Genomic DNA, 105,696 nt, shown 5'->3' with positions numbered 1-105,696 from the left:
GACCTGGCACCCCCTCCTCTTATATTTGTCTACATTTTGTAATATTGCCCACAGTGGAACCCAGACACTCACCCGAGCACCAGCACCCGCTGACTTTTGCACAGATAGAAGATTTGCAATTGTGATATTTGTCAGCGGAATGATAGGCAGTGTTCGTTAATCGCAGGAGATTTGTTCCATAAGTACTGTTCCCCACGATAAGTAAAATGTGAAAAGTAGAATTATAGATGTTCTAAGGTTGTAAAACTCCTCACCACAAATTATCCATTTTTTTCAGACACAGACATGAACATTTTCACACCTTTTTTTTTCTTGTTTAAAATCTCAAAGTTCAAACCTTCATAGACACAGAAGTCCAGTTTCATAGAATGAAAATAAAGATCTGATTGCGATCAAAGATTTATGTCAATCTGGCAAACTGCATGTGAAGATTGTCAACCTCAACAGCCAATGCACTCTAATGTAAATGCACTTGTGCCTTTATCTGACACAAGATCCTTTTCCACATCATCTACCATTGGACATGCAGATTTTCCTTGGAGCATTTTCAGATATTTTCACCAGAGGGTTAAGAAAGACAAAACAGTTCTCATTTTCTGTCTGACTCATAATTATTCACGAGGTAATGGATTTTATAAAATTTTTGACCTTTAAACTTTTATCTGAACATTAGATGCCCACAAACTTCATAGAGGAGCTTGAAGAATCACCCAAAATGTTTGTTTTGACCTTAAATCTTGGTGGAAAATAGGTTTGTTAAAAACCATGAACTACTGTGATAATGCTCATTTTCCTGTAATGAGAGTTGTTGATGGAAATCAGAGGGCTGAATCCTTATGACATGTTGTCATCAGTGCCAAATGGTGTCCTATTGAAAATATTTGTCTCTGGAACAAAAACATGTTTTCCATGTGAACAGAATCTGTTGGTAAAATAACATGCATGTCAATGTGGTCAGTTCCTGCTTTAAGAACTCACATCAGGGCTCATTCAAAGGCAAACTGAGGACACTGATGACTTATCCAAACAACTGCTGCTTGTCAGATCTTAACCAAGAAGCTGCCAAGTTCTGGGTCGATCTGCTGATTGACTCTCATCTGGACAGGAGTGTTTCATTCATTACTCTGCTTAAAAACATCCATTCACTCTGTTTTCCTAAAAGATGGAGTGAACCATGTGACAGAAAATTCAATTTTCTCATTGGCTCAAACACCAGTGCTTTGAATTTAAATTGAATAAATATGAAAACGTCCACTGGAGGGTTGCTTCCTCATTACTGTTCTTATTTCTGTCTTGTTTTTGTGTTTACTGTGTGCATGTTGTACTTTTTTGTTCCCGTGACTTAGGAGAAATTGCTCTGCAATAGGGAAGGTGAATCAAGAAAGGTCTGAACAGACCCAAAGAAAACATTTTTGACTAAAAGTTTTTGTTTTTATAACAGCTTTTCATTTAGATTTTATTTGTTGACAGCTTTTTAACAGTGTTTAATTACTGCTTTAGTGCTGAATTACTTGCTTTTTAACACCTTGAAACAGAGAGTTCTCACTTCAAACCGGTTCCGTTCAAAATGCACCCAAAATTCAGTTCATTTTCCTCCACTGCTGGTCGATGTACTTTGAGTATATAACTTTATATATATATATATATATATATATATATATATATATATATATATATATATATATATATATATATATATATATATATATATATATATATATATATAAATTTCATTGTATGCATGACAATGACAAATAAAGATCTATCTACCTAGGAGCCTTTTTCAAGCATCAGTTTCTCACAGAAAGGGTTTATAGATGACAGTGCTGGAAGTAACATCATTTAAGTATAATGGTGTTCCTTAAGGTGTTATAAGTTAAGTTATAGAGAAGAGAAGACAAATGTCTTCTGTGTGATGCAGTAGGGGGAGGGTGTTCCATTTAAGATCATGGTTGGTTAAAGAGTCAAGTGCATCCTGACGGGCCCCACGGCACATTGCAGCAGCCATCTAAATCAAGTGTGAAGTATTGTTTGTGTCACTCTGCCTTCCTTACAGAGAGTTGTATCTGGACCTGATCTCCTGTCTCCTGACCGGGTTTCTGACTCTGTTTGCCTGCCGCCTGCCCCGACTCTCCCCTGGATCTTGACCACCCCGTCTTTCCTCGGATGATCTCATGCCTGTTATTGACCCCCGCCTGCCTGACCCTGATTTAGCTTTGTGGAATTTTAGCTCAGCTAATAAACCTGCTGCACTTGGATCCAACCATCTGCCTGTTCTTGTGACAGTGGCACAGAATTTCGGTTCAGTATCCATCCCAAGCAAAAACTAAATTGTACATGTGTCATAACATCAAAAACTGCAATGTTGCCTAAACATTTAGCATTTAACACTTCTTGTAGTTTTGGTGCAGTGCTCAAAGAGGCTCAGTGTTCTCTGCTGCCAATTAGCGGTCAGGGGTTTATGTGGAAAACAAGAGTCAGACGCTAAAGAGGCTCATAAATAATTAAATAAACACAGTCTTGACTGCATTTTAAATTGATAAAAGTATCACCACATGATATATCACCATATCCATTTTCCCTACACTCCTAGAACCAACTTGAAAAGTATAACTTTATAAAACTGCGTGTGGTGTATCACTTATTAACCACACCCTTTAGCCAATCAGAATCAAGTATTCACCTGGACCATAGTATAAACAAATATACACCTTGTATGTCAGAGGATTCCTAACCCCCTACTGTAACAGTAACATCTGTCCAACACAAGAGGCCTCTAGCTCTAATCTGTTTGCTCAGTTGCTGGACAGGACAAGTTAAAAAACTAAAGGTGTCCTGGAGCCCCCGTTGGATGGCGAGTATTATTGGTGATGCATGACCATCAGAAGCACGGCATGGCAGCATCTTCCTGTCATAACAATAGGATCTGCACAGCAATGTCAGCTTTAGGCCCAGACTCTGTTTGTAATAAGCTCTGCAGCACCAGCACTTTACGGGAATCCCCTATTCTGGAAGCTTTCCATGGAAAAGTTTTTTATCACACGTGTAGCTTGGCGTCTGTGGCGCTCATGGTTTCAATGGTTGTTTTAAAAACCCGCCTAAACAAATACGTATAAAGTAGTTATCTTAAGAGGAGTTTGTCTGCCAGTGTGAACACGTTAGGCTCAGATATGCTGATGACAAAAATAGAATGTGAAGCTATACAGAGAAGAGCCAAATTGTCAGGGATGCCTTTTGTTGACTCTGAGCTCCTCTTCTACAGTTAGTGTTTTTATTTTTTAAGGTTTAAAGTTGGAAAACCTTTTTTATCTTATCAAGCTGGTGAGTGGGTCCTGGAAACATCTTTTCTTTACACAATTCAAATGAGCAATATGGCAGTGTCTTTTTTCTTTCTTAACCAAAGGAAATGGCGATGAAAGGACTATCACAGCAGCTCCTTGGATTTACCAAAATGATCATGAAGTGAGTTTGTTACACATTTGCATTGTCTTTCTTTCCCTAAGGATGCTCACATCAGTGAACAGTTTAATATTTTCACAAACAAGCTGGGTTTCAACAAAGCTGCCTAATAACTCAGAGACGGACTGTCAAAATGGTTTCCTGTTTGTGAAAACACAAATGTGTGTGCTATAAAGATGCTTTCAGAACAAAGATTTCTTGACCAAAAAACATTGTGTGCCAAAGAAACTGCAGTTTATAGGTCACGAACTGTGAGAAACTGTTACAAAAATGCTTTATGGAAACATTCAGCTTCAGAACAGAAGTCTTTACTGTTCACACAGCTGGAAACTGAAGAGGAACAAATCTTCTATATGTTTACAAATCTCCCCCCGCATATTGTTCCTGTATATCCAGAGATGGGTCTCACTTTAAAAGGCTCCTCTGTATGTGAGACTAAAACAAGTCAACATTTGTGGTCTTTTGAGCAAACTTGCCCTGAAACTTTGCCTGACGCATTGCTAGGTTTTTAACAGGTGAAACAGGAGGATCTTATCTAAAACCCCGCAGGAAATTAGATATAATTTTTTCCTATACAATTATCTATCAATGGTTGTTACCGTCAGTTTTTGCCATAAGACTGACAGACTATTCAATCATTCATTCATTCATTCATTCATTCATTCATTCATTCATTCATTCATTCATTCATTCATTCATTCATTCATTCATTCATTCATTCATTCATTCATTCATTCATCTTCTAATCCGTTTGTTCTCTTTTGAGGTAACGGGGCTGCTGGAGCCTATCTATAACTAACTGTTTACGATAATCTCTTTACTTCAGACGCCTAACAGAGTCTGTTATAGGCCATATGTTCTCTGCCTTTTAAACTATCTAAATCAGGGGTGTCAAACTCATTTCCACCGAGGGCCACATCAGCATAGTGGTTGTCCTCAAAGGGCCGGATATAACTTGTACATGTAACTAAATGTAATGAAACATACATGTAACTACTCCTTAATGTTAAACAACTAATTTATTTATTTATTATAACTTTTGAAAGTGACAATTACAGTTGCATAGAAAACATGTTTGCTAGTATTCTAGCATAAATCCTTTTAAATTTGATTCTGTCAGGTTAGGTTATATGGACAGTGTTTAAGTCCTGATGTATAGATGACCAATCCGATATTTCAAGGCAGATTCCCCCTAGATATGAATAAATACACACCAATTTTTATTTTTTATTTTAAGAAATCAAAAACTTTTATGCTCTCGGGGGCCACATAAAATGACATGGAGGGCCGCATTTGGCCCCCGGGCCTTGAGTTTGACATATGTGATCTAAATAAATGAAGATTTAATGTTTAGCTTTGACTCTGCTCCCCCTCCCCTTCCGTATATCATGGATTGCAGGCAAGACCCTTGTCTCTACTGCGTACCTATGAATCCACAAGGGGGCCTGAATCTGGGTCTCCCTGGATACAGTACAGGTTTGTGTCAGAAAGGACATCCGGCATAAAAATCTCTGCCAAACCACCTGTGTGGTTCAGTGAATGCTGATTCGCTGTGGCGACCCCTGAAGAGATGCTGACTTGCAGGTCTATCATGAGTCATTTTTAGAAAATTACTCCCGCAATAAATGAGGGAACACAAACAGAGCTCTACCCTGTCAGTCTGAAGAATGCTCGGCTTTTAACTAAACGTTCTAACTTCAGAAAAAGGCTTGGGCTCCCTGTTCCAGGTCACCATCTTTCTCCCTGAGCCACGGTTCTTTGCCTTGTCTGTTCGTTTGCTGCAGTCATAAACATGAAACAGTTTTTCCCCCTAAACAGAAAGGGCTCCCATCTCCACGTTGTGGTGATTTTGTATCTGCATGTAGGAGTTCTTGTCCATTTGTCAAACTTGCCGCCTCTGTTCTGTGTAACCCTGTCAGAACTGTACTCAGAATGGGGAACGAGGCTGTAAGCTTGGACAAAAATCATTCCCAGATGTGAAGCGGTGTGCCTCATAATCCAGCTCATTGAAATTATAACTTCTTAAGTAAATAGCACTGTAGGCCTGGACTGGAAAAGGTGAGAGCATCATGAGTCAGCTGCTAAACGTGCACCTCAAACACAGTCCCAGCGGGTTAGCAGCTCCACGATTCTGCATGCAAATGCATCGATGCTCATGCGAAGTGTTGTAGGGTTACCATGGCTGCTGGACTCTGCACTAATAAATCCCAGTTGTTAAATGAAGGCGCCCATTGAAAGTTCAATGGTGGGCATTGTTCAGTGGTGAGTCAGAGAAGCAGCAGAGGAATGAGAACTTTGAGGCTGAGCTTGGCAGAGTCAAAGGGAGATATGATGCACCAGAGACAAGTTTAGCTCTGGAAAAACAGAGGTTTGCCACTTTTGTGGGAACAGGCTATACTGTGTGTTCAGGAAGAGTCCTCAGCCTCAGCTACATTTTACTTGAATGTGCAGATTCACAATGTTTGATCTCAGGAACAAACTAAAGTTGTTGGCATTTCAAAGCCAGTTTCTTTGAAGAGCTGGTCTCAGGTCACAGTGAGTGCATGCTGTGGGTTTTCACCACTTTTTTTGTGCAGCTCAGGACCGCACATGAGAACATTTAGGAAGAACATTTCAAAACCATAATGGGTATGGGAATATGCAATGACAAGGCAACTGGGCATGTTACTTAGCATTTTTTGGAGGTTTGTTAAAGTAAACACTTTGTGGAGACAAGAAAAGAAAAAGGGCTCATAGGATGACTACTTCCAAATGTTGAGATGTGAAAAATGACAGACAGACTTTATGTTTGCAGCTAAAGAACTGGGATTGGAGAATTGAAAACATTTAACTAAAGTGAAGAACTTAGACCCTGTTTGGTCTCAAGTAAACTAATAAAACCTTTTTGCAGCTTCTTTGAAAACATTTATTCTAAGAGAACAAATGAGAATAAAACTGATCAGAAAAGGATCATAATGTAATTTCCTCTCCTGGTACCTCTGCTGTTAATATTCTGTTTCCTTTTTTATTGCAGAAGTTTCCAAAAATGACTCACAAAGGTGGGTATCTCTCTTTTTGCAGTTATTCTAGATGTCTTACAGAGGTAAAACGTCTTACCACACACTTTAAATACCCTTTTCTCAGACAGATATGATCCTTTTCCCGCTTGTTAAAACTCTTAGGGTCCAAACCTTCACAGAAGAAAAAATCCAGTTTTATAGAACAAAAAACAAAGATCTGCTCTCGATGCAAGGCGGGTTGTTGCTCAGAGCTTTCACCAAACTCACGGTGCGTCAGGGAAAGAAGATGACCTCAGCTGCTCTCAGCTAGTTATTATTTAAACCATGTTTGAAAGCTCTTTTTTGGGCTTTGGTGGCTTCTTTAAGTGATTATCTTCTTTGATGATCATATGATAAAAGAATGCATCAAAAGACAGAAGACCAGAAAGCTGTAATGCTAAATATTATTATTGCTGCGTCGGAACAGACTTGACAAAAATCAAAGGTTACATCAGTGACATGTTCAGCAGTGGACCTTCTGCACACCTTGTTTTCATTTCAAAATGGCATTGATTCATCCTAAAAGGGCTGAGGGAAATGAAAGGAAATGGGATCACTGACAGATGGTTTGCAGCTGGGCTCCTCATGTGTTCAACATATTTCTATTTTATAACTCATGGCCTTTTAGAGTTCCTTCTCTTGCTTTTTTTCCCTTCTGCTTAGTTTGTGTTATGTTAACTGTTTGTTTGTTAAAGTTTTACTAATTCCACCCAATTTTATTTTGAATGCAGAATCTTCACAAAAGGTTAAACCTTTAAACCAACAAACATTTTTTTTATTTGTCATAAATGGTGTTTAAATATTTTATTTCTCTCCAAAAAGTATAATTTCACTTGTGTTTGGTTTTACTAAAAATGTTATGCTCCAAATGTGGTCAGTATTATTTATCTCTTACTGTGGGAAATCTAACTGTCCCTCAGCAGGTCAGCCTGATAGTCAGTCGGCAGATTTATGTTCACTAATAGATGAGTTGTAATTTGAATAAAATGATCCAATGGCTAAATCATATTTGAGATACCTGGTGGTTTTCTTGGGAGTCTGGAAGCTGAAGATGTGTGGCTGCCAGTTCTTGCTGACCAACATGGACCTGGAATTCCAAGTTCTTTATGTTTATCATCAATTGACCTGATCTGAGTTATTTTTCTTTAAATCTCATGCTCCATATTCATATCAAAGGTCCAATTTTTCTTATGCAAGCTGGGTAACATGTCATGGAATGGTGTTGGGGATAAGATTTCTATCCGGATACAAAACTTTAAACAGGTTGTGATGTTCAATTATTAAATGACGATTTATCGTATTTCGGGCAGATACTCGAAGCAGTGTTTTCAGGTAAATACCCTAGGGCGGTTCAGTTAATTAACTCACCTGCTCAGCGTCCTATTTAAGCCAGGTGCGCAGTTGTTCATTCTTTCTTACCTTCAGCGCTCATTCTTCGCCCCACCCTCCTCCCCGGCTTCCACCTGTGGGCTCCGTAAAGGGGGGTTTTGTTACCCGAAAGTTTTATGGAAATTTTATGGAATTTTATGGAAGTTTTATGGAATTGAACGGAGCCTTATGCCAAACGAAAAAATGTGAATGCCAACTTAAAGAATGTGGAAAAAATGTCAAATAAATATTTCTTACTGCAAGAGTTGTCTGACTGAAATGCTTCAAAAGCACAGTAGTCATATCAAATGAAACAGAAGTGGAAAACTGTTCATCATCTGGGGAAACAGAAGTAGCAATGTCCAGTTTTGGTTTTGTTCTGGCCCAATACCCCCAAAAACCAGGGGAATGTTTCTTACAAGACTCAGAGTCTGAATGGCTTTCAGTCCACCAGTGTTGCCACAACTGTCCAAAGTAAGCCTGGTAGGGCGATTTTAGCACTCCAGGTACCCGGAGTCAGAACCATAAATTCTGGACAGAAGATCAAATTTTGACAACAAATTTTCTGACCATTTTTCCAACAATTACTTGATGTGAAGCCACCCATTCAAGGATGTCATCCATTATGTCAAATGAGAAATAGTTGGAAATGTGAAAGTAATGCAGACGATTCAGGGGTCAATTCTTCTTTAAGCCAAAAGCAAATGGCTTTTGTGGCGCTGACTGTTATGGAAGCGAATCTGTAGCATAATTAAAATTAAAAGTCAAAACCAGAAATGCGTTTTCATTTTTAAAATGAAAAAGCATTTGTTGACTCAAAATTAAAATGAAAAAGCAATCCACCAAAATTATTTTTCATTTTCTACTTCAACACTGCTTATTCTGTCACTTAATTAAAATGATAAAGAAAATTGTATTTGACATTTCATTTTCAGAAAGTTTCTAAATTCATTTAGAAATGTTTAATTTGACAATTAAAATGGATTAATAGAAATGCTTTTTAATTTTTAAAATGTAACTGCATCAAATGACTCAAAATTAAAATTAAAAATCAATCAACCTTCAAAAAGCTTGTTCATTTTCTACTTAAAAACTGCTTATTCTGTGTCATAATTAAAACAAAAATACAAAGAGGGGATTGCATTTTCATTTTCACATCCACCGTGCGAGTACTGTCGCATATTTCAATAGGTGGAAATGCTGCTACGATCTGAAAAACCATAATATGAATTTGTGTTTCCAGTGGTGTCCAGACAAAAGCGAGGATGATGTAATTCCCACATATTTACATCCAAGATGCTCATTGGGGCATTTCCCGCACAGAGATTTAAGTACCTCCATGGCTAATGTTTTTAGCACATATTAGCCTAATGCTAACCCGTCTTTCGGGTCCTTGCAGCGAAGAAAAAAGCACTGATCGCACGGATTTAAAAAAAAATATGAGCGAGCAGGCCTTTAATAATAATGATAACAGTAATAAAAGCACATTTAGAAGAGTCTCCTGCAGCTTTGCGCTGGTTTTGCTGTTCGATGACAGCTGGAGCCCCATCAACAGCTATATCAGATTTCACCATGCTAAACGATTGCTGGTTGGACCAACACGCACTCAGCGGGAAGCTTTTTCATTTTAACTTTGAGTCAACAAATGCTGCTTCATTCTGAAAATGAAAAAGCATTTCTGGTATTGACTTTTAATTTTAATTATGTTACAGAATCGCTTCCATAGACTGTAACTCTTTACACTGCGTTTCAAAAATATTTCTGTCACTCAAAGTTACCTGGAAATCGTCCTCATCGTAAATCCTCTGGAAATCATCTTCTTCAATCAAACAACAAAAATGATGCCCATTTAAAGACTCTGTAAAACCCCTGAAGGTTAAAGCCGAGATGAAAAGAAGAGCTGCACTTCTTCAAAGGACAAGCAAACGATGACGCTCCTCTAACTACTTTATTGCCTCGCTGATAACATGTATTAATTAATTAAAAAGAAATTCATGATCCAGAACAGGGTCTGTATACTTTTCTACGTTTTACCGCGTGATGGATTGTGCATGACCTACCTGGGATTTTTCTCTCTCTCCCAGTTTGTATGAAAGTGCACCATTTTAGCCACACCATCAGAAGGATTTATTTTAATTCTTTTCCGTCTAGCTGTGGGTGGCAACAGATGAACAAGGAGCAGCAGTGAAGTCATGTCACTGTCCCAGTCTATCAAAATACAAACAAATATATGGAGAATATGGGAAAAAAACAAGATTATTTACTTTGAACACAGAGATAATACAGTGTAAAATATCATATTTATAGACATCAAAAGACTTACTGGTCTCATTATTTTCTGCTTATTTTTCGGCAGCTTGTTGAAACAGATTGTTTGTCCAATTCAGGTGTTAGACATTAATCTTTTGTTTAAATGTTGAGTCCCAGTTTTCAAGCATCCTCAAGGCAGTTTTAGCTCCAAACAACAGCACAAAGTTGTGGTTAGTGCCAAGGATAGCACAAGGGTTAATGGATTTTACAAACTAGAACAACAAAAAGACGACCACCAGCTGACAACAGTGTGAATAACAGAAGAAAACACCAACCCATGTAACTCAGTCATATGGCTAACCAACATGTGGACAAGCTTCCTTCGGGCGCCGTGCTTCAGTGAACTTTCTGACTTATACTCACCTGGAACATCCTCACCTCCTTTGCATTTTCACCCCTCTACCCACATACACAAAAGAATGGATTAAAAAATGAAATAACAAGCTTTGAGACTTTTAAACCATTTCATGAGACTTGGCTTTATACACTATAACCAAATGCTATATAGCACAACAAAGCCTAACGTTTAACATTTGTTATGCTGTTTTTTTTATATATTTTATTAGAGATCCAAATATTGTTAAAACAAATGATTAAAAAAAAAAAACTCTGAGACCTCTTTTGCAGCATTTGACTCAGAAATCTCAGTGGTTGATTTACTGAAGACCTCACAGCTTGTTCCATCTGTGACAGTGGAAGTCCCTAGCTCTCTGAGGAAGTCAGCCACACTTAAAGTAACGACTGTTCCTCAGTGAGATTGGATGGACTTAAATGTTCTAAAGGAAGAGGGTGGTGGAGGACTTCACTCCACCTTCTCTACTCCCTGCAGCTCACTCTCATCATCCCAGTGATACTCTGTGTCGCTGCTCCGAGCCAAATCTTAATTTTGCTTTTTATATTCATTTTTATGGCACAACTCTAAAGTCCCCTCTTCCAACACTGTTCGTATTAATAGAGGTAACACAAATACATCTTTATGTATCTTTTAACCTGATATCAAACCTTCTTCACGGTCTGTTGGTCTTCATTTTTGCCTCAGAGATTTTCTTTAGCTGCATCATAACAGAGCTACACAGAAAGTGCAACAGTGTGAGTGATGAGCTGCAGAGGAAGGAACATGGATAAACTGGGACCTGGTGAATACTTCCATATGGTGCACTGGGAGTGCCACTTCTGGAATAGATTTATAAGTCTAAAAGATTATGAAGAGGAACTACAAACATAATTTACCTTTGTGACAGAGACTACCTGGGATTACCAGATGCTAGGGGTAACTGTAACTAGATGGTGGCACTTTCCATGTGCTGGTCCCCGGTGTGGGTAAATGCAGAGGTTCAGGTCAGAAAGAGCATAAAGGACATAAAACTAGCGACCACCTAAAGAGACGTCATGAAAATGGGACGTACCATTGTCATGCGTGTAGTAGGTGTATTGTAAAGTGTTTGTAAGGATAAAGTACGTGTGGCAATGCAATGCAATGAAATTGAGACTCGTTAGACCAGGCAATGGTTGTACAGAGTGTGCCCGTAGGACGCCCTTAAGAGGCGCTCTGAATGTCTAACTTCCTAATATCTAACAGCCAAACTGTGTGCAGAAGTGCTCACTCGTTAGTTGAACAACACCGACAGGCCAAGGTTCTCAGGGCAGTCTGTGTGAATTGTAGCCTCAGGTTCCTGTTCTTAGCTGACAGCAGTGGTACCCGGTGTGGTCTTCTGCTGCTGTAGTCCATCTGCCTCCAGGTTGGACGTGTTGTTCTTTCAGAGATGCTCTTCTGCAGACCTGTTGGAACCAGTGGTTCTTTGAGTTCCTGTTGTCTTTCTATCAGCTGGAACCAGTCTGACTGTTCTCCTCTGACCTCTGGCATCAACAAGACATTTCCGTCCAAAGGAACTGCTGCTCACTAAATATTTTCTACTTTTTACACCATTTTCTGTAATCCCTAGTAGATCAACAGTTTCTGAAATCCTTAGACCAGCCCGTCTGGTAACAACAACCATGCTACGTTCAGAGTCACTTCAATCCCTTTTCTTCCTCATTCCGATGCTCAGTTTGATCACCTGGACCAAGTCCACTTGCATAAATGCATTAAGTTGCTGCCGTGTGATTGGCAGATTAGAAATGTGCGTTAACAAACAGTTGGACAGGTGTGTTTAATAAAGTGGCCAGTGAGTGGGTGCATCCTGAGCTAATAGGTTTTATCGCCGGCTGTCTTTTGGGTTCTAGTCTTACTAAAACAGGGCCAGGGGGGCTGTGGTACAGCGGTAGAGCAGTCAACCTTTGATCATGGGTTTGGTTCCTGTCTTGCTCGCTCACGCTTAAAATGTTCTCGACAATGAACTTCCATTATTTCATAGGTACATGCCATGTTTATACATTCTCATCCATGTGTGACTGTAACAGTACATTCAGCATTTCTAAAGCATTTTAAGGCTTGCTGAAAGCACAGCATTTCAAAATGCTTAAATCCAAGCTTTGGCAATGTAAAAAGAAAACGGGGTCCACAACAGACATGGCAAAAACTCTGGAAAAAAAAAGACTGCTGCAGATTTGTGACTTCATCCTCTCCACTATGAACATCCAGCCCAAACAGGGCCATGTGTCTGGATTTCATTTGGCCGCCCCCCTTCCCTCCACTCCCCCACTGCTGCTCTCCCTCCTCTTTTTACTGCTGAAGTGGGAGGAGGTGGAAAAGCTCCAACGTTTTGGAAGTTTGTCCTGTCCCAGTCAGGAGCTGAGCACCACAGCTCCTCTGGTGTAAGACAGAGAGGAGGTGTCGGTCTCAAACTCTTGACTTTTTCTTCTCACAGAACCTCTCACTTCTCATCCAAGTCCTCATCACTGCTTTGATCCTCCACCTTCCTGAGGGAGGTGCAGGAAGAGCTAGAGATTGGATTTAACCAGTGAAGAATGACTGAAAGCTTTTTTTTTTATCACTAAAAACCTTCATTCTTCAGAAATAGTGGAGCTTAGCCATTTCTTCTGAAGGTAAGTTTGTCTGCTTGCAACATCTCCTAACCTGAGTTCTGACCTGGTTTTGACCTCTGCTCTGAATTCAGTGCACTGACCACAGCATACTTTGAAGTCACAGTGTGAGAACCCTTGATGTCTGTGATAATTACAACTTAGTGCACGGTTTTTGGCTTATACCCCCCAAATGTCAGGAATCATGTGTTTAGCAATAAAACTGAAACCGGTACTTTAGCTGCACTTTAAGAGCAAGACGAAAGCCGCAGGAGGAAGGGACATCTGCAGTGTTTGGTGTCAGCGTAGAGGTGTGCTGCTTTCTGGAAATTAACATTGAACTTCTGCTCAGCTGGATCTGACTTTGGTTGCACTTTCAGTCACAGAATAGCTTCTCTGTCTCAAGCCTGCTCATCGTTGTATATGTTGGGACCCGTGTCAGTGTGTCCAGTGTCCTTTGGATAGAAACAAGGAGTTTTCAGATAAGAGTGCTTAGATGATGAGCGGGCAGATGTTTCCGATGTAGCAGAGGGCAAATACCACACCCTTCCTGTAAGCAGTGGAGCGCGGAAACCATTTCCTCACAGAGGCACCAGAACTACCAGCTGCTGCTGAACTGAGGAGATGTTTGAGTTTTGTCCTGCAGGGGTTTGGTTTGGTCAGGTGTCAATCATAAATCTTCCAACTTCCTGTCCAGATTGTCCAGATTCAGATATAAAGGCGATTTTTGACAAACTGTCTATTGTATGGAAAATGTTTAACAATTTGTCACAATTTGTTTATTTTTTCAAACACAAAATGAAAATCAAACAAAGGTTGATCATAGATGTTATGGAGGTTATAGATGGACAAAATAAAACAACCAATGAGCTGTAAAAGAAGTGGGTGGAAGAAACATTGTGTATTTTCTCACCGTGCTTCTCTTTGGGTAAAACTGTTCTTGAGTACAAAAAGTACTCGTTACAAGTCTATCAATTCCATCGTCTTTGTGCGACAAGTGTGTTTTCATACGGTTTATTTCATGCAGGTTTGGTATGTTGTCAATCTTCACCATGACAATCATGCTGCCTCCCACTAGACTGGAAACTACACAAGGTCCTTCAAACTCAGATCAGCATCGATGTGTTTCAGGATTTCCTCATAAGGCCTGGAAGATCATCCTAAAACTGCAATTTTCCAACTTTTGAGGTCTCAAAAATCTCTACAAACGTGAAGAATTCATCTTTGTGCCAGTTCTTTTGATGGTTTAGACCGGGCGTCGACTCCTGGGGAAATGCGGGGCACAGACAGCGGTCTGCAGTCTGTTGGAATCTTTTGGATTTGAACTTTTTTTTTAATTTGTGAAAAAGTTTTTTAATGAATACTGTAGCTGATCGCCACTCTGTTTACCGGGGTTGATGAAAAATACATAACGTCAGTCAGTTCCTGTCTCATAATGTAACAAAAGATGGATAAGCCAAAAGAATACGCTTATTTATAGTCATGTTGATGGTTGTGAAGTTCTTAGAACTTTTGATTGTATTTTGTTCTGACGTATCCAATCCTATTGCTGTAGGTATGACTTACCACAAATGCAGTACTTTTGGTTTTAAACATAGTTACAATCCTATTTTGACCTATTTTCTTCATGCAATATTTTAATGAAAGCACTTTTTTGAGTTGATGCCAGAATATGTTTAGAAAAACTTATTGGACCGGCTGTCTGTGAAATAAATAAAATGTCAGATATATGGAAAATATTTTTTGTAATAAATTTCGCATTATAGTTGTTTCTGAGAACATTTCCAACCGGCACTCCATGTCATAAACGTTGCTGACTCCTGGTTTAGACCAAGAAAAGACAAAAAAAAAGACAATCCGGCTGAAGAGTTTAACTGGCTTTTAAGACGTCACAAGTATTATATTAATAGTTTGAAGAAGGTTTAGATCAGCAAAGATGGCTGAACACACATCTGCAAGGTATCAGACAGACTAACACACACCAGCTGTGTGTGTGGGGTAGGGGTGGGGGGGATCTGCCTCCCTGTTTTTACCCCATCATTGATCCTCCCTTCATCTGTGGCACATAAGTCATGTTGCTTTTTCAACCGGAGTGATCCTTTTGTGTGTGGAGGCAGTGTGCAGCGCTCTTGCTCAAACTCATGCATGCTGACTTTAGTTTGCAAATCCAACATCTTTACAGGATACGGTTGGTTGTATGCATTGATTTGCTGCTCTATGGTAGCAAGATTTCACCACATTCCTTTAGCGTTTGACAGCACACGAGTGATGTTCACGAGTTCATGCGGTTCTTTTCTGCTGGTTCTTTTCACCGCAGACACTCACAGATACAGCTGTAAATGCAGATTTGTTGACGTTAGCATGACAGTGGGGTATAGTGGGATATTTGGACGCAGATCTATGGTGGATGTTTTAGATGCAGAACGAATCCCTCCGTAAATAGACTGCATGAATTCCTTGACCCTCGAATCATTTCGGGAATTATGCAGCTGTGCAGATGTGTTTGTGATACAGGAGATGACGCATTCATGTCTCCTTAGAACAGAAGCCCTCTAGCTTTTCCCAGAGGTGATGACAGCATGTTTTTCCACAGGCAGAGGAAACTCTGCTGTAGACTACACTGAACAGTGAGAGCTCATCTGATGTCCCTCACTTGATTGGGTCCTTTCTGAATTGGTTAATGAGTTCCAGCTCATGAAACTGCAGGACAGAGACGGAGAGGCAGGACCGAAAGGGTCAACACTTTTGTTAAAAGAGCTTTTCATGGCTGGTTGCCAACGTTTTGGTTGTAAAATCTGACAAGTGCATTTGCAGGGTTCCCTTCGTTGGTCTGCTGTGTTTGTGCATAGACTTGGAAGACACTCAGTGTGATGACTGTTCTTTGCAACATCTGGCCTCAATCAGACACAAGTGGATAAATAATGTGGGACAAATAGATCGCCGTGCATGCAGCGCTGTTATGTGTTTAGACACTCTTGTATAGCTCATTATTTATGAAAGAGTTTGGTTTTGTAGCAGAAAAGTAGTGGCAGCCTTCCTGCACTAACATCCGTCTGGCCTGGCTTTAGTTTGGCTTAGCTCAGAAAAAAAAATCACCAGAAAATTTTTTTTTTTTTTTTTTTTAACTTGTCCTGTCCAACAGCTAGGCAGGCAGATGAGAGCTGAGGGCCTCTTGTGTTGGACATATTTTACTTTAACAAGAGGGGTTATTAATCTTCAGACAAACCAAAGGTATGATTGAACAAACCCCTTTTGTAATTGAGGCCAAACTTTATTCATTTCAACCATGATTGAAAATCTTTGGGGAGCCGGTTTAGCTCGTGCTGGTTTGCGGCGCAAGTGAGAGGGGGGGGGTAAGACCATGAAGCAGCATAGAGCAGACAGGTTTACTGGTTGTTTATCATTACGGTACAGTTCAAATGTAGTACAAAAAGGGCGGGGCCTGTTCACACACACTCAAATGTTATCAACACACCTGCTAGCTGCAAAAAATGTTCACATGTCAACATGTACACAAAACAGATAGTGTTCACGAACGCATACCTATGACTTTAAACCAACTAGTGTGAAATCTTTCATTCATTAAATCATGCAAACTATTAGTGCAAAGGTGAGCTAACACCTGTGCTCAAGTGAGTGTTTATGTTCTTCTAAAATGGATGGTGGAATGTGAAAAGAAGGAGGAGGAGCGCCCAGCCACCCCCACACCCAGACCCCCGCCGCAGCAGCAGCGGCAGCCGGAATCCCCCCAACACCACACGGGAACAGGCAGGGAACAACCGCCCCCCGGGCGACCAAGACCGCCACCCAGGCCAGGGCCAGCAGGACCGCCGCGAGGCCCCCAGAGCCAGAGAGCAGGGAGGCGCGGAGGGAAAGAGAGCGCCGCCCCAGCCCAGCCAGGAAAGCAGCGCCCCCGCCGCGCCGGAAGAGCCCAACGCAGGGCCCCATCGGAGAAGGACGCCCACAGCCCCAGACGAGCACCCCACCACCACCCAGGAGTTCCGGGCATCCCCCCGCCCCAACCCCAGGTACGAGCCAGGACCCCCCAAGGGAGACCCGCTCCGCACTCCAGGCAGCCACCCACCCGGCCCACGGTTGGTCCAGGGAGGAGCAAGGCAGGGGCCCGCCGCCCCCGCCCAGGAGGGGGGAACCCCGGGGAAAAAAGGGTGGCCCACAAGGGGTGTTATAAATATGGCCCGACCAGGCTCGGCCATGTTGGAAGTTTGGCGGGGCCCAGCGCTCAGGGGCAAGGACCAGGACCCACCCCCCAGGGACACGAACACCCCCGGCTCAGGTGTAATATGAACCCCCCCACCGTGCGGAGAGAGCACCGCCGGGCCCAGGGAGCCGGCACCCAAGGGACACGGCCGCCATCGCCAAGAGGCCCGCACCCCCCACCAGGGAAGGGGTAGGGGACAGATGGACCCCGGTCCCACCTTCCTTGCAAAATGTGTGTGCGTGTATGTGTGTTTGAGAGGGTGTGTGTGTGCATGTGTGTGTGTTTATGTTGGGATGTATATATTGAGGGGGGGAGGGGTGTATGTACTAAGGGGGGTGCAGTTAAAATTGGCGGGTAGGGCACTAAGGGGACATCTCCTGATTACTCACAGTGATGTCCCCTCACCCTCCACACCAAGGGGCCCTAAATGTCTAAGGTGCGGTTAAAATTGGCGGGTAGGGTGCTAGGAGGACATCTGCTGCTTGCTTGCAGTGATGTCCAAGCACCCCCCCTACCAAGGACCCTACATGTCTAAGGTGCAAATAAAACCGAAAGAGGGGGGGCCCACTCCATACGGCAACCATAGGAGGGGGGCCACTGCCAAGTAGCCCCCCCCCCAAGGCGCATCGCAGGCTAGACCCCCCACCCCCTCACCCTAATATGAGGTTATATGAGGAAGGGGGTAAGTTGGGGACAGCTGGTAGACTGTCCCCAGGTGGTCAAACAGCTGTCCCCCAGCCCCCCCCCCCAGCAAAGGGGCCAGGGCCACCCAGCCCAGAGGCCCCACCCCCGGAGGCGCCGACACCCCAGGCCCGGCACCAACCACCCCACACAGAGAGAGAGGAGCCAGAAAGCGTCGCCCCCCCCCCAGAGCAAGCCCAGGCCCCCACCCCCAGACGCCGGCCCTAGAGGAGCTCTGGTCAGGCCTTGACGGGACCGAGGAGGCCAACCGGCCGAGGCAACCACTGATTGCCTCAGCGGAGAAAAAAATTTTGTTTTTTTTAATCATTATTTTAAAAAGTAAATGTATATGCTTTATTCAACTCATACATCAACATTTGAAGGACAGTAGTTTACAAATCACAAGTCAAACTATTCATTCATTCATCTTCTTAACCGTTTTGTCCCTTTCTGGGGCTGCTGGAGCCTATCCATTTGTGGGCAAAGGCAGGGGGCATCCTGGACAGGTCGCCAGTCTGTTGCAGGACCACAATCACACATCCATGCACGCTCACATGCACACCTTCAAACAAAAACATTTTGACGGATTTTAGAGCGCCATATTCCACAGAAAATCAATTGGAGGTCAGTAAGCATGACCGGGATGGAGGGGCACTGGAAGGCAGATTCTCTATTTTTGAACAAATTGAGGGGTTTTAAGAGTGCCGTATGCTTAAAAAATATTGTATGGGTCACTTCATTAGCTCTGATTTAATTTTCCTTTTTTAAATGTACCTATTTCTGGCTCAGATGCATCACAGACGGTCATTAATAACTGTTGACAGTACTCTATGCTACTACATTTGCTGCATTCAGATTGTCCTTTGATACACAGGAAGTCACATGAACCTCTGTCAAAAGTTACAAACTATTTCATAATTTAGGAAAAAAGCTACTTTCTCTTTGTCTTAATTATCCAAAAAAGTAGTTTACATTAATATATATCATACTAAGAACAATACCAAATACAAATCCATGTCTTACTTTTGTAAAGGGTAAAGACTGTGGCTCCTGCTGACTTGTGGTTTGTGAGAAATCAACCTGAATGGGTCTTTAAGCGTTGAGGTTTGCAGACCCCTGCATTATTTTACTCCCCAATGTAGCTGCTGCGTAGCAAAGGGTGCACCTAATCCCCCAGCAGAGATGGTAAACCAGCCCTGTGCCAGCATCTTTTTAGGTGAAGATGCCAGAGTTCACGGATGTACTGCTTGTACAGAAGCTGCATGGTTCAAGCATCCGTTGGACTTAGTTTAAATCAGACAGTCATAAAAAGAGATTATTGTGAAACGTACCGCTGAATGGTTAAATAAATACTGCTTGGTTGTTTAGTTTGACATGATGCAGCTGCAGCTGTCTTCAGAAGGACAGCAAAAATGAACTTGACGTAAATAAACACCCGGAAAACAAATTTGAGGAGAAGCCCATGAACATGCCAGAGGAAAAGGCCTTTTCGGTGCTGTCTGCTCACTGTCCACCAGAGGTCACTGTTCATGCCTTTTTTCAGTCGCCTAGACCTTTGAAGCACCATATGAAACGCAGAAATGGATTTTACAATTAGATAGAGGCTTTACTTGGCTTTAAATCAGCTTTAATTAAAAACTTAAACATTTTTAGCTGCAGAGCTTTTCTGTGTCACCTGAGGGCAAAAGAGACCTTTTTTTTTTTTTACTGTTAACTCATTTAAAAGGTTGTAAAGGCTTTACCTAATGTTTCTATGGAAGCATTTCTGTAGCATTATTAAAAAAAAAAATCAATACCAGAAATGCTTTTTCATTTCCAAAATGAAGCTGCATTTGTTGACTCAAAATTAAAAAGAAAAAGCAATCCGCCAAACCGCCTTTTCTTTTTCTTCTTCTTCAACACTCTCATACTGTCACTTAATTAAAATGGTGTAGACAGTTCATTTTCAAAAAGTTCTCTAGTAAATGTTTAGAAAAATTCAATTAGAATTATTTAATTAAAATGGTTTAACAGAAATGCTTTTTCATTTTCACAGTGTAACTGCATCTAATGACTCAAAAAAAATTAAAAATTAATCCTCCAAAATGCTTTTTCATGTTATTCTTCAGCCCCGCTTATTCTGTGACATCATTATAGTGAAAATGCATAGATGGGATTGCATTTTTGTTTTCATCCACCATGTGAAAAGTGTAGCATAATTCAAATCCAGTCAGCATTTCCAGGAGGGAGGCGGGGCAAATCGACTGAAGGACACAGAGATTGTCATTCATTAACATGCGAGTATTAATAATAAATCGAGATATTTTAACATAAAGTAATTATTTTGTCATCTGCATCAGAGAAGAGACTGGGGTCGTCAGGATCCAGGGAGATTCAGGCAGATACAAAAAGCTTAACATTTGATGGTGGTTTTAAAGAAATGTACCTCTGTGGGGCTTGTGCAGAAATGTGACATAAACTTGATGGGTTTTGCTTCGTAGGTGCCATCTACTCCCTTTTCAAGATGAGGAGGTTTCGGCTGATGCCTTTCTGTGCCCTCCTGGGGGTTCTATTTGGGGGACTCTTTCCTAAAGTGAATGCTCAAGGTGGTAAGTTAAACTATTTTTATTTATAATATAGCAACAACTTTTTTCTCTTGCAGACATGTAAACCTGTTATCAAAAAAGTTAGGATAGTGGAGTAGACTCTTAAAGACCTGAAACTATGTTGGTAATACAAAGGTATCCGATAAAAGGTTATGAACTGGATAATGATAAATCATGTAATACAAAAGGGTACAGTATAATAGGGGGTGGGATTATATAAATTCTCTTCCTTCCACTCCCTTTCAAGCAATCTTTGATGTAATGTCTAATTATCCTACATTTGATACGTCATTGTACGAATGTATAACTGATGATTGTATTGTTTTGTGCATTATTTTTGCTTTGATAGCTTGAAATAAACCATTTCAAATAAAATGAATAAATAAAATTCAAAGCTCCTTATTTTCCAGAAATTGGTTTGGAGGAACAGAAATGACAAGTAAATACTGATTTTGCTTTCAAACATGCACAAATAAAAAATAACTCCAACATATTAGAATACCAAAAGCTATTTCATTTTCAGCCTTTTTTTTGTTTTTAATTGTACCTATAAATAAAGAGATGTAAAAAGTTTAATAAGTGTGTTTTAGACTCTCATTAGAGGCTCAGCTCTTCATATTCTGGGGTTGAGGTCCACTTGTGTTTAGGTCTTCGTGCCCATGTTAACACCAAAACGTTAGCATAAGCATTAGCATAACAGAACATACACTAGCAAATGATCTACTTCTGACCTTTACAGACATATTCTAAAAACTCGTCACATTTGTTGCTCGTTAGCACCAGAGAGTCCAGAGACAGTTGGAAAACTGAGGGTTGTGGCTCTTGAGGACCAGGGTTGGCCCCACTTTTGTCCTTCAAAAAATATAGTCCACTAGGGTTGGCATCTGATGTGTACTTTTTAGAGAGCAGAGCTTTGAGCACGTTAGACCCTTCGGTTCAGTTTGATCAAATTACTCCCCCAGGTTGGCGGAGAGAAATTTAAGTGTGCCCTAGTGCCGTACAGTAGTAGGGCTGAGACAGAGCCCTACGGCAAAACAGGAGGCCCTGGTGGACATCAAGGCCATGTCAAACCATGCCAGGGCATGGACTGGCCTGGGTCTGGAATCTCTGACTGTACATTTGACTGCTGTTTCAGGCAGTCATGTTGGTGATGGAGGGGCCCAGGTGCTGGTGGTGCTAACAGATGGGGCTTGTTCCCCCTGATGTTCTGCGGATGACAGCCGTGGAGATATTAGCACTTGGAATTTAAGATGATTAGTTTTGAAAAAATGCTAGCCAACCTCAGGAAATTGTGCTGAATATTGTACAAGATTTAGTGGCAGGTCTTGGTGGCGCAGTGAGCTGGTTGGGGGATTCTAGCAGGGAAAATGAGGCCCTGTTGACTGAAGGAGGGACAGATAAAACACTTTTCCAGTGTCACGACTAATACTAATGTGCACACATGCAAAAAGAAACTGTGGCACATATGATCCTGAACAAACTGACAAAAATAAACCACCTTCCCACTGCACGGATTAAAATCACTTGTTTGTCTTACCAGCCTTAATCAATAATTAATGCTTTTTAATTGCATGTGATAAAAAAGTCTATGAAGACTCTCATTCATCCAGGTTGATTCTATCATAGTAGTAGGTTTAGGGGATGTCATCTGGACTTAATTTTTAAAGTTACATGACGTTTCACCTCTTATCCAAGAGGCTTTGTCAATTCTGAATTAACTGGTAAAAGAGCTGGTATATATTCGTTCGTGGGGGAGGAGTCAGACCTGAAACTGGATTCTATTGTTTACATAGACTAAATGGTTTTGGGAATTCTAGCCAGGAAGGATGGTTTGAGCGAGGAGGGAAAGAAGCCATCTTTGTCAAGAAGGATAAACCTTCTCTGAATAAGAATGGTGGTCTATGGTTCATTCTTCCATCCATCTACGGCAGTGTTCTGAAACCCAAACAAACCGAACCAGTTCCACCTGGGTCCTTAACAGCAGAAAGAGATGACCAGTTTAGGCAGGGAGTCACTGGCTCCCCAACCCCCAGCTGAGGACAAAGGACACCTAACGACCCAAAACCATGTCGGCTAGGTTGACAATAGAATCTAGTTTCAGGTCTGACTCCTCCCCCATGAGCACATACTTACCAGCTCTTTTACCAGCTAATTCAGAATTGACAAAGCCTTTTGGATAAGAGGTGAAACATCTTCTAACTTTAAAAACCAAGTCCAGATGCGATGTAATAAAAATGTAAACGACATCTGCGCTTCGACATCTGTGATATTTGTTTGGATGCATTGTTTCTGAGTTGCTGTAAAAATTAAGTAATTATTAGAGGAAACTGTTGGCTGACTGCAACAACTTCCTTCCTAAATACAGCAGGCAGATTTTCTGGTCAGTGAAATAAAACCAGAAAAATTCAAATAAAGACACATTTGAGAAAAAACTTCCGTACCAGAGATGAGCCGTGCTTGAGAACAGGTTAAGGATCTTTTAACAAAATCTAACCATGCCACACTGCTTATATGTTTGTTCATGTGTCTGTCTTTGTTCAATTTTAACTAAACTCTGTATTTATAGCAGAAATGAGCCTGCACAGAGTCCTGTCAGACCTTAAGAAGGGAAATGTGGATTAAATACAGATTTATTATGAAACACTGTTTGACAGAGAATACATTTACATTTCATGCATACTTGTTTTTAGTGTGTTTTAGGTTTAGTGATGACTCAGGTTGCCAGGACACTCTACAGGCTCATGACTGCTTACTTTTACCTGGGATCTGTAACAAGAGTCTGCATGGGATGGTTGAACTCAAATGGAGCTCACATAGTAAAAAAAACAAACACACATCTGATGGATCCCATCATGTTTCTGTTTGTTTGGATCCACAAATTTACATACACCACTGACCAACACAAACTACGTCTGAGGTCTAAATTATTACTGATCATTTGAGCACATGATGATGAGCACAGACCGTCAAGCTGTCGAATAGGCAAAAAACAATTTGGGATTGGCTTTCAAGTGGGATTGCCTCACAAAACTATCTTGTTATTTATTTACATTTTTTTAAATAAGCAACAATATGGGGAGAATAAAAAACCCATAAATTGACATAATCACTCTTTAACTCTGTTGCCTCATTTATATACGACTATTAACACAACAGACTTCTTAGGTTCTTCTATTATCAGACACGGTTTTTTCACATACCTCACATGTTTCAATGGATGTCCCCGACTTTCTCAGAGAAGACGACGACTCTGACAAAGACAGAAGAAATAATAGAACTTCTCAGAAACCTAAGAAGTCAGTTAACAATACAGATACTATGAACTTTATTGAACATCAACACAACACTTTTCTTAGGATCAAATCTCAGTAATGCCCATTTTGGTAACAATCCACCAAATTTACTCCACTCTTCCTGGAAATGTGATCTGACACAATGATTGGATAGTTTCATGTCACACCCCCACTTTATGAGCCAATCAGGAACAAACCTTACAGGAGCAAAGAAAAGTATGGCAACTATTTTTGACTGCTATATTAACATTGTATGAAGGTAAAAATGCTCCAAAAAGAACGCACTTGTAGATTTGATTTGAGAACTTGTAATACAGAATGTGAAAATTTGTGCATCAAAAATCTGCATCTGTGTGTAAAAATCTTCTGCTGTGAACTGACAAATTTCCAATTGCATGTGTTCATTTAGAGTTACAACTTCAAATCTGTGATTACAACTGCTCAAATGTGCCTCTGCGTGTGCTCCAATCTGCTGGCGCAAATCACAAGAGCGCTACAACTGCGCTCTGAATTCTGACACATTCCTTGCGAGAAATTTGTGTCAAAAGTGATCTGTGTCCGATAATGGAACAAGGGGGGGAGGGAGGGTTAGAGGAGGCGGAGTCAACCAATCAGAGTGCAGGACTTAGAGTACTTGGTAAAGTTAGAAAGATGTTCACAGATTCAGACTTCCTGCTTCAATAACTCTTCCGATAATCGTTAAAATGTGACAGAGAATCTCAATCATTTTGTATTAACACGGAGAGTGAACTACAAATGCATTTCTAAAGAAAAATTACCGTTTTTTTCCTGCATTTTAATGAGAAATGATCTCTTCGTGCTTTAAATGAAGACATGCAGCTAGGCGGCTGCCAACAGGAAAATCCTCTTTGTTGTAGCAGGACAATAGGGCCAGGGCTATTGAGCATCTTTATTATAAATCAGATGGATTTCTAACTTTACCAAGTCCTCTAAGTCCTGCATTCTGATTGGTTGACTCCGCCTCCTCTAACCCTCCCCCCCCCCCTTGTTCCATTATCGGACACAGATCACTTTTGACACAAATTTCTCGCAAGGAATGTGTCAGAATTCAGAGCGCAGTTGTAGCGCTCTTGTGATTTGCGCCAGCAGATTCGAGCACACGCAGAAGCACATTTGAGCAGTTGTAATCACAGATTTGAAGTTGTAACTCTAAATAAACACATGCAAATGGAAATTTGTCAGTTCACAGCAGAAGATTTTTACACACAGATGCAGATTTTTGATGCACAAGTTTTCACATTCTGTATTACAAGTTCTCAAATAAACTCTGCAAGTGCGTTCTTTTTGGAACATTTGAGTTAATTTGATGAACTCCAACTAAGACACAAAAAGTTTGTACATTTCATTGATTTGGATGGTCACCTCCTTTGTTCAGCCTACATGCAGTATGATGTGTTGTGTAATATTTTGTCATATACTTATGTTTAAAGTACTTAATGTGCCTTCAAGTTCTTATTTCTCTACATTTATGCTTTAAATGTTTCTATTCTGTTTAATTTTCCTCTCTTAAAGCACAAGACCTCGTTGACCTTGTAATCTTAATTGATGGATCAAAGAACGTTGGGGCAGGAAACTTTCCCTATGTGCGTGATTTGGTTTTAAGAATCATTGAGCCCCTAGATGTGGGCAAAAACGCTGTTAGGGTGGGTCTGGTACTGTACCACAGTAACCCAGAGGTACATGGATATCTGAATAGCTATGAGAGCAAATCCTCGCTCCAGAAAGCTGTAAATGGCCTGACCTACAAGGGTGGGCCTGAATCAAATCTTGGGGCTGCATTGAAGGTAGTGGCAGAGAACCTCTTTATTGAAGCTGCTGGAGGCAGGGCAGAGGAGGATGTGCCCCAGTTATTGGTGGTTGTCAGTGCTGGCCCTTCCAATGACGACACTCATGTTGGCAATCTGGCCCTTAAGAGGGCCAATATAATCACATATGGACTGGCAATTGGTGACCCTGCCATCCCAGATCTGCAAGAGGTGGCTACAGACAAAAGTTTGGTCCTGACAGCCCCAGATTTCGAAACAGTTGCAGATATGAGCGTTGCACTCAGTCCTATGATGACGGGCATGTTCCAGCGCACCGCTATTTATCAGAATGGGTTAACTGCAGGTATGTAACACCTCTATGTGTTGGGGGGTGGGGTTAAGGTGGCTGTAAAAAAATATAGAAGGTGTACATGTAGCACGCCTCTGATTTAAAATGAAATCTCAAAGGCCATTAGGTAAACTCTAAAGGTTGGTCAATGCTAAATTACCGGTTTCTTGACACTACTTACTTCAGAGCAATTTCCAGATTAGCAGGGTTTCTCTTTTTTATTAGCTGAGATAAACCAATTCAGACAGGGCACAAAAGCCAATGAACGACAGCCTCATAAACCTCATAGATTATGCTGTAATGCTGAAAATATAAATAATCTAAAATGACAAAACTGTTTATACATTATTTCAAAGACTTGTTTACAATTTTCTTCTGCATCTCTGACAAAAAATACTTTGTGGAACCTTGGCAGATGATTTTGTTAAACAATAAAGCAGAAAATTGACATTATTTTGCTATACTATGCTGGCTTTGATTTTGAGAACCTGGAAAAATTCAAACCTTTTAACTTAAACTACTAAGCTCCTTTTTTTCCAGAAATTGGTTTGGAGGAACAGAAATAACAATTAAATACAGATTTTTAATGTGTGCACATAAAAGATTATTCCGACATATTATATATATATATATATGATGAGATGTAGGAAGGTTAAGTATGTATGTAATAGACTCTTCATTAGAAGCTCAGCTCTCCATATTCTGGAGTATAGGTCCACTTGTGTTTAGGTCTTTGTGCAAATGTCAACGCTAATAATGCTAACATAAGCATTAGCATAACAGAACATACAATAACAAAATATCTACTTGTGACCTTTATACATATATTATCACCTATAATCACCTATTTTTAACTTTGTTTACTTTTTTAGCAAACAGTGTTCCAAACCAAGACATCATTTTCCTGATTGACACTACCATGGGTCCAGGATTCATCAATGGCGTGAGATCGTTCATCAGGCAGTTTATCACCGCAATACCAATTGGGCCAGATACTGTCCAAGTTGGCATTGCCAGGTTCAACTCTAACCCAGCGCTGCTGATGGACCTCAACACCTATGCAACCAAGGACTCTTTAATTTCTGCTCTGTCAACTATCAAGCCAAGTTCAGAACCTACCATCAATATTGGAAAAGCTCTGGACTTTGTGCGTGAGAATATGCTGGACCCCGATAAGGGCAGTCGTATACTGCAGAGGGTGCCCCAGGTTGTGATGCTGTTCACCAGTAAAGCATCCACGGACAGTGTGGAAAAACCTGTTAAGGACCTAAAGGACATGGGAGTGCTGACTACGGCTGTAGGCTTTAAAAGTGCTGATGAAAGGGAGCTGCAAAAGATTGCAGTTTCTGATGAAGTTGTATTTATGCACAAGGAAATACGGCTGCTGCTTAAAAACTCTAAACAAATAATTAATACGCTTTCCACATTTCCTGGACAAAATTTGGTAGAAGAACCCACAGAAAAAGGTGCAAATTAGTTTCACTGCATTTATAAAGTTGTTGCATGACTTAAAAAAGCTGATAAAAAGAAATGTACTTTGAAGGAGATCACAAGTTGACTGAGTTAAAAAACTCATCATTCTTTAAAGCTTTGTAATTTAGCACTAATTTTACACTATTTTCGGTGCATTTTTACTGGTACTACATTAGCTCCCAAATGAGTATTTTCAGAACACGGTTAGTAATCTTTTAAATCACATAGGAAAAGAAAAGTAACTATTATTCCTTTTCTCATATTTTTAAATTGCTGTTTGCGACATGGATTGTCAGAAGGACAAGGTAGAAGTGTCTTAACTGCTTTGATGAATCTATCCTTAAATTAACAAGTTTTGTCCCTGATCCTAAAGAGTAATTCCTCAAAAATGACAAACATCAGTGACCCCGATGCTTCCACCGAACCCACTCTAAGTTTGTGAATTTGGAGCTAATACATGCTATCAGGGAAATTTCACATGATTTTCTCAATAACACAGTTAAGTCAAACAACGAACTTAACCCTTGTGCTATCCTAGATGACCCCCCCCCCTTCCATTGACGTGTTCTCCCTACCATGACAAAGGTGGATAAAGGTGGAAAGATTTCATGTAATCCATGGACACCAGTGAAGATCACAAATCATTGAAGAAAAAAGGTTCAGAGCTCTGTCTAGTGGGTCTAGATGACCCAACTCCAAATGTCAAAGTGCCTAGGATAACACAAGGGTTAAAAAAGAAAAATATACTAGGTCGTTAAGAATTATCCTTTAAGAAATTAAAATGTTTTTTTCCTTGAATTTATAAACCTAGGTTGGAATTAGGGTAATTAGGAACAGACAAGTACCAGCAAAGGCAAGATAACAAAGGCCATTACACACCACTAGCTTCTTAAAACTCTATTCAAAATAGAAATGGTATGAGATAGAAACAAAGGAAGCCAGGATGATACAAAGAGTCAGACAACAGTCATGCTGTCGGTACTAAGCACTTTTAAACCTTAATTACCTAAATTAGATTGACTTTGGTTTTACTTTTAAAGCCTAAGTGTTCCCATGAAGACATCCACATGTTTGAGAGACTGCATGATAACTTAGTGTTTTGCTTTTCTTTAACAGAGGAGATAACCACAGTGCAGACAAAGAAAGTGGTCCGAGACATCGTTTTCCTTGTGGATGGTTCGTCCTATGTGGGAGATGGTAACCTGCCGTATGTGAGGGACTTCATGATCAACACTGTCAACCAGCTGGAAATACGCCCTGACCGAGTCCAAATTGGTCTCCTACAGTTTGCTGAACAGCCTAGGATAGAGTTTTACTTGAACAGCTTTCGGAACAGACAAGCAGTTGTGAATAAAATCTCTCAAATGAGGCTGCTTGGAGGCTCTGTTTTGAACGTTGGTGCTGCTGTTACATATGCTCTGGAAAACATGTTCCAGGCATCAACAGGGTCACGTAAAAGTGAGGGAGCCCATCAAGTGTTGGTGATTGTCACAGGTGCCCCAGGTGGAGATCAGCTGTCCACTTTAGGGGATACATTGGCTCTGGAGAAAATATTGACCTTTACAGTCACTTCTGGACAAGCAAATACAGACGCATGGCAAAGAGTTGCATTTATTCCAGACTTGGCTTACCACAGTGAAGACTTCTCAAAGCTACCTGAAGTGGCTGACACCATCATTGATCAGCTAACATCAGTTGTTGGGACTGTAGAAGGTCAGTGCATTTCTGTTTTGACTATATTGAGTTTAATGACACAATTATTTGAGTTAAATAAAATTAATGTTTTCTCTTTGTTTTTCAAGATGTTGTGGTTCCTGAAACTGGCATTGTGGGAGATGAAAGAGATGTTGCATTCCTCATCGATGGGACGGACAGCGTTCGAGCAGATTTTTCTTACATTCGAGACTTTATCATTAGCGTGATTGAACCTCTTGACATTGGAATTGACAAAGTTCGGATTTCAGTCGTTCAACACAGTGAAAGACCAGCTCCAAATTTTTACCTGAACACCTATAAAACCAAAGAAGAGGTATTGAGAGCCATCAACGAGATGACGCCGGCTGGTGGACGTAGTTTAAACACAGGGTCGGCCTTAAAGTTCATGAAGGACACAATCCTATCAGAGCCCAATGGCAGCCGGTCTGCTCTGAATGTCCCTCAGTTTCTTATAGTTTTGGCTGCTGACAGATCTGTTGACAACGTTAAACAACCGGCAAGTGATCTGAAGAAAGAGGGAGTTGTACCATTTGGAGTTGGTGTCAAAAATGCGGATCCAGAGCAAATAAAAACTATTTCACAAAATCCTTCACTCGCCTTCACTGTGAAAGAATTCAGCGAACTCAGCAACATACCAAATAAAATCAACTACTATGTGGCCCTTCCACAAAAGGAGCTGGATAAAGCCATTGAGCAAGGTAAGACAAGTTATGCTTCAGAAAGCATTTTAACTTTGCTGTCTAAAACTCTTACTAGGTACATCCTCAAGTCTAAGTGATTTCTGAGCTAACTGATCCTTGTCTGTGTCTCAGCACAAACTGATGCCATAAAAAGAGATATTGTTTTCTTACTGGATGATTCTGATAATACCAAAGATGGATTCTCAGCTATAAAACACTTTGTCAAAAACATAGTGGAAACCCTCTATGTTGATGAAAACCATGACAGAGTGTCTGTTGTTCAGTTTGCCGATGGCCCTAGGGTCATCTTTTACCTAAGCACTCATAAAACAAAGGGTGACTACATAAACGCCATTGACGGTATGAAGCACAAAGGTGGGAGGCGTGTCAACATTGGTGCAGCTCTCCAGTTTGTGAGGCACAGAGTCTTCACTTCCTCCACTGGAAGTAGGAGATTGGAAGGAGTGCCCCAGATCTTAATTCTTCTGAGCAGCAAACCATCATCTGACAATGTGAGAGGACCAGCCTCTTCTCTTAAAGAGCATGAAATTGTTTCAGTGGGTGTTGGAGTGGGAGATGCCAACCTTGCAGAGTTGGAGCTGATTGCATTTAAACCCGGTTTTACCCACAAAGTGTCAGAATTCTCCAAACTGCTTACACTTCATTCCAAAATAGTTGATGCCCTAAAGATACAGAGAGATGAGGAAAGCACCTCAGTGGGAATCTTTGACTTCGTAGGTAAGAGTCTCATTAACAGTTTGATTGAATTTGTCTTAATTTTGTTTTCATCACACTAATTTGTTTATATTTTGAATGTTACCGCATTTGAACCATCCATGAAAGCATTATCCCCAAAATCAAAGGCCCTTCATAAAATAGGAATTCTTAAGTTTTTGACATTTCTTGCATTTGAGAAATTTTTCAGCACTTGTTTCAAAATGTTTTTACTCTGACCCATTATTTGGTTATTTATCTTATCTTAAGTCTCCTTGGATCAAAATATTTATTAAGATGACTAAAGGTAATCTGCTTTAAAAGTCTTTCTTTCTGAGCTTTGAAAGCTTATAAACTCTGAAAAGTCACAGATAGAAAGTGAACAATTCTTTTTGTCCCTGTATCAACCAGTTGAGAAACAGAGCAAAAAGAGGGACATAGTGTTTCTCCTTGATGGCTCAAGGGAATCCAGAAATGGATTTCCAGCTTTTCGAGATTTTGTGAGACGAATGGCAGAAGACCTTGATGTTGGTGAAGATAAGGTTCGAATAGCCCTTGCGCTGTATAGCAACAAAACCAAAATTTACTTCAACCTGAATGATCACAGTTCCAAAAAGGCCGTTCTAAATGCCATAAGAGGTCTCCAACATAAAGGAGGAAAACTCCGAAATACAGGAGCTGCTCTAAAGTTTGTTCAAGAACATCTTTTGAAAACCTCATCTGGAAGTAGATTTTTGGAGAAAGTGCCTCAAATTCTATTTCTACTGACTGGAGGCAAATCAAGTGACACTGTTTCTAGTGCTGCAATTGATCTAAAACAAGGTGGTGCTCTACCTTTTGCCATTGGAATGAAAAATGCAGAACAAGGAGAACTTCAGGAAATAGCATTCTCCTCCAGATTTCTTTTTAACTTGCCTGAATTTGGTGACCTTTTGTCTATCCAGCCAGAAATAGCTAAATTTATCCAAAAGGACATGCAAACTGAGCTTCCAAGTATTGTCGGTAAGATGCATCAAATATAAATAGCCAAGAAATAGTTCCCTGCTTTCTTCGCTCTGGTATTTGATTTTGCTGGACTTGAACTATAATGAAACTGCATTCCTCCATTGAAGATGGGTCAATCAGTTTCATGTTTCCTAAAAGGCATACCATCCTGGTTATGTTGATTCTAATTTTGCTCTCATTCTTTTCTTCATGCACCCAAGAAAGATTTTTTTTCTTATCCTTATATCTTCCTAGAGTCAATGATAATAATATCATTGACTGGGACTCCAACCTCTTATCAGTTTCCTACACTTTTAATTTTTGTAGCAGCAATGATCCACGTAGAGCCTCCCCATTATCATACTTAGCTTTTCATTTTTCTAAATACTCTGGCACATAACCTGTTTTGTAGATCGATTTATTTGACTTTTACTGTTGTGTTTTCTATTCTTATTGCTTTGTCATTTATGCAATATGAAATGACTGAATGGCAAAGCCTTCTATCAATTCTTAAGCATTTTTTTCCTGTTCTCTCCTAGATAAATTAGAGTCTCCTCAAAGAGACATTGTCTTTTTGTTGGATGGATCACATGACACCCAGAGTGCCTTTCCAGCAATGAAAACCTTTGTCCAACAGGTTGTGGAAACACTCAATGTTGGCCAAAACACAGACCGTGTTTCTGTGGTTCAGTACAGCCAAAACCCAGAAACAAATTTTGCTCTCAACACCTACATGACAAAACAAGATGTTCTTGTTGCAGTCAAGAACTTGACTCACAAAGGAGGTGGGCCTCGTAATACTGGTGCAGCCCTTGATTACGTGAGGACTAACGCTTTCTCAGAGTTGTCGGGGAGCAGACACCAAAAAGGTGCACCCCAGATTGTGCTTCTGCTCAGTGGGGGACGGTCTCAAGATAATGTTGCAACTGCAGCTGTATCCTTAAAACAGAACAAGGTTGTTACATTCTGTGTGGGTACAAGAACAGCAGACATAATTGAGCTTCAGATGATTGCACATAATCCCTCTTACGCTTTTTCTGTGCTGGCATTTGATGATGTTGGAAGCATTCAACAGCAACTTGTGTCATTGGTAAAAAGGGTGCCACAACAGCAACAACAAGTAAAGCCAGAAGAAGTGCGAGGTGAGGCCACCGGCACATCTATCTATAAGTGCTTTAAAAGTGGCATTGTCTCTAATGTGATTTCATATTTTTTAAGGTTCCATGGAGCAAATAGTACCCACTCAGAGAGACATTGTGTTTTTATTGGATTCTTCTGATGAAATGAGGAGCAATTTTAAGACTGTAATTGGATTTGTTGAGAGAATACTAGAGAAACTCAATGTGGAAGAGAACAAAGATCAAGTTTCAGTTGTTCAGTACAGCAATGAGCCTACTGCTGAATTCTTTCTGAATACTCACAAAACAAAGCAGAGTGTTACTGACAATGTTCAAGCTCTCAGACATAAAGGAGGCAGACCCCTAAACACTGGAGCAGCCCTTAGTTACGTCAAAGATGAGATTTTTGCGTCTTCATCTGGTAGTAGGCGCCAGCAGGGTGTTCCACAAATTCTCATTCTCCTTACTGGTGGACCATCAAGAGATGAGATCAGAGATGCTGTGGTAAATTTGAAAGATGTTGGTGTAAACACCTTTGTGGTGGGAATCAAGAATGCAGATATTCTTGAGATGCAGTCTGTTTCACAGGAACCTACCAAAGCGTTCCTTGTAGCAGATTCCAGCAGCCTGACAGACATTGAGCAGAAATTAATTTTAGCCATTGGAAAGAGTGAAAGCCCGGTGAATACATCCGGATCACGTGGTAAGAATTGCTTTAATGCAAATGCACAATTTGATACTCTGCCAGCCAGTCAAATGAATATCATGCAACATCATCAATAGCTCTTTGAAATCCCACTCCAAAGAAAAAAGGGGGTTTGGGCGTTTTTTTTTACATATTCTAGCTGCATTTTTTCACATGATTGGAGGACATATAAAAAAGAATTTAAGATTAAAACAGCTTTTCTGAATATTTTGTTATTCTGAACATGGTGATTTTTGACCCAGGACGCTACCTGCTGGGCTCCATTTTGATGCTTCCACTTGCAGACAAATAGATCAATGGACGTCTTTGTTTGAGCTGGAATCTGGACCTAAATTGTACGGCTGCATGGTTTAGATGTGGCTAACAATTGCTACCTTAATTTAAGCTTGGGGTTGTGAGGGTCTGTAAGCTAGCAGGGAGAGTGTAAACAAAGGAATGATGGGATATCATTGTAGGGTTACTTCCACACCAACAGTCCCGCCCACAACCGAAAAGTGAGTTTCTGATGAACTCCTGCTGCTCTGCAGAAATTATGTTTTAAAAACAACACAGGCCTTTGGATTTTGGCTAAAAACGGCATAATTCGAACTAAAAGACCACTGGAAAAACTTTTACAATGAATACAAATATAGTTGGAGTGGGACTTCAAAGAGTGGGTGAAAGACTATGGGTGCAATCAGGTTTTTCAAGGATAGCAAACTGAAGCTTTCATACTGACAATGAGATCGAGTGAACTACGATTTAACCATTGACTAAGTTGTAAGATTTCTGTTTGATTACAGATTCCAAGAGAAGAGATGTTGTTTTTTTGCTTGATGGTTCAGATGACTCCCAGCAAAGATTCCCAGATATAACTGACTTTGTTGAAAGAATTGTAAGGGACCTTGACATTGATGTAAATGGAGACCATGTGGCTGTGGCTCAGTACAGCAACTCAGCAGAGATCAATTTTAATTTGAATCGTTACGTAACAGAGAAGGATGTTCTTGAAGCAGTTCAAAGTCTGAGTCACAAAGGAGGATATCCCAACAATATCGGAGCAGCTCTCAAGTATGTGCGTGAGCATGCATTTAGTCCAGAATCTGGAAGTAGACTTAAAGAAGGAGTTCCACAAATACTAATATTACTCAGTGGGGATCGATCTAGGGATGATATAAGAACCCCAGTGAAAATGATAAAAGAAACTGGAATTATGGTGATTTCTATTGGAACAACAGATGCCGATACACTTGAATTACAGACAATATCCAAAGAACCAAAGTATGCACTCTCTGTTACTGACTATGAAGAACTCACTACTGTTCTGCAGGATGTGCTATCACTGTTAAAAGAAACCTCTAACCCTATTGTTCAAATGGGAAATACAACAAGGTTTGGTAAGTTTTGCTACTTTACATGTTTACACATGCTTGTTTGAGTCAAAGTGAAGGAAACATTTTTATTTCAGCAAAAGACACTGCAGGCTGTTACATGTTGTTATTTTTAACAGATGTGTAACCTGTATTTTTTATCTCTATTTTTGATAGATTCCAAAAAAAAAGATGTGGTTTTTCTAATTGATGGATCTTTTGACTCGCGATCCGGCTTTGAAGAAATAAGAAACTTTGTAAAAGGAATTGTTGAAATTTTAAAAGTTGGAAACAATGGAGACAAAGTCGCTGTGGTTCAATACAGTCGTGTTGCCACTGTAAACTTTTATTTAAATTCTTATTCATCCAGAAGCGATGTGCTTAACTCCATCAGAACAATATACCACAAATTTGGACGACCTCTCAATACTGGAAAAGCTCTGGAATTTGTCAGAGACCATGTCTTTGCTGCTTCAGTTGGTGGTAGACCCACAGAATCTGTTCTTCAGTATTTGTTTATATTTAGTGGGGGAAGATCAGGAGATGATGTCAGAGGACCAGCACATTCACTTAAGAAAAACGGAATTGTGACTTTTTGTTTCGGAACAAAAAATGCTGACACTTTAGAAATGCAAACAATTTCTTTTACACCAGCACATTATTTTTTTGTTCCTGACTATAAAAGTCTGCAAAACATAAAGGAATCTGTGAAAGATAGAATGGAACAAAGTGAAGAAATAGCACAAATAGAAAATGTTGGTAAGCAGTGAAGTCTCAAAGCCATTTCAAAATTCTTAATAAATATAAAAGATGGCAAAAGAAAATAATAATTTCCAATGATTTCAGAAAATTCCCTAATGGGAAGACAGACACCAGCAAGGGATGTGGTTTTCTTGCTGGATGCAACCGATGCAACTAGAAGCGACTTCCCAGCCGTGCAAGACTTTGTCCAGAGAGTGGTGGAGACGCTACTTGTGGACGAGAAGAAAGACCGTGTGTCAGTGGTTCAGTACAGCAGAGATCCAGCTGTCCAGTTTTATCTGAACACTTACATGACAAAAGACGAGATCCTTAATGCTGTCAGAAATTTGAGGCACAAAGGGGGGAGATCTCTCAACACTGGAGCAGCTCTCCAGTACTTGAGGGAAAACGTCTTCACTGCCTCTTCGGGAAGCAGGCGCTTGGAGGGAGTTCCACAGGTCCTGATACTGCTAAGCAGTGGAAGATCTGCTGACAGTGTCGATGCACCGGCCTCTGCTCTCAAACAAATGGGCATATTGACCTTTGCAGTTGGCAGTAGAGGCTCTGACAGTAGAGAACTGCAGAGGATATCCCACAAGCCCACTTCTGCTTTCACTGTGGCTGAATTCACAGACCTTTCCAGCGTGCCGCAGCAGCTGTTGGCCTCTTTAGAGGCTTTGCCCATTGACGTGACCCCAGAAACCCCAACTGATTCTGGTACGTCAATAATGCAGCCTTTCAGATGCCACTCTAGAACTCCTTTCACTTCTTTATAATCTTATGGACAAGAAATACTTTACCAAAATTTGCTCCAAATGAGCATTTTTTAATCAAAATTGGGAGATGGGCATTCTGTAGGCAAACAGAGGACAAGGAATTCCTCAAAGTGGGGGAAAAGTAGTTGTGTATTTTAATAATCCTCACACCGACGTTTGGCCAATAAGGTGTGTTCGGCTCAAAGTTTGATATCTTGTCTTCCTTTCTATCCTTAGTTGACACAGCCAAAAAAGATGTTGTATTTCTCTTGGATGGCTCTGATGGCACAAGGAATGGTTTCTCTGCAATGCGTGACTTTGTTGAAAGAGTGGTGGAGAAACTGAGCGTGGGAGAAAACAAGGACCGTGTGTCTGTTGTCCAATACAGCCGAGAAGCAGAGGTCCATTTCTCTCTGAATACACACAGAACAAGGGAAGATGTTATGGACGCTGTCAGAGGGCTTAGACACAGAGGAGGAAGACCCCTAAATACCGGGGCAGCCCTCCAGTACGTCATGGACAATGTCTTTACAAACTCCACTGGGAGCAGACGCCTGCAAGGTGTTCCACAGATCTTGATACTGCTAGCAGGCGGAAGGTCTTTTGACAATGTGGATACCTCAGCTTCTGCTTTGAAACAGCGGGGCATCTTTGTGTTTGCCATTGGATCAAGGACCTCGGACAGCAGAGAGCTGCAAAGGCTATCGTTTGAGCCTAGCTACGCTTTGTCAGTGTCTGATTTTAGTGGGCTCGACACCGTCCAGGAACAAATCTCCTCTCTGATGAGCACAGCCGTAGTCAGATCCCGGCCTTTGACAACCACAGAGACAGGTACGTAACTGGGAGACTTTGTCCCGTCAATTCATGCAAGGATAATAAACTGAGCTTCTTTAACTGCACTTTGCTGAGCCTGGGTCAGCCAGTTAAACACTGACAGGGAATGTGGCACTAGCAGAACCAGAGAAACCCCCAAATCCTAGGCGCCTAAAGTTGGATTTCTACATAGAATATTGACATGTGTTTCATGCAGAGATATGTGTGACAAATCTTGTGTTCCCTAGTGGGAAGACAGACACCAGCAAGGGATGTGGTTTTCTTGCTGGATGCAACCGATGCAACTAGAAGCGACTTCCCAGCCGTGCAAGACTTTGTCCAGAGAGTGGTGGAGACGCTACTTGTGGACGAGAAGAAAGACCGTGTGTCAGTGGTTCAGTACAGCAGAGATCCAGCTGTCCAGTTTTATCTGAACACTTACATGACAAAAGACGAGATCCTTAATGCTGTCAGAAATTTGAGGCACAAAGGGGGGAGATCTCTCAACACTGGAGCAGCTCTCCAGTACTTGAGGGAAAACGTCTTCACTGCCTCTTCGGGAAGCAGGCGCTTGGAGGGAGTTCCACAGGTCCTGATACTGCTAAGCAGTGGAAGATCTGCTGACAGTGTCGATGCACCGGCCTCTGCTCTCAAACAAATGGGCATATTGACCTTTGCAGTTGGCAGTAGAGGCTCTGACAGTAGAGAACTGCAGAGGATATCCCACAAGCCCACTTCTGCTTTCACTGTGGCTGAATTCACAGACCTTTCCAGCGTGCCGCAGCAGCTGTTGGCCTCTTTAGAGGCTTTGCCCATTGACGTGACCCCAGAAACCCCAACTGATTCTGGTACGTCAATAATGCAGCCTTTCAGATGCCACTCTAGAACTCCTTTCACTTCTTTATAATCTTATGGACAAGAAATACTTTACCAAAATTTGCTCCAAATGAGCATTTTTTAATCAAAATTGGGAGATGGGCATTCTGTAGGCAAACAGAGGACAAGGAATTCCTCAAAGTGGGGGAAAAGTAGTTGTGTATTTTAATAATCCTCACACCGACGTTTGGCCAATAAGGTGTGTTCGGCTCAAAGTTTGATATCTTGTCTTCCTTTCTATCCTTAGTTGACACAGCCAAAAAAGATGTTGTATTTCTCTTGGATGGCTCTGATGGCACAAGGAATGGTTTCTCTGCAATGCGTGACTTTGTTGAAAGAGTGGTGGAGAAACTGAGCGTGGGAGAAAACAAGGACCGTGTGTCTGTTGTCCAATACAGCCGAGAAGCAGAGGTCCATTTCTCTCTGAATACACACAGAACAAGGGAAGATGTTATGGACGCTGTCAGAGGGCTTAGACACAGAGGAGGAAGACCCCTAAATACCGGGGCAGCCCTCCAGTACGTCATGGACAATGTCTTTACAAACTCCACTGGGAGCAGACGCCTGCAAGGTGTTCCACAGATCTTGATACTGCTAGCAGGCGGAAGGTCTTTTGACAATGTGGATACCTCAGCTTCTGCTTTGAAACAGCGGGGCATCTTTGTGTTTGCCATTGGATCAAGGACCTCGGACAGCAGAGAGCTGCAAAGGCTATCGTTTGAGCCTAGCTACGCTTTGTCAGTGTCTGATTTTAGTGGGCTCGACACCGTCCAGGAACAAATCTCCTCTCTGATGAGCACAGCCGTAGTCAGATCCCGGCCTTTGACAACCACAGAGACAGGTACGTAACTGGGAGACTTTGTCCCGTCAATTCATGCAAGGATAATAAACTGAGCTTCTTTAACTGCACTTTGCTGAGCCTGGGTCAGCCAGTTAAACACTGACAGGGAATGTGGCACTAGCAGAACCAGAGAAACCCCCAAATCCTAGGCGCCTAAAGTTGGATTTCTACATAGAATATTGACATGTGTTTCATGCAGAGATATGTGTGACAAATCTTGTGTTCCCTAGTGGGAAGACAGACACCAGCAAGGGATGTGGTTTTCTTGCTGGATGCAACCGATGCAACTAGAAGCGACTTCCCAGCCGTGCAAGACTTTGTCCAGAGAGTGGTGGAGACGCTACTTGTGGACGAGAAGAAAGACCGTGTGTCAGTGGTTCAGTACAGCAGAGATCCAGCTGTCCAGTTTTATCTGAACACTTACATGACAAAAGACGAGATCCTTAATGCTGTCAGAAATTTGAGGCACAAAGGGGGGAGATCTCTCAACACTGGAGCAGCTCTCCAGTACTTGAGGGAAAACGTCTTCACTGCCTCTTCGGGAAGCAGGCGCTTGGAGGGAGTTCCACAGGTCCTGATACTGCTAAGCAGTGGAAGATCTGCTGACAGTGTCGATGCACCGGCCTCTGCTCTCAAACAAATGGGCATATTGACCTTTGCAGTTGGCAGTAGAGGCTCTGACAGTAGAGAACTGCAGAGGATATCCCACAAGCCCACTTCTGCTTTCACTGTGGCTGAATTCACAGACCTTTCCAGCGTGCCGCAGCAGCTGTTGGCCTCTTTAGAGGCTTTGCCCATTGACGTGACCCCAGAAACCCCAACTGATTCTGGTACGTCAATAATGCAGCCTTTCAGATGCCACTCTAGAACTCCTTTCACTTCTTTATAATCTTATGGACAAGAAATACTTTACCAAAATTTGCTCCAAATGAGCATTTTTTAATCAAAATTGGGAGATGGGCATTCTGTAGGCAAACAGAGGACAAGGAATTCCTCAAAGTGGGGGAAAAGTAGTTGTGTATTTTAATAATCCTCACACCGACGTTTGGCCAATAAGGTGTGTTCGGCTCAAAGTTTGATATCTTGTCTTCCTTTCTATCCTTAGTTGACACAGCCAAAAAAGATGTTGTATTTCTCTTGGATGGCTCTGATGGCACAAGGAATGGTTTCTCTGCAATGCGTGACTTTGTTGAAAGAGTGGTGGAGAAACTGAGCGTGGGAGAAAACAAGGACCGTGTGTCTGTTGTCCAATACAGCCGAGAAGCAGAGGTCCATTTCTCTCTGAATACACACAGAACAAGGGAAGATGTTATGGACGCTGTCAGAGGGCTTATACACAGAGGAGGAAGACCCCTAAATACCGGGGCAGCCCTCCAGTACGTCATGGACAATGTCTTTACAAACTCCACTGTGAGCAGACGCCTGCAAGGTGTTCCACAGATCTTGATACTGCTAGCAGGCGGAAGGTCTTTTGACAATGTGGATACCCCAGCTTCTGCTTTGAAACAGCGGGGCATCTTTGTGTTTGCCATTGGATCAAGGACCTCGGACAGCAGAGAGCTGCAAAGGCTATCGTTTGAGCCTAGCTACGCTTTGTCAGTGTCTGATTTTAGTGGGCTCGACACCGTCCAGGAACAAATCTCCTCTCTGATGAGCACAGCCGTAGTCAGATCCCGGCCTTTGACAACCACAGAGACAGGTACGTAACTGGGAGACTTTGTCCCGTCAATTCATGCAAGGATAATAAACTGAGCTTCTTTAACTGCACTTTGCTGAGCCTGGGTCAGCCAGTTAAACACTGACAGGGAATGTGGCACTAGCAGAACCAGAGAAACCCCCAAATCCTAGGCGCCTAAAGTTGGATTTCTACATAGAATATTGACATGTGTTTCATGCAGAGATATGTGTGACAAATCTTGTGTTCCCTAGTGGGAAGACAGACACCAGCAAGGGATGTGGTTTTCTTGCTGGATGCAACCGATGCAACTAGAAGCGACTTCCCAGCCGTGCAAGACTTTGTCCAGAGAGTGGTGGAGACGCTACTTGTGGACGAGAAGAAAGACCGTGTGTCAGTGGTTCAGTACAGCAGAGATCCAGCTGTCCAGTTTTATCTGAACACTTACATGACAAAAGACGAGATCCTTAATGCTGTCAGAAATTTGAGGCACAAAGGGGGGAGATCTCTCAACACTGGAGCAGCTCTCCAGTACTTGAGGGAAAACGTCTTCACTGCCTCTTCGGGAAGCAGGCGCTTGGAGGGAGTTCCACAGGTCCTGATACTGCTAAGCAGTGGAAGATCTGCTGACAGTGTCGATGCACCGGCCTCTGCTCTCAAACAAATGGGCATATTGACCTTTGCAGTTGGCAGTAGAGGCTCTGACAGTAGAGAACTGCAGAGGATATCCCACAAGCCCACTTCTGCTTTCACTGTGGCTGAATTCACAGACCTTTCCAGCGTGCCGCAGCAGCTGTTGGCCTCTTTAGAGGCTTTGCCCATTGACGTGACCCCAGAAACCCCAACTGATTCTGGTACGTCAATAATGCAGCCTTTCAGATGCCACTCTAGAACTCCTTTCACTTCTTTATAATCTTATGGACAAGAAATACTTTACCAAAATTTGCTCCAAATGAGCATTTTTTAATCAAAATTGGGAGATGGGCATTCTGTAGGCAAACAGAGGACAAGGAATTCCTCAAAGTGGGGGAAAAGTAGTTGTGTATTTTAATAATCCTCACACCGACGTTTGGCCAATAAGGTGTGTTCGGCTCAAAGTTTGATATCTTGTCTTCCTTTCTATCCTTAGTTGACACAGCCAAAAAAGATGTTGTATTTCTCTTGGATGGCTCTGATGGCACAAGGAATGGTTTCTCTGCAATGCGTGACTTTGTTGAAAGAGTGGTGGAGAAACTGAGCGTGGGAGAAAACAAGGACCGTGTGTCTGTTGTCCAATACAGCCGAGAAGCAGAGGTCCATTTCTCTCTGAATACACACAGAACAAGGGAAGATGTTATGGACGCTGTCAGAGGGCTTAGACACAGAGGAGGAAGACCCCTAAATACCGGGGCAGCCCTCCAGTACGTCATGGACAATGTCTTTACAAACTCCACTGGAGCAGACGCCTGCAAGGTGTTCCACAGATCTTGATACTGCTAGCAGGCGGAAGGTCTTTTGACAATGTGGATACCCCAGCTTCTGCTTTGAAACAGCGGGGCATCTTTGTGTTTGCCATTGGATCAAGGACCTCGGACAGCAGAGAGCTGCAAAGGCTATCGTTTGAGCCTAGCTACGCTTTGTCAGTGTCTGATTTTAGTGGGCTCGACACCGTCCAGGAACAAATCTCCTCTCTGATGAGCACAGCCGTAGTCAGATCCCGGCCTTTGACAACCACAGAGACAGGTACGTAACTGGGAGACTTTGTCCCGTCAATTCATGCAAGGATAATAAACTGAGCTTCTTTAACTGCACTTTGCTGAGCCTGGGTCAGCCAGTTAAACACTGACAGGGAATGTGGCACTAGCAGAACCAGAGAAACCCCCAAATCCTAGGCGCCTAAAGTTGGATTTCTACATAGAATATTGACATGTGTTTCATGCAGAGATATGTGTGACAAATCTTGTGTTCCCTAGTGGGAAGACAGACACCAGCAAGGGATGTGGTTTTCTTGCTGGATGCAACCGATGCAACTAGAAGCGACTTCCCAGCCGTGCAAGACTTTGTCCAGAGAGTGGTGGAGACGCTACTTGTGGACGAGAAGAAAGACCGTGTGTCAGTGGTTCAGTACAGCAGAGATCCAGCTGTCCAGTTTTATCTGAACACTTACATGACAAAAGACGAGATCCTTAATGCTGTCAGAAATTTGAGGCACAAAGGGGGGAGATCTCTCAACACTGGAGCAGCTCTCCAGTACTTGAGGGAAAACGTCTTCACTGCCTCTTCGGGAAGCAGGCGCTTGGAGGGAGTTCCACAGGTCCTGATACTGCTAAGCAGTGGAAGATCTGCTGACAGTGTCGATGCACCGGCCTCTGCTCTCAAACAAATGGGCATATTGACCTTTGCAGTTGGCAGTAGAGGCTCTGACAGTAGAGAACTGCAGAGGATATCCCACAAGCCCACTTCTGCTTTCACTGTGGCTGAATTCACAGACCTTTCCAGCGTGCCGCAGCAGCTGTTGGCCTCTTTAGAGGCTTTGCCCATTGACGTGACCCCAGAAACCCCAACTGATTCTGGTACGTCAATAATGCAGCCTTTCAGATGCCACTCTAGAACTCCTTTCACTTCTTTATAATCTTATGGACAAGAAATACTTTACCAAAATTTGCTCCAAATGAGCATTTTTTAATCAAAATTGGGAGATGGGCATTCTGTAGGCAAACAGAGGACAAGGAATTCCTCAAAGTGGGGGAAAAGTAGTTGTGTATTTTAATAATCCTCACACCGACGTTTGGCCAATAAGGTGTGTTCGGCTCAAAGTTTGATATCTTGTCTTCCTTTCTATCCTTAGTTGACACAGCCAAAAAAGATGTTGTATTTCTCCTGGATGGCTCTGATGGCACAAGGAATGGTTTCTCTGCAATGCGTGACTTTGTTGAAAGAGTGGTGGAGAAACTGAGCGTGGGAGAAAACAAGGACCGTGTGTCTGTTGTCCAATACAGCCGAGAAGCAGAGGTCCATTTCTCTCTGAATACACACAGAACAAGGGAAGATGTTATGGACGCTGTCAGAGGGCTTAGACACAGAGGAGGAAGACCCCTAAATACCGGGGCAGCCCTCCAGTACGTCATGGACAATGTCTTTACAAACTCCACTGTGAGCAGACGCCTGCAAGGTGTTCCACAGATCTTGATACTGCTAGCAGGCGGAAGGTCTTTTGACAATGTGGATACCCCAGCTTCTGCTTTGAAACAGCGGGGCATCTTTGTGTTTGCCATTGGATCAAGGACCTCGGACAGCAGAGAGCTGCAAAGGCTATCGTTTGAGCCTAGCTACGCTTTGTCAGTGTCTGATTTTAGTGGGCTCGACACCGTCCAGGAACAAATCTCCTCTCTGATGAGCACAGCCGTAGTCAGATCCCGGCCTTTGACAACCACAGAGACAGGTACGTAACTGGGAGACTTTGTCCCGTCAATTCATGCAAGGATAATAAACTGAGCTTCTTTAACTGCACTTTGCTGAGCCTGGGTCAGCCAGTTAAACACTGACAGGGAATGTGGCACTAGCAGAACCAGAGAAACCCCCAAATCCTAGGCGCCTAAAGTTGGATTTCTACATAGAATATTGACATGTGTTTCATGCAGAGATATGTGTGACAAATCTTGTGTTCCCTAGTGGGAAGACAGACACCAGCAAGGGATGTGGTTTTCTTGCTGGATGCAACCGATGCAACTAGAAGCGACTTCCCAGCCGTGCAAGACTTTGTCCAGAGAGTGGTGGAGACGCTACTTGTGGACGAGAAGAAAGACCGTGTGTCAGTGGTTCAGTACAGCAGAGATCCAGCTGTCCAGTTTTATCTGAACACTTACATGACAAAAGACGAGATCCTTAATGCTGTCAGAAATTTGAGGCACAAAGGGGGGAGATCTCTCAACACTGGAGCAGCTCTCCAGTACTTGAGGGAAAACGTCTTCACTGCCTCTTCGGGAAGCAGGCGCTTGGAGGGAGTTCCACAGGTCCTGATACTGCTAAGCAGTGGAAGATCTGCTGACAGTGTCGATGCACCGGCCTCTGCTCTCAAACAAATGGGCATATTGACCTTTGCAGTTGGCAGTAGAGGCTCTGACAGTAGAGAACTGCAGAGGATATCCCACAAGCCCACTTCTGCTTTCACTGTGGCTGAATTCACAGACCTTTCCAGCGTGCCGCAGCAGCTGTTGGCCTCTTTAGAGGCTTTGCCCATTGACGTGACCCCAGAAACCCCAACTGATTCTGGTACGTCAATAATGCAGCCTTTCAGATGCCACTCTAGAACTCCTTTCACTTCTTTATAATCTTATGGACAAGAAATACTTTACCAAAATTTGCTCCAAATGAGCATTTTTTAATCAAAATTGGGAGATGGGCATTCTGTAGGCAAACAGAGGACAAGGAATTCCTCAAAGTGGGGGAAAAGTAGTTGTGTATTTTAATAATCCTCACACCGACGTTTGGCCAATAAGGTGTGTTCGGCTCAAAGTTTGATATCTTGTCTTCCTTTCTATCCTTAGTTGACACAGCCAAAAAAGATGTTGTATTTCTCCTGGATGGCTCTGATGGCACAAGGAATGGTTTCTCTGCAATGCGTGACTTTGTTGAAAGAGTGGTGGAGAAACTGAGCGTGGGAGAAAACAAGGACCGTGTGTCTGTTGTCCAATACAGCCGAGAAGCAGAGGTCCATTTCTCTCTGAATACACACAGAACAAGGGAAGATGTTATGGACGCTGTCAGAGGGCTTAGACACAGAGGAGGAAGACCCCTAAATACCGGGGCAGCCCTCCAGTACGTCATGGACAATGTCTTTACAAACTCCACTGGAGCAGACGCCTGCAAGGTGTTCCACAGATCTTGATACTGCTAGCAGGCGGAAGGTCTTTTGACAATGTGGATACCCCAGCTTCTGCTTTGAAACAGCGGGGCATCTTTGTGTTTGCCATTGGATCAAGGACCTCGGACAGCAGAGAGCTGCAAAGGCTATCGTTTGAGCCTAGCTACGCTTTGTCAGTGTCTGATTTTAGTGGGCTCGACACCGTCCAGGAACAAATCTCCTCTCTGATGAGCACAGCCGTAGTCAGATCCCGGCCTTTGACAACCACAGAGACAGGTACGTAACTGGGAGACTTTGTCCCGTCAATTCATGCAAGGATAATAAACTGAGCTTCTTTAACTGCACTTTGCTGAGCCTGGGTCAGCCAGTTAAACACTGACAGGGAATGTGGCACTAGCAGAACCAGAGAAACCCCCAAATCCTAGGCGCCTAAAGTTGGATTTCTACATAGAATATTGACATGTGTTTCATGCAGAGATATGTGTGACAAATCTTGTGTTCCCTAGTGGGAAGACAGACACCAGCAAGGGATGTGGTTTTCTTGCTGGATGCAACCGATGCAACTAGAAGCGACTTCCCAGCCGTGCAAGACTTTGTCCAGAGAGTGGTGGAGACGCTACTTGTGGACGAGAAGAAAGACCGTGTGTCAGTGGTTCAGTACAGCAGAGATCCAGCTGTCCAGTTTTATCTGAACACTTACATGACAAAAGACGAGATCCTTAATGCTGTCAGAAATTTGAGGCACAAAGGGGGGAGATCTCTCAACACTGGAGCAGCTCTCCAGTACTTGAGGGAAAACGTCTTCACTGCCTCTTCGGGAAGCAGGCGCTTGGAGGGAGTTCCACAGGTCCTGATACTGCTAAGCAGTGGAAGATCTGCTGACAGTGTCGATGCACCGGCCTCTGCTCTCAAACAAATGGGCATATTGACCTTTGCAGTTGGCAGTAGAGGCTCTGACAGTAGAGAACTGCAGAGGATATCCCACAAGCCCACTTCTGCTTTCACTGTGGCTGAATTCACAGACCTTTCCAGCGTGCCGCAGCAGCTGTTGGCCTCTTTAGAGGCTTTGCCCATTGACGTGACCCCAGAAACCCCAACTGATTCTGGTACGTCAATGATGCAGCCTTTCAGATGCCACTCTAGAACTCCTTTCACTTCTTTATAATCTTATGGACAAGAAATACTTTACCAAAATTTGCTCCAAATGAGCATTTTTTAATCAAAATTGGGAGATGGGCATTCTGTAGGCAAACAGAGGACAAGGAATTCCTCAAAGTGGGGGAAAAGTAGTTGTGTATTTTAATAATCCTCACACCGACGTTTGGCCAATAAGGTGTGTTCGGCTCAAAGTTTGATATCTTGTCTTCCTTTCTATCCTTAGTTGACACAGCCAAAAAAGATGTTGTATTTCTCCTGGATGGCTCTGATGGCACAAGGAATGGTTTCTCTGCAATGCGTGACTTTGTTGAAAGAGTGGTGGAGAAACTGAGCGTGGGAGAAAACAAGGACCGTGTGTCTGTTGTCCAATACAGCCGAGAAGCAGAGGTCCATTTCTCTCTGAATACACACAGAACAAGGGAAGATGTTATGGACGCTGTCAGAGGGCTTAGACACAGAGGAGGAAGACCCCTAAATACCGGGGCAGCCCTCCAGTACGTCATGGACAATGTCTTTACAAACTCCACTGTGAGCAGACGCCTGCAAGGTGTTCCACAGATCTTGATACTGCTAGCAGGCGGAAGGTCTTTTGACAATGTGGATACCCCAGCTTCTGCTTTGAAACAGCGGGGCATCTTTGTGTTTGCCATTGGATCAAGGACCTCGGACAGCAGAGAGCTGCAAAGGCTATCGTTTGAGCCTAGCTACGCTTTGTCAGTGTCTGATTTTAGTGGGCTCGACACCGTCCAGGAACAAATCTCCTCTCTGATGAGCACAGCCGTAGTCAGATCCCGGCCTTTGACAACCACAGAGACAGGTACGTAATGGGAGACTTTGTCCCGTCAATTCATGCAAGGATAATAAACTGAGCTTCTTTAACTGCACTTTGCTGAGCCTGGGTCAGCCAGTTAAACATGACAGGGAATGTGGCACTAGCAGAACCAGAGAAACCCCCAAATCCTAGGCGCCTAAAGTTGGATTTCTACATAGAATATTGACATGTGTTTCATGCAGAGATATGTGTGACAAATCTTGTGTTCCCTAGTGGGAAGACAGACACCAGCAAGGGATGTGGTTTTCTTGCTGGATGCAACCGATGCAACTAGAAGCGACTTCCCAGCCGTGCAAGACTTTGTCCAGAGAGTGGTGGAGACGCTACTTGTGGACGAGAAGAAAGACCGTGTGTCAGTGGTTCAGTACAGCAGAGATCCAGCTGTCCAGTTTTATCTGAACACTTACATGACAAAAGACGAGATCCTTAATGCTGTCAGAAATTTGAGGCACAAAGGGGGGAGATCTCTCAACACTGGAGCAGCTCTCCAGTACTTGAGGGAAAACGTCTTCACTGCCTCTTCGGGAAGCAGGCGCTTGGAGGGAGTTCCACAGGTCCTGATACTGCTAAGCAGTGGAAGATCTGCTGACAGTGTCGATGCACCGGCCTCTGCTCTCAAACAAATGGGCATATTGACCTTTGCAGTTGGCAGTAGAGGCTCTGACAGTAGAGAACTGCAGAGGATATCCCACAAGCCCACTTCTGCTTTCACTGTGGCTGAATTCACAGACCTTTCCAGCGTGCCGCAGCAGCTGTTGGCCTCTTTAGAGGCTTTGCCCATTGACGTGACCCCAGAAACCCCAACTGATTCTGGTACGTCAATGATGCAGCCTTTCAGATGCCACTCTAGAACTCCTTTCACTTCTTTATAATCTTATGGACAAGAAATACTTTACCAAAATTTGCTCCAAATGAGCATTTTTTAATCAAAATTGGGAGATGGGCATTCTGTAGGCAAACAGAGGACAAGGAATTCCTCAAAGTGGGGGAAAAGTAGTTGTGTATTTTAATAATCCTCACACCGACGTTTGGCCAATAAGGTGTGTTCGGCTCAAAGTTTGATATCTTGTCTTCCTTTCTATCCTTAGTTGACACAGCCAAAAAAGATGTTGTATTTCTCCTGGATGGCTCTGATGGCACAAGGAATGGTTTCTCTGCAATGCGTGACTTTGTTGAAAGAGTGGTGGAGAAACTGAGCGTGGGAGAAAACAAGGACCGTGTGTCTGTTGTCCAATACAGCCGAGAAGCAGAGGTCCATTTCTCTCTGAATACACACAGAACAAGGGAAGATGTTATGGACGCTGTCAGAGGGCTTATACACAGAGGAGGAAGACCCCTAAATACCGGGGCAGCCCTCCAGTACGTCATGGACAATGTCTTTACAAACTCCACTGGGAGCAGACGCCTGCAAGGTGTTCCACAGATCTTGATACTGCTAGCAGGCGGAAGGTCTTTTGACAATGTGGATACCCCAGCTTCTGCTTTGAAACAGCGGGGCATCTTTGTGTTTGCCATTGGATCAAGGACCTCGGACAGCAGAGAGCTGCAAAGGCTATCGTTTGAGCCTAGCTACGCTTTGTCAGTGTCTGATTTTAGTGGGCTCGACACCGTCCAGGAACAAATCTCCTCTCTGATGAGCACAGCCGTAGTCAGATCCCGGCCTTTGACAACCACAGAGACAGGTACGTAACTGGGAGACTTTGTCCCGTCAATTCATGCAAGGATAATAAACTGAGCTTCTTTAACTGCACTTTGCTGAGCCTGGGTCAGCCAGTTAAACACTGACAGGGAATGTGGCACTAGCAGAACCAGAGAAACCCCCAAATCCTAGGCGCCTAAAGTTGGATTTCTACATAGAATATTGACATGTGTTTCATGCAGAGATATGTGTGACAAATCTTGTGTTCCCTAGTGGGAAGACAGACACCAGCAAGGGATGTGGTTTTCTTGCTGGATGCAACCGATGCAACTAGAAGCGACTTCCCAGCCGTGCAAGACTTTGTCCAGAGAGTGGTGGAGACGCTACTTGTGGACGAGAAGAAAGACCGTGTGTCAGTGGTTCAGTACAGCAGAGATCCAGCTGTCCAGTTTTATCTGAACACTTACATGACAAAAGACGAGATCCTTAATGCTGTCAGAAATTTGAGGCACAAAGGGGGGAGATCTCTCAACACTGGAGCAGCTCTCCAGTACTTGAGGGAAAACGTCTTCACTGCCTCTTCGGGAAGCAGGCGCTTGGAGGGAGTTCCACAGGTCCTGATACTGCTAAGCAGTGGAAGATCTGCTGACAGTGTCGATGCACCGGCCTCTGCTCTCAAACAAATGGGCATATTGACCTTTGCAGTTGGCAGTAGAGGCTCTGACAGTAGAGAACTGCAGAGGATATCCCACAAGCCCACTTCTGCTTTCACTGTGGCTGAATTCACAGACCTTTCCAGCGTGCCGCAGCAGCTGTTGGCCTCTTTAGAGGCTTTGCCCATTGACGTGACCCCAGAAACCCCAACTGATTCTGGTACGTCAATGATGCAGCCTTTCAGATGCCACTCTAGAACTCCTTTCACTTCTTTATAATCTTATGGACAAGAAATACTTTACCAAAATTTGCTCCAAATGAGCATTTTTTAATCAAAATTGGGAGATGGGCATTCTGTAGGCAAACAGAGGACAAGGAATTCCTCAAAGTGGGGGAAAAGTAGTTGTGTATTTTAATAATCCTCACACCGAGGTTTGGCCAATAAGGTGTGTTCGGCTCAAAGTTTGATATCTTGTCTTCCTTTCTATCCTTAGTTGACACAGCCAAAAAAGATGTTGTATTTCTCCTGGATGGCTCTGATGGCACAAGGAATGGTTTCTCTGCAATGCGTGACTTTGTTGAAAGAGTGGTGGAGAAACTGAGCGTGGGAGAAAACAAGGACCGTGTGTCTGTTGTCCAATACAGCCGAGAAGCAGAGGTCCATTTCTCTCTGAATACACACAGAACAAGGGAAGATGTTATGGACGCCGTCAGAGGGCTTAGACACAGAGGAGGAAGACCCCTAAATACCGGGGCAGCCCTCCAGTACGTCATGGACAATGTCTTTACAAACTCCACTGGGAGCAGACGCCTGCAAGGTGTTCCACAGATCTTGATACTGCTAGCAGGCGGAAGGTCTTTTGACAATGTGGATACCCCAGCTTCTGCTTTGAAACAGCGGGGCATCTTTGTGTTTGCCATTGGATCAAGGACCTCGGACAGCAGAGAGCTGCAAAGGCTATCGTTTGAGCCTAGCTACGCTTTGTCAGTGTCTGATTTTAGTGGGCTCGACACCGTCCAGGAACAAATCTCCTCTCTGATGAGCACAGCCGTAGTCAGATCCCGGCCTTTGACAACCACAGAGACAGGTACGTAATTGGGAGACTTTGTCCCGTCAATTCATGCAAGGATAATAAACTGAGCTTCTTTAACTGCACTTTGCTGAGCCTGGGTCAGCCAGTTAAACATTGACAGGGAATGTGGCACTAGCAGAACCAGAGAAACCCCCAAATCCTAGGCGCCTAAAGTTGGATTTCTACATAGAATATTGACATGTGTTTCATGCAGAGATATGTGTGACAAATCTTGTGTTCCCTAGTGGGAAGACAGACACCAGCAAGGGATGTGGTTTTCTTGCTGGATGCAACCGATGCAACTAGAAGCGACTTCCCAGCCGTGCAAGACTTTGTCCAGAGAGTGGTGGAGACGCTACTTGTGGACGAGAAGAAAGACCGTGTGTCAGTGGTTCAGTACAGCAGAGATCCAGCTGTCCAGTTTTATCTGAACACTTACATGACAAAAGACGAGATCCTTAATGCTGTCAGAAATTTGAGGCACAAAGGGGGGAGATCTCTCAACACTGGAGCAGCTCTCCAGTACTTGAGGGAAAACGTCTTCACTGCCTCTTCGGGAAGCAGGCGCTTGGAGGGAGTTCCACAGGTCCTGATACTGCTAAGCAGTGGAAGATCTGCTGACAGTGTCGATGCACCGGCCTCTGCTCTCAAACAAATGGGCATATTGACCTTTGCAGTTGGCAGTAGAGGCTCTGACAGTAGAGAACTGCAGAGGATATCCCACAAGCCCACTTCTGCTTTCACTGTGGCTGAATTCACAGACCTTTCCAGCGTGCCGCAGCAGCTGTTGGCCTCTTTAGAGGCTTTGCCCATTCACGTGACCCCAGAAACCCCAACTGATTCTGGTACGTCAATGATGCAGCCTTTCAGATGCCACTCTAGAACTCCTTTCACTTCTTTATAATCTTATGGACAAGAAATACTTTACCAAAATTTGCTCCAAATGAGCATTTTTTAATCAAAATTGGGAGATGGGCATTCTGTAGGCAAACAGAGGACAAGGAATTCCTCAAAGTGGGGGAAAAGTAGTTGTGTATTTTAATAATCCTCACACCGACGTTTGGCCAATAAGGTGTGTTCGGCTCAAAGTTTGATATCTTGTCTTCCTTTCTATCCTTAGTTGACACAGCCAAAAAAGATGTTGTATTTCTCCTGGATGGCTCTGATGGCACAAGGAATGGTTTCTCTGCAATGCGTGACTTTGTTGAAAGAGTGGTGGAGAAACTGAGCGTGGGAGAAAACAAGGACCGTGTGTCTGTTGTCCAATACAGCCGAGAAGCAGAGGTCCATTTCTCTCTGAATACACACAGAACAAGGGAAGATGTTATGGACGCTGTCAGAGGGCTTAGACACAGAGGAGGAAGACCCCTAAATACCGGGGCAGCCCTCCAGTACGTCATGGACAATGTCTTTACAAACTCCACTGGGAGCAGACGCCTGCAAGGTGTTCCACAGATCTTGATACTGCTAGCAGGCGGAAGGTCTTTTGACAATGTGGATACCCCAGCTTCTGCTTTGAAACAGCGGGGCATCTTTGTGTTTGCCATTGGATCAAGGACCTCGGACAGCAGAGAGCTGCAAAGGCTATCGTTTGAGCCTAGCTACGCTTTGTCAGTGTCTGATTTTAGTGGGCTCGACACCGTCCAGGAACAAATCTCCTCTCTGATGAGCACAGCCGTAGTCAGATCCCGGCCTTTGACAACCACAGAGACAGGTACGTAACTGGGAGACTTTGTCCCGTCAATTCATGCAAGGATAATAAACTGAGCTTCTTTAACTGCACTTTGCTGAGCCTGGGTCAGCCAGTTAAACACTGACAGGGAATGTGGCACTAGCAGAACCAGAGAAACCCCCAAATCCTAGGCGCCTAAAGTTGGATTTCTACATAGAATATTGACATGTGTTTCATGCAGAGATATGTGTGACAAATCTTGTGTTCCCTAGTGGGAAGACAGACACCAGCAAGGGATGTGGTTTTCTTGCTGGATGCAACCGATGCAACTAGAAGCGACTTCCCAGCCGTGCAAGACTTTGTCCAGAGAGTGGTGGAGACGCTACTTGTGGACGAGAAGCAAGACCGTGTGTCAGTGGTTCAGTACAGCAGAGATCCAGCTGTCCAGTTTTATCTGAACACTTACATGACAAAAGACGAGATCCTTAATGCTGTCAGAAATTTGAGGCACAAAGGGGGGAGATCTCTCAACACTGGAGCAGCTCTCCAGTACTTGAGGGAAAACGTCTTCACTGCCTCTTCGGGAAGCAGGCGCTTGGAGGGAGTTCCACAGGTCCTGATACTGCTAAGCAGTGGAAGATCTGCTGACAGTGTCGATGCACCGGCCTCTGCTCTCAAACAAATGGGCATATTGACCTTTGCAGTTGGCAGTAGAGGCTCTGACAGTAGAGAACTGCAGAGGATATCCCACAAGCCCACTTCTGCTTTCACTGTGGCTGAATTCACAGACCTTTCCAGCGTGCCGCAGCAGCTGTTGGCCTCTTTAGAGGCTTTGCCCATTGACGTGACCCCAGAAACCCCAACTGATTCTGGTACGTCAATGATGCAGCCTTTCAGATGCCACTCTAGAACTCCTTTCACTTCTTTATAATCTTATGGACAAGAAATACTTTACCAAAATTTGCTCCAAATGAGCATTTTTTAATCAAAATTGGGAGATGGGCATTCTGTAGGCAAACAGAGGACAAGGAATTCCTCAAAGTGGGGGAAAAGTAGTTGTGTATTTTAATAATCCTCACACCGACGTTTGGCCAATAAGGTGTGTTCGGCTCAAAGTTTGATATCTTGTCTTCCTTTCTATCCTTAGTTGACACAGCCAAAAAAGATGTTGTATTTCTCCTGGATGGCTCTGATGGCACAAGGAATGGTTTCTCTGCAATGCGTGACTTTGTTGAAAGAGTGGTGGAGAAACTGAGCGTGGGAGAAAACAAGGACCGTGTGTCTGTTGTCCAATACAGCCGAGAAGCAGAGGTCCATTTCTCTCTGAATACACACAGAACAAGGGAAGATGTTATGGACGCTGTCAGAGGGCTTAGACACAGAGGAGGAAGACCCCTAAATACCGGGGCAGCCCTCCAGTACGTCATGGACAATGTCTTTACAAACTCCACTGTGAGCAGACGCCTGCAAGGTGTTCCACAGATCTTGATACTGCTAGCAGGCGGAAGGTCTTTTGACAATGTGGATACCCCAGCTTCTGCTTTGAAACAGCGGGGCATCTTTGTGTTTGCCATTGGATCAAGGACCTCGGACAGCAGAGAGCTGCAAAGGCTATCGTTTGAGCCTAGCTACGCTTTGTCAGTGTCTGATTTTAGTGGGCTCGACACCGTCCAGGAGCAAATCTCCTCTCTGATGAGCACAGCCGTAGTCAGATCCCGGCCTTTGACAACCACAGAGACAGGTACGTAACTGGAAGACTTTGTCCCGTCAATTCATTCAAGGATAATAAACTGAGCTTCTTTAACTGCACTTTGCTGAGCCTGGGTCAGCCAGTTAAACACTGACAGGGAATGTGGCACTAGCAGAACCAGAGAAACCCCCAAATCCTAGGCGCCTAAAGTTGGATTTCTACATAGAATATTGACATGTGTTTCATGCAGAGATATGTGTGACAAATCTTGTGTTCCCTAGTGGGAAGACAGACACCAGCAAGGGATGTGGTTTTCTTGCTGGATGCAACCGATTCTACTAGAAGCGACTTCCCAGCCGTGCAAGACTTTGTCCAGAGAGTGGTGGAGATGCTACTTGTGGACGAGAAGAAAGACCGTGTGTCAGTGGTTCAGTACAGCAGAGATCCAGCTGTCCAGTTTTATCTGAACACTTACATGACAAAAGACGAGATCCTTAATGCTGTCAGAAATTTGAGGCACAAAGGGGGGAGATCTCTCAACACTGGAGCAGCTCTCCAGTACTTGAGGGAAAACGTCTTCACTGCCTCTTCGGGAAGCAGGCGCTTGGAGGGAGTTCCACAGCTCCTGATACTGCTAAGCAGTGGAAGATCTGCTGACAGTGTCGATGCACCAGCCTCTGCTCTCAAACAAATGGGCATATTGACCTTTGCAGTTGGCAGTAGAGGCTCTGACAGTAGAGAACTGCAGAGGATATCCCACAAGCCCACTTCTGCTTTCACTGTGGCTGAATTCACAGACCTTTCCAGCGTGCCGCAGCAGCTGTTGGCCTCTTTAGAGGCTTTGCCCATTGACGTGACCCCAGATACCCCAACTGATTCTGGTACGTCAATAATGCAGCCTTTCAGATGCCACTCTAGAACACCTTTCACTTCTTTTCAACAAATTTAGCGGATGGTTATTTTGTAGGCAAACAGTCCAAGAGGAAAAGAAATGAAAGTGTGTAAAAGGTTTTTGTGTATTTAAATAATCCTGTCACAGACGTATAGCCAATAAGACATGCTCAGCTCAAAGTTTAATATGTTATCTTTCTTTCTATCCTTAGTTGACACAGCCAAAAAAGATGTTGTATTTCTCCTGGATGACTTTACTGGCACAAGAAATGGTTTCCCTGCAATGCAAGACTTTGTTCTCTGACTAGAATCTTAGTATTAATCGCTTATCGTTTTGTTGCCTTCCTTCTGAACAGAAATTACACCAGTTCGAAGAGCAGGAGAAAAGAAGGATGTTGTATTTCTCATTGATGGCACAACATCAACAAGTAGTAAATTTCCATCCATTCGCAACACGATGAGAATTTTTGTGGAGAAGTTGGACATGGGCCTGGACAAGGCCAGAGTGTCAGTAGTACAGTACAGTGATGAACCTAAGTTAGAATTTCCTCTGAATGAATTCTCTACAAAAAACCAAGTGCAAGAAAGAATAATGAGGCTCACAAGCAAAGGTGGAACTCGTCGAAACACAGGCCGTGCTCTAGAATGGGTCTCCAGAAACATCTATCAGAGGTCTGCAGGAAGCCGCATTGAAGAGGGCGTCCCCCAGTTCCTTATTGTACTTTTAGGTGGTAAATCTTCAGATGATGTATCTAGACCATCTGCCTCACTGAAGTCACTACGAATTGCCTCTGTTCCCATCGGTTCGGCTGATGCTGATTCAAATGAACTAAGGCAAATTTCCTCAAATCCAGAGGTTTTTTATGTTGCGAACAACTTTGAACAGTTTGCTAGGAACCAACCAACATTTATGGAATCCTTAACATCTACGTCCACTGGTGACATAACCAGGGCTGTAGCCCCCCCATCTGTGTCCCCAGGTAGGACGTCTCATTTATTCATGTTTTTAAGACTTTAGTTCATATGTATGGAAAGTGGTAATTTAATAGTGCAAAATGTAATTTTTAGATTTCCTTTAATTTTGTCCCAATTATTACTAATATCTATAATATTAATACATAAAATTATAAATCCCTCTTAAGAATTTTTTTCATACTTGCTCAATATTGGCAAAAAAGACATTATTTTCCTGATTGATGGCTCAGCCAGCATAGGTCTTACTGGATTTGCTCATATGCGCGACTTCCTCCTCAAAATTGTCCAGCAGCTCAATGTTCAGCCCGATCAAGTGCGTGTGGGGGTTGTCCAGTATGCAGACAGAGTTAAAACTGACTTCTCACTCAACTCACACAACAACAAGGCTGCTGTTATCAATGCTATACAAAGACTTCGTTATATTGGTGGACGCTCATCAGAACTACCTGATGCCATTGATTATATCATGGAAAATGAATTCCAACCATTTGCAGTTGCTCGTCCAGCTGTTGCTACCCAGCATCTTGTAATTATCACTGCTGGACGTTCCACCGAAGATGTCAACCTATACGGCCAACTGCTTAAGAGCACACAGATACATAGTATTGCTATTGATGCTGGTCGTGCTAACACACAGCTAATCCAAATTGCATCCACCCCAAAGGATTTTATTCCAATTTTTTTATTGCCTAACCTGCAAACACAGGAAGTTTTCCAACAGTTTATTGCTAGACTAGCTGGTTTAACACCAGTAACACTCCCAGATGGTGAAACTCCTTGTAAGTCTAGTCAAGTTTTTTTTTCCCTTTTTCTTTTGCTAAAAATCACGTTCTTAATTGCTGCTTTTTTACAGTTATTTTTTCTTCATTTTAACCACAGCAGACAACTCCCCAAAACAAGCAGATATAGTTTTTCTGGTGGATGGTTCCATAAATTTGGGCCGAAGCAACTTCGAAGCAGCGATGCAATTCATCAATGGCATCATTGATAATCTTTATGACGACGAGAGCAGCCTTCAAATCAGCCTGGCACAATATGCTGCAGATGTGACTGACGCCTTCTTCCTCAACACGTATGACAACAAGGAAAACATCGTAACTGCCATTGAACAAGTACAGTACAGAGGAGGACCAAGAATCAACACTGGCGCAGCCATTCAACACATTCAAAATGTGCATTTCACAAAAGAAAGAGGCAGTAGGATGGATCAGGGAGTTCCTCAGATTTTTATGGTTGTCACTGGAGGAGCCTCAGCTGATGACAGCAGAACAGCATCTCTTGCTCTACAGAGAAAAGGCGTTAGAGTCTATGCTGTGGGGGCGGGCAACATTCAAACAGAATTGGAAGGCATAGCGAGCGAGTCCACCACTGTGGCTCGTTCAAGTAATTTTCAGGCAATTTCTGATCTGGTTGAACAACTCATGCCTGCACTGACTGAGGAACTTAAGGGGCAGAAGTTATGTGTCACTGAATCACTGACACCTAGATGTAAGTAAAGCAATAAAGCTAATCATATAAGTCACTTTGTGAATCAATTCTATTGATACATGTGACTTTTGTTTTATTTTCCCTGCATACTAGTGTGCCCCTGTATATGGTGCTCTACAAATACACTGGCTTTTGTTTAGGTGCAGAAAATCATTCTGCATTCATGTGCTGTTTAAAGATTTGTTGTTCCTCTGATGTTCATTTATGTGTTTTAAATCAGACAGCCGTTCCTTCGATCATTCCAACACCACACAAATGCAGCAAGCATTTCTCCAAGTTTGTGTGTATGTGTGTGTGTGTATATATATATATATATATATATATATATATATATATATATACACACACACCGGTAATCCATCCGTCCTTTCAGGTTCCATTTTATTTTTTTCTCTTTTGAGGACACTGCATGTACTTACTCCTGGTCACGCCCTTCTTTCAAAATTTGGAACCCTTTGTGGGCCACAGGTCAAGATTATACCCATCCCATATATGAATTGATGGGTAGATGGATGGATGGATGGATAGGCAGTTCAAGGATGTTTTTTTAATGTAGTATTTCTGTGTGCAAAATGTAAATGCAATTCCATTAAATTTTACTTATATAGACCGATATTACAACATAGTTGTCTCAACGGGCTTTATATCAGTAATTGTGTAAGAATATGAAATCAGCCATAAAATACAATATGCAATTGATAAACTATACTAAACAGATTAAGATAAACTATGCATCACTGCCCTTAGACCCTCCTTAAATGGTAAAATGTGTACATTTATATGTTGCCTTTTTCTCTTTTTGGAAGGCCCAAAACATTTTAGTCACAGTCTCATTCACCTGTTCACACAAAGATTCGCACACTGATGCCATACACTGGCTGGAATCTACAATCATTAGGAGAAATGTGGGATATAGTGTCTCGACTAAGAAAACTTCAACAAATGGGTAGGGAACCACACGTGCAATCATCCGACCAGACATCGGCTGTCCATCATCTGCACCTTGGCTGTAAAGCAAAGCAACTTTATTCTGAAGACACTTGTCAAATTTCATTGCTTGTTTGATGACATAAGCATTCAAATGTGCCGTCTTAGACCTCCAAATTTAGAAACAATGATTATTTTACGTTTTGACTTTTTTCCCACTTACTGTTGATCAGGATATCAAAGAAATATAATCTAATGGTTTGTTGTCCTGGCTAGCTTACAAAGTCAATTATGTCAATGTGCAATGAGAACCTCACTTTGATGTGCTTTAAATGTTTAAGGGTTTTCCACTGTTGAGAAGAAATGTAAAAGATACCAGAAAAGGATTTGAATTATTCTTTTGTTTCCTGGCGTAGTAAAACATCTGAAGTTTTTTGTGGCATCAAACCATGGGTCATGTATGTAATTTTTTAAAACTCGTGAAAGTAACACAGTGTCTTTTCTGTTTCTTGCAGGTTATCCCCGTAAAGACATAGTTTTCCTTGTTGATGGATCGAATGGTGTCGGGCGTGAATTTCCCATCATTCAAGATTTTATCTCTAAGGTTGTGGAAAGTCTGGATGTTGGGGAGAAAAGAATTCGGATTGGTGTGGCCCAATATAGTGACTTTGCTCAATCATACATAAATCTTAATGACCATGCAACAAAGCAAAGTGTTTTGAATGGGATCAGGGAGATAAAACGACTAGGAGGAACACAAAGGAACTTAGGAGTAGCTTTGGCGTTTGTAAGGCAAAATATGCTAAGACCTGAGAAAGGTAGTAGGGAGGAAGAGGGAGTGCCACAATTTTTGATCATTGTTTCCAGTGGATCCTCAACAGATGATTTCATTGGTCAGGTTACTGACCTAAAACGGTCCAGAGTTGTTACTTTAAACATTGGCACCAGAGATATCAGCTCCCCTCAGCTGCGGATAGTGTCATCCCTGCCCACTTTTGCATTCACTGTGGATGATCTTCCCGGCTTATACACTGTCCAAGCGCCCTTAGTCAACATTCTAACAGATCTGTCAGATGAATACATCAAATCATTGGCACGAGATCTTGCAGGTAATTTGATTATGTTTATTTTGTCAAAATACTACTACACAGCCTAAACAGATTCCTACTGACACTGACAGTAATGGGTAAAAATCATGTTGATTATGTGTGATATCATTTGTCTCATTTATTTTGCTGCATTGTTTCCCCCCTTCTCCCATTACTTATACATGACTATGACCCTTTCAACAGGCATTATACCAGCACTAGTGGGAGGAATAAAGAAGGATGTTGTATTTCTCATTGATGGCACAACAAAAGCAAGTAGTAATTTTCCAGCCATTCGCAACTTCATGAGAAGTCTTGTGGAGAAGTTGGACATCGGCCTGAACAAGGCCAGAGTTTCAGTAGTGCAGTACAGTGATGAACCTAAGTTAGAATTTCTTCTGAATGAATTCTCTACAAAAAACCAAGTGCAGGAACGAATAATGAGGCTCACAAGCAAAGGTGGAAGTCGTCGAAACACAGGCCGTGCTCTAGAATGGGTCTCCAGAAACATCTTCCAGAGGTCTGCAGGAAGCCGCATTGAAGAGGGCGTGCCCCAGTTCCTTATTGTACTTATAAGTGGCAAATCTTCAGATGATGTATCTAGATCATCTGCCTCACTGAAGAGACTTGGAATTGCACCTGTTCCCATCGGTTCAGCTGATGCCGATTCAAATGAACTAAGACAAATTTCCTTCAATCAAGAGCTTTTTTATGTTGTAAAGGACTATGAACAGTTTGCAGAGGAGCAATCAAAGTTTTTCAAAACAATTACGTCTACGTCCACTGGTGACATAACCAGGTCTCAAGCCTTCCCATCTGTGTTCCCAGGTAGGGCGTCTCATTTATTCATGTTTTTAAGATTTAAGTTCTTTTGTACTGAAGTGGTACATTGACTGTGCTTCTTGTAGGAATTGATTCCTTGGTAACACTTTATATTAAGATTCCTTTAAGTTTTGTTAATGCATTTTAATAGAATTTTTAGGGTGTGTGTACATAAGATGCTAATGATACATTTGTTGGCATTATAGATGCCCAACAAATTTATCAGTGTTAGTATGCTTAATAGGATTTATTAACATCCTTTTTTTTTAACAAATTAAGAAGTATTGTTGTTGTTTGGGGTACTAGTAAACAGTGGCGGTTTTTGATATGGGCGGGGTGGGCGGTGGCACAGGGCGGCACTTCATGGGGGGCGGCATTTTCCGTGCCTGTTGAGTTACACACAATGTATTACTAAATTCAAAGAGGCAACTTTGAGCTTTTATTTTGACATGCCTGCAGCTGCCGACACTTTGCACTCTTATTTTGACACATCAGACTCTTAACAATGTCTTCATCCTCTCACCTCTTCACATTTATGGTGCAAAAAAAAAAGGATGAAATAACTCAGAGTGAAACAACGTAAAACAGGCAGATGTAAAGGATTTAGGCAGAACAAACACCAGTGCCCAACCGAATTTCGACAAAAGCAGGCAATGGGGATTATTTCCCACAGTTCCCTTCTCCGGACTGTTTTGCAGCACCTCATCTGAAGTGTGGAATGCTTTTACCACAAACAACCACAAAGCATAAAGCTTGTAAAAAGAACTTTATAACATTAAAACACACTAAACATACACAAATCTATGTGTAAAAGAAATATAATAATTTAATTCAGACACATTTTTAAAAAATCTTTGCATTTTTATGTTGGCGGTTATACGGACTTCAAAAGTAAGTCTTCCACGAAATATATATGCCATGGTGTCTAAAAATAACCATTGCATCTGTCGCTTTTTTCCTCTGAGTTTGACGCCAGTGAAGCTGTACAGCTCAAACCAAATAATTGTCTCTCAATGGCTATAGATTACAACAGAGCATTAACTTGCCACCAGGAAAATTACAAGTATATAGCCAGTAGTTGTAGGTGTACCACCTTGAGAACGGTGTAGATGTAGAGTAGAGTCACATACCTAAATATGAACTGCATCCAGTCTAAAAAGGATATTTTAGAACACTGGAACAGAGACTTGTATCTTATGGACTTTACACTTTTTCTTCCTCTATGCACAGTCCGCTGACTAACCTAGAGAATAAAAAGTAAAAACTAAACATTGGTTTTCATCATGATCACATTTTTGTTAATTTGTAATAACTATAGATCTCATTGATTACAGTTCAAGAAAAAACCTAACTTACCAAGTTAGGTACCAATTGTAAAGATCTTTAGTCTTTCATTTATTCAATTTCTTTCTCCTAGAAACAGATGCTGCATATCATTGTTTGCCTTAGAAGTTTGTTTTTCTGCATCCATTTAATCAGTTTAATGTTTTTCTTCTGGATCTGCCCTCAAAAATTAGCTTCCGTAAATTTTTTTACCAATGTCATTTATTTCGGTCAAGAAATTTGCAACTGATTTAAATTTTCTGGCTTCTCCCTCCAAATTGCCAGTGCTCGACTTTCAAAGGTATCGCCACTACAGTAAGAGCACTAGGAAACGTGCAGTGAAATGAAATTTTACTACCTTGTTGGTAATTCCCACTAATATAGTGCTCTTGCGCAATTTTCAGAGTTCTACGGTTTGTTCCTGTTGAACTGGTACTCTGATCAGTATTTTTTAAAATAAACTTTATTGAACCCTCTGATCAGTACATTTTTTTAATTATTTATTTATTTTCCTTTTTTTCCCCCTCTGATTGGTAAATGCTTTAGCAGAGGTAAGGTACTTTTGCGCATGCACAGAGTGATTGGGTCGCCGTTACAGATTGGCGTGCAACATCTTCTTTAGCTAGCCACCATGTCTTTGCCTCATGCTAAAAGCAGCATAATTAAGACTTGCCCTAGGGCAGGGGTCGGGAACATATGGCTCGCGAGCCATATATGGCTCTTTTGATGGTCACATGTGGCTCGCAGACAAATCTTTAATTATACTTTTTTTTTTCTTCATTAGACCAGTCCTTTCGGGCGCGATGCGATGCCAGAGGTGCGCAGTAATAGCGGTGCTTGGAGAGAAAACTATCAGTTTACTATTATCTATTATTTCACAGAGTTTGTACCACCCGGAAACCTGTGAATTGCCGTGCCTAAAACTGCGCGCTCCCGTCTCTGAGAAAGAGCGTGCAGTTGCGAGGACGGGATGTTGGAGGAAGAAAGCAGAGGGTGGGGGGGTGTGGGGACCGGCAGCAGGTGAATCGCGCAGGGATTGTAAAAACGTAAAACCCGCTGCCCGTCACTCACTGCAGCGTGTGAGTGTGTGTTTGGCTCCACGTCTGCATGTGATCAGTCTTTGTCACATCTAAAGAACATTCAGACCTACGATCACGTTTAAAGTGTCCACGCCTGCATGAAGCAGAAACTCACCACGTATCAACCAGACTAGACCATCAGCAAAACTACCACGAGAAATACTCATCATTTATTAGGTAGTTTTGACCAATGGGGTTCAGCTATGGGCCAAATAAGGGAAATGGGAGGGCTGGAGCGGGATGGGGGGAATATAAAGTTGGGAGAAGCGCTCTCCTCTCGTCTCAGTGGGAGAGATTCAGGAGTTGCTGAATTAATTGTACGGCGTTTGTTGCGGTCTGCAGTAACCAGAATAAAGAACCTTAAAAGAGGTTAAGTCTCCGTGCCTCAGTGTGGGATAGGGACACTACATTATTGTATGGCTCTTTTGAAATTATATTTAAAAATATGTGGCGTTTATGGCTCTCTCGGCCAAAAAGGTTCCCGACCCCTGCCCTAGGGTAAGAACAGAGTTTAACCAACCCGGAACCAAAGAAAAAAAAGGAAGCAAATGGACAATGCAAGTGACCCTGGTAAGTTACTGCATTTCTTTTGTTTATTTTTTTTATATAATTGGAACAGGTTAGGACACTCCGAAAAGTAAATTGTTTTTCATAATAAGCATCCATGGTAATTCAGTCCACTAGAAGGTTCTCTGTAGCATTACATAAGTTTATTTCTCCATGAAAATGTTCTGCTGTGTCGACCCGTGACGTTCACGAACGAACCGAATCCTTTGAACTACTTTTTCCCCTTCCTTCCCTAAGTTTCATGAATACTTCCGTACTTCCGTGAAAATGGAAAAGGAGTCCTGGCGCATGCAGGCAACAGCTGCGAGGGTGGGGGGCTAGTTTTTCTGCCCTTGTAGTCATGAGTCAGAGTTGACTGCTTTTTAAAGAAAGATTATTTTGCATGGAGCTTAAAATTCGCCCGATTTGTTTATTATTATGTTTATATATAGGGTTTTTTAGTTACATAAAGTCATTTAAGTTGACTTTTTAGAAATATGGTGATCCTAAAATAGTAAAACAAACTCGTTTTTAACCACTCCTGACATTACACTAAATTAAGAGGCCTTATAAGTTTTATTTTTCTGCCAAGTAAAAAATGTTCATAAATGGCTTTCTACAATCAGTAGTATGCATTTTTAATAATACATGGTATTTTTCTTTCACAGGTCAACCAACTACACAGCTTCCATTCAAAAAACAGCAGCAAGAGATACAGCTGCAGAAGCAAAAACTGCTGAGTCAACAAGAAGTTATTAAAGAGCTTTCAACAGAAAGAGACTTACTAAAAGAACAGCTAAGTATGTCTAAGCAACACTTGACTTTACCTATTTATAATATATCATGTATTAATGTATTTGGATTGTTACAGCAATATATTTGTTCTGCAGCACAACTGCCTCTTCAGCCATCATCAAGTGGCGTTGCACTGCTTGGGAAACGGCACAAAACATCTAAAATGGTTAATAACCAGTTATTTTACACAATATTCCATATTCAAGAAAATAAAAAGTTAACGTTTTTATGATAAGTATTCTGTGGTAACACCAGTTAATAATATAACAAATAAGAAAATAGTATCACAATATAACAATATTTTTACCCAAGGGTTTCTCAATCTCAATCCTCTAGGGGCGTCTGTCCTGCTTGTTTTTTAGATGTTTCAGAAGAACCAAATAATAATAAAAAATATTAATAATAGAATGAATGAATGTTTCCCAGTTAATGTGACATAAACCTGCACAGTGCATACGTTTTAAACATTGGTTTTTATGTTTCAGCCCGTGATCCAGATGACACGAGGAGAGGTACACCAAAGTTTTAAAGGCCTTTAAAGGACTCACCTTGTCTGGAGCCTCCTAAAAAGTGGGCGTGGACCGAAACACAGCAACACTCCAGTTGCAGAACTTCCCATCACAGACCAAGAAAAATACTCTGAGCAAAAAAACTGTCGCTTGCCTGTTGACAAGCTGAATGATTTCATCAGATCTGGCATTGAAGAAATAAAAGCAAATTCAGAAATTGGAGGAAAAAAATCAAACAATTAAAGACTAATGGGCAGTTACTGCCCACAGGCAACGGCGGGTTTTGAAAAGTTCTTTGTTAACATCTGTTAGTTATTTAGTTTGAAGAGTTCAGAAAAGGTTTAAGTTTTTCTTACCTTGTTATAATGTTCTTTATTTAAAATTTGAAAGTGATATTCTTTAGTTCATATTAAAACGTGTTTGAAAATGTGTAGATTTTTGCTTCTAAATTTCACTCGCTTTTAAAGCACACAATTAAATAAATCACACAATCAGAAAAGTACATAACGTGGACAAAAGAGAAGGATTGTGTAATTTTTCCTGTAGGAAATTTTAATGAACTACTCGATTCCTCAATTAGTAATAAACACAGGAACGTATTTGGCTTAATAAATTTTGTTCTTAAAGCCGAAAGTAAAACCTGAAGAAATGTAAACGGCATGCAGATATAAAGTGAAAAAATCTTTTTTGCTTTTAAATATTTCAGTTGTAATGTTATATATAAAATTCTTTTTTACAAGCTTTATGCTTTGTGGTTATTTGTGCTAAAAACATCCCACACTTTAGATAAGGTGCTGCAAAACAGTCAATAAACTGTTAACAAAGTTAATTGATACATTTGTTAAGCTTATACGCAGTTTAGTAATATGGATTTTAAAGATAGGTAAGAATCTCTCGGTGGGTGGAGTCTCCCTGCCCCAGGTGGAGGAGTTTAAATATCTGGGGGTCTTGTTCACGAGTGAGGGAAGACCAGAGCGTGAGATTGACAGGCGGATCGGAGCGGCATCCGTAGATGCTGTACCGGTCCGTTGTTGTGAAGAGAGAGCTGAGCCGAAAAGCAAAGCTCTCAATTTACCGGTTGATCTTCGTTCCAATACTCACCTATGGTCATGAGATATGGGTCATGACTGAAAGAACGAGGTCCCGAATACAAGCGGCTGAAATGAGCTTCCTCCGTAGGGTGGCAGGGCGCTCCCTTAGAGATAGAGTGAGAAGCTCGGTCACCCGTGGAGAGCTCGTAGTAGAACCGCTGCTCCTCCACATCGAAAGGAGCCAGTTGAGGTGGCTCGGGCATCTAGTCCGGATGCCCCCTGGACGCCTCCCTGGAGAGGTGTTCCGGGCATGTCCCACTGGGCGGAGGCCCCGGGGAAGACCCAGGACACGCTGGGCTGGGAACACCTTGGGGTCCCCCCAGAGGAGCTGGAGGAAGTGGCTGGGGCGAGGGAAGTCTGGGCATCTCTGCTCAGTCTGCTGCCCCCGCGACCCGGTCCCGGATAAGCGGAGGAAGATGGATGGATGGATGGATTTTAAAGACAATGGTCTGACTTTAGATGTTAATGAATCTTATAAACACTTTCAGGTATTGGCAAGACATTTATATGGCTAAGAAATATCTTACTAGCATCTTGCACATTAATAAAGCCTATTAATTTAATTTAGTTAATAAAACACATTGAGCTTATTAGTACTTGGGCTTGTAGACATCTATAATGCTAATAAATATCTTACTAGAACCCCAAACAACAATAATACTTCTTAATTTGTTAACAAAGGTTGTTAATAAATCTTAAGCTTATTAACACTGACAAATTAATACCAATAAATCTATCATTATCATCTTATAAACATTCTAATAATAACGCTTGTAAATGTGTTATCTAAGTAATTTGATAAACTTATTAGACTTATTGTACTAATAAATGTCTTACTAACACCCTAAAAATTCTATTATAATGCTTGTTAATGCGTTACCAAAGCTTGTTAAGGAATCTTAATATAAAGTGTTACCAATTTATTTTATTGTTTCCACGTTTTCCCTTTACCTATTCATGGCTAAAACCCTGGCATTGATCTCTTGTTGTTTTGGTTGCCTTCCTTTTCAACAGGCATTACACCAGCACCAGCAGGAGGAGACAAGAAGGATGTTGTATTTCTCATTGATGGCACAACATCAACACGTAGTAAATTTCCATCCATTCGGATCCTGATGAGAATTCTTGTGGAGAAGTTGGACATCGGCCTGGACAAGGCCAGAGTGTCAGTAGTACAGTACAGTGATGAATCTAAGTTAGAATTTCCTCTGAATGAATTCTCTACAAAAAACGAAGTGCAGGAACGAATAATGAGGCTCACAAGCAAAGGTGGAACTCGTCGAAACACAGGCCGTGCTCTAGAATGGGTCTCCAGAAACATCTACCAGAGGTCTGCAGGAAGCCGCATTGAAGAGGGCGTGCCCCAGTTCCTTATTGTAATTTTAGGTGGTAAATCTTCAGATGATGTATCTAGATCATCTGCCTCACTGAAAAGACTTGGAATTGCTTCTGTTCCCATCGGTTCAGCTGATGCAGATTCAAATGAACTAAAACAGATTTCCTCCAATCCAGAGGTTTTTTATATTGTAAACAACTTTGAACAGTTTGCAAGGAACCAACCAACGTTTATGGAATCCTTAACATCTACGTCCACTGGTGACATAACCAGGGCTGTAGCCCCCCCATATGTGCCCCCAGGTAGGACGTCTCATTTATTCATGTTTACTCTAGTTCATTTGTATTGAAAGTGGTGATTTGATAGTGCAGAAAGATCTAGATGTCACATATTTTTGTCCTAATTATTACTAATATGTTATAATAAAACAAAATGTCATCAACTCCTGTTAACATTTTTTTTCAGACTTGCTCGATATTGGAAAAAAAGATATTATTTTCCTGATTGATGGCTCAGCCAGCACAGGTCCTACTGGATTTGCTCATGTGCGTGACTTCCTCCTCAAAATTGTCCAGCAGCTCAATGTTCAGCCCGATCAAGTGCGTGTGGGGGTTGTCCAGTATGCAGACAGAGTTAAAACTGACTTCTCACTCAACTCACACAACAACAAGGCTGCTGTTATCAATGCTATACAAAGACTTCGTAATATTGGTGGACGCTCATCAGAATTACCTGATGCCATTGATTATATCATGAAAAATGAATTCCAACCATCAGCAGGTGCTCGTCCAACTGTTGCTACCCAGCATCTTGTAATTATCACTGCTGGACGTTCCACCAAAGATGTCAACCAATACGGCCAACTGCTAAAGAGCACACAGATTAATAGTATTGCTATTGGTGACACACAGCTAATCCAAATTGCATCCACCCCAAAGGATTTTATTCCAATTGTTTCATTGCCTAACCTGCAAACACAGGAAGTTTTACAACAGTTCATTGCTAGACTAGCTGGTTTAACACCAGTAACACTCCCAGATGATGAAACTCCTTGTAAGTTTTTTGGACATCTTAACAAATAACAATACATGCACGTTTTTTTTATAAAATCATGTTATTAATTGCTGCATTTTACAGTCATCTTTTCTTTACTTTAACCACAGCGGGCAAATCCTCAAGACAAGCAGATATCGTTTTTCTGGTGGATGGTTCCATAAATTTGGGCCGAAGCAACTTCGAAGCAGTGATGCAATTCATCAATAGCATGATTGATAATCTTTATGACGACGAGAGCAGCCTTCAAATCAGCCTGGCACAATATGCTGCAGATGTGACTGACGCCTTCTTCCTCAACACGTATGACAACAAGGAAAACATCGTAACTGCCATTGAACAAGTACAGTACAGAGGAGGACCAAGAATCAACACTGGCGCAGCCATTCAACACATTCAAAATGTGCATTTCACAAAAGAAAGAGGCAGTAGGATGGATCAGGGAGTTCCTCAGATTCTTATGGTTGTCACTGGAGGAGCCTCAGCTGATGACAGCAGAACAGCATCTCTTGCTCTACAGAGAAAAGGCGTTAGAGTCTATGCTGTGGGGGCGGGCAACATTCAAACAGAATTGGAAGGCATAGCGAGCGAGTCCACCACTGTGGCTCGTTCAAGTAATTTTCAGGCAATTTCTGATCTGGTTGAACTACTCATGCCTGCACTGACTGAGGAACTTAAGGGGCAGAAGTTATGTGTCACTGAATCACTGACACCTAGATGTAAGTAAAGCAATAAAGCTAATCATATAAGTCCCTTTGTAAATCTTACTTTCTTTCCTGTTGTTCACCTAAACTAACCAGAATGAATTCACACTGTTTTGCAGCCTGCAATATTGAGGTGTTGGTGGGGTTTGATGTGTCCGGCCCAAACATTTTCAGTGTTCAGACTAACCTCCAGAGCAAAATGGATGCCATTCTGCAAAGAATTGCTAAACTGGAGGCAATCAGCTGTTCAGGCGGGCAGACTCCCAATGTGCAAGTGGGCATGCTGGCCCTGGATTCTGCTTCTGAGCCTGTCCAGTTGGACTTTACTGAAAATCCTCAACAACTGCTAAAGGACTTCAGAGCGCTGGCAAGTCGTGGCTCTTTCTATCTTAATGGCCAGACTATAGCGGCATACATCAACAGATTCAAGATCAGACAGGACAACACAGTCAAGGTTTGTAGCTGACACTGTTCAAGACAAATGTATCCAATCCTGATGTTTACAAAAAAAAAAGGCTTGAAAGAAAAGTTCGGAGATGGTTTTATTCTGAAATCTGACTTCTTTTGGAAGGTTATCATTCATCTAACTGATGGTCTTGACGCATCATTTTCAACAATGAAACAAAAAGTTGAGGAGCTCCGTCAGTCAGGTACTGGAGATTTAGGAGAACAATTGACTTTCGAAAACAATTCACACTTTCAAAAAAATGTCTCTTTTGCATTCTTACATAATAGGAGTTCACAGCTTCATTCTTGTTGGGCTGGAAAGAGCAACAAACTTTGAACAAGCGCTCCTGTTAGAGTTTGGCCGTGGCTTCAAGTACACCAGACCTTTAAAACTCAACATCATGGATTTGGACTATGAGCTTTTAGATGAACTAGTGAGTTTGATCAATCACATCTACAGTCTGTTATTTATTGCCTGCATAAACACGTCAACATGAAATTCTTTTCCCCTCACAGGATAACATTGCAGAGAGGGAGTGCTGCGGAGTGCCGTGCAAATGTACAGGTCACAGAGGAGACAGAGGAGCAGTTGGACAGCCTGGCCTTAAAGTAACCTAAGTGACACAGATCACAGGAAATCTAAGACAATTGCCATGGGACATAAACATGGGAATTGCCATTTCCCCTTTGGGCTAATATTTTATGTCATTTGATTTTTTTTAGGGTACTGCAGGGTTACCTGGAGGTCAGGGGCATCCTGGTGATGAAGGCGGACCTGTAAGCTCAAATTTACATTCAAAGCATGAGCTCCAGCATTAATCTAATCGACTATATCTATTCTGATTTTGCTCATTATTTATATATGTTTATACTTCTTGTCCTTAATTATAGGGGGATAGAGGTCCCCCTGGTGTGAATGGAACTCAGGGTTTCCAGGGTTGTCCTGGACAAAGAGGAGTCAAGGTAACTTTGTATACCTGTGCACTTGCTATGAAGAGAACGTCTTTTTTAAATTGGTAAAGAAAGAATGTGAACATCTGTTGTTTTTCAGGGTTCTCATGGCTACTCTGGAGACAAGGTGAGGTCATTTATTTTGCTTAGCAATTTTCCTGTAAAAAGCAGGGCTGCGTCTATCTTTGGCAGTTGTTGGTGGTCAGATCTTTGAAACATGATCATAAGCCCCAAGTTTTTTAACCTACTATAGAGAGATTCATAATGCCTAATTTATCGTGTCACAAAGCAGTCCACTCGTCATAACTCCTCACCTAGAATTAAAAAGCAGCTATTGTCTTGTTTATCAGAAATCATACCAAGGAACTGATTAGCATCACCACTGTCCATCCATCAATCTCCCAAACCTTTGGGGGTCACTGAGCTGCTGCCTCACCCACCTACTATTGGACCAGAACAGGGTACAGACCAGACAAGGGGTGTCAAACTCAATCGCGCAGGAACCCAAAATGCAAAACACACTTCTCTAAATTTTAAAAACCTGTTATTGTAAATATATTTTAGAAACCAAAGTAACCTATACCCGTAAACTTAGAATCAAGACCACCCAACTGGGCAGGAAACAACCCAATCTGGTAACACTGGCGGTCAGCAAGGCAGCTGATGCACTGCATGATGGGTAAAGGTAATGTGGCCGAGCCACTGATACCAATAATATAAAATGACCTGGCAGGCCAGATATAAAAGGCTGTGGCCCACGGTCCTTTACTTTGACACTCTCCCTAGACAGTTCAACAGTCTGTCACAGTGCTCATTACATGACTTTACATTTATACTATAGAAATAATAAATATTTACTGTGTAAAATAAAACTGTTATGACAGTTGATCTGTTTTATAAAAAATAAATGAAACAGTGGTGACACATAATGTTTACTGGCGATTGTCTTTATGTATTGTCTAACATAAATTATGATACATTAATTAAATTGAGTTTTATTCATAAATGGCTAATTTCATACTGGACCATAGATTTTAGATTTAAAGTCCAATCAACACACAATACAGACAAGACATATGCAGTAAGAAGAAAAAGTACCGTAAATCTTCCAGTAGTGGCCCCGGTGCTTTTTCCAAAAACTTGTTCCATCACAGACAGAACAGCGATGGTTAATATGTCATTTTTATGGGAAATTCAGTCAGAAAATGCAGAGAAAATCCCCAGATGAACATTTCAGGATTTATTCAAATGATGAGATCATTGTATTGAATTATGGTTAGATAATGATTCTTTTCCCTTAAACCTTGTTCTATCCTAGACACTTTAACATTGGGAGTTGGGTCATCTAGACCCACTAAACAGTGCTCTGAACCTTTTTTCTTCAATGATTTGTGATCTTCACTGGTGTCCATGGATTACATGAAATCTTTCCACCTTTGTCATGGTAGGGAGAACACGTCACTGTAAGGGGGGGTCATAGGTTAGCACAAGGGTTTAGCATCGAGCCCTCTATCAAAAATGCTCTTTGCTTTCATGCGGATCATTTTCCGGTAGACACGCCCACCTTTCCGTCTTTAATCCATGTTCAAAACAGTTCTTCTGATTCCTTACTCGCTCTATTTGCAGTTTCACAAGGAAATAGTTTTTTTTCCGCAACCTCTTCTCAATATCATCCACCTTCTAGCGCCATTCTCTGAAGAGTTTAGGATCCAGCCCTGTATGTTGTGCAGATTCTTCACCAGAATGCGAAATTTTAACCTAATGAGCGTTTCTTGGCCATCGCTACCCGATCTCTACACTGCCTCACAATACCACAGACACCTGGTCTGCGCCACTGTGCATGGGGATGGGGGGGTCTAAAGTAAGGAGAAAATGTTAGACCCAGCGTTTATTGGAGATCGGCGTTTGTTGGAGACCGCCCACTATTGGAAGATATACGATATGATTCATTGTTTTAGTTTACTGTAAGGAAAGGAATCTTACGAAAACTGTCATTTCAGGGTGACGCTGGTGAACTTGGACTTGATGGTATCACCGGAGAAGAAGTAAGTGTAATCCACTTGTGGTGTTTTCATAAATAAAATAAAATGCTAGTTCAGAAACTTACTGAAGCCATTCTTGTATTTGCAGGGCAAAAGTGGGGTTGCTGGGCCCCCTGGGGACAGAGGAAACCCTGGTGGAAGGGTTAGTCCATCACTGCATCAGTATTTTTCTTTGCTTTCTTTTGCTCTAGCTGTCCAAATATTAAGAAACAGCAACAATTCACAGAAAAAGAACATGTGACTAAAAATAGACTTTGGCGTGTTGACTTGTCTACTAACAGAGGAATGCAAGACGTAATCTCAGCTTTAAAAACTGTTAAAAAAATGTTTTTAAACTAAAGAACTTTGAGTTTATGGTTCTTCATTGTAGTTTTTTTTGGGTGTGTATAAATAAAAAAAAGTGCTTTATTAAAATATCTGATTTGATTTATTGCAATTGAATGCGCTTTAGGTTTCAGAAAATAAGAGGCAGATTTAAATCCCCAAAGAATGAGCTTGATCATGCAACCATCTTTCTGTCTCCTTTCATTCTAGGGTCCAAAGGGAGCCAAGGGACAAGCAGGAGATTTTGGGCAGAAGGGCATAAGAGGAGATCCTGTTTGTATTACACACATTTGGCCAAAACCATTACATGTCTTTGTTTCTGCAAACACTTTCTTAGCATATAGCTAGATTTATAAAACTAGCAGCTTTGGTCATTATTATGCATTTTTACTCGATTCTGAAATGGAATGAAAAATCAACACTATCCCAAATTGTGTCTATTTATGTTCTTTTAGTCCTGACTAAGCTTTTTGAGTTTCTTAAAGGCTTAAACATGTCTTTGTATTAATGGCATCATAAAAAGCTGCCCTGGTTATGGGATAGCCTACTTGAATGCACAAATCCTTTACAAAAGGTACATATAAGGCTGAGAATCATATCTTCAAAACACTGAGATGTCCTTTTGATTTGAGAGGAAAAGAGCAGAGAAAGGAAGATAAAATGATTTCGCTTTCTGCTTTGTCTTATTTTTTATTCTTATTCTTATTAATAGGGAACAACTGGGCAAAACAACAACAAGAAAGGTTCTAAAGGAGACCCGGGGGACGCTGGACCAGCGGTACGTTTCAATACATTTGACATTGTTTTGCAAACAAAAATATGTTTTATTACCCATAACTTTGCACACTTTTTGCTTTTTCAGATATTTGTATTTTTATGTACTGGAATACCTGCTTTAACATTTTTAGGGAGATCCAGGTGAAGACGGAGCAAAAGGGACCTCGGGGGGAGCCGGAAGAAGAGTAAGCAAGTTTTCATTTGTTTAAAAAATAGATTGATGTTATCTATTTGAAGAATCCATCAGTGCATTTCTATCTGAATAGATCACGTATGCTGCTGGTTCATACTGTTGCATGAAAACGATTGCGCATTAATAACAGGCATGAAAAGTGAAGAACTATGGGGTTTTACCATCAAGAGTTGAGAAGAAAAGCTGAGAAATTATAAACACAGTGGGAGAAAAGATAATTTAATGTGTGAGAAAAGGGACAAAGAAAAGTAATACTGACGTCCCAAGCCCAGCAGCCCAGAAACCAAGAGATGGGAGAGAGGAGTGGACTGTGTCCAAAGAAAGTTTTCATTTTTACTCTACAGACTAAATCACGACCCTCAGAACCACAGAACCTTTGGAATGCCAAGAGCAGCATGCCCCCACCAAGAGAGAGTCTGATTAGATAATAATTCTTGGTGCTGGTGGACTTGTTTTCTGTTTGCCAGCGCTGTGCTTGAGTGGCAAGACGGGCCTGTTCTCCCACTTTTGAATGTGGAAAACAGGCCCCAATACGCAGGACACGTGTCAGAGCCCCGTTCAGGATCATCTAGTGGCAAACTCACTCACATCTTTGTTCAGACAGTTTTCATGTTACCGGCTCCTGTCCTGATGACAGATGCACCAGTCACTTCTCTATTTCCTTTCAGTGACGTAGAGCACGAATCAGTCAGTTCAGCCGCGTTTCAACCTGTGACCACTTTGGAGAGCTTAGTAAAGTTACCAATTCACCCGGGCTCGCTATTGTTGGCCCCGGCCCAGTGCCCAAAGTAACCGCCCACATCCTGTCAGCGGTATCCGCCTGTGCCATCCTAGCAGCAGAGGTGCTCGGTTGTTTCCCTTGTACGGGTTCAGGGCGAAGCCCAAATACGGGACCAGACCCCACCCCCCCACCACTTTAGGAAAAGGTCTCCAAAGAACCTCTGAGAGTCTGCATCGGGTTAGCTGGGCATATTTTGGCATCTATCCTTGCAATTGGCATTTTATGCCAATAATGTGTAACATCAATCATTAAGACAATGAGCTCAATGAATTTCTTGTTTTCTTTCATTCATTTAACAGATACTGTGTGTTGTTCGTACATCAACAATATGTGTGTTTGAACTAACTGTTGAGTCTCTACACAAACCCGTAGGAAGTCGGCCTACAATTTTTCATACCTAAAGCCTTATTCTTTTTTTCATTAGGGAGTTGATGGCAGAAGAGGCCCACCTGGACAAACTGTGAGCTCTAGTTTTTTTTAATGTAAACAGTACAGACCAAAAGTTTGGACACACCTTCTCATTTAAATGAATGGGAAGGTGTGTTTGGTCTGTTCTGTACATATAACACAAAAGTTTTGATCCTTTTTCTGGGTGATTCACAGAATAATATTAATGAATAATATTGATGCTCTCCTGATTCATCAAAGGGAAATCCCGGACTCCCAGGGAGTGATGGCTTGCAAGGAGAACCTGGTATTGCAGGACCACGAGTATGTTTGCCGTTTGTTGTTAAAATGTTCACAAATGGATCCACCAGGAGAATTCTCAAGCACGTTATTCATGTGCTCATGACTTATATCTGCTGTCTTTCAAGGGCCCACCTGGACCACAAGCTGCACCAGGCACTAAAGGAGAAGATGGGAACCCTGGACCAAGAGTGAGTAATAGTGATATGAGGGGGCGGCCATCGTGCATCGTGGTTATAGGTTGGCGCCAGTGTTGGGCAGTTGAGCCACCATCAGTGTGTGAATGTGTGTGTGCGTGGGGGAAGGGGACTGTGACTGTAAAGCGATTTTGGCCTTCAAACGCCACATAAGTATACGCCATTTACTATTGTCTTGTTTTTCAATGATTCATAAATGTTGTCAAACTGAAACTAACTTTCCAATGTTTCATCATTAAGGGTCCTGGAGGCAAACCTGGAGTTCCTGGTGGCAAAGGTAGAAGCGGACCTCTTGGCCGTAAGGTACCGGAACATTTTTATTTCTGGACCTGCTTGTCCATCATAGCTGTCACATTTGTGCTCCATTTTGTATTAATCATTAATACAAAAGCATTTGTTGTGATCTCACAAACCTCTTCAGTCATACACTCTCTCACTTTCTGTTTTGTTTTAGGGAGAACCGGGAGACCCGGGAGACAAAGGCAGCATTGGACCTCTTGGCCCCCATGGAGAGCCTGTAAGCAAAAAAGAAACATGTATCCTGAATGATGCCGGTGACAAAAAAAAAGAAAAGAAAAAAAAAAGCACAAAACAAAGAGTTCTTCAAAAACAGAAACATTTCAAAGAAAAGGACATGTTGGCTTACGACTGTCTCAAAAATGAATGAAGATCAGAGTCAGCACCATAGACATTTAAACATCCAGAAAAGTTCAGAAAGCCTTGTGAGTTTAAACCTCAACATGAGCAGATGTTTGTCCAACATTTGTGTGTACACTTCAGTGAAAACAAAAAAATGTCTTTTTTTATGAGAAATTATGAATATTTGTAGTTAAAGTTGCAAAAACAAGCCTGCACCTCATCAATGTCAAAGGGACTTTCCTGTGACCGAATCAATTTTTAATCCAACCAAAACCTCTCCATCAGTGGCCTCCAAGTCCCAGACTGCAGACTGGCACCGGTCCTTGAGACAGTTGGTACCGGGCTGCAGCGATCAAAACATGACCAATGTTTTTCCATTTTATTTCTAATCTGACTCTCAAGGAAGTTTTATTTTGGAAAACCACTTGGTCCTCCCAACGACACCAAGTCACTCTGTCACATGTTGAAAATACATCCGCAACTTCCTAAAAACGGCTGTGCCCATCATTAAGCTACCAATCTTGATAAAAATGACATATTTTGAAAGTTTCTTTTGACAGAAACGATCCAGTGAGGAAACGGAAGAAGGTCCTTCCACTTCAAAATAAAACAAAGCTGCATTAAACAGACAATTAGGAGTCTTTACTCCAAAAATAGATTTATTTTGACCCACCAAGCCTGCTTTCTGAAGTTTCCAGGATGCTGCTAATGATGCCCAAACAGTGGATTCTCATTTGTGATTATACTTAGAAAGAACCAGTTTTTGTGACCTTTGTTTTCTTTCTTTTTTTCTTTTACTTATCCATAGCACTTTAAAAGTCAGACAAGGCTGAAATTGGCGTCCAATTTATAGCTTCCACTATGACAGTTATGGGTTAGCGGAAATTCTATATAACATTTTTTTTGTTCATGGAAATCGAGTGAGCAAATAAAGTTCAAAGCAGCTGCAGATATTGTATAGAGAATAAAGAAACTTTATCATGAAAAGTTAAGAGAAACTGGAGGCTAAAATACTACAGACAGGCCGGTTCATGAAAATGTTGTCTGACATTAAACCATGGCCTGAAAAAGGTTGAGGACCACTGATCGACATCGTCATGTTATGTGACTAGTGATTTTCATAAGAGATTTCTTTTGTGTTTCTACTGACGCTGACAGTGCATGCAGCTGAAAGGTTTGCTGCTGTCAGTCATTGCTTCTCCTTTTAACACAGGGTGAAGATGGAAGAGACGGGTTTGGTGTTGAGGGTCCCAAAGGAAGAAAGGTATGGGGCCCATTTGCTTTAATGAATTTCTGTAATATGCAATTTTACTGATGCATTCAGGTACTTTTTTCTTTACGATTATGACACAGAGTAAACTCTTATTTACAGGGGGATGAAGGGTTTCCGGGATTTCCAGGACCAAAGGTATTAAAAGAGACTTTTTAACAATGGGTCAATGTACTTCTGAACTACCATTGGATGAGATGTGTGCTTTGCTTTGGCGTCTATAGGGAGTAGCTGGTGAACCGGGCCCCCGTGGTGGGCCTGGACCCGAAGGAAATCAAGGACAAAGAGTAAGATTAAGTTTAACACTCAGCATTAAATGAGAGTAGTTGCAAGGAAAAAAATTAAGTAGGGTTCTACTTTCTTTACCATATGTGTTCGTTTCTTTTCCTCTATTTATACAAAACAGCAATGATGTTTCCCAGTTAATTTGTTATTTTGAAACGCGCGCGCGCACGCACACACACACACACAGTAGTCCGTCGCATCTGGACAACGGCTTCTTACCAGATCAGTTGATTCAGGTATCGTAAGACTTCCCGGTAACAGGGAAAACCTTATGAACAGAAGGTTCCGGTATATCACATCCGTTGCTCATGAATCCATCTCTGAAGCGGCAGACTTAGCGTCCCTCAACAAGTTTGTTTCTCTTCTTCTTCCCGCCGCTTGGCTCCGTCTCCCCCTCTTTTGCTGTCGTCACACACCGGAAGTCACCGGCAGGAAGTCTGTTGGCCGCCATATTTGTAGTCCGCGATTTGTAATAGACACAATATTTTACAACATGAACATATTTAGTTTACATACAAATCTATAAAAATAAATGTTTTATAAGGCGCTCATAGGGTGACAAAAAATGAAATACCGGACCATTAATATTTGTGGCTAATGTGGAATGCATTTACTGTCTGTTATCCCAACAGTTAAAAGACAATCTTATTTTTATGTGGCAATGCTACAAGTTGCCACGCATAAACTCAAAGGTGCTGTAAATTGGAAAGATGAATTTCCCCCTCTATATGTTCTTGCAGGGTGTGTCTGGCTCCCCTGGTACTGTTGGACAAAAAGGCGAAAATGGATATCCTGGACCTCATGTAAGCATCTTCAAATAAATAATAAAAAAAATAATAATAATAATATTAAAACATTTTATTTATAAGGCGCCTTTCTGGGCACTCAAGGTCGCTGCACAACATGTATACAGTATAAGAAATAAAACAACAACATCTTAGCCAAACGCTTGCTTTTCATACCCTAAAGACCTGTGTCAGTGCTCATTTTCATTTTCTCTTCTAATTTGTCAGTTTTTAACAGATTCTCGCAGGGAGACTGTTCCTCTACACAATTGAAAGTGACGCTAAATTTATACTAAAACATTAACAACATTGAATTAAATTATGGCTTTTTTCAGACTGTATCTTCCAACAGCAGTTTTTTATGACATCAGAGAGGTTCAGACTAAATACACATTCAGGCTGGACTGAGAATAAAGATCACATTTTGGATTAAAAATATCATCTGTGAAGTGTGTTGATGCATCAACAGGAAAATTCTCTCTGCTATGTTTCTGAACATATTCTGAATATTACTCCGTTAGAAATGGATGACACCATGATGGGACACTTTATTTCGTTTCAGAATGGGGCAAGAAAAACAACCGCTGCCCCCATCTTTATTTATTTATTTATCCATTTTTATTGTTTAAAAAATTAAACATAACTTTATTTCCTCTGCTGAGTTGAGCAGATGCAGTTGAGCTAAGAAGAATCCAGTTGTTCTCTGGTTGCATTGAAGAGTACATACAGGTTTTCTCAGTTGAATGCAAAAACCTTCTGCAATGCTGTATGTGAAGCTAAATGAGGTGTAAAGACACTAATATGTGTTTCAGTTTATTCTAAAGCATGTTAAATCTTTGATAAGGTGTAAAGGTAATTGGTGATTTTTTGCAAAGCAGTTATAATACATTGTACAATTTTTAAAATGAATTCAAACCAACATGCAAACCAAGATACATTCAATTAAATGTGATAAGTTTACTTTAGTTTGCTTGCATGGACATGTCTTAATTTTGGTTCTAACCTTATCTACCTATTGATTAATTCCGCCAAATATGGATTCTTCAGGCAAAATAAAAAGCATCTGATTTTTTACAGGGTGACAAAGGGCCCAGAGGACCAGGTGTTGTGGTATGTACTAATTCAAGATTATTATACATAGAAATTTTATATAAATATTTATATTTCTTGAAATATTTTTCAGCAATGTGACCTTGTCAAGAAAATCAGAGACAACTGTCGTAAGTACTGTTTAATTTAAGTTGGAAATTCTCCTTCTTTTTAGATTTTAGGTATTGTTTAATTCCAAAACACGTCTTGACTTACTTTGTGTCAATTTTCTTTCCCAGCTTGCTGTTTTGGTAAGTTCAAAACTGGTTTATATGATAACAACGGTTTCATAGACTGTGACGTGGTCCTCAGAGTATTGAACAACATCCCTGTGTGAGTAGGTAAGCTGGAGTGCCCACTCTACCCCACTGAGCTGGCCTTTGCTTTGGACATCTCCCGGGGCCTCAACCGGACAGCATTCAACAACATGCGCGACACTGTTGTGCGCCTTGTTAAAGATATTACCATTGCTGAGAGTAACTGTCCCAGAGGGGCTCGGGTTGCTCTGACCCTGTACAACAATGAAGTCATCACTGAGATCAGGTTCTCTGATGCAATGAAGAAGCGCGCCTTGATTGAGCGCATTGAAGGTCTGCAGATTCCACAATCAAATAAGCCTCGGAGCTTGGACGCAGCAATGAGTTTCGTGGCCCAAAACACCTTCAAGAGGGTGCGCAGTGGCTTCTTGATGAGGAAAGTAGCCATCTTTTTTGTTGGTGATCAAGTTGGTCAGGGACAAGCCATTACCACTGCAGCCCTTCGCCTCCATGATGCTGGCATTGCCACCTTGCTGTTAGTGAACCGGGTCGACAGAACACTCACCGGGGCGGTGAAGGTGAAATAACAGAACACTAATTATGCATATCACTTGAAATAGCTTTCATCAAAACTTTTCATTGCACATTGAATTCTCTTTGCTCCTCTGTGTACCAGGTCAATAGCACCACTCTCGCTGAGGTTGTTGTCCTTCCTTCAGCTGGAAGTTCACGGTACAGTTCAGTGGTCCAAAAGGTTATGAACTGTCATGTCTGTTTGGGTAAGAGCCCTCATGTTTTTAATTGTATTTCATTGTTCTTAAACTCTCCAGGAAGCTCAAAAACAAACCTATTTTCAATAATGTTGACCTCACAACGAGACAACACAAAATCCGTGAACTAAACAGTTACATTCATAGTTGACAAACATGTACCTTTTGGCGTGTCCCATCAGGGGTCGCCACAGTCAATCAGCTTTCACTGATTCACACGGGTAGTTTGGCAGAGTTTTAACACCAAATGCCCTTCCTGATACAACCCTGTATTTTATCCAGGATGGGGACTGGCACAGGGAGACCCAGACTTAGGCCACCTTGTCGCTACATACACTGAAAAAAAAGATCTGTTGGATTGACATAAAAAAATCATGGACATCGGTTGCGCGCAAAAAAATCATGTTGAACCAATATAATTATTGCACATAATAAAATCATGTTCTACCATAATGAATGCTTCTTTGTTTCTGCACCTAATAATTTTACAGAAACAAACAAGATTTTATTATGTCATTTACCATAATTTTTTCAAAAATTTAAAAGACAATAAAAATTTAGCAAAACTATTATTTTGAAATTGCCTACATAGTTCATTTTAATTTATAAATTATTTTAATAAAATTTAAATTGAAAAATAAAATTGCAATTGCAGATTATTATTTAAAGCAAATACTTTCTTGTGCATTATTACAGTCCAATGAACATATGACACTGAACACAAATTTCAGATTTAACTTTATTATCTAAACTTGAAAAATATGTTTACAGTGTAGCAAAAAGTACAAATCAATATAAATTGGGCTTGCTATTTTTATTAAACAGAAGATAACAGAGCCAAAGCAAACCGCTGGAATCCCTTCTTAGGAAAAACTTTTTAAAAGTCATTTTTATTAAAAGAGTCGGCTCTTTAAGCCTGAAACCTTAGATACAACTTTGCCCTATAACTCTATTACAGTTTTTCTTTGAATTACCTCAAAGGTGTTTCTGAGATGAGGATGGTAATCAGATTTGTGCTGTAAATAAGGCCAAAAAAGCCTTGGCAACTGCCACTCTTGACACTTGGTGGGTCGACCACCACAGCCTGGGAGATGTGGACCATGAGAATGTCCTCTTCCTCGCCACTTTCCATTAGGAGGGAAATTCCCACCGTGGTGTCCTCGATTGCCTCCTGGATTGCTGCATGGTCTTCATTCTAAAGAACACAGAAAATATTTGTGTGCACAGTTTACATTTGAAGTTTAGTTAAAACGTCTAGATTACACAACTCACCTGTACTTTGAATCAACCCCTGAACTTGCTTATATTGGCGAGAAGGTCAGCAGTCTGAAATACAAAAAGACAACAAATTTTAAATTCACATGCAAACTTCAGAAAAATACAATTCTTACCCTTGGCTCATCAATAAATGTTATAGTTACTGTGTTAACAAAATCATTATATCCTTAGTGTCATGTTAACAGAGGATAACTAGGATAACTGATTAATCATCAATTTCATTATTTATTATGTATGTATCTTTCTGCATAAAAGGTGTGTGTAAAGAGTAGGGCTGGCAATCTTGATTACCTCAGGATTCGATGACAATCCAGGAGACAATAATTCCAATAATATATAGTAAATGCATGGTGACCCACCTGACTCAGTGAAGACTGGAGCATGGACCCCAGCATGATCAGGGAGGAGCAGTTGGAAGTGTTGTGTGATGAGCTCTGTAAATTAATCAGGAAATAAATATAGAGAGTGACACTTCCACAGCTTTGTTGTGTAATTTTACTAACTAAACATGCATTGGTTTGAAATCAATAGCTGCAAAAATATTCTGAAGAAATTAGACCAGAAAGAACATTTGACACCCCCCTCCCACCACAGGATTCAAACCACGCTTAATGAGAACCCGCGAATTTTGAGATGGAAACTGCAAAACTAAACTAGCAGATCGGGAGTAGCTAATCCCCCCACCCATAAAGGATTCCCATATGTGACGGTGTGGCACCGTCAGATGCCGAGGGGGGGCCACACCGGGTTTTATTGTTTGTATTTTGTATGCTATGATTACCACCTGTGGTGCCGCCTGGCTGGGATTGAGAGCAACGCCCCGTGGGCGTGGCATCCCACTTAAAGGTGAGCACTGCAGGTGGCGAAAAGAGAGGAGTGACAGTGTGTGCTGTATGCTGCGTGGCCCTGCGTGTAGCATCAGTGTCGGCAATAAAGAACAGATCCTCCTCACCTTGGCTCCTCTGCATCCTTTCTCGGCGGGACCCCGTCACACCATATTAATTTATCAAATAGGGGGAATCTGTGAAGTAGTATTACAGACATTATTATAACCAAGGCTGTAAACTTTTTACTACACATTATACACTTGTTCCAAAAGGACATAAATATTTTCACTCCATTTTAAACTCTCAAAGCTAAAATCTCCATAGAAAAATATGTTCAGCATCATAGAATGAAAACAAAGCTCTGATTGAAACCAAAGATCTATGTAAACTGGACAAACCGAACGCATTCTGTGCACGAGACGCGCACGGAGAATGATTGACAGCTGACTGAGACAGAAGTGCGGTGCTGTTTGCTGGTCAAATAATGCCGTCCTTAAACTAGCTCATGGTGGAACGGTATGGAAAAACGAAATAATGACAATAGTAATGATAGCTTCTCACATTTTCCTTCAATTTCGGTCTCAACGCAGAATTTAGCAAAAAGAAATCCACTTAGTGACGATGAACCCCCATGGCAAAGGTTTTCGCCTGTGGGAAAAAAATAAACCGCCGTGCCCGCGAGCGCCCACTGCCCCTTTGTCAAAAGCGAATTCCTACGGCATAACTACTCGCCACTCTTCCCCGCACATCGTTTGAAATCACCGTGTTTACCGCTGAATCTGTCTTCGACGTGAAAGAATTTACCGCGCTCACCTCCCCCTACCTGCCGTCAGATGGCTGCGGCCGCCAGCGACAAAAGTGGCGCGCAGAGCCTTAACTTTGATAACTACGACAAAAGTGGATTACAAAGCTCTTCCCCGTGAAAAAATAACATTAATGATAAATGAACGCCGTTCATTTCCTTAAATCAATTTGTTAGATTAAATTAATTTACCTTTTTTAAGCTCCTCCGGCCAGCAGGTGCTTGCAGCTTCTCTAAAATGGCTGACTGCAAAGTTTCCCCTCCTGGAATGCTTCTTCACCGATGGGGTTTACTTATCCAAAATTAAGGGGCAAAGGATCAAGCATAACTATTTCATGTTTTGTCAACATGATTTAAATATATAAAAGTAACACTGCAAGAAATTATGTGTGATTTTCAAGATTATATTATGTTTCGAAGGTAAACATAATTTGTTCATATTAAACAAACATGTTTAGTATTTGTAAATTGAACAACCCCACTTTTCCCGTTTTTTCAGTGTAGTTGGACAATTCATAGTCTTGCCCGTTGCGCCCCTTGGGAATTGAACCCTGATACAAATGCAACATTTTTGTTTTTTGAGAGAAATGGTTATTTTGTGAATATAGGAAATGTTTCAGATCTTTGAGTTCATCTCTCGAAGATGGGGACAGAGACAAAAGTGTTGCGTTGATATCTTTGTTCAGTGTAGATATCTCCTTGAACTTGTAGGTAAAACATTGTAGTTTACGTTTACTTATGGTTAAAGTCTAGTGTACTTTGAAGAGTTTTCATGCTGGTTTGTAATGAAGAGTGAGCAGTGTATAGAAAGGAACATGATGTGCCAAAAATAGTGTCATCAGCAAACAGAAATATGGAAGTTTCTCTCTGTCCTTTACATAGATATTAAGTCACTACCATGTTACTTAACTTATCCTTGCTTTTCAGCGTTTTATAAAATCCTTGATATAGCATTCATTTTTTTTTTTTTTTTTTTTTTTTTTTTTTTTTTTTTTTTTCTTAAACTTGTCCTGTCCAACAGCTGGGCAGACAGATGAGAGCTGAGGGCCTCTTGTGTTGGACAGATTTTACTTTAACAAGAGGGGTTATTAATCTTCAGACAAACCAAAGGTATGTCTGGATAAACCCCTTTTGTAATTGAGGCCAGACTTTATTAATTTCAATCATGTCTGAAAATCTTTGGTGTTGGACCGGACGGAAAAGGAAAGAGGGGAAGAAGAGAGAGGGACGATAGAGAGAGGGGGGGTAGGGGGTGATAATAGGAGGGGAAGGGGGATAAGACCATGAAGCAGCATAAAGCAACAAGTTTACTGGTTGTTAATCATTATGGTAACGTTCAAATGTAGTACAATAAGGGCGGAGCCTGTCCACACACACACTCAAATGTTATAAACACACCTGCTAGCTGCAAAAAATGTCCACCTGTCGACATATATACAAAACAGATAGTGTTCACACGCATACTTATGCCTTAAAACCAACTAGTGTGAAATATTTCAGTCATTCAGTCATGCAAACTGTAAGTGCAAAGGTGAGCTAACACCTGTGCTCAGGTGAGTGTTTATGTTCTTCTAAAATGGATGGTGGAACGTGGAAAGAAGGAGGGAGAGTGCCCAGCCATCCCCACCCCAAGACCCCCACCGCAGCAGCAGCGGCAGCCGGAATCCCCCCAACGCCACACGGGAACCGGCAGGGAACAACCGCCGCCCGGGCGACCAAGCCCGCCACCCAGGCCAGGGCCAGCAGGACCGCCGCAAGGCCCCCAGAGCCAGAGAGCAGGGAAGCACGGAGGGAGAGAGAGCGCCGCCCCAGCCCAACCAGGAGAGCAGCCCCCCCGCCGCGCCGGGAGAACCCAACGCAGGGCCCCACCGGAGACGGACGCCCACAGCCCCAGACGGGCACCCCACCACCACCCAGGAGTTCCGGGCATCCCCCCGCCCCAACCCCAGGTACGAGCCAGGACCCCCCAAGGGAGACCCGCTCCGCGCTCCAGGCAGCCATCCGCCCGGCCCGCGGCCGGTCCAGGGAGGAGCGGGGCAGGGGCCCGCCGCCCCCGCCCAAGAGGGGGGGAACCCCGGGGAAAAAAAAGAGGGCCCACAAGGGGTGTTGTAAATATGGCCCGACCAGGCTCGGCCACAGTTGGAAATATGGCGGGGCCCAGCGCCCAGGAGCAAGGACCAGAACCCACCCCCCAGGGACACGAACACTCCCGGCTCAGATGTAATGTGAACCCCCCCGCCGCGCGGAGAGAGCACCGCCGGGCACAGGAAGCCGGCACCCCGGGGACACGGCCGCCGTTGCAAAGGGGCCCGTACCCCCCACCAGGGAAGAGGCAGGGGACAGATGGTCCTAGGTCCCACCTTCCTTGCAAAATGTGTGTGCGTGTATGTGTGTTTGAGAGGGTGTGTGTGTGCATGTGTGTGTGTTTATGTTGGAATGTATATATTGAGGGGGGAGGGGTGTGTGTGCTAAGGGGGGTGCAGTTAAAATTGGCGGGTAGGGCACTGAGGGGACATCTCCTGATTACTCACAGTGACGTCCCCTCACCCTCCCCACCAAGGGACCCTAAATGTCTAAGGTGTGGTTAAAATTGGCGGGTAGGGTGCCAGGAGGACATCCGCTGCTTGCTGGCAGTGATGTCCAAGCACCCCCCCTACCAAGGGCCCTACATGTCTAAGGTGCAAATAAAACCGAAAGAGGGGGGGCCCACTCCATACGGCAACCATGGGAGGGGGGCCACTGCCTAGTAAACCCCCCCCCCCAAGGCTCATCGCAGGCTAAGCCCCCCACCCCCTCACCCTATTATGAGGTTATATGAGGAAGGGGGTAAGTTGGGGACAGCTGGTAGACTGTCCCCCGGTGGTCAGACAGCTGCCCCCCCCCCCCCCCAGCAAGGGGGCCAGGCCCACCCAGCCCAGGGGCCCCACCCCCGGAGGCGCCGACACCCCAGGCCCAGCACCACCCCCCCCCACACAGAGAGAGAGGAGCCAGAAAGCGTCGGCCCCCCCCAGGAGCAAGCCCAGGCCCCCACCCCCAAACGCCGGCCCTGGAAGAGCTCTGGTCAGGCCTCGACGGGACCGAGGCAGCCGACCGGCCGGGGAAACCGCCGATGGCCTCAGCGGAGACCCCGACCCGTCAACCCCCCCTGCCCCGTACCAATAGAGCCCCCCCCCCCTCCCCCAGAATGCCCCCCCACAAGGCAGGGCCGACAAGACCCCCCACCCCACCACCCCCCAGACCCCGCAGCCAAAGCGGATGACACCCAGAGCGACCGGGGGCCCCAAGAGGGCTGTCCCGTCCCGCCCCAGAGCCAGGGAAGGGCCGATCCCAGCCCCAGGTGTAGGTGGGAAGCCCATCCAGCGCCGCTGGGCCCCCCCCCGAGCAGCGCCCCCCGCCAACCCCCCCCAGCACAGGCAAAGGGACCACCCCCCCAAGCCAAGCCAGACCACCACCCCACCCCCCCACCACGCACCCCCACACCCAAGCCCAGAGGACCACGCAGCGCCCCAGCCCGCCCAACCCAGGCGCCGGACCCGACCCCCCGACCAACGGAGCCCCCACCACCCCCCGCCAGGCACCGGAGGCCCCGACCCCCACCCCAGCCCACGGCAGAAGGGCAAGGAGCGGCGACGACCAGGCCCCCCCCACCCCCTAAGTCACGGAGTTAGCTATGGGAGACCAGAGAGACTGAGTTCTTTCAAAGTTACTTGAACCTTGGGCTGACATTTTTTCCAAGCTGATATGATCAAGCAGCAGATTTCTGTGTTGACTTATATTTATATTTTTCTTGCTTTTCCAATTTATTAAAATAGTTTTTTTAGCAATGCAAAGAGTTATGAAAATGATAGAGCCTAATCCTCCTTCTACATCGATGGCACTCATGTCACCAAGCACACAAAGTGACGGTGAAGCTGTGATTGAAACCTTAAGCCAGACTGATAGATCGGCACATACCTGCTGCCAGAGAGCCTGGACAGGCGTGCAGAACCACAGTGCATGCATGTAATTGTCGGGTAGATTACTGTCACAGTGCTGACAAATGTCTGAGTTACTGAGACCCATCTTGAACATCCTCTGTCCAGTGTAGTAAATTCTGTGAAGAGTTTTGAAATGGATTAGCTGCAGATTTGGACTTTTTGTCAGTTTAAAGGTGTTTAGACAAAGTTCTGACCAAAAGCTTTCATCTGTGCTGATGCTCAAATCCGCATCCCATTTTGTTGTCGGAAGTGAAATATTATTATCTAAGTTACATAAAAGTTTGTATATTTTGGAGAGAGTTTTATTCATTGTGAAATTGATCAGAGTGGTAACTACATCTGGTAGCTTTAAATCGTTGTCTCTGTATTTAAACTTTTTAGTAATAATTGATTTAAGTTGCTGATATTCCAAGAAGTTATATATTCCATGTTTGTCTTGAAGTTCCTGGGGAGTTATGAATCTTCTATCAATAATTATGTGCTCTAGTTGTTTTATGCCCCCTGCTTGCCAAGCTGGGAAGTGGATAATCTTTTTGTTTATGAGGATGTCTGGGTTGTTCCAGATGGGTGTCATTTTGCACGGTTGAATTGATGATTTTGATATTTTGAGAAATTCCCACCAGGCTGTTAAGGTGGCATTTATATTGGTACTTTTGAAACAATCCTGTCTTTTAACTATTTGGCTGATAAATGGAAGATCTGACAGGTTGATCTTTCCACATAACGCCTGTTCCAAGTCTAACCATGAGTTGGTTTCTGGATTATTTTTTAACCATTTTAAGATATATTGTAATCTATTTGCAAGAAAGTAATTGTGGAAGTTAGGTAATTCTAATCCTCCACAGCTTTTTGCAGATTTTAAAGTTTTTAGACTAATTCTTGCAGGTTTATTGTTCCATAGAAAGCTTGATATGGATGAGTCTAATGTTTTGAACCATTTTAATGGCGGTTGTGTGGGAATCATTGAGAAGAGATAATTAACTTTGGGTAAGATTTTCATTTTTACCGTGGCTACCTTGCCCATAAGGGACAGAGGCAGGTTGGTCCAGCGTGTTAGATCGTCCTGTATGTTTTTCAGTAATGGGGTGTAGTTTAGCTGCACCAGTTCTGATATTTTGGGGGGAAAATAAATACCTAGATATTTTATATTGCCTGATTTAACTGGTATTGTGGGTCCTTGCTCCGCATTACTGTTCAGTGGTAATAAAACAGATTTATTCCAATTAATGGAATAGTCTGATATAGAAGAGAATTCATTAATGATTGTTGCCGTTTCATTTACAGAATGTATATTACTTAAAAACAGTAATATGTCATCTGCATAGAGACTAATTTTATGATGGCTGTGTTTGGTTTTAATTCCTTTGATACTCTCATTCTGTCTTATTGCTGCAGCTAGAGGCTCGATAAATATTGCAAAAAGAGAGGGGGAGAGTGGGCAACCCTGTCTAGTTCCTCTTCCAAGAAAAAACCTGTTGGAAGTCTGTTTATTAGTTCTAACTGATGCATTGGGGTTGTGATATAATATTTTGATCCAATTGATGAATGATTCTCCAAACCCAAACTTATGGAGGGCAGCAATGAGGAACTTCCAATTTACTCTATCAAAGGCTTTTTCAGCATCCAGTGATAGTATAGTCATTTCCTGGTTTTTGATGGTGGCAAAGTCTATTATGTTAACGAGTCTGCGGACATTGTCATCCGAGTGTCTGCCTTTGATGAATCCAGTTTGATCAAGGTGAATTATGTGAGGAGTGACTTTTTCTATTCTCTGTGCTAGTGCTTTGCAGATAATTTTTACATCTGCATTAATTAAAGAAATGGGGCGATAGCTTGAAGGACTCGTGGGGTCTTTGTCTGGTTTTAGAAGAAGGATAATGTTGGCAGAGTTCATGTTAGGTGGTAGAGATTGGCTTTCATTGATAAATTTTACCGTTTTATAAAACGTTGGTGCCAGTTGTTCCCAGAATTCCTTATAAAACTCTGCTGGAAAGCCGTCGGGTCCTGGTGCTTTGCTGTTAGGCATAAGTAACAGAGCTTCATGAAGCTCAGACAACGAGAGCGGAGAGTCTAAATTTGTGATTTGATCTTCGTTTAACTTGGGCAGGTTTATATTGTTAAGAAATGAGTTGATGCTTTGTTCTGATGGATTGATCTGTGGAGTGTATAAGTTTTGATAAAAGTCTTTAAACGCATTATTAATTTTTACCGGGTCATGGGTGACATTCCCTGTTTTGTCCATAATAGAAGCGATTGTTGATTTTTCTTTATTAATTTTAAGCTGATTAGCTAGAAATTTGCCAGATTTATTCGAGTTTTCATATCTTTCCAGTCGAAGCCTTTGTATCTGGAATTGTGTTTGTTTATTGATGATGTCATTAAACTGCAGCTTTAAATTTTTCAGGTCGCCCAGTATGTGTTCCTGTGCAGAAGCAGCATAAGCAGTCTCCAGGGTTTTGATTTTATTTTCTAATTCTAATAAATCTGCTTTCTCTTTGCGTTTTTTATGCGTTGAATAAGAGATGATTTTCCCTCTCATGACTGCTTTTGCTGTTTCCCAAAGAATACTTGGTGATATTTCAGAAGTATTGTTGAATTCTAAGAAGGTTTCCCACTCTTTTTTAAAGAATTCAATAAATTCCTGGTCTTTTAACAGAGACGTATTAAACCTCCAGGTTGAACCTGAGGGTGTGGGTACTTCCCTTGAAATAGTAACAGAAACTGGTGCATGGTCACTGATAATAATTGGATGAATGTTGGAACTTTTAATTTCTTTCAAAAGGGAGTTACTGACTAATAAATAATCTAAACGAGAGTGTGAATGATGAACTGGAGAGAAAAAGGTGAACCCCTTAGTGTTTGGGTGACATGAGCGCCAAGCGTCGCAGAGACCCAGATCATTCATGTACTGCTTTAGAATACTTGCAGACTGCCATGTACGCTGGTTTGCTGCTGTGCTGAGTCTGTCAAGTTCAGGGTCCATAACAAGGTTGACGTCTCCTCCTATAATGATTGTGGAGTCAGAGTGAGCTGAGAGTGAGGTGAAGAATCTGTGAAAGAAGGAAGAGTCGTCAACATTCGGACCATAGATGCTGGCGATGCAAAAGTCTTTATTCTGAATGGATATATTAATGATTACAAATCTGCCTTCTGGGTCAGTAACTGTATCCTTATGAGTAAATGTAACATTTTTCTTAATCAAAACTGCAACCCCTCTTTGTTTGGAGTTGAAACTGGCAGAATACATAACTGGATACTGGGAACAGCACAGGAGATTACCAGCTGATAAAGATAAATGGGTCTCCTGCAGCAGAGCTATATCTGCTTTAAGATCATTCAGGTGATTTAACACTTTCAATCTCTTTGGTCCAGCGCCAAGTCCACGCACATTCCAGCTAACGATGTTAAGACTGTTCATAGCTGTTCTAACCGGGAGAGTGCAAGGCTAAATAGTGCGTGTGCCCGTCCGTGTGCGCGTGCCCGCTGTGCGTACCTGCTACACTGACAAGCGCTGTGCGTTGTGGGTGAACGTGTCTTGGCTGTGAGCTGCATGTTGCGTGCGTCCTGTGTGAGCCTAAGTGAGGTTTTTGCAGTTTGTCAACGTGTGTGTGCGGGATCGCGTGTGCATGCTCTTATGCGCGCTAGTATGCGCGCGCGCCCGTTCCGTGCATAAATAAATACTCACCGTGGTTGCGTTGACTTTACCTGATTCACATATGAGGACATAGGAAGGGGGGGGGGACAAGAGAAAAGAGAGAGGAAAAGAGAACAAAAAACAAAAACAACGAAACAACAACAGAAACATGAATGTGAGAGAAAGAAAAGACAGTTTTCCTGAGAGGTGTGGATTATTGATGATCCGATTATTTCCTATTCAATTAAATAAGTTTGCGGGTTTCTTCTGGGCGGCGCAGATGTCAGTGCACCTCTGAAAGCCTTCAGCACAGCCAGGGTGTTACCTCTGGGTCCCGGAACAGCTTGCCATTCACAAAAAGTTTATCAACGGCAACCACCGCGCGTGCTCCAGCATTCATTTTTTAATGTTGTGTTTTGTCTGTTTGTTTTTTCTAGATGTTTGCTCTCCGGATCAAATGTGTGACTATACACCCCCATCAGCAACGCGAGATAAGCGGTCTTCCACTTTAGACGTTGACATTGACATTGCTTTCCTCATTGACAGCACTGAGTCTACCTACCGATCATTCTTTACCAGTATTAAACAATACATTGCTCACATTGTGGAACACCTCTACATATCTTCCGATCCCACATCCTCTGTTCACCACGCTAGAGTGTCTGTTGTCCAGCATGCACCTTATTCATACAGCCAAAACAAAACAGGCTCTCCAATCCACGTGGACATTGGCCTGACTGAGCAGCAGTCAGCTCAAAGTTTTGTCAAAGTCCTGCTGGAGAAGACGCAGCAGTTGGAGGGAGGCCTTGCTTTGGCAACAGCCATTGAATCAACAGTGGAGCAAGTGTTTGAGAAGGCACCTGTGCCACGGGACAGAAAGGTACTGATGCTGTTTGTGACTGGCAGTGTGGCAGAAGAGAAAGAGCAGCTGGTGCGCATTGCCACAGAGATCAAGTGCCGAGGCTTCTTCTTAGTTATATTTGCTGTGGGTCAAACACTGACTGCTAGAGATGTCCATGTCCTGTCTCTCATGGCAAGTGAGCCTTCAGATGTCTTCTTTAAGCAGCTGGACACACTCTCAGCCTTTTATAGCAAACGCATCCAGGAATTTGGCCAGTTTCTGCCAAAGTATATCAGCAGTAAGTTCCAGATCTTTACCCTGCATGTGCTGTCCTAACTTTTGTTACTTCAGAAGATAAGTACTTACAACTATACTTCTGCTCTTGACAATACTTGCTGTTTCAGTTGACAATGCCTTCTACATGTCCCCTGAGCTGTCTAAGAGCTGCCAGTGGTTCCAGAATGATCAGCCAATAAAAAATGCACTTAATCTGACAAAGCAACAGGAGTAAGTTCAGCTTGAACAGCATTTTTGCATTGCCAACTTATTAAAATGACAGATGAAAATTCCATGGTTTTGGTGTTTTACAGAACATTTCAGAAACATCACGAAAGTCACCAAACCGTTCATCACAAGAAGCACAATGGTGAGATGGTTGAGACCGAATGCCACAAAAACACACACTTTCATGTCAACATAGTAAACATAATTGGAAAACTTGAGATCTCCATAATTCAGCCAACTGGTTAATTCTATGGAAAAGGATAACAAAACAACTCAATTTCTGAGGATTTACCTGTGTAGTTTTGAAGAAACAAACCCTTCATATCTTAAATGACGCCAAAATGTCCCACAGTAAACTCAAACAATCTAATGCCTTTTAGTCCACAAGTGTAAAAAATATTCATATGTTCTATGTATTCGAAGACACTGGTATAAGAAAACTCTTTGAACTTTGAATCCAAAACCAATCTGTCAGCCACCGTAACATGAGTGCTGGAATGTTTTCCTGAAAAATCTTGGGCATGTTTTTCTGCACATTTAAAATGTAGTTTAAAAATTCCTTCAGGGCAACAAACATGCCTTTCCTAAGATGAACGGTGTCATGCAGCTTTTTCAGCTCTCAGATGCAGAGTCAAAGTTGCAGCCCTCAGAGTAGTCCTCATTAAATCAGGTAATCACTTCAGATGTAGTAAAGAACAGAATCCAGATCCCACAGCACAAAAGATTGCATTAAACAAAGGCAAGAATTTACCATTTTTAGCATACTGCTTGGATTGTTATTGTTTTTATTATTTTTTAGACAGCTATTAGAATGCTTTTTGTGTGCATCGGATTGGGTTTATTCTCAAAAGTGGCTTGAAGCACAGTTAGGCAAAGACATTAGAAGCACCACAAACAAAAAACCTGATCGTGCTGTTCCCATGAGAATACTAGAAAACTGAGAGGGAATGTTCCTGGAGCTGCAACACCTTTCAATATTAGAGAATGACCTTTCCAGAGTTCATTAGGACTATGGTGAGCATGTAAACCTGCTCATTAATACTGTGGATTTTCATTAGTATTACAGATAATTCATCAGACATTCTTTCCATGTTGAGGAGTTAATGTTTTCATGACTGTCTACCATGAAGAAGATTGGTTTTCTGTGATTTACTCTATTGCTTTTTTTTTCTGTACCACCCAGACATGCTGCACGTCTCTAATGTCACCTCGAACAGCCTGAGGCTGGGATGGAGTGTCCCAGACCCAAAGCTATCTGCCTACTTTGAAATAGCGGTGTCCCGTTTTCATGACCATTCTTTGGTGCTGAAGACCAACACATCCAGCACGGAACTCACTGTGGACAACCTGGAAAGTGATCAAATGTACCATGTTGTGGTAACGGCCTTCACAGCTGAGGGTCAAACCATCTCCACCTACAAGGGACTTGTCACTACAAGTAAGTCCACACAAACACACCCACATCCATGCCTCCCCCACCTTGCGCAACAAACACCCATGCACACGGACAACTCCCCCACCCTTCCCACAGACAGACGCATCACGCATGCACTCTTGTTTTCCATCTTCCAGCCAGAGACACACCTTGAGTGGTCTGACTGTCGGTGAGGTGCTTTTCTGGTTAGAAATCTTAGACAATTGGAAGTAGTTTTCCTACTATCTAAGCAGAAAGTTTCTTTAGTCTCTTTATTTTTTCTGTAAAAGTCCAAGAACCTCAAGCACTAAGCCCTGACGGGGAAGTAATGCATCAAGCTTTTGACGCAGCAGCTTCACAACTGCTCGATAAATCAGAAATCCTCTAGTTCAACTTGTCAGAAATCTGAGTATTAAAATTCCAAAAATAGATAAATGTCCTCAAGATCTTCTACTGACAGTTGGGATAGACACAATAATCTTCCACTTGCCCAATGGATCATTGATGTATCCAGCCACCAAGGTACTCTCTGGAAAAGAAGGGTCCATTTGGCTATGGTCACACATACAACTGCCTTCAAGCCATGGGGAGGTATCAGCAGAATCTTCAAGATTAGCTGCCGCTGCCCAATTTTTCTGAAAACCGTTGGCGTGGTCATGAATCCAGACAGCAGCAGTCAGTCACGTGACTTCATTACAAAATCAGGCGACAGCTAAAAAAAAAAAAGAAGAGCTTAGATTGTCTGACAAAGCAAAGGTTTAGGATTTTTCTAAAATCCTGACCAATTTTTAGGGGAATGAATGAAACTTGTAAGGAAGATATTTCCCTTCTTGATCAATCGTTGGACTGAACAAACCTATCTGTAGTCGTCTTTCCTTTGGCAGCATTTGCTGCTCAACTTACCCACCTACTCTTTAGCATTTCTCTCAGCCGTTCTGCTTTGCAGTGTTTGGAAAAGTCCGAGCAAAGCCAGCCATGTGGCTGTCTGCTTCAGGGTTTTTCTTTTCCTTGCATAATGATCCAAGCAGTAACTACTGGCTACTTTTGTTGAGTGAATGGAAGTTGGTGCGTGACTGAGTAACTTTCTGATAACTTTCTTTGTCTCACAGAATCGAAGCAGGAGAAGCCCAGCATGCACGTCACACATCCGCCCAAAACTCCACCACTGGACAACCCGCAAACAGGTGGAGAGTGTCCTTCACGCATTCTGAGAACTACGAAACGTGTTCTCAGAACGGTCAAGTTTACCTCAAACCAGGGAGATATGTCACTAGAAACTACATTTTGTTTCTGAAAAACAATGTCCTAAAATTTAGAAATGCATCAAAATGCAAGATAAACCATCTTGCTTTTGTTTTTCATGTCATATACATATTCTGAATCTTTTGAGGTTTTACAGATACAGTCATATTAGACTTTGTATGAGAATGAGAGATCAAGTTCAGATCAGGAGATATGTGCCTGATGTTTACATGTCCAGCATTATTAAGATGTTGCTAATCTTTGAGGCCAAATTTTCAATGCAGACCAATCTAACCCTTAATGGTAAGATGGCTGATGGTCAGTCAGGACGTTAGAGCCAATGAACGTTGACTCCTGTCAGAATTATCAGCGGGGGTGGGGGGTGGGGGTCTTTTCTTTATTACACAGCTTCGCACATGGCAGAGTACTAAAAGGAGCTGACTTCTGATCATTATTCCAATCACGACTAACTTGTTAATAGATGCATCCTAATTTCACTTTGAATATTTAAAGAATGTCTTGATATGATATTGCTGTTATCTTGCGATACGGACTAAACATGATTTTTCTTTGTAAAATGACTCATCTGGTAAGGTAAAACAATCTCTGAAAACCTTTAGCTGTTAATACTTTTTTATTTGTGAACTTTTAACATCATGCAGGATCTGCTGTGGGTTGATTCCTAACACTAACTCATCGTCTCTCCCTGTCTGTCCTTCATTACTTCTGTTGTTCGTCTTTCTTTTTCTTACTTCTTTGCATGTTTTAGTTAGTGAACTTGCGGACCCATGCTCACTTGGCTTTGACCCTGGAATGCCATGCAAAGACTATCAGGCTAAGTGGTATTATGAAAGACAGAACGGGTTCTGTACACAGTTCTGGTATGGAGGTTGCGGAGGCAATGACAATAGGTTCGACAGTGAGGCCCTCTGCTTGAAACGCTGCTTGAGGTCAGGTAAGTTTGTGCTGAGGTCTCTGAAGAAATCCACAATAGGCCGATCAAATACTCTTCTAGACACCAATGGGACAAACCATTTAGGCCCAACAAATACACTTTAGCAGTGCAGCACTTTTGCACCATGATTTCACTGTTTGGTTCATGTAACCCTTGTGCTATCCTAGGCACTTTACCATTGGGAGTTGGGTCATCTAGACCCACTAGACAGTACTCTGAACCTTTTTTCTTCAATGATTTGTGATCTTCACTGGTGTCCATGGATTACATGAAATCTTTCCACCTTTATCCACCTTTGTCATGGTAGGAATAACACATCCATGTAAGGGGGGGGGGGGGGGGGGGGGGGGGGGTCATCTAAGATAGCACAAGGGCTAACACAGAAAAATTAATTATAGTTTGTACGTAACAACTACAAGCTTTTTCAAAAGGCATGTGATCCGTCACCCGGGACGGCCGTGGCCATTGAAGGATGCAGACCCGGAATTTGGACACACCCAATGTCTTAACCTTAGTTTTCTTTAACCCTTGTGCTATCTTAGATCAGTGTTCTTCAACCAGTGTGCTGTGGGAGATGGTCAAGTGTGCCGTGGGAAATTGCCCTCATTAACTGATCTAAAAACATTTACCATCTCCAGAAAATCAGATCTGTGTTCATCCAAAAAGGCCCTGATAAAACACTGAGTAGTTAGGAATATGAAAGATCATAAAATATTTTTTCTTTGTGTTTATTTGATTCTATTAAAGACATTTTGATAAGAATGACAGTACCGCGATTTAGCCACAGCTTCAGCTGTTTTTGGAAAAGTCCCGCCCCTTTAACTGTCTCCACCAATCATTCTTGGAGGCTTAATCATCCGTCATCAGTCTGACCAATCAGAAGTGGTTAAAGTCTTCACTTCCTTGTTCAGATTCTGCTCATAAAGTCTCTCAGTTCTAACTAAAATACCAGCTAAAGCTCGTCTTTAGCGGTGTAGCTTTCCACAGAATCCGGTGTCAGACCGTGGAACAAGTGAAGAAAACAATGAAGACAGAAAAGAGAGTCTGTCTGCCATCACTACATCTCCCATAATGCATTGGGTTAAAGTAAAAACACTGATCTAGATGACCCCCCCCCCTTCCATTGACGTGTTCTCCCTACCAGGACAAAGGTGGATAAAGGTGGAAAGATTTCATGTAATCCATGGACACCAGTGAAGATCACAAATTGTTGAAGAAAAAAGGTTCAGAGCACTGTCTAGTGGGTCTAGATGACCCAACTCCCAACTTTAAAGTGCCTAGGATAGCAAAAGGGTTAAATATGTCCTCCATCATGAGAAAAGTGGTACAAAAATACAAGATTTATTGGAGTGGCTCTTTGGTCCCTGAATTTAAATTTGTTCTTGTATCATTCTAGTTGAATTTTCCAACTGGTATTCTTCACAGAAACATTTGCCACCAAACATTTGACCAAACCTTGTTTTTAGTGTTTTGTTTTAGTTAAAATTTTAACTAAAACTACTGTAAGCTGTAAAGTAGCGCTAGAGATTGTAAGGAAAGGGATGATGGGAAATGAGACGAAAGCTTGCTCTGCGTCAGCAGTCCAGCTCACAACCCAGAGATGAATTTCTGATGAACTCTTGCCGCTCTGCAGAAACTTTATCCTAGAGAACTATAGGAATTTTTGATTATGGCTAAAAACTGCATAATGAGAATGAAAAAACCACTGGGAATGATTTGAGAATACAGCAGAAGAGGATTTGAGTTGGACTGTCAGTCAGTCACAAAAGCAAACAATCCTTTTTCATCCACGTCAAACATTTCCATAAAAACACGGAAGCGGTCGGCCATATCTGCAGGGAATGTTTATTTTTTCCTGATTTCTTAATCAATGATTTTATGAATATTTACAGAAGAGACTATTCTTGAGCAATTTATGTAAGAAATCACATTCATGTGTGACCTTTTTTTGCAGAGGTGCAGCTGGCAGGAAAGCCAGAGGAAAAGCCACAGATGCAGCCAGAGGCACAGCAGACGGAGCAGGTGGAGATTCCTCCAGCGCCTGGTAAGAACAGATTCTCAAATAATTTAAGATTCTCTGTCTTCCTTCTAACTTTGAAGCTTGATGTTGATGTGTCTGGTCGTGTAACACCAGACCCCCATGCTCAGTTTTGCAGATGACCTAACTAACTTTAGGAAAACTGGTCGTTTCTGCAGTTTCTGCATTGTTCTTGGGCTGCAGCCCTGCTGAGCTGTGTATTCTGTCACTCCTTGTAAGAGACTGTTTCATTACATTTTATGTACTTCCTCAGAAGTGCAACTTCTTAAGAAAAAAGGAAGACAAAAGTAATTTGACCTGTGTTAAACATTCAAACACTTGATGTCTCACAGCAGAACTCTCTTCTCACTTCCTTCCCAGTGGACATTTGTCAGCTACCCAAGCAGGAAGGCAGCTGTGCAGAGTTCGCCCTGAAATGGTACTATGACACCACCAGCAAGAGCTGTACCCGCTTCTGGTACGGAGGCTGTGATGGAAACCAGAATCGCTTCGACACGCAAGAAGAGTGCAAGGAAGCCTGTGAAAAACGAGGTACCGGCTTTGAAAGCAGATTCTCAATCCTACTTTCTATTTCTAGTCAAATTTACATTCTAAGCTAAAGAGAAGTACATGTTTGACCTGATTTAAACAATGTATTCTTATGAGAAAATGTGCTTCATTTGAAGAATATTTTTTTCAAAGACTAGTTGGTCCTGCTCAGCATTTGATGGGTGTGACTTACAGAAACATACCTGTTGAGATGAAGGGTTTTTGTTGTGTAACTTAATACTGATAGTAAGTTTACAAAGTTGGAGAGGTTAAGCAGATTTTAGTGTTTGGTTTTTAAACTATCTGAAGAGAACACAGCCTGTGGAATGGCTCTGGATAGACTCAGATGTATTTAGTGTTTTCCATTCTTTGTTTGCCAGCTCCACTCAGCCAGGGGATCATCGCTGCAGTAAGAACATAGGATGGATGGGACGGGCATGGAAGCATTCTGCCTTTCAGAAAGGAGCAGCATCCACATGATCTTACTGTAAAAAAACAAAAAAAGCCATGCCGAATCAATGGTGGCTGCACTGGATTCCACAAACAAAAAACTGCCCTCACTTTCTTCAAGTTTTTTTTAACCACAAAAAAAAGAATGAAAACTGTGTTTATTGGCATGAATTGTTTGAATAAATTGGTGCTACACAGCATTTTTTTCCTGATGAATGGAGTTTGGTGTCTTAAGCACTTTTTTATTTTGCAGCTTTCCTGGAAAAGGATGATTTATGGAAGTTTTCACATGTTTAAAAAAGCTGTTTTCTAGTCAAACAATAAAGACACAAATAAAAACAGGGTTTAGCTTCAAGAGCTGGCATCAGTATCAGCATCAGTCCAGTCTACTGGGTTTGTTTCACCTCGTAACCCTTGTGCTATTCTATAACCCCCCCACCCCCACCCCCCTTCCAGTGACGTGTTCTCCCTACCATGACAAAGGTGGATAAAGGTGGAAGGATTTCATGTAATCCATGGACACCAGTGAAAATCACAAATCATTGAAGAAAAAAGGTTCAGAGCACTGTCTAGTGGGTCTAGATGACCCAACTCCCAATGTTAAAGTGCCTTGGATAGAACAAGGGTTACATCCAACCCGCTAATGTTTTACAGGTTCTGCAGGATTCAGGTACAAGAGTAACAACCATCCACTGAACATTACTTCCCAACTGCATTAGACTGCATAATCCTTTGCCGTATAATAGAATCCAATACTTTGTAATATTACATATCCTTTCATTAGAGGTTAAATTACATTATAAAAAAATGTTGAAGAAAGATTCATTTCCAAGCAATATTTTTTTTTAGGGGGGGGGGGTCCAGTTCAGCAAACACACAGATTGCAGTTGTGATCACGGAGGGCAAAGCAGCTCAGGTATTATGGACCCCCCCCCGCATGGAAAGGAGTCGGTACTCCATTGTGGGTGTCGCAAATTACAAAATGAGTTGGTGAATTGAATCCTCAAAATGTTTTATTGTTTTTGTTCTGGGCCAGCAGGATGACTTGAGAAGGGCCCAGAAGGGTTTAGGTCAGGTGAAAAGGGGGCCGTGTCATGAGTTTTTCATCTTTAAGGCCTTTGCCAGTCAGCCATGCAGTGGAGTACTTTGATGATGCATGTGATGAAATGTTGACTTGCACTTGAAAGATGCAGACTGTTTCCTGTGTGACTCCTTAAAGATTGTGTCTTCTAAAAAATCTGCAGTAGGTCTGAGAGTTGATCTTAAGTCCATTTTCAACTGAAAAAGGTCCAACTAACTTATATTTAATGAGAGCTGCCCACACCATCTCCTCACCTCCATTCCCATTCTTGACCTTTCAGCTTGCACATCTTGTTGGGATGTGGTCGAGTCTCAGCTTTTCTCACTTCGGCCGTGTCTCTGAGAGCTGAACATCTCGTATTCTCGATAATCCAGGTAGGTTGCAGTTCTGGAATATGATGGATGAAGGGTTCCTGGCAGCTTCACGCTTCATTCCTCTCAATTCTTTGGCAGTGAATTTGCGTTTTTTTCTTCGCCACACGTTTCTTGCGTCTTCGCTGACAATCGGCAGCAAAACACCTAATAGTTCTGTGATCCTGTTTCTTGGATATTTCAAGACTGCTGCAACCGTCTGAAAGGCGTTTTACAATTTATGTCTTGTCAGTTAAATCTCTCTTAGGGCCCATTTTAGCTGAGAAGAATCTGCCTACTAATTATTCACACCTTTATATAGGATTTTGACCTTCCTCGGCCACGCCCCTTCTCATTACATAAATGCTGATCACCTGGTATGCATTGAATCTATATGCATTTAAGTTTACATGGCCTCCTGGCACCCTACCCGCCAATTTTAACCGCACCTTAGACATTTAGGGCCCCTTGGTGGGGGGGGGGGGTGAGGGGACATCACTGTGAGTAATCAGGAGATGTCCCCTTAATGCCCTACCCGCCAATTTTAACTGCACCCCCCTTAGTACACACACCCCTCCCCCCTCAATATATACATCCCAACATAAACACACACATATGCACACACACACCCTCTTAAACACACATACACGCACACACATTTTGCAAGGAAGGTGGGACCTAGGACCATCTGTCCCCTGCCTCTTCCCTGGTGGGGGGTACGGGCCCCTTTGCAACGGCGGCCGTGTTCCCGGGGTGCCGGCTTCCTGGGCCCGGCGGTGCTCTCTCCGCGCGGTGGGGGGGGTTCACATTACATCTGAGCCGGGGGGTGTTGGTGTCCCTGGGGGGTGGGTTCTGGTCCTTGCTCCTGAGCGCTGGGCCCCGCCAAATTTCCAACTGTGGCCGAGCCTGGTCAGGCCATATTTACAACACCCCTTGTGGGCCCTCTTTTTTTCCCCGGGGTTCCCCCCTCCTGGGCGGGGGCGGCGGGCCCCTGCCTTGCTCCTCCCTGGACCAACCGTGGGCCGGGCGGATGGCTGCCTGGAGTGCGGAGCGGGTCTCCCTTGGGGGGTCCTGGCTCGTACCTGGGGTTGGGGCGGGGGGATGCCCAGAACTCCTGGGTGGTGGTGGGGTGCTCGTCTGGGGCTGTGGGCGTCCTTCTCCGGTGGGGCCCTGCGTTGGGCTCTCCCGGCGCGGCGGGGGGGCTGCTCTCCTGGTTGGGCTGGGGCGGCGCTCTCTTTCCCTCCGTGCCTCCCTGCTCTCTGGCTCTGGGGGCCTTGCGGCGGCCCTGCTGGCCCTGGCCTGGGTGGCGGGCTTGGTCGCCCGGGCGGCGGTTGTTTCCTGCCGGTTTCCGTGTGGCGTGGGGGGGATTCCGGCTGCCGCTGCTGCTGCGGTGGGGGTCTTGGGGTGGGGATGGCTGGGCGCTCTCCCTCCTTCTTTACACATTCCACCATCCATTTTAGAAGAACATGAGCACTCACCTGAGCACGGGTGTTGGCTCACCTTTGCACTGGCGGTTTGCGTGACTGAATGACTGAAATGTTTCACACTAGTTGGTTTTAAGGCATAAGTATGCGTGTGAACACTATCTGTTTTGTGTACATGTCGACAGGTGGACATTTTTGCAGCTAGCAGGTGTGTTTGACACTTGGGTGTGTGTGTGGACAGGCTCCGCCCTTTTTGCACTGCATTTGAGCCTTACCATGGTGATTAACAACCAGTAAACTTGTTGCTCTATGCTGCTTCATGGTCTTATCCCCCTTCCCCTCCTACTATCACCCTCCTCCCCCCCCTCTCTCTAACGTCCCTCTCTCTTCTTCCCCTCTTTCCTTTTCCGTCCGGTCCAACACCAAAGATCTTCAAACATGTTTGAAATTAATAAAGTTTGGCCTCAATTCCAAAAGGGGTTTATTCAGACATACCTTTGGTTTGTCTGAAGATTAATAACCCCTCTTGTTAAAGTAAAATATGTCCAACACAAGAGGCCCTCAGCCCTCATCTGTTTGCCCAGCTGTTGGACAGGACAAGTTAAAAAAAATAAATAAAAATAAAAAAGTTTACATGGCTTGATGCTGGAAATTGTGCATTAAATTATTATAAGGTCAAAATATTACCTTGCCTATTACTTATGCACACAGTCTATCTATCCATCCGTCCATTTTTACAACGTTTCGGCAAAGAGAGAAGCAGGTCTTTATCATGGTGGTGGGTGTGGCCTGTTAAGTTTGAGAATTCCTAAAGCGTTAGACTCCTCCCATGCCTTGTTGTTGGCACCTCAGCATGTTTGTCTGTCAGACTGAAATATACTAAAAGAAGCTTTCAGTCTGAAAGCCGTTCTAAAATATTGACCCAAAGCTTATTAATGACAACCGTCTTGATAAATGAGCTTCTGTGTGCCTTTCAGAACTCTGCCAGCAAGCTGCTGCCACTGCCTCTTTTCCATTTCCTCTGCTGCTTCATGAAGCTCCAGGTGACTTCAGCACATGAATGAGGGCAGCACAGCAAAGCCTTTCAAGGTCGCCTGGCAGCAGGACAGTCAAAAGGAAACCGGCTCTACTGGACCCCAGTTCTGAATGCTGATTAGAAAATCCACAGGATCCCAGAGGACAAAACAAGGGTCATTCTCTGGGGACCAATAAGGAAAGTAACATGATCTGGAGAGCAGCAGCTGCAGTGAAAGAAGGATGATGGGTCCTCCATCTTTTTGTTGGAGAGGTTTCAGAGTTTTGGTGTCACAAAGGTGCAGTTCTGTGTTTTTCTCACGCTTTGATAGATCTAAAGTAAAAGCTGCAGCTTCTATTCTTTAGGAAATTTCAAATTATGTGTCTGAATGAAAACAAAGAAAAACATTGTTTTCTACGTTAGAGAAGCCTGAGACTTTAAAGCAGTCATTCCCCCCCCCCCCCCCCCCCCCCCCGTTTGTCCACTTGGCAGTCGGGCCATCTTTCCCTCTCTCTCCTCCTTTTCATGTTGGATCTCTCTTTTTCTCTCGCGGTCGTCTCCCAAACCTCGTGGAGTTTTGTTCTGGTTTCACGCTCATGACTCATCCCACATGGAAACTTTTCCCTGGGAAAAAAGGGAGTCTTTACCGCTGGTAATAAAATTCTGAATACCACACATCCAACCCTCCAAAGTAAAGGAAAAAAACTGCAACAAGATCCAGAAGGAGCAAAAATGTGTTTTGTTGCATCTTTTCTGCAGCTGCTGATGATTCCAATGTCAGAGAAAGATCTAAAAAACCACTCTGAGACTAAACCTCTATTGGAAGAAGGGAGTCCCCTACTGGATCAACTCCACTCAGGCCTTTGTCCAGGTTTCACTCAACAGCCTGCATTGGTTTACTTTGACCAAATAAATAAGTCTGTCAGGATTATAGTGGAATACCAAGATAAAATATATTTACGTCTTAAGAATCAAGAAAACCCAAACAGATGAACTGGCTGCTCTGCAGATCGACCGGGACATGGTCCCAGATCCCAATCTAGGACCATGTGTTTTTTGTAATCCATGTAATCCACTCCAGACTTCCAGAAGCTGAGTGAATAGTTTCTAAAGGAACTTGCAGGTTTTTGCTGAACATTTCCAGCATCAGAGCTGGGAATAACAGTTTACCAAAGCAATGCACTACGATAATCGGATACTTTTTGCTGTAACACAACAATGTTGTGATATTTACTCAATACATTTTTCACCAAACATTTACATCCTAAAATGAAGAAGTCAAGGAAAAAGAGACATGAACATTTCAGAAATGTGAAAGATGCTTCAGATTAGTCAGGAGTTACATTCTTTCAAAGGTCTACAACACCACCAGACACCTGTACTATGGACATGAGTAGAGCCGCACAATAAATCGCAAGTTTATCGCTATCGATATCAAGCTGTGCCATATGCATATCACAAAAGACGACGAAAATTGAAATAATTGGTTACCCTTAATGTGCAACAGCAAGTTTATGGCAGCTTGAAGCATGTAACCAATCAAATCAATCCATTTATGCATTTGACCAATCAGACGGACGCCTTCATGCTGTTGATCAATCGGATGGAGCTCTTATGTTAGATGTTAACCTCCTCTGTAGACGAGGGTCTACTCTTCTTTAAATGAAACTGTTGCAGTTATGTGAACGGTATGTTTTTGGTTGTTTTGCTATCTGTTCATGTTTCACAAGTTACATCATCATTGCACTACTGATCACTTGTATCGGGGTTTTCCTCATACCGTCCAGCCCCAGACATGAGACAAACGGGAAACCACCACATCTTCCTTCAGGATGAATCCTTCAGGACATTTCTTGAGTTTAGTGAAAGAACGGATGAAAACTTGCTTACGAAGATCCGAGCATTTATTCATCAACCTAAACACCAGTGAAAGCATGACGTCAGAGGGGGGGGGCTCCACACTCTCCAAACCAACCGAGGCTTTGCAGATTTACGGCCACATTGGGACTTTGATGCCGCAGAACTTGGGCCTAAATGTTTACGGCACAACAGAGAAAACAAAAGCCTTTCTGAATATTAAAGCTTGTGTTCATTGGTTGAACATAAACCCTGTGAAGAGTTCAAAGGCCAAATGAATTCATGCAGACAGGAAGAGTGGAGTGAGATCTTGCGAAGCAGACAAAGACAGGTAGGGATGTTGGGCCGGTTATCAGTTCTCCAGGAAAGCCACGTAGTCTGTGAGTCGGGCCAACTGCTGCTCATTTGGAACCAGGGACACTGGGGGAGGATCTGTGGAAACGGTGGAGAGGCTGAGTCAGAGGGGATTCCAGAGCCAGTCCAGCAGATCTCCTTCCACCTCGGATGCCCATCTTTGAACACGCGTGTGCTCACAGGATCAATGCCATCTCTTCCCACACGGCCCATGTGTTGCCTGTAGGGCCGTCAGCGCGCAGCTCTTTGGAGTTGCATGTTAAGCACTGTGACGTTAAGTGAGTCAGGCAGAAGAATCCGTGCACATGTGTGCAGCAGATGCTGACATGTGGGAAAGAGAAGCCCTTTGGGGCTGCTTCTTTAGCACTAAGGCATGATCAGAGGAATTTCAAACTAAAATAGGGCCTTAAGCTACAAATGATCAACATTTTAATTCTTTTCAAGGAGGCGGATGCAGAAAAAGTGGAAGCAGACTTTCACTTTTTATACAATGCTTAGAACATGTCAGTTTATAAATCTAAACATTTTCAGAATAAACTGATCATGGCAACAAGGACATGGAAGTCTTTTATTTTGGCAATGCTGCCCCCTACCTGGTTTTATGGGCATGACCATCCTTGTGGTGGGATCCGCCTGCCAGCCTTGACTCACTACGCCTGATTTAGGAGGAAAGACAAGAGCTGGGTAAATCAGCTGGTCCATACAAGTCCCTCCTTTCCTGTGAATTCCTACCTTTGACGGCTTCTTCCACTGAGTAACCCACAAAAGCAGCAAAGTCCTCGGCTGTGATGGAGGTGTACGCCTGTGCCACCAGGCTGTAGGCCCTTTGCCGTGTGCGCTCTGTGAGGACACATGCAGACACCTGAAGGTTTCCGCTCGAAGGCCATAGGGAGGAGGCAGCAGCCACTAGAGCGTGTGCTCGCAGAACCTCAGCAGTGGGTTTACACGTCACATTTCAGGGAAACAGAGACGA

General features: G+C 42.5%; 6 protein-coding genes and 2 long non-coding RNA genes across 19 annotated transcripts in view; 6 read left to right on the top strand and 2 right to left on the bottom strand.

The window, feature by feature from the left end:
* The first annotated feature begins 12,880 nt into the window (after positions 1 to 12,880).
* LOC105356733 (collagen alpha-3(VI) chain-like) lies at positions 12,881 to 30,710 on the top strand. Its single transcript, XM_023950879.1, has 6 exons — positions 12,881 to 13,160; positions 20,517 to 20,624; positions 26,902 to 27,495; positions 28,619 to 29,215; positions 29,305 to 29,916; positions 30,031 to 30,710. Exons 2-6 carry the CDS (start codon positions 20,540 to 20,542, stop codon positions 30,693 to 30,695), a joined length of 2,553 nt encoding a protein of 850 aa, XP_023806647.1. The 5' UTR covers positions 12,881 to 13,160; positions 20,517 to 20,539; the 3' UTR covers positions 30,696 to 30,710.
* Positions 30,711 to 32,093: 1,383 nt separating this feature from the next.
* Positions 32,094 to 34,857, top strand: LOC111946749 (collagen alpha-3(VI) chain-like). 2 transcript variants are annotated; one of them, XM_023950881.1, is made up of 3 exons: positions 32,098 to 32,738; positions 32,815 to 33,417; positions 34,203 to 34,857. In XM_023950881.1, exons 1-3 carry the CDS (start codon positions 32,213 to 32,215, stop codon positions 34,835 to 34,837), a joined length of 1,764 nt encoding a protein of 587 aa, XP_023806649.1. In that variant the 5' UTR covers positions 32,098 to 32,212; the 3' UTR covers positions 34,838 to 34,857. The 2 variants fall into 2 exon arrangements, with proteins under 2 accessions (XP_023806650.1, XP_023806649.1); XM_023950882.1 differs by lacking the exon at positions 34,203 to 34,857 and having other exon boundaries at positions 32,094 to 32,738; positions 32,815 to 33,863.
* LOC111946747 (collagen alpha-3(VI) chain-like) lies at positions 34,817 to 41,993 on the top strand. Of its 2 annotated transcripts, XM_023950877.1 has the most exons (9): positions 34,817 to 35,528; positions 35,616 to 36,227; positions 36,503 to 37,096; positions 37,327 to 37,926; positions 38,202 to 38,795; positions 39,026 to 39,625; positions 39,901 to 40,494; positions 40,725 to 41,324; positions 41,600 to 41,993. In XM_023950877.1, the coding sequence occupies exons 1-9, from the start codon at positions 34,910 to 34,912 to the stop codon at positions 41,938 to 41,940; spliced, it is 5,154 nt and encodes a 1,717-aa protein (XP_023806645.1). In that variant the 5' UTR covers positions 34,817 to 34,909; the 3' UTR covers positions 41,941 to 41,993. The 2 variants fall into 2 exon arrangements, with proteins under 2 accessions (XP_023806645.1, XP_023806646.1); XM_023950878.1 differs by lacking the exon at positions 34,817 to 35,528 and having other exon boundaries at positions 35,559 to 36,227.
* Positions 41,993 to 45,390, top strand: LOC111946748 (collagen alpha-3(VI) chain-like). Its single transcript, XM_023950880.1, has 5 exons — positions 41,993 to 42,192; positions 42,423 to 43,022; positions 43,298 to 43,891; positions 44,122 to 44,721; positions 44,997 to 45,390. Exons 1-5 carry the CDS (start codon positions 42,144 to 42,146, stop codon positions 45,335 to 45,337), a joined length of 2,184 nt encoding a protein of 727 aa, XP_023806648.1. The 5' UTR covers positions 41,993 to 42,143; the 3' UTR covers positions 45,338 to 45,390.
* A 90-nt stretch (positions 45,391 to 45,480) lies between these two features.
* col6a3 (collagen type VI alpha 3 chain) lies at positions 45,481 to 98,858 on the top strand. 9 transcript variants are annotated; one of them, XM_023950868.1, is made up of 54 exons: positions 45,481 to 45,589; positions 45,820 to 46,419; positions 46,695 to 47,288; positions 47,517 to 48,116; positions 48,392 to 48,985; positions 49,216 to 49,815; positions 50,091 to 50,684; positions 50,915 to 51,514; positions 51,790 to 52,383; positions 52,614 to 53,213; positions 53,489 to 54,082; positions 54,313 to 54,912; positions 55,279 to 55,902; positions 56,777 to 57,385; positions 58,828 to 59,421; positions 59,605 to 60,228; positions 66,580 to 67,203; positions 67,367 to 67,954; positions 68,065 to 68,673; positions 68,778 to 69,112; positions 69,230 to 69,308; positions 69,394 to 69,539; positions 69,622 to 69,714; positions 69,829 to 69,882; positions 69,997 to 70,068; positions 70,157 to 70,183; positions 72,057 to 72,101; positions 72,187 to 72,240; positions 72,633 to 72,695; positions 73,135 to 73,200; positions 73,331 to 73,384; positions 74,598 to 74,633; positions 74,822 to 74,884; positions 74,989 to 75,051; positions 75,298 to 75,360; positions 75,512 to 75,574; positions 76,910 to 76,960; positions 77,069 to 77,104; positions 77,191 to 77,253; positions 77,992 to 78,054; positions 79,114 to 79,146; positions 79,220 to 79,256; positions 79,365 to 79,376; positions 79,467 to 79,960; positions 80,059 to 80,161; positions 91,108 to 91,809; positions 91,916 to 92,018; positions 92,102 to 92,157; positions 93,199 to 93,453; positions 94,539 to 94,613; positions 95,441 to 95,626; positions 97,581 to 97,670; positions 98,025 to 98,195; positions 98,573 to 98,858. In XM_023950868.1, the coding sequence occupies exons 1-54, from the start codon at positions 45,541 to 45,543 to the stop codon at positions 98,611 to 98,613; spliced, it is 14,838 nt and encodes a 4,945-aa protein (XP_023806636.1). In that variant the 5' UTR covers positions 45,481 to 45,540; the 3' UTR covers positions 98,614 to 98,858. The 9 variants fall into 9 exon arrangements, with proteins under 9 accessions (XP_023806636.1, XP_023806639.1, XP_023806642.1 ...); XM_023950871.1 differs by lacking the exon at positions 47,517 to 48,116; XM_023950874.1 differs by lacking the exon at positions 49,216 to 49,815.
* LOC110017437 lies at positions 63,080 to 64,705 on the top strand. Its single transcript, XR_002292842.2, has 3 exons — positions 63,080 to 63,970; positions 64,061 to 64,131; positions 64,451 to 64,705. It is a non-coding gene; the product is annotated as an uncharacterized LOC110017437 (long non-coding RNA).
* Positions 80,900 to 84,011, bottom strand: LOC111946750. Its single transcript, XR_002872494.1, has 5 exons — positions 83,252 to 84,011; positions 82,383 to 82,451; positions 81,790 to 81,864; positions 81,425 to 81,478; positions 80,900 to 81,347 (listed from the first exon to the last, which is right to left on the bottom strand). It is a non-coding gene; the product is annotated as an uncharacterized LOC111946750 (long non-coding RNA).
* Positions 98,859 to 103,708: 4,850 nt separating the features above from the next.
* The window catches only part of cops8 (COP9 signalosome subunit 8), a 7,494-nt gene continuing 5,506 nt past the window's right edge, over positions 103,709 to 105,696 (bottom strand). Inside the window, exons 5-7 of one of the 2 annotated variants that reach the window (XM_004081374.4) lie at positions 105,456 to 105,563; positions 105,317 to 105,379; positions 103,709 to 104,801 (exon numbers count right to left, since the gene is read on the bottom strand). In XM_004081374.4, coding sequence (XP_004081422.1) covers positions 104,722 to 104,801; positions 105,317 to 105,379; positions 105,456 to 105,563 — 251 coding nt within the window. In that variant the 3' untranslated portion in view covers positions 103,709 to 104,721. The remainder of the gene's footprint in view (positions 104,802 to 105,316; positions 105,380 to 105,455; positions 105,564 to 105,696) is intronic. The other variant, XR_910824.3, reaches the window with a different exon arrangement.

This window comes from Oryzias latipes, chromosome 21 (assembly GCF_002234675.1).
Source record: "Oryzias latipes chromosome 21, ASM223467v1".
In the NCBI taxonomy this organism is placed as follows: Eukaryota; Metazoa; Chordata; class Actinopteri; order Beloniformes; family Adrianichthyidae; genus Oryzias; species Oryzias latipes.
The sequence above is the reverse complement of the archived record's forward strand: the minus strand, read 5'-3'. Positions and strand labels throughout refer to the sequence as shown.

Bases quoted from the DNA above. Each gene is read 5' to 3' on its own strand.
- LOC105356733 (XM_023950879.1), top strand. From the start codon at position 20,540: ATGAGGAGGTTTCGGCTGATGCCTTTCTGTGCCCTCCTGGGGGTTCTA. The intron at 20,625-26,901 runs GTAAGTTAAACT...TTACTTTTTTAG, and splicing joins TAAAGTGAATGCTCAAGGTG to CAAACAGTGTTCCAAACCAA. The intron at 27,496-28,618 runs GTGCAAATTAGT...TTTCTTTAACAG, and splicing joins AGAAGAACCCACAGAAAAAG to AGGAGATAACCACAGTGCAG.
- LOC111946749 (XM_023950881.1), top strand. From the start codon at position 32,213: ATGAAAACCTTTGTCCAACAGGTTGTGGAAACACTCAATGTTGGCCAA. The intron at 32,739-32,814 runs GTGAGGCCACCG...ATATTTTTTAAG, and splicing joins AAAGCCAGAAGAAGTGCGAG to GTTCCATGGAGCAAATAGTA. The intron at 33,418-34,202 runs GTAAGAATTGCT...GTTTGATTACAG, and splicing joins GAATACATCCGGATCACGTG to ATTCCAAGAGAAGAGATGTT.
- LOC111946747 (XM_023950877.1), top strand. From the start codon at position 34,910: ATGTGTAACCTGTATTTTTTATCTCTATTTTTGATAGATTCCAAAAAA. The intron at 39,626-39,900 runs GTACGTCAATAA...TTCTATCCTTAG, and splicing joins AGAAACCCCAACTGATTCTG to TTGACACAGCCAAAAAAGAT. The intron at 41,325-41,599 runs GTACGTCAATAA...TTCTATCCTTAG, and splicing joins AGAAACCCCAACTGATTCTG to TTGACACAGCCAAAAAAGAT.
- LOC111946748 (XM_023950880.1), top strand. From the start codon at position 42,144: ATGAGCACAGCCGTAGTCAGATCCCGGCCTTTGACAACCACAGAGACA. The intron at 43,023-43,297 runs GTACGTCAATAA...TTCTATCCTTAG, and splicing joins AGAAACCCCAACTGATTCTG to TTGACACAGCCAAAAAAGAT. The intron at 44,722-44,996 runs GTACGTCAATAA...TTCTATCCTTAG, and splicing joins AGAAACCCCAACTGATTCTG to TTGACACAGCCAAAAAAGAT.
- col6a3 (XM_023950868.1), top strand. From the start codon at position 45,541: ATGAGCACAGCCGTAGTCAGATCCCGGCCTTTGACAACCACAGAGACA. The intron at 67,204-67,366 runs GTAGGACGTCTC...ATTTTTTTTCAG, and splicing joins CCCCCCATATGTGCCCCCAG to ACTTGCTCGATATTGGAAAA. The intron at 77,254-77,991 runs GTAAGATTAAGT...ATGTTCTTGCAG, and splicing joins AAGGAAATCAAGGACAAAGA to GGTGTGTCTGGCTCCCCTGG.